Genomic DNA, 111,656 nt, shown 5'->3' on the forward strand with positions numbered 1-111,656 from the left:
GTATATTGTGTGCATTCAGACCCTAGTCTGCTGGCTCTGGGCCCAGTTCAACACTAGCACTTGCCTAGAAGTTGCAGTCCTTGTGGCCTAGACTGAATTTCAAGTTTATTTAGAACCTCAGAGCACTTTAGCCCATGGTGGTAAGGCTTGCAGAAACTCAAGTTCTGACTGTTAGGGTCAGTGACTCCCCTCTGGGTAGGGCTGGTTTAAATCTCCCTCCGTGGATGGGCATCAGGTGAATGTGTTCCAGTTTTGCTTTCTCCTATAACAAGGACAGTACTGATTTCAATGCCTCACAATTGCTGTGCTCTCCCTCTCCCTAGAGTACAAAACTGCTCTCTGCACCACACTGCCACTACTGGGGGATTGGGGACAGGGTGGCATCAGCGATTCAAGACTGTTTTTCCTACCTCTTCAGTGCCTCTTTCAGCAGTATGGACATGTGTGGCTATTAACAATTTGCTCTGGAAGATGGAAGGAGGATAGAGCATCCCCAGGAGGAGCCCAGGCCTCAGCTGGGCCGGGAACATTGCGTGACACACTCAGAAGTTGGCCTCTGCTCCTTTGCTCTGTGTAGGTCCATAAATTCATGTGTAACTTCAGAAGCTTGTGGCTAGTTAGTCCAAACCCCTTTTGGTGCATCTGGCTTTAGTTATCTGCATTGCTGGCATTCAACATTGTAACTTGGGCCCTAGGTTATACAGTCTTGTCTAGGATAAAATGAACTCCCCTAGCAGCAAAAGGAGAGGGCACCAAAGCCAGGAAGATGGGGCCTGGATTCATTTTCTGGATCTGCCATCCCAAAGCTATGTGGACTTGGGCAAGCTCCCCCACCTCCCTGAGCCTAAGATGCCTTCACTGACCGTGTGAGGATAAGAACTCCAACCCCCTTGGCTTCCTCTGAGGCTTGAATGAGGTCCTATGTGTAAAGTACCTGTCATGGCCTTGGTGCCTGACATGGGTTCCCTCCCCTTGCACCTTAGCAGTGGAAGTGAGCTCCAGATTTTTCAAGGGTACCTACTAGGGGCTGACAATGGACTCAGCATGGTTTGGGAGATAATGTTACTCTTGGGTTCTTAGCATGTATTTCTTAAGCACCGGCTCTGTGATGAAACACACACAAACACACACACACACACATACACACACACACCACCCACTATGCCAGACCTACTGCGAACTCAAAAAGCATTGGGTCATATTCTTCCAGTCTGAAAAAAGAGAAAGGAAAAGTAGATGAGGAAAGGAAGCAAACAAGAGACCTAGGAGAGTTTTAAGCAAGATAATAGCCATTTCAGAAAGGGTGAGCTCTTCTTCAATTATCTTCCTCCTGCTCCTCCTCCTCTCCTACTAGTACTTCTACTACCTTTGATAAGAACAGTATTTCCTACAGGTGCAGGTCTTTATGCCAGTAAATCATCTTCTCTTGTGGGCTTCTTGTCACATGAGCAAGATGCACAAGCCACAAACCATCATGATGGAGGGCTCAGGCTTTGGAGTAGGACACCCGGAGTTTGAATCTCAGTTCTACAACTGGAAACATGGCCTTAGGTGTATTGTCAAACCTCACTAATCTCCAGACAATTTTTTTTTTTTTTGAGACAGAGTCTAGCTCTGCCACCCAGGCTGGAGTGCAGTGGAGCAATCTCGGCTCACTGCAACCTCTGCCACCCGAGTTCAAGCAATTCTCTTGCCTCAGCCTCCCCAGTAGCTGGGATTACAGGCACCCGCCACCATGCCTGGCTAGTTTTTCTATTTTTAGTACAGACAGAGTTTCACCGTGTTGACCAGGCTGGTCTCGAACTCCTGACCTAGTGATCCGCCCACCTTGGCCTCCCAAAGTGCAGACTTCTTCACATTATAATTATAATCTTACCTTAGAGAACTATCGTGAGGAGTAAAGGAGGAGCCATAAGTTAAGTTCTCACCTTGGTGCCTGGCACATGATGAACTCAACATATGTACATTATTGTGGACATTATAGTTCATTCTGGAATGTGGCTGCCTGGATTGGAAGCTCAGCTCTTCTACTTATGCGCTGTGTGGCCTAGGGTAAGTTACTTAACCTCTCTGTGCCTAGTTTCTTTCTTAGGGTTTAATTATCTGTACTGCTAACAATCAATGAGGTGGCCTTTTTCATTTATTTCATTCTGAAAACCCTACAATAGGATTGTTGTGAGAAGTAAATGAAATATATATACATATATGTATTTATATTATATTACAAGAAGTATATTTCTTAGACTATCGGCTGGCATATAGGAAGCACTATATACATGTTTGTGGTTATTCACATTTCTTGAATAAATAATCTGGGTGAATTGTGAATTTAACACCTACTAAGTGCCAGGCAGTGAACAAACTAAACCATCCCTACACTCATGAAGTTTACATTCGTGTGGAGAAACAGCTAATAAACAAAATAGGATGCTAGATAAACAGGAAAGGGGTACAAAGTGTGCTGAAGGTGGAAATGGGGGGTTATCCTCCAATAGGAGACCTTTGGAGTGAAGGTCTGAAAGACGTGGAGGTGCAAGCCATGCAGGTGTCTGGGGTAAGCACATCCCAGGGCAGTGATAAAAGATCAGAAATGCTATAACTGCCGTCACACAGTCTGCTCAGGGTGGGTGCCCATCCAAGGTCACTATGGAAATGTTAGGTCCTCAGCAAACAACCCTGCTCCCTAATAGCCTATGAGTCCCGCTAATGCATAATGTGTGGAGGGTTTGTTTTATTTTTTAACCCTACCTCAGTTTATGAGTGTGCATGTACACAAAGTGCATACACTGTATGGTGAGAACACGCCTGATGTGTTTGAGAAACACAGAGCAAACCACTATGGCTGGGTCAGAGTGAGCCCCGGGAAGGTGCAGGGGCACAGTTGGGGGAAACAGCCAGGAGAGGTGTGTGTGCAGATATCAGGGCTGTAAAAGCCCTCATAATGACTCCAGCTTTTAAATGATTATATAGAGGCAGGTGTGGTGGCTCATGTCTGTAATGCCAGCACTTTGGGAGGCCGAGGAGGGAGGATTGATTGAGCTAGGAGTTTGAGACTACAGTGAGCTACAATCATGCCACTGTGCTCCAGCCTGGGTGACAGTGAGACCCTGTCTCCATAAATAAATAAATACTCATATGGAGCAGGTAGTCCAGAAGGGTCAGTATCCACACTACCAACAACTAAGAACCAAAGAAATGTACTGACCTGCCCTGGAAAATTCATGGCAGGAGATGCCTTAGAACCAGAAGGTGGCCCCAGAATTGGCAATCTTTATATTGCACCATGCTGTCTCTCACCCTGCTGAGGTCATGAGAGACCTTTTCCTTACTCGATGCTCACAGCAACAATACAGGACTGGTGTTAATATCTCCACTTTACAATAGAGGACACTGAGTCTTAGAAACGTTAAGTGCTTTGTTCAAAGTCACATAGGATTGGAACCAGATCAGTTGAACTTCAGAGGTCTTGTTCTTTCCATTAAAGCATCTGATATGAAATCTGAAAGATATGCATTTGTGCTCTGAAGCATCTGTGCAGTGTCCATCTAGATGCTGGTACCCTTTTGGCCTCTCTACCCGGTGGCCTCCCTACTTACTTGTGCCTGTGCTTGTTCAGCTTTGTCACCATGACAACCATCCCTCTGTCAGAAACACCCTGTCTTCAGTCTTGACTGACTCTCCCTGAATGAAAATATCCTTCCATTCATAGGTAAAATACAGAATTTATTCAGAAAAACCAGTCAGTACAATGTGTACTACAGGATATCACTCGGCTCACATCACAGACATGGACTATATGTCTTCACAATAAATTAGAGGGGAGGCAGCCCTTTATTCCCAGGATGGCCTGCAGGCCCTCCAGCAGACAGAGTTTATTACAAATACCACAGTAGACTTTTTGGCTATTTTCACGTGGAATCAGACAGCCCGAGGCCAGCCAGTGGGACTTTTAGCTGCAAGGGGCCTTCCCCATCTCCTTCCCCTTCAAGGTGGGCTGTCTCCCACAGTAAACCGCACAGGAGGTGTTCATCCCTGGATCACTATACAGGTTCCTTGTCATCAAGCTGAGGACGTTACTTCATGATTCTTATCAATCCAGGCTAGAAAGACGTCGAGCTCTCCCAGGGATTTAATGGCAGCGGCGCGGACTTCCAGCTGAAATCAGAGATCATTGTAAGAACCCACCTTTCTAGACTGTGTAATGGTTTTCAAGTCACTTTCTTCATATGCTGGTTCCCACAAGGTTTTGTTTTTGTTTTTGTTTTTTGTCATGAAATATATTTGCATAACACACAGACTCAATATTATTTTCCTCTTAGGCAACCAATTTTTTTTCCTCACAAACAAGCTGTTAAATCATGTCAGCTCCTTATAAACAGAACTTTAAAATTCTTCATTCTTTTCCCTCAGGTTTTTTTTTTCCTCTGTTTTTCACAGGAAAAAAAAAATCTGCCTTACTGGCCAGTTCTGCTGATTTTCTTCTCCACATCAGCTTGCTTTAGTGCTTCTGTTATCCCAGAACATCTTCGTTCCTGAGGTGCTGGACAGTGGGTAGGGAGAGCGTGTTGTCCACATTTGACATATTACAGCACTAAAGCCCCTAGAGCAAGTGTCCTATCCAATGTCACACAGCCAGTTAGTAACAGAGCTGGAAATGAAACCCAAGTCTCCTGCCTTATTCCACCTCCTTCCTCAGCAGACTGAGTTCATGCTTTTAGCGCGTCCTGTAGAGCCAGCCAGCATGGAATTGAATCCTACCTCTGCCATGCAGTTGCAATGTGAACTTAGTTTAGTTACTTCACCTGCTCGAGCCTCAGTTTCTTAATATATCCAATGCGGATAATGACTCATAGCATTGTTGGGAAGGACAAATGTATGTTAATACTTGTTGTGTGCCTGGAACAATACCTGGCTTATAGTAAGAACCATGTAACTCTTAGCTATTTCTATAACATTATCTTACAGAGCCTCTCCACAAAGAAGCAGAGCCCATAACAGACTCCCTAACTCTTGCTGTTCAAAGCATTGGTATCATTTGACAGTGTGATCTAAATGCAGAAACTCAGGCTCACCCCAGCCTTGCTGAGCCAGAATCTGCATTTTAACAAGATCTTGAACTTATGCCCATGAGAATCACTGCTTCTTCCTCTACATCCATGTGAGATGTGCATTTTACACCAACAATAACACGAGAAGTACCATGTCTTCATCACTACACACAATATGTGGGGGGCAGGTAGTGATCGCACTGACAGCATGCAGGTAACACGTTTCAGGCGTAACAGCTCACATTTCATGGGGGATCTTTGCTCCTTCTGTGTCATCCCATCTTTAGCAGTGGGTGCTTTCCCCAAATCATACAGGTCAGGCTTGATATATGAGGGTATGAGAAAATGGTGTAGGAATGATGGAGATGGGGAGTCCAGGGGATTAGCAAATGAGGTAAGATCAAAACTCTCTTTACAGACACAGAGAATTGAGGCCTGCCCACAATGACTGCTTATAGAGTGAATGCATGAATTTAAGTGGAGAGGAGGCTGAAGGGCTGGCACCCTCCTGATCTACCTCTCATCTTCCATCTTCCTCATCCTCTTCCCAGATCTTACCTGATCATAGTTGTCGTGGATGACTCTGGTGACATTGGTGGCTTCCTGCCTGCAGTGACACTGCCTCTGTTCCTGCTGTGATAAAGTGGAGGAAGCTCCTATCAGAGGACATTTCCAGTCTGGCCCTCTCTTACTCCTACCTCCCCGCATGAGAAGTGACATTTCTCCTCCCTCCCACAGTGAGAGTCAGATGAGTAAACTCAGGTGGGAGCGGCCACGGAAGAATAGAGCTTGTCTGTAGAGTCACCTGCATCTGCCCACGCCTTTTCCTTTTTCTGCATTTAGAGCCCATCAGACTGTCAGCACTAGGAAAGCAGGCACCATATCTGTCTTATCACCACTCTGAGTGCTGCATCCCACGGGGTAGGCACTCAACAAACATTTGTTAAATATTAATTATTAATTAGATAATTAATTTTAACAAATTATTAATTAAACAACTGGTCAGGTGAATTCATTTGAGTCCATTATCATCATCATGTTAATGCAAGTAGGACAGGGGCCATCAACTCTTCTATCAATTTTAGAATCTGAGGCACAGAGAGGTAAAGTCACTTGCTACAAAACCTCACAGGAAATTATTAGCAGGAATGGGGCTAGAGCCCAGGTTCTCTCCTGGTCTAAGTTTTTGTTGGTTTGTGTTGGTTTTGTTTCTGATGTTAGATTTGAATAGATGGCAATGAATTTCTAGGCAACCTTTAGGGATAGTCCATACCAAGGAACTACCCAGAGGTTTATTGATGTAAAGACACCAAAGGGCCAGAAATAAAGAAACCAGGGGTATGCTTATAGTAGAACTGGAGTCCTTGCCATGCCTCTTACTAAGGAATATGTTGACATAAGCTGGTCACCGCAGGAGGGTTATCTAGGAGGAGACCGTCTGAGGAGTTGTCAGCGGGCAGGGAGCCCTGGGGAAGCAGTGTCCACTGGGAGAGGTTCTCAACAGTTCTCCCCGTGGACGTGCGCAGAGAATTTCCTTTGACTCCAAGCACCATATCAGGAGGCCGATGGGGGCCGGCACTTCCTGGCCTCTCCTGGGGCAGACGGGGAGCAGATGCTGGAATTCTGACCCAGTGACTCACACATTGCCGCAGAGTTTTCTGCATGTAGAGGAAAGAGTTGGCAATGCTGCTGATTTTTCTCAAGATTTTGGGGTTTGGCTCCTGATGATCCTTGAACACTCTGTCCACGTAGAACGCCAGGAGGTTCTTGGTCACGCAGCACACATCTAAGGGCTACAAACACAAATTACAGAAATACTAGAGGCCTCTTCTCTCATTATGTTGGAGACCGGGGCAGTCCATTTGAGTAGGGGCAGCAAGACATGAGAGAACTAAGTCATTTTGGAAAAATTCATAATGGTCTCAAGAGTGTTCATCCTCTCTTATTCCCATCAAAGCTACTTATGACAAAAATAGTAAGAAGAGATTCCAGTTCTCCCCTTTTTTTCTATGGCCAAGAAATACATTTACTAAGGATGGGGCCCAGAATCCATCATAGGCTAATTCTCTCTACAGTATCCCTAGCATGTCATCACTAACTTCCACTGAAATCTTTCCAGGAACCAGTTGCCTCCTTTTTAAAAGGACTGATGGCTGAGCAGCTTTCTTGAAAAGAACTTCCCTACACTACAGGGGCTGAAGTTGCCTCTCTGTTATGTCTCCCATCTGCCAACATGCAAGGGCTGTTGCATGCCAGTCATCCTGCTAGGTATGCATTCCTCCAACTGTAATCACATTGCATTCATTCTGGCCACCTTACTCTGGGCCACACTGCTCAGCTCTCCTGTAGTCTGTCCTTTTAAAGCCAGAAAGGTCATTGGAATGAGGCTGAGGTTTGCAAGAGAGACCGACAGCTGCAGAAATGGGCATATTTGGGTAGGTCTGCAGCCTGCAGAGTGCAGATGTCCCAAAGAAATTGTCTCTAAATTCCCAGGCACAGCCCGGAGAAGTTGGCTAGACAGTTTCCTTCTAGAAGTTTGCCCCCCATCTGCCCTGAGAGCCAGTTACTCTGCAGAAGATTAACTGTTCAGTCTAAGCAGGGAGTGGTTAACGGTGGGACAGCACATCCATCTTCACCCAAGAAGCAAAGCCTCCTTGGCCCCAGTGTCAGCTTTTCCTAGATGGCAACACAAAAACCCTTCTCTTCCTTCACTCTTGCTGATTCCCTTAACCAGAAGGGCAAAATGTTACACTCCTCTGCACTATCAAAAACTGTGGTACTAGAAAAAGGAACAATGCAGAAAAAAGGACGGTGGGGCTGAGAAAGGAAGGGAAGGAAAGAGGAAGGGAAGGGAAGGGAAGGGAAGGGAAGGGAAGGGAAGGGGCCTGAATCCTTATTGACTCCTTTTCTTATTCCACATGAGCTACTTCCCAACCTTGAGAGGAGAAAGAATAGGAAGATTGGGGCATATATTTGGGAGTCTGTTCCTAACTCTGCCACTAACTAGTCATGCTCCCTCCCAAGGTCTCACTGTCCTCATTTGAAAATGATAGTTTTGGAATAGACGGTCTTTTGGGTCCCTTCCAGCTGTCATACCTTATGTGTCTATAGTACAGTTGGCTAGAATATTATTTAGTAAGTGGATACATCTCTTCACCACAAATAAATCACTGCTTAGAAGAATTATGAAGAGGTGCGTGTGTCTCTCTCTCACATATGCAGAGAAACCTGAGAAAAAAGTAACTCAATACAAATATACCTTACACTCTGTCATATAAAATCCCTCCCAAAACTGGATCTGTCTAGAATACTTCCCAGGACTGGAGGAGCTCACTTTTAAAGGCATCTCTCATGGGCCTTTTTGTAAAATGAATGATCACCTGGTAAGCCAGCTATTTTGTAACATACTTTCATCACCTCCTGTCTAGATGGTTGGGCAGATCTTGTCACTGGCTTTCCTGCCTCATGTTGTCCATTGTAAGAACAGCACCAGACTGTCTTTCTAAAACAATTTATGATCATATAACTTTGGGCTCAAAAATCTCGTTGACTCTCTATAGCTGCTATTATTTTCCTTTATTCTTTTATACCTCCATGGGGCCTTCCAAAATTACCCCTAAGCCACAGAAATCCTAATCCCCTCTGAACACTTGGCACCCCCAATCACTCTCTAGGAAGCAGCACTTCTTTAATTCCTCCCAGGGGTTACATGTCCCTGGGACACTAGCGTGCCCTAGCACATCATCTGACAAAGAAGCCTGGTGCATTTAGAGTACATTGGAGATTAGGAAAGAGAAGGAGACAAGGTAGGGATTTCTTTCTCAGCCCAGAGCCATTTAGATATGAAGATAAAAATACTGGAAAAAGCAGACACAGGCCAATACCTTAATGATCTGCAGCGTCTCCAATGTGGACAGGATAGTGACATTTGGGAAGGTGTCCTTAGCTTGCTGTGGAGGGAAACATAAGAACAGACATAAGCAATCGATATCCTATGTTCATCTGAGATGCAAAAGGCAATGAGAAGGAACTCATTTTCAAGCTAAGATGTAAGGGGAGGCACACCCCGTCACCCACACCTTTACACCAACCCGTACTCACGATGGCTCTTTTGATTTCTTGGAAACTCTCTTCTATATGGTGCATGTCTATGGAAATCAGACATCTCTTGAGACCATGGTTGTCTACTGAGCACAATATCAATATTGTACCCAGGAGCCAAAGGGAAACACACTGTAACTTCATGCCTGCAGAAAGCGGAGGAAGTCAGCTGTCCAGCCAAGAGTGGAGGGCAATGAAAAAGAAGACCCCTGATTGACACCCCCTTCCAGCCTCGAAGGCAGGCCAGGCGGAATACAAGAAAACAACACTAAACACTTCAGCCTTGAGGAGTTTCAAGGGTATGTATCTCCTCTGGTTTTCTTGAGTCAACTGGATATGAGTTCTTCCCCACCCTCGCCCCATGCCCCCACCTCCACCCCAGAAAACAGGATACACCACTCTCTTAAGTCCCAGGAAGCATACTGGTGTGCATATCACTCTCCTATGACTCAACACAGCCTACTTTGTCAACAGGGGTGAAAAGCATTGCTTTTAATAAATTAAATAGGAAAAGCAAGGTTGGTAAGATGCCCTAGGAATTCGGCAACAGATGTGAAAAACCATAAAAACACACTTGGTTTTTGATGTTCGCCCCCGAAATAAGTAACACTCTTTTATTATAAACCTCAAGAGTGTATCTGCTTAAAATCATTTGTTTGAAGCCAGCTGTGGAGATTTCAACTTCTGGAGAGGATGGGAAAGGGAGGCACAAGGCATCTTCAAGAACTAATTAGCCACAATGAGGAGCTAGGGGAAGATGCCAATGGTAGAGGGCAGCTTGGTAACTTCCCGTCGGTCACCCGCTGAGCCAAAGGGTATGAGGGGCATGTTTGCAGCTAGTTGCTTCATAGCCAGGGCTAGACCATGAGAAGTTGACCACCTCTTCTCATTCTCTTACCCTTCTTGCCTCTGTCTTTCTTGCTGCTTCTTCATTTAATCACTTTGTATTGTGCCATATAATGTGCACGGAGAAAAGTGCATAAAATATAATGGTACAGCTTGTGGGGTTATCTCTGCTTTCACCCACATTTCACAAGCTTATAAATAGAGCTTAGCCTTAACGCACGTCTTATGAGAACACATGTGACGAGAGCAGCCCTCTGCTATGCACTTTGCATGGTGCCCACTGAGATCTCCCATTTACAGCTGTGTGTGCCAAGGTAAGTGTATCATGTGTGGCTGTGGAGGAGAGGAGGGCATCAGACACAGGGAGCCAGCTGCAAGGACTGCAGAGCTATAGTTAGAGCTGCTGTAACTCACACGTGTGACTGTGAACTCCAGCTGCCCCTACACCCCATGCCTTCCTCAAGATTCCCAGCTCCTTCTCTGGAAAGCCAGGAAACAGCAAATCCTGTTTAGAAACCATTTTCACCTTGTCTCTCCTTAACTGGGCATCATTCCCAGGGGATAGACAGGTGTATGTCGAGACCTTACCACGTGGCAGTCATTAGGCCAAAGAGCTCCTTTTCTCTTTTATCAACCTTTCTTTCTGTCTAAACAAGGATGGGCCCCATTGCCAGGGAAGTTTGTAGAGAGTCCCCCAGAGCTCTGTCCCCTCAGAAGGCTACTGGGGTGCTTCTAGAAAGCCAAGAAAGAGAGTGCGGTTTTTCTTCTGTCAAGGTAACTCTCAGAAGCAGTGGGATATTGCCTGCTCATCCCATGCCAGGAGACTTGTGCATTTTGTGGAGGAGAAAGATGTCTCCCTTAGCTTGGTGAGGCAATTCCAGACATCTTGGCTAATTCAGATATTAGTAGTAGGTAACATTTATCCTGCGTGCCATGTACATTGGGCACTGTCCCAAGAATTTTACGTAATTTTCTCATTTAATGCTCACAACCACCCTGTGAAGTAGGCTCTGTTTCTGTTCCCATTTTACCAAGAAAATGAAGTAACCTGCCCAAGCTGGGGTTTGGCAGAAGGCGGGCCGGTCCCTGAGCTGGCTATCTTTACTGCTACTCCACCCCACTAACGGCATCGTTTCCCTCCGACATCACAGCCTGGGATCCCAGTAGCTCCCCTGACACCAGACAGACAGGAACCCATTTCTGAACCAGTGGTGCTCCTTACATTTAAAAAGATATTTCACATTGCAAAGGATTAAACAATGATAACACATTATAAAGTGCCCAACACAGTTCTTGGAACAAAAAAGCAATAGTAAACACATCAGATCCCTGACCTTTCCTTCCTTCGCTCCTTCTTTCCCACTCTCTATCTCTTCTCATTGAAAATAAGATACTAGAAAATTCATCTCTTCTATAGAATACCCCTTCCCATTCTACCAAATGCCCAGCATCTGGAACATCATAGCCATACACAATGGTAACAGGTCACCTCCCTGCGGCCGTGAAGGAGGAGGGCTAGGATGGCGGTGCATATGAGCCCCTGACAACGGACAGCATGAGCCTCACCTCTCACTTGGTCCTTGCGGGCTGCTCCTTGCGTCTCCTCTCAGTGCTCTCTGCCATTTGGAAAGGGCTGGTCATTTTTATTCAGGTGGATAAGAGGAAATGCTGTCAAGGTTTGCTGGGTGGATCCACCTTGGGGAGATTGTTTTTCCCCTTGTTTTCTTAGTATCGTATTTCCTTAATTGTTTTCTTTCTTCTTTAAGATATAGCTGATTAATCATTATTATGAAATGCCTCTTTCTTCTGGGTCTTGACATGCAGCTTCTAGGAAAAATAAACTCCCCATATCCATGCAAATGAGAATTTTTTGCAATTCTGTGTCCATGCAGAAAAATCCAACTTAGGTCACTTTCCTGAGAGCTGTGGCACGTTACCAACTGTACCCTGCAGGCCAACTCACAAAAGCACTCTTAATCAGCCACACCCTGCAGCAGCCAGCCCATGAGGCTCTGCAGGTGCCTCTGGCTCCCCGCATGATCTAGTTCTTCTATGCCTCAGGCAGCTATGAGTGTCTGCCATGTGCCAGGTGCTAGCAACTGCTTTACCTGCATCATTTTGTTGAACTTCATGAGGAACACTTTTTCCCCTCATAAAGCAAGGATTTCTTTGCACATCATCTCTTTCCCCTTCATCTTGTCCCCTGGAGGGTTCTCTCATTCTTGATTAATGCAGAGAGAGAGAAAATGAGACTGGAAAGAAGAGAGGTTTAAGAGCAGCCGGTGGCAGAGCCAGGACCTGAAATCCTTATTCTTGGGCTAGAAGACTCTCTATCTAAATTACCTTTTTACATAAACTCTTTACCATGAAGTTCTCTAGGGATCAGGTTTGGGGCAATGAAAAGATGGGGTATAAACAGTTTCTTCCCATTAAATACAATTTCCAGGGGGTGATTGGTTTGGACTGATTTACTGCACTAGGCCAATAGGCCAAACCTAAATGGAGTTGCTCAAGCTGAATGAAGTTCCACACCACCAAGCTGAAACTAAATTGTTTATCTAACCTTCTGAGAAATCAGGAGAGAGAAAGATAATAGCCAAATCCTCAAACAAGCCAGTTTTAGCCAGCATATAAGGAAGTCTCCTCTGCTCTAACCTTTACGAGGAAAGTAACTTTAAAATGACCAATCTGCTTTTTGTTCACTGTTTCTGCTTCCTCCAGCCCTTGTCTGCCTATAAAACCACGCTCCTCTGTCAGCTCGTGGGACCATTCGTTCTATTTTTATAAAATAGGATGTTGCCTGCTTCTAGAATCGCAAATAAAAGCCAATTAAGATCTTTAAACTAAATGTGTTGTAATTTTGTCTTTTGACATCCCCAAACACAGACTCCCAGAATAAATGGAGCTTATTTTTAACCAAATGAAGTGACCTCGGGATGAGGTGCAGTTATGAGACCCCATTGGGCTGGTACAAACCCTGCTCCTGCAGCCAGATTTGGGAGACAGAGAGGGCCACAGGGCACCGGCAGAGAAGGAAAAGGGACAGGAAGGATCGGGGCCTTTTATGGGACAGGTGCAAGGGAAAGAAACCCCAGGGACTGGATGTCTTGTGGTCCAGCATCTTGGACATAATAAAATGATAAGTTGAGGGAAGTGGTAGACTATGGTGGTTCACGATGTAGTTCTGGATTTAAACCCTGGCTCGCTCTCTTCTCTTCTCTCTTGTCTCCCTTCTCTTCTTGGTAGCATGCCACAGCTCTCAGGAAAGTGACCTAACTTGGATTTTTCTGTATGAACATAGAATTGCAAAAAAATTCTCATTTGCATGGAGATGAGGAGTTTATCATTTTTCCTAGAAGCTGCATGTCAAGACCCAGAAGAAAGAGGCATTTCATAATAATGATTAATCAGCTATATCTTAAAGAAGAAAGAAAACAATTAAGGAAATAAGATGAGGGTATGGCCAGGCAGGTACCCTCTCTGCCTGGCTCAGAAAGGGTACCATGCCTATTGCCTTCTATGGGAATGAGGCTCCATGGAGTTGAGCAATATGTGGCCCTATTGCAGAGTCTGGATGAAATGCATTGGGTCTATAGACACTGGAAAAGCTACTTAAAGCCTTTCTGAAGCTCCATAAAATAGGTAAAATAAACTGAGGATTTGAATGAACTAAAGAACCTGTATCATAGTAAGTACTCCTTAATAAATATTATGTATTTCTATCCTGTGTGCCACGCACCTGGAAAAGGAGAAGACACATTTGTTAGGAGCTAATGGACATCTTTCCGCTCCTTTGGAGAGGGGAAAAGAGCTACTCTTGACCTCGAGAATCTCCCCTACCCCAACCCTTGTTTCCCCCAGAGGGGTCGGATGGAGGGAGGTGGGTGATATTTTCCCAGCAGGGCCTGTGCTGCCTGGCTCAGAGCCCCTCTGCACATGTGAGAAGAGCAGCTCAGAGCCCAGCCGCATATGTAAGGGGATTTGCAACGCTGTCCGTGCTGAGTCTCACCCCACATTCACCCCTTGTGCTCAGACTATATGTTCTGACCCAGCTTTCATTTCAGGGCAAATATGTCTTATGAGGAAGCTTGCAGGGGAAGGGAAATAAGTGATGTGTTTATAGCTCCGCTTCCAGCATGCAGTGTACCATAATCGCTGGTACTGGAAGTTGGGTTGACTGGCTCTGCTTTCTATGGCTGTCAGACTGAAGGCAAGCCACTTAATCTCAGTGCCTGTTTACTCTTCTGTAAAATGGTACACATCATGTCTACTGCACATTCACCACGTAGGCACAGCATGAAGATGAAGTGATTACACATAAGTCCTCAGCACAGTGCCTGGCACATAATAAGCAACGTGAAAATGATGACATTTATTATCAATTTTACAATTCCCTTTAGAGCTCCTAAATCAGGAAGAAGAGGGAACAATAAGAAATAAGTTCTCTTCATCTTTTTTTTTTTTTTTTTTTTTTGAGACCGAGTCTCTCTGTCTCCCAGGCTGGAGTGCGGTGGCGCTATCTCGGCTCACTGCAAGCTCCACCTCCCGGGTTCACGCCATTCTCCTGCCTCAGCCTCCCGAGTAGCTGAGATTACAAGCGTGAGCCACCACGTCTGGCCAAGTTCTCTTCATCTTTTTTTTTTTTTTTGAGACGGAGTCTCGCTCTGTCGCCCAGGCTGGAGTGCAGTGGTGCAATCTTGGCTCACTGCAAGCTCTGCCTCCCGGGTTCACGCCATTCTCCTGCCTCAGCCTCTCCGAGTAGCTGGGACTACAGGCGCCCGCCACCGCGCCCAGCTAATTTTTTTTTTTTTTTGTATTTTTAGTAAAGACGGGGTTTCACCGTGGTCTCGATCTCCTGACCTCATGATCCGCCCGCCTTGGCCTCCCAAAGTGCTGGGATTACAAGCGTGAGCCACCGCGCCCGGCTGTTCTCTTCATCTTAAGCCTTGCTGCCTGACCCCTAATATCAAAAATAAGAATATAGATTGAGATAGAATGGCATCTTTCCCAGGATTGCAATTAATTTATGAATCTGGTCTCCAGACATAAGGTTGCATCTCACCTTAGAACTGGGACTTCTGGGACCAGTGGACCCACCATTGAGATATCAGAGCTCAATTTTCCACTTGTTAAGTAGGGAAGCGGAAAGAATGTGAAGGGAGATTGGCGAGCCAGAACGGAGAATGCTCTGAGTTTGACATGTTCTGGACACAACTCTCTCATGTCTTCCAATTCCTTATCCCCACCTAACATGCACTCCAACCTCATGAATTTTTCATGATGCCAGGGCAATTTCCTTCCCTTAAAGGAGTGGATCCTGTCCATTCCTAAGTACTGAGTCCTGAGCGCATACAAAAATTGCATAATTCCAGAGGGTACCGTGCCTATTGCCTTCTATGGGAATGAGGCTCCATGGAGTTGAGCAATGTGTGGCCCTATTTCAGGATTTTGATGAAATGCATTAGATCTATATGAGTAATTTTGGTTAGATTTGAGAAAGAACCTATCATTATGAGGACTATAAAACACTAAGAAGTATGACTGAGAACGAATTTGTAAAAGAAAGAAATATAGGCTGGGCTCAGTGGCTCACGCCTATAATCCCAGCACTTTGGGAGGCCGAGGCAGGCAGATCACGAGGTCAGGAGATCCAGACCATCCTAGCCAACATGGTGAAACCCTGTCTCCACTAAAAATACAAAAAATTAGCCGGATGTGGTGGCAGGCGCCTGTAATACCAGCTACATGGCGTGAACCTGGGAGGCAGAGCTTGCAGTGAGCAGAGACCGCACCACTGCACTCCAGCCTGGGCAACAGAGCAAGACTCCATCTCAAATATATATATATATATATATATATATAAAACTGATAATGATGGATGGATGGGTATTTTATTTGGGAAGCTAATAGGGATTTTAAAACAATATATAAATGTTTAAATGTCTTGGTAAATATATCTAGATCATAAAGATATGTGTGAACTTGTGTATAGCTTTGAAAATAAAACAACAAAAAAGATGAGAAAAAGACCTGGGAAATTTAAACCTAGAAAAGTTTCTCCTTTGTTTTGTTTTTGTTTTTTTATCTTTTCTCTCTCTTTTATTCCTCATTTTCAGTGGGGTTGGCTCTCCTTTGTTGTGATATTTGGAAATGAGAGTCAGAAAATATAACAGAGAGAACTCAGTTCAATGTTCACATTACAGAGATGAAGAAATAGAGAAGTGAACCAGCCCTCCATTGCACAGCAAGGAAGTAGCACGACTGCTCTCAAACCTCTATCTCCTTATCTTTGGCGCAACGCCCTTTCTAACCCCATGCTGCCCTTTCACTCTGGGATTAGGTGGAGTGGAAAGGAACCTAGACTTGTGAGGGACCTCAAGCCTGTTCAGCAGAGGTGACATAACTCTCCCAAGCCACACTGTTCTGACTTGTCATTACCCAGGAAGCTGATGACCTAAGGAAATCCAAACTGGCCACACCTGTGCTCCTGGGGAGGGAAGCACAAAACCACATTGGGCACCTATGCTGCTTCAGCTTGGACTTCCTTCTCCTACTCCTTTTTTGCCCACAGGGATCTCAGTCAAAGCCTGTTCAAAGCCTCAGACCCTGGGTGACACATCTTATATCAATGGGCTCTGTAGCTCAAGTGTTATGAAAGAGCCCCAGTGGTGATGGGATGGAGGGATAGTAATGGAAACAGCCCAACTGATGCCTCCCCATTCCTCTCCTGAACAATCCACTCTTCGCTAGACAGGTGGACTTTTTAAAATGCAAATCCAGTCTTGGAACTCTCCAGTCTAAAACTCCCAGCATAACGCCCTGGGGCCTCCCAGTAGCAGAAAATCTGCTCCCCACAGCATCCAGACCCATCACAGCCTGGACCTTGCCTACATTTTCCACCTCATCTCTCTTGCAGATCTCCCACACCTCACAGGCTCATCTCACCTAGAAAGCTCTCCTGCCTCTTCTACCTTGCAAACACCAACCTAACATTCAAAACCTAGCTCCGGTGTGACTTCCTTTGTGAAACTTCTCCACTCTTCCTTTCCTCTCCCCACGCCCCTCCTCCTCCCCACTTCAACCCTGGTTGAGTTGACCACTACTTTCCTTTTTTATATTCCCACTGGATACAAGATGCACATTTAACTTTTAATTTCAGACGAAAACATCTCAGTGTTTATCTACCTGAAATTCCAAGTTAACTGGGTGTCTTGTATTTGTATTTGCTAAATCTGGCCACTGCTATAGCTCATACAATTGAGTGGAGAGGGTCCTTTTAAGAAATTGAATTCAGGCTGGGCACAGTGGCTCACACCTGTCATCTCTGCACTTTGGGAAGCCGAAGTGGGAAGATCCCTTGAGGCCAAGAGTTTGAGACCAGTGTGGGCAACAAAGCGAGATCACATCTCTGAAAAAAAAAAAAAAAAAAAAAAAGCTGCGTGTGCTGTCACATGCCTGCCTGTAGTCCTCATGCACACCTGTAGTTAGGAAGTTGAGGAGGTGGGACAATTGCCTGAGGTCAGAAGTTAAAGACTGCAGTCTGCTATAATTGCATCATTGCACTCCAGACTAGGCAACAGAGTGAGACCCTGTCTGGGGAAAAAAAAATGAATTCAAAAATAGAATACAAAATTAGAGACAAAAGTAAATGTTTATTTAGAAAGAGAAATTACAACAAATTACAAATTCATAAACGCTAACAAATACCACAAACACCACAAAATCCAGAAAAAAAAACATTTTTATTGATTAACTCCTGACAACTTTTTGTTTCCTTCTTCTATGTCAATACTTTTTTTTTTACTGTTATTTTCTATAGAGAGAATAAAAAGATATTCAGTCTGTCCTTTGCCATGGTTGTTTCCATCAGCTTAACCCAATGGAAGGTTAAGATTTAATTCTTTCATAACACTCCATACAAACCTGTTACTTCTTTCTCCCATCCCACCAACATAAACATCACAACGGCACCTCTTTCTAGGCAACGTGTCACCCACATTGGCCCAGGGAGGCATCAGCTTTGGGAGAAGGCAGAGTCCTACTCTCCTTAGCCTTGTGTCTCTGGGAGAACCAGAGAATGGTGTTGGGTTCAAATGTTTATGTACCTTTCCCTTCAATTTCTAACATTTCTTACGGTCACATACTCAAGATATTGACAGAAAAGAGGATCCCAATCTAGACCCCAAGAGTGGGTTCTTAGATCTCACACCAGAAAGAATTGCAGCACAAACACAGAAGCAAATTTATTGGAAACTACTCCATTAGAGAGTAGGGCATGCCCAGAAAGCAGGAGGAGGAGGAGGAACCCCTGTCCTTTAGGAACATCTCTGCTTATAAGAAACTATAAGGAGCTATGATTAAACTTGGAATGTGCAGATGTGCTCACTAAAGGTAGGGGCTGTTGCTGCTCTAGTGAGAGCAGGGCCTCCACCCCCATGGCTTTGAGCTTTGATAATTCCCTCAGCAGGAACATCCTGTGAAACCTCCAACAGGCCTTGGAAGGCTGAGAAGCCTTCCCATCACACACTATTTATTCCCTGCATTTCTTACCCATTCTTATCCTTCAGTGATGGCTCCTCACCTCCAGACAATGGAGAGTGTTATGTTTGTTTAATAACATTTTCTTTTCTCAGCCATTAGAAAAGTAATCCTTGCTTTGGTATGGAAAAATTATAGAGAACACAAAAATAAAATAGATAATGGAATAAAAAACTAGAAGGAAAGAAAAATGGTCATCCACAGTTATTCTATCCAGGAATAATCTTGGTGTCTTGGTGTCTTTTTTTTTTTTAGACGGAGTCTCGCTGTCACCAGGTTAGAGTGCAGTGGCATGATCTCGGCTCACTACAATCTCCGCCTCCCGGGTTCACACCATTCTCCTGCCTCAGCATCCTGCGTAGCTGGGACTACAAGCGCACGCCACGATGCCCAGCTAATTTTTTTTGTATTTTTAGTAGAGAAGAGGTTTCACCATGTTTGCCAGGATGGTCTCAATCTCCTGGCCTCGTGATCTGTCCACCTCAGCTTCCCAAAGTGCTGGGATTACAGGCGTGAGCCACCACACCCAGCCATCTTGGTGTCTTTTCTAACTTGGATCACCTAGAAAAAAAATGTTTAGGCCAGGTGCAGTGGCAGATGCCTCCCAGAACTTTGGGATGCCAAGGCTAGTGGATCACTTGAGGCAAGGGGTTTGAGACCAGCCTGGCCAACATGGAGAAACCCCGTCTCTACTACAAATACAAAAATTAGCCAGGCATGGTGGCCCATGCCTATAGTCCCAGCTACTCATGAGGCTGAGGAAGGAAAATCACTGGAACCTGGGAGGTGGAGGTTGCAGTGAGCCGAGATCACGCCACTATACTCCAGCCCAGGCAACAGAGCGAGACTTCATTTCAAAAAAAAAATAGAAAGAAAGAAAAAGAAAGGACCCATGCAGTGAAATATAACTCTAGACCCTAACCCCCACAAGGGCCGCAACCACCTGAGCCCACCCTGGTCACTTACACATTGGGGGACACCGAAGCGTTGGGGGACACCAAAGTGGACAGCATAGTCCCGGTCCCACAGACCTCACAGTAGTAGGAGAGACAGGCCATTAAACAGTTGTCATGATCACTCTCACCAGTCAAGACCTGGGCTCTGTGCTAAGCATTTTCAATATATTAATTTATTTAATCCTTACAACCTTGTGAGAAGGTACTATCTTTAGCCACGTAACACAGATTGATAAAACTGAAGTTAAAAGAGTTTAAACACTTGGACAAGGTTGTCAAGCTTGTAAGTGAGGAGCTGAGATCTGGACCCACGGAAACTGACTCCAGAGTGGAATGAGGGTTATGAGGATCAGGAAAGGCCTCTCTAAGGAAGTGAGGTTTAACCTGAGACATGGCAGAGGAGCACAAGTAGAACATCTCAACCCCATTCTTTCCTCCATATCACCCACTAGCCTCCAGCATTCTCCTCCAGGATTCTTGTGCCAACTTTGCCCATAGCTATGGCTCTTCGTGGGCCCTGCAGCTGCCTTTCCCACTTGTCTTGCTTCTTAGCCCTTCTACCCGGAGGTGTTTCCCCATTGCCCTTCTCCATTTCCCCTTCATGCAAGCCTCTTACCCAGGACCCTGCCCCGCTCATTCTCTCGAGGGCATCTTGGAAATTTCCCTTTCCCCCTTGCCCAGAATAATTTCAGGCTTAGCCCAGAACCCCCAGCTTTCCCAGCACCAAATATTAATCACAGTTCAGGTTAAAACTGCCGTGCTCCAGTTTCTCCAAATTCCAGGCAGGGTGGGGCACAGACATGATGAGAGAACTCTGGGACTTGTCAGCTTCCGGCTACCCCAGAAAGGCAGGGCAAGAACAAGGCCTGCGGGAACTTGAAGAACCTGGACACCTCCTCCAAATTAAGGTGCAGACCAAACCCTCTCCCAAAGTGTAAGGAGCTTTCATTTCAGTGGGCGGCTTTCCTTCCAGCCTTCCCACAAAGGACATCCTGGGGGACGGAAGCTGTTGATCCCAGGGTGGCGGCATACCAGAGCACTCTGCCCCTGAACTCACTTCTCCATTTCCTTAACCCTGCTGAGCCTGGGGAAGCTTAGAAGCACCTGGCAGGTGGTGATCCCTGCATCCACCTGCTGCAGTGGAAGCCAATAGGAGTGAAGCTGATGGCGCTAGAGCAGGGACTGAGCCTTTGCCAAGAGAAAAACACATGCAGACTCTGTTAGTCTTGAACACACTTTCTCTTCCAGAGGATTCCTCCCAGGGAACTCCCAGAGGAGGAGGAAGTGCCAAGGTCGTCCAAGGTCCCTGTTAAAGAAAAACCCTAATGGGAGAGCAAAAAGAACTTTTGGCAAAGACAGCTCTACACCTGAAAGCCGCAGGCATCGTAACAATGATAACAGCAGCAACGATTGCTTATATGGCGCTTACTATGTGTGAGACACTACTCCACATGCTTTACGGACTTGAACTCACTTAATCTTATGTCCAGTAGAACCTGCTTCACTGTGGCTCTTTACAGGTGCCAGGTCCTGTTGCTAATCTGGTATTTCGATAGTATCATTTTAACTTCCAGAACCTGTCATCATCATATCACTCATTGATTCAACAGATTGAGCACCCACTATATCTTATACACTATGCTATGGTCTGGGGATGCAAAATGACAACAATTTCATCCCCTGAAGAGCTGAGAATCTCGTGGGAAAGACAGGCAAACAGAGGATAATCCATTACAGTGGGATAAGTGCTTTGAAAAGGGAAAATAAAGCGTGCTGTGGAACACAATAGAGAGACAGTAATGCAAACCAAGTTGTGTGGGGCAGGGGATATCACAGAAGGCTTCTAGGTAGAGGTGACACCTTGGCTGAGTCTTTGAGGATACATGGAAAAGGACAGGCACACAGGATGGAGCCCTAGAGATGGTCAATGATGGCACATTGTGGGAAACACATGTTGGTCAATATGGGCAGAGTTTGAAAGTGGGGTGGGGAGGGGGCGGCAGGAAGCCATGAGAAAAGCTGACAAGACTCTCAGAGTTGTGCTAGAGGAATCTCACTGTGCCAGTCCACAGCTGTTCTTTAATCTCAGCCAATGCCACAGTAAAGTAGAGGCCCACTGTTCTCACCCAGCCATGCCCACATTTCAAATTCATCAGCAAGTAAATGATTGCTATTATTTGAAGCCGCTGTTGTGGGATGGTTTGTTTTTCAGCAACAGATTATCAAATCACTTTAGAGGTGAGCGCAGCAAGGAGGGCTAAGTGGAAATGACAAGCATCAACACGGGTGCCAATATCTTGATCCTTCTGGCCCTTATGTTTGGTTAGAAGCAAACATTGTTTGGCTAACATCTGGAAGTCAGTTATAACCAGCATATGATTCTAGATGGTGCTAGTAGCTCTTTAGGCTCCAAATATAGAACATATCCCTCAGAATCTGGAGATAAGAATAGAAATGGGTTGGTATGCTGGTATCTTGAAGGTTACAGACTGGTAAACTGATGTCAACCTCAAGTGGGAGGGTTTGTAATAGCGGACCACAGGCCTTCATCCTTTCCCTTGTCTTAGCAATGATTTTTATCGATCACTCAGATGAAGTTTAGGGGGGCCATATTTATCAAAGTCACTAAATACATGAAGCTTGGAAGGCGAGTGAGCATATGGAATGACAGGATGAGGATCCTAAAATATTTTGACAATCTGGAGCAATAAGCTTAATCCAACAAGATAAAATTTAGGAGGTATAAATATAAGACTCCATGGTTGAATATGAAAAGAATCCTTCACAAGTACAGAAGGAAAGGGGTATGGCCCAGTCGCAGGAGATATGAGACCCACCTGAGAATTCAGGCTTTGGGGTTAGATAGACACAGGTTTACATGTTAGGTACACTGTTAGTAACTGCGACCCTTGGAAAATTATTCAAGCTTCTCTTAGTCTTTCCTTGCAAGAATTAGAGATAATTCCTATAAAGGACCTGGCAGTTTCTGGCAAAAGTAAGTGCTCAATAAGCGGCCAGTGAAAGATATAAGTTGCTTGTAATAGTGTTGAGTCTCTACACAGGCCAGGAAAAATCTATCCAAAAGATCTCTCTCTAATGGCAGACATGTTCTCTAATCTGAACTCTCCAATATGGTGGCCTCTAGCCACAAATGGCTATTGAGTTCTTGGAATGTGCCTATTGCAACTGAGGACTGAGTTTTCCTTTTTTTTTGAAACGGAGTCTTGCTCTGTCGCCCAGGGTAGAGTTAGTGCCACATCTTGGCTCACTGCAACCTCTGCCTCCCAGGTTCAAGCAATTCTCCTGCCTCAGCCTCCCCAGTAGCTAGAACTACAGGCACACACCACCATACCAGGCTAATTTTTGTAGTTTTAGTAGAGATGGGGTTTCACCATATTGGCCAGGCTGATTTTGAACTCCTGACCTCGTGATCCACCTGCCTTAGCCTCCCAAAGTGCTGGGATTACAGGCGTGAGCTACTGCACCCAGCCCAGTTTTACATTTTAACGGTAATTAATTTAAATTTGGATGGCCACTTGTGGCTAGTAGGTTATTATATTGAACAGTGTGGGTTAAGATGATGTTAAGAAATGCTAAATTCTGAGACAGGAGGATTGCTTGAGCGCAGGAGTTTGAGGCCAGCCCAAGCAACACAGCAAGACCCATCCCTTAAAAGAAAAAAAAAAGGTGGGTGTGGTGGCTGACACCTGTAATCCCAGCACTTTGGGAGGCCAAGGCAGGCAGATCACAAGGTCAGGAGTTCGAGACCAGCCTGGCCAACACAGTGAAACCCCATCTCTACTAAAAATACAAAAATTAACTGGGTGCTGTGGCGGGCGCCTGTAATCCCAGCTACTCGGGAGGCTGAGGCAGGAGAATTGCTTGAACCTGGGAGGCAGAGGTTGCAGTGAGCCAAGATCGTGCCACTGTACTCCAGCCTGGGTAACAGAACTAGACTCTTGTCTCAAAAAAAAAAAAGAAAAAAGAAAAAAAGAAAAAAAAAAAGAAAGAAGAAAGAAAGAAAGAAGAAGAAGAAGAAGAAGAAGAAGAAGAAGAAGAAGAAGAAGAAGAAGAAGAAGAAGAAGAAGAAGAAAAAGAAAGAAAGAAAGAAAGAAAAAGAAAGAAAGAAAGAAGAAAGAAAGAAAGAAAGAAAGAAAGAAAGAAAGAAAGAAAGAAAGAGAAGAGAAGAGAAGAGAAGAGAAGAGAAGAGAAGAGAAAGAAAGAAAAGAAAGACCAAACTCTAAACCAAAGTAAGATCTGGAGCAGAGAGACAATTTTCACTTTTCTTTATAAACTTCTAAATGGGTTGACTTTTTATTGTAACAAAAGTGTACAACTTGATAAGCTTTGGCATATCCAGACACCCATAAAACCATCACCTCAATTAAACTGTGAACATACTCAGTAGCCCCAGCAGTTTCTCCTGCTCCATTTTAATCCTTCTCTCCTGCCCTCTCACCCACATCCCCACTCCAACCCTGCTCAGGCAGGCACTAATCTGCTTTCTGAAAATATAGACTAATTTGGGTTTTCTAGTATATTATGTAAATAGAATCATACAGTATGTAGTCTTTTTTGTCTGGTTTCAACTGAACGTAATTATCTTGAGATTTGTCCATGGTGTTGCATGTATGACCAGTTAATTTCTTTCTAATGCTTAGTAGTAGCCATTATATGGCTATGCCGCAATTTGTTTGCCCATTCTCCTTCTGATGGACATTTGAGCTATTTCCAGTTTATTGGCCCAGAATATGGTCTGTCTTGGTAAAGATTCTGTTTGCACTCAAAAAGGATGAACATTCTAATATTGTTAGGTAGAGTGTTCTATACATGTTAATTAGGTCAACTTGGTTGACAGTGTTAAGTCTACTATATCCTTGCTAATTCTGCCTACTTATTCTATGGATTATTGAGAAATGGGTATTGAAATCTTCTACCATAATTGGCCGGGCATGGTGGCTCAAGCCTGCAATCTCAGCACTTTTGGAGGCTGAGGCAGGCAGATCACTTGAGGTCAGGGGTTTGAGACCAGCCTGGCCAACATGGTGAAACCCCATCTCTACTAAAAATACTAATATTAGCTGGTAGTGGTGGCACGCGCTTGTAATGCCAGCTACTCAGGAGGCTGAGGCAGGAGAATCGCTTGAACCCGGAAGGCAGAGGTTGCAGTGAGCCAAGATTGCACCAATGCACTCCAGCCTGGGCAAAAGAGAAAGACTGTCTCAAATTAAAAAAAAAAAAAAAAAGAAATCTTCTACCATGATTTTAAATTTTTCTATATCTCGTTGTAGTTCTGTGAAGTTTTATCTACTTTAAAGCTCTGTTATTAGGTGCATAAACACTTAAGACTGTTATGTCCTCTTGATAAATTTACTTCTTTATCATTATGAAATGACCTTCTTTATCCCTGGTAATATGCCTCTCTGAAATATGTGTGATATAGATATAGATAAGATTTCTACCTCTAGATAAATAGGTAGACATATATAGATAGCCAGCTTTCTTTTGACCATTATTAGTGTTACTGCACAAAAGTGGCTTGCTGCTGGATGTGCTAGAAGCCAATATTATGACATTGAGTTTTTGAGAAAAGAAAAGCTTTATATTGCAAGTTGACTCACAAGAAAATAAGAGTGTCAGGCTCAAATCTGTCTCCCTGTGCTGGCTTCAAGACAACATTTTTATTAGGAAAAGTTCTGGGGGTGGATTCTGAGATTAGTAGGTGATTGGTGGAAGGAAAGGGGAGGTCTGGAAAGTCCTTAGGCATGCGCAGTTATCTCTTCATGCTAGCTCACAGGTCATACGTGCAAATCAGGGGGAGTTAGTATGATACATACGGTGGAAATTTAGGCTGTGATGTCATCAAGCTCATTCTGTGCAAACTCCAGTAGGCCATCTTGGTTCCAACTGATTTCAGCCAGTATTTTTTTTCTTGATATCAGAAGCCAAGGGAGTTACAGCGTTTCAGCAAGTTGCTTCTTATCTGATATCCTGCCAACTCAAGAGTTTCTGTTAGTTACTGGTTTCTTACTCTTTGGTGCACAGTTTCAGTTTCAGCTTTTCAGCAAGTTGTTTCTTTTCTTATCTGCTATCCTATAAGCCCAAGAATTTAGTCATTGGTTTCTTTAACTCACTGAGGGACAGTTCATTAGCATAGCATATCTTTCTCCATTTTTTGCATTCTTTTACTGTTAACCTATTTGTGTTTTTAAAGTATGTCTCTCATATAGCTTGTTCTCATGTATTTTTTTAAAAAATTCAATCTGATTATGTCTCCTTTTTAATGGTCATATTTAGGCCATTTGTATTTAATGTGATTATTGATATGGCTAGGTTTGGGGCTATCCTCTTGCTATTTGTTTTCTATTTGTACCATTTTTTTAAATACCTTTGCCCCCTTTTTCTGCCTTTTGATTTCATTAAATATTTTCATTATTCCATTTTATCTCCTTTGTTGACTTATTATATATAACTTTGTTTTATTATATTAGTGGCAGTGGCTGCTTTAGGGTTTCATATATACCAAATGCTTTTAACTCACCACAGTCTGCCTTCAAATCATACTATATATTTCATGTAAGGTATAAGAGCCTTATGATAGTGTACTTCCATTTCTTCACTCCCAGCTTTTATACTATTATTTTCATACATTTTACCTATACCTGTTTTATAAATTCCAAAGTACATTATTTTTTAAAAATAATTATCTTTTCAAGATATTTTTTAAATCTTATACATTTACCCATGTAGTACCATTTCCAGTGCCCTTTATTTCTTTGTGTATATTCAAAATTCCATCTGATATCATTTTCTTCCTGCCTAAAGGACATTAACATTTCTTGTAGTGCAAGTCTGCTGGCAATGCATTTTTTCAGCTTTTATATGCCTGAAAAGTCTTTATTTCATCTTTGTTTTTCAGAGATAATTTCACTGGGTATAGAATTTTAGGCCTGCAATTTTTTTGTTTTGTTTTTTGTTTTTCTGTACAGTAGGTCCTCACTTAATGTCATCAGTAGGTTCTTGGAAACTGCAACATATAATAAAAGCATTTTTTTCTCATCAACATTGTAATGAAAAAATGTTGAAGGAAACAATGTTATTCGAGGGCCTGCTGTACATCATTTTGCTAAAAGTTGCCGTTTTCAAGAACCTATTTACAATGTTAATGAGGACTTACTGTACTTTAAAGATACTGCTTCACTGTCTTCTTATTTGCATTACTTCCAATGAGAAATTTGCTATGATTTTTATCTTTCTTCCTCTCCCCATAGATGTCTCTTTTATATAGTTGCTTTTAAGATATGTCTGGTTATGACTTGCTTGGCATCATTTTCTTACCAAGACTATGTTTCATATAGGATTATGCTACTCCTATTTTGCTGATGTTAATCTCCAAAATCATGGTGGATAATCAGATAGGATTGACCTAACAAACAGAGTCATAAATAATAGTAAAAAAAAGGAATATTTTTAACTCAGGATTTTAAAAGGACTTTTGTGACTAAATCCGCCCAATCCAAAGAGAACTACATACACTTTATTCAGCAGTTAACTTGGCCTGTTAGGAATTCTCAAGAGTAAAATTTTGGCTGCCTGTTCTAATATTTCCTCTGTGGCCGTCTTAAAACACGGTCCCAAAATTCTTTGACATTCTTCCCACTGAGACATGACATCTATATCTCCTGCCCTCGAATCTGGGTTCTGTGACCACTTAAGTGATAGAATGCAACAGAACCAAGTTTTTTTGGTCCAGACATTAAGACTCTGTCAGTTTCTCATTTTCTCTCTCGGGCTGTTTGTTCTTGGAACCCAGCCATAAATGATCCCAAACATCCTGGAGATAGACTCACATGGGAAGAAGGTTCACAGCCCACTGCTCTGGCAGAGCTCCCAGAGAGCCAGCCTCAGCCATATGAATGAGATATTTTGAAAGTGGATCTGGCAGTCCTCGTTGAGCTGTTTCAGCTAAAATTCTATGAAACAGAAATGATCTATCTGTACTGAGCCCTGCCCAGATTGTATATTTGTGAGCAAAATAAATGATTGTTGTTGTTTTAGGCCTCTAAGGTTTCAGATGATTAGTGACACAGAACTGTCTCAAGTAAGTAACTTCTGCTGTGATCCAGGGTGGTTGCCTCTTTTCTAACTTCTAATCTTCTATTTGACCCAAGGGGTTCCATTCTCTTTTTCTTCTGCATTGACACAGTCCTGTCCTAGTAGGACTCATACTGCTATTCATAGAAAGTAGTTGTGCTTCCACTCTGCATATGTTCAAAGTGAATTTTGTGTGTGTGTGTGTGTGTGACAGAGTCTCACTCTGTTGCCCAGGCTGGAGTGCAGTGGCACAGTCTCGACTCACTACAACCTCCGCCTCCCAGGTTCAAGTGATTCTCATGCCTCAGCCCCTCGAGTAGTTGGGATTACAGGGGGCTGTCACTATGCCTGGTTAATTTTTTGTGTGTTTTTGGTAGAGACAGGGTTTCGCCATATTGGCTAGGCTGATCTCGAATGCCTGGCCTCATGTGATCTGCCCACCTTAGCCTCCCAAAGTGCTGGGATTACAGGTGTGAGCCACCGCGCCAGGCCCAAAGCATTCTGATTCCCTCCATTATCCTCTGCAGAATGGTGTTTACCTGTTCTACATGTTAACCATTGTCTCTTGCTGCTCTTCTAACCTACATACTTGGGTTTGGCATATTCTCTGCCTAAGCAATGTTCTATTAATATTTACTGGCTGCAATCTCTGCTCGTAATTGCCATTCAAACTTACACTTAGTATAGGAGTCTTTATTGAAAACTTCCAATTGTGCATTGCTTGAATCAGTTAGAGTTCAATCAGGAGATGGAAACCACAACAGTTATTTAAATATATGTAAATAGGTACAAAGATACTAACTAGTTAACTATATCAGTCAGGGATCTTCAGAAAAACAGAACCAGCATCTCTTACTATATACAAATAGATTTATTTCAAGAAATTAACTGATACAACCATGGGGGCTAGCAAGCCTGGAACCTGTAGGGCAGATTGGCAGGCTGGAAACTCTCAGGCAAGAGCTAATTTGCCATCTTGAGAATTTCTTCTTTCTCCAGGAAACCTCAGTTTTTGCTCTTCAGGTCATTCGACTGATTGAATGAGGCCCACCCACACTATTGAGGGCCATCTCCTTTACTTAAAGTCAATTTAGTGTAGCTCTGCAACATACCTTCACAACAATACCTGATTAGTGCTTAATTAAATAACTAGGTACTACAGCCAAGCCAAACTGATATATAAAACTAACAACCACAGTAACTAAAAAAGTTAAAAGAGAACTCTAAAATATCATAAAGGTTGCAACTGCTGAGAGCCAAGAGGCAAAGAGAAAAGTTTAAAATTATTAAAAATTAGAAACTTAGTAGAGAAGCCCAAAGGAACTGAAACTCAGATCTGTAAGAGGCATTGCTTGGCCAGTGCTTGTTGTCTTATTTCACAGGGAGGGATCCAGGGGATTAGGATCCAAATCTCTGCAGAAGGGACACTGGCTGGCTATTGCTGGTGTCCCAAAGGGACACATGATGAAGCTGATTCTGCAAGTTAGAAAAACTGAAAACTAGATTTAGCTGCTGCTACAAGGGAAAAAAAATGTTATGATGAAAGAGCTTCCCTGGGGTAGCACTCACAGGAACCACAAGCAGACAGGAAACCCTCAGGAAGCATATAGAAAGGAGAAAACCCCTTGTTCTGCCCCCAGCTTTGAAGTCTCCATCTAGTGCCCCTACTGGCAGAGCCAACTGGCAATGCAGAAATGTGGTTTTTAGGGTCCGGGCTCTAGGATCACAAAGCAGACTATAGAAGGGTGGGTTTAAAACTGAGAGGCAATAACTGATACAGTCCACCCCTTTGGCTATTTAGCATCCATTACATGGCTCCACAAAAATTTGAACTTTGATACAACCACAAAACAAATTCATTTCCTCCCAACAAAATGCAACTATTCAGCATATAAAACAGGCGAGCATCACCTTCTCCCCAAATTCAGGATTATAAAGTCTCAAGTCATTGTATCCATCTCTGAGAAATGTTAATTACTTCTCAAATTCAGTCCCAGTCCCATCTGAATATGTTTTCTAAAAACCAAATTGCAAAGTTAACTTCCAACAAAACCTGTATAAAATGATATGAATAAGAAGAAAGAATAAAATAATTAATATATACAAATACACACACACAGTAAGCAACTAACTGGTCATGAGGCCATAATTGTATTTATAACTTCCTTCTCCCCCTGCCTATTTTATGTTTCCTTTGCCTTCATCCAGCACCATACACAGTTGGGGTTTTTTATGTGGTGGGGTAATCCATCTGGCCTCAAGGGTCTGAATCATCAGTGGTTGTGCCTATAGCTAGGGACTGGGGAAGTTGTCATCTTCCATTAACTTTTACTATTGGGCATGAAAATCCTAAAAGGCACCCCAGAAAATCCCCCTGGGTTTCAGATATAGTCCTCTTTGGGCACATGGAATGGCAGCAATCCAATTTCACTTTGGTAATCAGTCGCCCCAGTCATAGAGTAACCTTCTTCTTAATCTGTTGATTTGGCATCATGAGGATCCCCAAATGGCCAAATGGTGGTCTCATCTTCCAAACCGATGGGACATTGTTGTATTTCCTGGTAAAGACATTTGTTCCTTAGGAACCAAGACTCCAAACAAACAGAGTTCAAAGGCACAGGGATGAAAAGCAAAAATTCTGTGAGTAGGCTACAAGATGTGAGAGTGTGAAGAGCTAGTCCCCCTTCCACCCCTGATTCCCAGAGCTGTGTAGTCTGGCTATGGGAAATATGGAACCATATAGTTGGTTCTATGATTCAAAGTATAATCTGCATCCTGTGATGTAGAACCCCATCCTTTCAGACTGTAATCTCCCAACTGGTACCATAACTGAATCTTCAGTAGACCATCAAATCTTTCTATTAAGCCATCTGCTTCTGGGGATTAGGATATGTGGTTGTACCAGTTAATTCCATTGGCATAAACCCATTGCTGCAGTTCTTTTGAAATTACTTTCTTGATCAGAAGAAATGTTGGATGCAGTACACCATATTTTGTAGTCACAGCTGCCAGAAGAGTTTTGGACAGGAAAGCAAATCTGTACTCAGAATTCATATCTCCTGCACTAAGGAAACATTTTTGCTTCCCTCCATGATGGAAGGGTTGCACTGTAATCAATCTGCCCCTGGGGGCTTGCTGGGCCTTTTAGGGAGTTGTACCATAACAGAGGCTTAGTTTAGTTGGCAAGCTAGGCATTTAGCAGTGTTGGTATTCAAAAAAGCCTTGACTAGGGTAAGTCCATGTTGTTGAATCCATGCATAGTCCTCATCCCTGACATTATGGCCACTTTATGCTCAGGGCCATTGAGCAAGCACAAGAATAGCTGGAGAAAGACATTAACTGAAATCCACAGGATGCGTCATTTGTCCACCTTCAAGCAAGAGATTCTAAGTCTGGAACTGGCCTAGGTCTGCAAATAGAATGAAAGGCAGCTCAAGTTTTTGGTCACCAAACTTTTTTTTTTTTTTGAGACGGAGTCTTGCTCTGTCACCCAGGCTGGAGTGCAGTGGCGAGATCTCGGCTCACTACAAGCTCTGCCTCCCCAGTTCTCGCCATTCTCCTGCCTCAGCCCCTAGTAGCTGGGACTACAAGTGCCTGCCACCACACCCGGCTAATTTTTTTGTATTTTTAATAGAGGTGGGAGTCACCAAACTTTTTAGATAGCTCAGATGACATTTTAGTAAGCTGGCCATCTTTTTCATTCCTAGATGCACCATGATCAATTCGCCTCACTAAAAATCTCTAGGTTTCAAAACAGTTTGATTATCACTATGCCCTTTCTGTTTTCTATGGTATTTGTCTTAGTCTATTTTGCATTGCTATACAGGAATACCTGAGGCTGGATACTTTATAAAGAAAAGAGGTTTATTTTGGCTCAGAGTTCTGCAGACTGTGCAAGAAGCATTGCACTGGCATCTGCTTCTGGTGAGGGCTCCAGGAAGCATCCAAACATGGTGGAAAGCAAAGGGGGCATGTTACATGGCGAGATAGGAAGCAAGAGAGATGCCATGCTCTTTTAAACAACTAGCTCTCATGTGAACAAATAGAGTGAGAACTCACTCATTACTCTGAGGAGGGCACCAAGCCATTCATGAAGGATCCGTCCCCCTGACCCAAACACTTCCCACTAGGCCCCACCTCCATCTCCAGCATTGGGGATCACATTTCAGCATAAGATTTGAAGGGGACAGACATCCAAACTATGTCAGTATTTGCAGTCCCCTTGTCTCTAATGGTTAAATTATAGCATTTGGTCTCTGCTATATGGGAATCTCATCATTTCTATTAAAATCAGAGATCCAACTCAATGGAGGTGTCTTTCACCATCATATCTGGCTTATAGAAGACAGCCACCGCAGAGTTTTTCAGAGATGCAAGTGCTACCTTCGTCAATGTGTTTCTTAATGTCTTTATGAAGGGATTGTCCTCTAGGCATTCTGGGGGATGGATCTGAGGTGGGTAGATGTAGAGATTTTATGTGATAAAGTCACTCCATCATTCCTTCCTCCTTAAGTCTTTGATGCCTTCCTCTACATTGTGTCAGGGAAGTTCTAGCATTCCAGCCTTATTGAACATATGCCACCATTGAGTCCAAGGTTTAGTCAGCCAACCAAGAAATTTTAGAGCCACTTCCAGTTGCAAGAGCTAGCACATTAAACCCAGAATGTCTCATAAATACACCCAATAAATTCAATCCAATCCAATGCTATATTCTATCCTCCTTGGTCTAACACCCTTAGAATCTATTCTCACACATATTTGCCAAGATTCTGCCAGTATTTATTAGCAAAATCTTGCACTTCTTTTAGTGTATAAACTATTCTGAGTCAGACTTTGTCCATGCCCTCCAACCCCCAAAGAAAGGTGAGATCCGACCCTAATGGTGAGGCGAGTGGCAATAAAGAGAGGTTGGGATGGGTCTTGAGAAGAAGGAGAATTCATTCCCTTGAAGGAAACTGCCCCAAGTGAAGTTGTTATAAGGTTTTTCACAAACGTGGATGGCATGATTGATTCCACACCTGGTGGTGATTGCTGAGCTGCAACATGCAATCTACTGATGAATCTGGGGAAGTTCCTGTCAGACTCATTATAAATGAAGGACAGTATCTTGCAAGTCATTTAATGGAAATTTGTCCTTATCATTATCCTGGGCCCAACCCCACCTCCCAGCTACTATATTTCTTGTTTGAAGCAGGTCTCATCTAATGCACTCAGGCTGCTACGGTACCATCTAGTGCCAATTGAACAACCCGCCTTATACTTTACATGCTACTTACAGTAGATCAAGAGGGCAGATTCACCTTTTCTGGTGATTTTCCTAAAACTAGATAGATGCCCAGAGATTGGTATGGTACTTTTTTAGTCTACAGTGGTGCAGTATAAAATCATCTTTTAAAGTCTCTACCAGAGTTTTGGGCTGGGCAGAGAAATATTCTACCCAGTTGGCCAACCGCATCTTCCCTTGAGGCTGAGCTAAAGTGAAGACCTGCAGGAAAATCCAGTGGAGGTCAGGCCCACAGACAGCATCTTCTGAAGCTCATGCCCACCCACCCCACACCAAGTACAACTAACAGTACAGACTACAAAGCCTATCACATATGGAGATCTCACATAGGGATGTGGAAATCATGCATTATTATCCTTTCCTTTCAGATGAGAGCAGTCTTAAGATAATGAACCAGCTTGGGTTTACACAGATAGCAAATAGGAGAGACAGGTATTCCAGCCCAGGTCTGCTGCCTAGGAATGCTGTATCTACCACTCTTCACTGTGCCTAGGTGAAACAGTGGGGGCAACGCCCATGGGGGCTGCTTTGAGGGACATCATGATCAACATACACAAAGACTGTTTGCCAAGAACAGAGGGCAGCTTTGCTCTCTCCCCCTAAACAAGACCTGCTTTGGAGTTCATGGGGAGTAGTACAAGTTTGTTTCCAGAACCTTCTGCCTTCCTTCTCTGTCATACAGAATCCTCATGCACCCTCTTCACTCATGATGCCCCACCCAGGCTGTCCTTTCCTGGCCAGCATCTCTAGCCCCTGAAGCCTCTTCACTACATCTGTCTCTCACCTTCTTTGTTGTACCACAAGGGGTCCTTATTGTCCACAGACCAAATGGGCTGGGAGCCTTTTCTTAGGACTCCTGCTAAGACTTGTGTCGACTGCAGGCACACATACATAGCAACAAGCCCCTCCAAGGTGGATGCTTTGTCCTCATGGCAACACTTTCTACATTACCGTCAGTGAGTTTAACCTACCACGAGTTTTCTTGTACCTGGAAGTCTTAGGTGCTCCTCACCCTCCCACCTCACTCCATTTACTCTGTCTCAGTGCCAAATTTCTGCTCACCTAGTTTTTTCCTACCTCACCCCAGCATGCATGCACATGCACACACACGCACACACACGCACACACACACACACACACACACACAAAATTCCCTTCATACCTCTCCCTAATTTTCTGAATTCTATCCTTTCTTCAAGGCCAGTCACTCTACATGCACAGTTAATTCTACTCTCAGAGCTTCACATCACATCAGTCAATATCTTTTGTTTGGTATGGTTTGTTTTTTGTTGTTGTTTGTTTGTTTTTGTTTAGATGGAGTCTTACTCTGTTTCTCAGGCCGGAGTGCAGTAGTGCAATCTTGGCTCACCGCAACCTCCACCTTCAGGGTTCAAGTGATTTTCGTGCCTCAGCCACCAGAGTAGCTGGGATTACAGGCCTGTGTCACCACACCTGGCTAATTTTTGTATTTTTAGTAGAGACAGGGTTTCGCCATGTTGGCCAGGCTGGTTTCGAACTCCTGGCCTCGAGAGATCTGCCTGCCTCAGCCTCCCAAAGTGCTGGGATTATAGGCATGAGCCACCACATCCGGCCTATATCAATTTTTATGGCACCAAATTAGGAACCAAAAGCACTATATACTGAATGTGTTTATTTACTCTTTTAAATATGCTTTCTGCTCCATTTTTTAACATCATAGTTCATCTCTTTAATAGAAAAAAGTATTTACCATCACCTTAGAAATTATAGTTAAATCAATTCCCATAACTTCTTTCTATATATTTGCTTCTATATATAGTTACCCCATTTCAATGTTTCTTCTTGCCTTCCTCCTACAAATATAAATTGCACACCATTTCTGTGTCATACACAGTGCTAAGACCTGGGAATTCAGTGGCAAATAAAATAAACATGGTCCCTGCTTTTGTGGGGTTCATACTCTAAGAGAAGACAAATGTAACACAAGTAAACACATAAATATATAGCTACAATTTGTGATTAGTGGCCTGAGATGAGGGTGCCAAAAAAAATAAAAGGAAACTTATTTTCAGATAAGTTTCTCTCTTATCTCTTATCTGAGACCAGAGAACATCTGAAGAGGTGATATAAGTAAGCTGAGATGTAATGAGAAAGAAGGAGCCAGGAAAAGAAAGGGTTGAGGGAAGAGAGTTCCAGGTCGAGGGAACAGCATGAGTGAAGGCCCTGAGAGAAGAAGGAGCTTAGCATGTGCACAGCAAGAACTGATCAGTGGCTATGTGACTATGGCATGGTGAGTAGAGGATAGTGTGGCTGGGCTGGGAATAACTGCAGAGGTGGAATCAGGCAAGGTCTTGAAGGTCATAGTAAGGAACTTGAATTGACACTACATGCCATAGGATATGGTTTGGCTGTATCTCCACCCAAATCTCATCTTGAATTGTAGTTCCCATAATCCCCACATGTCATGGGAGGGACCTGATGGGAGGTAATTGAATTATGGGAGCAGTTACCCCCATGCTGCTGTTCTCGTAATAGTGGGTGAGTTCTCATGAGATCTGCTGGTTTTATAAGGGGCTTTTCCCTCTTTGCGCAGCACTTCTTCCTGCTGCCATATGAAGAAGGACGTGTTTGCTTCCACTTCTGCCATGATTGTAAGTTTCCTAAGGCCTCCCCAGCCCTGCAGGACTGTGAGTCAATTAAACCTCTTTCCTTTATAAATTACCCAGTCTTGGGTATGTTTTTATAGCAGTGGGAGACCGAACTAATACCCGTAAGAAGCTGTAAAATTATTTTAAGCAAGGAAGTGACATGATCTGGCTTACTAGACCATTGGATGACATGTAGAGAATGGCTTAGAAGGGTTGGGAGTGGAAGAGATAGGCAAGTTAATAGGCTGTGGCAATGGTCCAGATAAAATATGATACTGACTTGGACTAACATGATACCAGATTGACAGTGGAAAGGGGATCAATTTGTAGTATATTTCAGAGGTAGAATGATAGGACTGGGTGATAATTTGTACCAACTCTAATTTATCCTTATTGTGATACATTTTTTATTAGTTTGCTCAGGGAGAGTCCCGAGAATTGTATTTTCCTAGTGCATACGTTATGAGTGACAATTTACCCAGGCATAGAATTCTCAGGTCACACAACTTCTTTCCTTCACAGATTAAAATACTTTGTTTCATTGTCTTCTCACATTTAGAGTTATGGAAAATAAATCTGAAGAATGCTTGACTTGTTTTTTCCTTGCCTACTTATTTATTGAGTTTTTGTAGTATCTTAGATGTAAAAGTTCTATCTGAGTAGATTTGAGAGTAGTAGCTCTTTTCTATCTGCCCAATGTGATGTTATTTAGCCTACCTAGCATTCTTCCCCCTTTCTTCTGGAAGTAGCAACCGCATTTTCCTCTGGGAAATGATCTCTCCCTTATTTGCAGTCCATATGACTCTGGGTAAAGCTGACCTATCCTCTCATCCCAGAAGTGGGTGTGTTCTGCCGGTGAAATTAAGGCAACAACCCTTCTCAATTGCATAGATTGATCCAAGGGTGAGTACATGACCCAAGCCAAGCCAATAAAAATCAATGAGGATTAACCCAAGGTTAATGGCACATGTATTAGAACTCTCTTTTCCATTGGGATTGGTAAACTGGGAGAATGTAAGTCTGGAGATACTGAATGTCACGCTACAGGAACAACCCTCCCAAGAATGATGGCAACCCAGAGAAAAGCAAGAGCAGCAGGGATGGATTCCTAGTGAACCCTTGGACTTCATTAAATGAGCCAGCAAAATTCCTTTTTTGTTTAAGCCGGTTTGAACTGAGCCTGACACAACCCAGACTCCTGATGAATACAGTAAGCACATTCAGTTTTTAAAATAAGATTTTACTTAAAGCCATTATATTTTCTACATATGGCTTCTGCTCCAAAAGAGTCTGTTCATTATTTTTAGGAACTCCTGTTATGTGTAGGTTAGCTCTTTGATATCTGTATTTCATGTTTACTCTATTCTTTCATTTTCATTTCTTTATCTTTTGCTTTTGTGTTCTAGGAAATTTATCTTCAGTTTGCCTTTTACTCATTAATTCAGTTTTCTGCAGTGTCCATTTGTAAGCTACGGCTTCCATTTTGGAGTTTAATTCAATAACTGTGTTTTCCAGCCTGATAAAATGTTTCTTCCATTTGGATTGTTTCCTTTTTATAATGGCTTGCTCTGGTCACACAAATGTAAATTGTTTTAGCATCTAGCATATGGCATTCTTTGATAAACAGAAAAAAGTGAATGAGGTTATTATTCATTTTTCAGGTCAATGATTTTCCTGATTCTATCACTTAACTCCCCTTAGCTTGCTTTGTCTTTATAGCCTCTGCCACCTGGTATATATCTGTATCAAGACCTAGAGCAATGGCTGCACACGTTGGCACTAAAATCTATTTATTGGACATGTAAACGGATCAGTACAGATGTGTTTTCACTCTTAATTTGCTCAAAGTCCCATTGAGAAGGTAAAACTAGCACAAAAAGGTAAATAACCATCCCAGGCAGCTAACTGAGAGCTATCAGAAACACATACATGATTAATAGCTAAATAAATTGTGCCGATACAGGTGTATACTCTAGAATCAGAGCCAGGTATGCAGACAGGAGGAGATCATTTAGTGCTTGAATAATCGGAACAGTGTCCACAGAGGATCCAAGGATTGAAGGGAACTTCGAAGAAGGGTATGATTTAGAAAGGAAGGAGTCTGGTGGATTCTTCTAAAGAGCATTTCTCTGGGATTCAGATAATTTCACCTATGCAGTTAGCACCCATTATATCCCTGAAAGATACAACTACTTTTCCTATAAGGTAAGAGAATTTCAGGCTCGAACAGAGAATTTTAGATTGAAAAATTCAAGCCCATTTTCTATTCCTCCACCCCCAAACAAAGGTGCGGAAAGCAGTTGAGGAAACAGGCTGAGGTGAGTTTCCTTGGAGCCTTGCTCTCTTGCATCTCTGTTTGATCCCTGGGTCATTCTCTCAGGCATCTCTGGTCAGAAACACTTTTAAACGCCAAATCTCATCCTCACTGGGTTTGCATTGTGCCTAGAAAGATGGTGACACCAATAAAAGTTTGTTGCTTAAAGACACAGCCTAAGACTCACACAATGCACACTTCATACACACTAATTGCTTCCATCTCTAGTAACTTTCAGCTTCTCATTACCTAAATTATTTCAGTGCACTCAACCTGGGGGTTATCTTCCTATAGGGAATCAAAAGAGGTGCCAGAAACAGATAAAAATCAAGAAAACAACAATTTGAAAAGGTTATCGTTGGCATCAGGGAATGTCTGTGTTGGAAAGGATCTCCAGGTTCATTAGCCCCCACTCCCAGCACAGGAACCCTCTTTGTCATGACTTGGACAGATGTTATCCAATTCTGCTTCATGACTTTTAAGACCTGGGTGCCACATTCTGCAGTTGTCATCTGCAAACATGATAGGCAGGTGAATGTGGCAAGCAACCCATATTTAAATATACTTGAAGCCCTCCTGGAATTTACACAGCCACATCTTTCCCTGTACTGCCCTACAAGAAGCGTAACAGAAGAAGCTCTTCTGAGCCTCCTGCTATGTTATAGAGAGCAAGAAAGGGAAGGGAAGAGACAGGGCGAAGAGGGAAAGGATGACTTCATATTGTAGTGTTCAAGCTGGAATAATTTTCCCTCCCACCTTGCTGGAGTGCTTTCCAAGTGCTATTTCCTGGAGCAGCGCCAGATTAGTTGTTCCAGAATTCCCAGGGGGCTTTGCACAGAGTCCCAGACCCCATCCCTGAGAGTTGAATTTGGTACATCTGGGATGAGACCTGGGCATCTCTATTTGTTAAAGCTTTGGATTATTTTGAAGTGCAGTCCGTTTGAAAGTCACTTTATTAGAGGGCTCTGGACTAGGTCACCCCATTCCTGGTGGTTGAAAAACCTCATGCAAGCAGATCACTCCTATGTCCTCTGGCAGTTTTCTGTAAGCATGTTTTTGTGTTGCTGAAGGCAGCCCCATCAGCCCCCGGGGGAATAATCCTTTGCTGTTCTCTCCAGCCATACTCTACAGGATCACCTGAGGCCTCTTTATTGCAGCACAGCATCCAGCTTGTACTCTTTGTTGTGGGCTGGCCAAGATGCTGACAGGAACAAAAATGACTTGTTTTTGAGAGTAAAGATACAAGCTTTGACTCAGATGACGCACACATGTTCATGGAGGGAGACTCTCACATCCGACCTACCTTCTTCCGTCCACAGAGAGTCACGTTGCTACTCTAACCACATCACTAATTCCGAAAGATGGGGACTCCTACACAGGGCCTCCAGGTCAATGCCTCTGATTAGGGCAGGGAACTGGAAGGCATCCAACCTCAACTTCCTGGTACCCCAAGTTCTCTCAGCAACAACAGCGAAAGCCCATGGATGTAACTGCATTACAGAAGGCAAGGCCCTCAATGTGTAGACTCTCTGGGGTGCTATTTTAAAAGGCAGACTCTCAAGCCCCACAAACAGATGTTTTGAAGATCGGAGTGAGGCCAGGAAATCCACCTTTTGAACAAGCAGGACTAGGGAATTCTGAGTAAGGCTAGTATTTGAACTTTACCCATTTGGGACTGAACCTCAAAGGAAAAAAGGAATCTGGAAAAGGAAATGAAGTCCCCCCCCCCGCCCTTCCAGGGCCATGGCTGCATATGTTCTTGAGATATTGGCCAGGCCCCTTATTTCTTTGACATTCCCCTTGCTTTCCTGTCCCCTCGTCTTCCTTAACAGGCCTTCTTATCTGCCGGAAGACTAGTCTTTCTTTAAGGCTAGCAGTTAGCCTTGATTGAGGATCCAGTTCTATACATGTGGGCATAGAGAACAGAGCAAGAAGACAGGGCAAGTGAGCAGAACTATACAGGGAAGGGAGGGACAGTGTTGGAAGAGAAGCCCAGGCTTGGAACTTGCCCATGGCAAAAAAAAAAAATTGAAAATTTGTACCCTCATTATGTCACCAGGAATTGAAATTAAGTTATGACTCACGACTTACCCATGAAGCTCTTTCCCAATTAGTCTGGGTTGTGTCATCAAAAGACCTGAATTTAAGTCATGACTCCATCACTTATTGGCTTCGTGATCTTGGGAAAATTATTGAACTCTCTGACATTTAGTTTCCTTATCTGTAAAATAGGGGTAATCGCTTGATAAAGGTGCTGTTCGTTTTGATGAGGTGATATATAAAAATGCTCAGCCCAGGTTTTGGCACATGGAAGGCAGAAAAATAAACCACCCTAGGTATTATGAATAATATAATTCTGTCCTTTCCACACCTTTCCTCTCACAACCTACTGACTTACTCTAGGCACCAGACAACCTGAATTACTAAATGTTCTCTAGGGCCCCAATAAGCCATGGGTTTTAAAATCTAATGGAATGGTCTAATCCCATCTCCATCACCAACTCATAAGCTGTGTGACCTTCCTTCCTGGGCCTCTGTTCCCTTCTCTGTGGATCAGTGCCAATACATCAAGTTTCTGCAAAGGCCTGGTGCATTCACTGATGCACACAAGCAGCCCAGGACCATGCTCGGAGCCCCCTGTGCTGCAGCCTCCCCTTCCCCTCCTTCCCTGCAGGCTCCCATGTTTGTCCATGACTTTCTACAGCAGTGCCTTTGTTCAAACTGTTTCTTCCACCCAAATGTCCCTTCCCTTTTTCTGCTCATTAGAGTTCTTCCCAAAGCCGCCTTCATCCTACCTCAACCCCAACAGTCAAGATACCCGGATAATCACCCTTCATTGACAAATAGAGTATGTATTGTGATTCTGTGATGTGTCAGGCACTGTTGCTCATGACCAGGGATATAGAGATGATTAAGGTCTAGTCCCCAAGAAATTCAGTCTACTTAACATAAGAACATAAGAACCATATGAACATAAGAACAAATAACTGTCCTCCAAGGAAGTGGGGGTAATAATAGAAGTGACTCAAAAGTGCTGGGACAGCACAGAAGAGGGAGCTCTTGGGTCTGACTCAGGTGGGATGGAGAAGCCTTTATAGAGACACAGACCTTTGACTGGAAGGATAAGTGATGTTTGACAGGGGGAGAAGGGGGAGTAGTTTGTCTAAGACTGACCCAGAGCCATAGAGGTCTGAGATAGGCAGGTGGGCCAACAGTGCTAGAGGCTGACCAGGAATGGGGAGGGCACAGAGACAGAGCTGGAAAGAGAAGAGGACCAGGTGCCAATGGCCTTGAGTCTGGGCAGGGAAAGGTCCAGGAAGTTGCCTCCATTCCACCCCCGCCTAGGCACATGGGGACAGTGGAGAGCAGATCTGTCATTTCCAAGGAACATTCCAGAGCAGGAGCAGTCCACGGAAATCCCTCATCTCTAGTCCCCCTCATATCATTGGCTGGAAGGTCATGGGCTACAGGCTTGTAATTCAAAGGACCCAGGGGTCTGGAGGCAGACTTCTGTTGCTTTTTGTTTTTTTTTTTAACTACAAATGGACAACTTTCTTTGATTTCTTAAATTCAATTGCAAAATTTAGAAAATCCCACTCCACTAAGGAGAGAGTGAAAGTTAGAAGATCCAGTGCTTTCTGAGGAAGGTTGCAATTTGGGTGTGACAAATTTCACCAGAATCTCAGCATCCAGCCATCTCCCTCCATGAGCCAGAGGTCAACAACCTCAGGCAGGAATAATGTCTCATCCTAAGGCCTTCTGGAATATGTTTCTGGCCAGAGGTGGTTGGTCTCCAGGCTGTGCCTGGTCCTCATGCCCAGCCAACATCATTGCCTTCCAGACCTCAGGGCAACTGGCAGTGGCTACTTACTCACTGCCTCCTGGCCTTACCACACAAGGCCAGGAGGGGCTGGGGCCAATCTCCCCATTCTTTTCCCCATATTTTTTTGTGTTCCAGATTTACTAAATGTCTCACCTTCCTCCAGACACAGCAGCTCTTTCACAATGCCTAAAATCTTTTTCCAGATAAATGGCTTCATCTGGAAGGGCTTGATCACCATCATTCCTATCTCCTTTCCCCATCCCGGTTCCCTAAACACACGCACACTCATATATTCAACTCCCACTCTCCCTGGCAAACTCCTATTCACCCTTCAATTTCAGTTACGTGTCACTGTTCTTAGCAAAACCTCCCTTGACCACACCCTCCTCCTCTAGGTAGTAAATCACTCTCTCTTTGGGGTCTTACAGCACTTCTTCCCCAACTCTTAACTAATAATACTGTCATATTGCACAGCAACATATCTGACCATTCATTTGTGACCATCCCCCCCACCCCAACACCACTGCCCTGCCCCAGGGAGACAATTCCTCCAGGGCAGTGCTGGAGACTTACACATTTCTATCCTCAGCACCCAGCTGAAAGCCTAGTTTAGAGGAAACGCTGTTGACTGATTGATGGTCTTCACCACTACACTGGAAGCTCAATGGGGTATGGACTTTGTCTTGTTCAGTGTTGCGTCCTCAGGAGTCTGGTATGTAGAAGGCATTCAATAAAAATTGGTTGAATTAATTACATTTAATCAAGCCAGGACAATTCAGTGAAATGAAACACTTGGTCAAGTTGCTTAAGTTCCTGAAAATTGATTTATCTGAAGATCATCAATGACTTTGGATAATTATTAAATATATCTTTTTTGTGCAAGCTGTGAAACATATGAAGATAAATAAACTTGCTTATAGATAAGTGGGAGAGGGGATGAGATGTTTATAAAAATAATAGTACACAAGATAGAAAGCAATACATGCCAAGAAGAGAAAGTGCTGTGGGTATTCTGGAGAGAGGTCGCTTCCTCCATAGGATTGATCAGGGGGTCTTCACAGAGGACAAGCCATTTAACTTGGGACATCATTGATGATGTTTTCCACCCTGACCTTGGTCCACAGGCAGCCATGTGACCCTGGTCTCCTGGCTATAGCTGATTGGAAAGTAGACAACTGATCTAAGCTGAGCTGTTAGTCTCTGTCTCCCAGTAATTTGGTCTTGGGACTTTAGAGCACTAGTCAGTCTTGGCTGGTCCCTTGAATTAAAGACTGGTAACCTCTAGAGCTGTGCAGTTGCAGTCCTCTGCAAACTGCTCAGAGATGCAGAGAAAGCTGCCAAGAGAAGCAGAAAGGAGTGACCACATGGCCTCAGAGAGCAAGAAGCTGAGTCCTGGCTTTCTGATGACTTCTGCTCCTGGTTCCAGTCCCTCTGTGTCGTGCAGCAGCTTCCATCCCATGGATATTCTGAGACACCCCAGGCTCCTTACAGTAAATTCCCCCTTTTTGCTGCAGCTAGCTGGACTGTACCATTGCAGCTAGCAACCTTGGTGAAGACTCTTGTTGTGTGAAGAAATGGGCCATGACCAGTATGGGAGCTGATGGGGAAGGGGTATATGGTTTGTTTGTCTGCCTTTCCACCCTACACTCCCTCACTCACCCTCAGCATGTCCAGTATGGTGACCCCTCCATCTCCCCTAAACCTGGCCAGCGGTCTGGCAATAAGGAACTTTATGACAGACAAAGGCAGTCCTGTCAGTTCATAGGTGTCTGGAAATCCAGTCTTCCAGACTCCTGAAATAAACTGGATATCTATGGTCCCAGAGAATGTCTCCATATCCAGGGTCCCAGTAGCAGAAGTCACTCACCCCATGGAACAGAGCCCCAAAGCACTGGCACACACACATGGATATGTGTGTGCACACGTGTGAGTGGTAAGGAACATGCAGATCTGTGTGGAAATGCTCCCTCAGTGCACATTCTTAGACTCCTGTCAGTGTGTGTAAGCACTGCTCTATGGAGAAAATCATAGAGAGTCATCATTACAAAAAGGTGCACTCAGCTCCTTCTGGTGGCTTTGAGGTCGGCAAAAGTGCACACACGGCAACCTCTTTACAAAAATTCAACCCAGCTACTCTGAACCGAATCACACCCTCAATCAAGGCCTGTACTGTGTGGGAGAGCTCCAGGAGGACAGTGGTGTTTCTCAGGGCTTTGTGGGACTCTGACATTTGGTAAATCGGGTCGGGGAAGAGGGTGGCCAGATTTTATGGGGCCCAGAGGCATATATAATGGGAGGGAGAACTGTCTTTTAAGAAAAAAAATGTGTATATAATTACTTTGGCTGCCGAAAGGACCAATGAAAGTAAGAGACCCTGAAGCTTTTATTAGCATCACAGGAAATTGACTTGGGGGTGGGAAGGTGGGAGCTTAAAATTAAACCCCACTTTCCTTTGCTCTGTCCTTGTCATTTCTATACAAATTGAAGCCCCCAAGGACTGCAGTTCCACAACTGCACCACTTCCCTTGCAGAGGGGATGCCTGGGCTGTAGTGTGGGCTTGCACACGCCCCCTGCAGGCTAGCGAGGTCAAGACCGGATGGAACAATGGGCCAGGTGAAGAATGTGAACTCTTCTGACCCGGCAATTCCCAAACTTGATCTTGATCCTTTTATTTCTACAACTCACAAATCATCCCCCTTCTCTGGATCCCCAAGTCACACAATCCTTTCCTTTGGTGGGGGTTGGGGGGTGGGCGGGTGGAGGCAGGAGGGAGATGTACCATTATTCTGCAGTACTGCCTCTAGGTCTGGTAGGCAATGTAGCTAAGAATGGGAGCTTGCAACCAGGCTGCCTGGGTGTGGAGCCCAGCTCTGCCACTTAGCTGGATGACCTTGGGCAAGTTATTTTAGCGTTCTCTCTGACTTTCAGTTTCCGCTCTGTAAAACTAAAATAAAGTTAGGCCCTATCTCATACAGTTATGTGAAAATAATTCAGGAAAAATGTCTAACACAGTAGGGCTCACGAGGTTGACTCTTATGGGTCATAACTCATCAGCCAGCAGCTGTTGGATTTTAATGCTCTGGCCTCCCAACCTCGTGAGGATCGTGACCTCTTGTTGGACAAGTCTCTTTCCTCAATCCTCTCTCTGAGGAACTCAAATAATTTCTAAGATATACTGCCTTGGAGCAGAAGACAAGGAACTTCGGGCAATTCTCCCCATTTTACAGCCAGGCAAAATAAGGCCCAGAGATGTTAGGGGCAGGGCCAAAGCCTCAGAGAAAAGTAAAGTCGTGTCTACAAGTGGAGCTGAGGCCTCGTGGCCCCTCGGTAGTATCCTCTGGACAGGGAAGGAGGTGGGGTTGTCCCGTGGAACACCACCACTCTGCCTGGTACTCTGTTAATGAAGAGGGGTAGTTGGGCACAGTGGCTTACCCTGTAGTCCCAGTGACTCAGGAGGCTGAGCGGGGAGAATTGTTTGAGCCCAGGAGTTCGAGGCTGCAGTGCACTGTGATCACACCTATGAATGAAGAGCCATTGCACTCCAGCCTGGGCAATATAGTGAGACCCCATCTCAAAAAAAATTAAAAGAGGAAATAGGCAGCAAGAGGTCTGGGGAAAGTCATCTGTCCCCATGACCTACAGTAGGTGTGCCCTGCTTCCTCCTTCAACTCTACCTCAGCACAACAAAACACAGAAGGTGCTGGGCTCTCTGAGAAAGGACTGCCTGTCAGGAGGTCTGTGGCCTGTGAGTCACAGCTCTGCTACTAGCTAGCTCTGAAATCCACTTCTTCTGCCTGTAAAATCAGGGATTAGGCTGAATGACATCTAAGGTTTTTATCTTAAACCTCTTCAGAAATTGCTTCATCTCATAGTCACGTGGAGAAAGAGCCAGAAGCCAATATCCCTGAATGTGGCACTTCCTGCCAACCACGACACCTTCTCCGGACTCCCATCATGTCCCAGGGAGTCCTGATCCATGTGGGGACATAGTCTGAAATGGCCAGCTGCTGTCCTCTTTTGGCCACGGAACCTCTAGGGTTTGTGAGTGATAAGAGTAAGTCTGGAGGAGGCAGCAGGAAACGTCCTTGAGGAAAAAAATCAGGAAAATGATTTTTCCATTTAAAGGGCAATGTTTCAAATAATTTTTAAGGCAAATGAACATAGACACCTGCCCATTCCCAATATACAAATTCCCAAACATATTCTTGTTTTCCAGGAAAAGCAGTAAAGTTCTCAGGATAAGCTACAGTAGCAGAAATGGAGACATTTGCAAGAATACCTGAACTCTCAGAGGTGGGGGATGTGTAAATGAGTGACTGCAGGTCAGTGTGGAAACCCTCTGGTGCCTCTGACATCCCTGTGTCTGCTTAGGAGGATGTACAACATGACCTCCACCTCACCCCACCCTCCGCCATGAATTCCCTTCCTGCCTGAGAATTCTAGAATTCTACACCAGTTGAGCAAGAAAGTACAAAGAAGGACTGACTTGGCAAAATCCCATGGGGCCCTGGTGAAATGAACAGGTTTGGCAATGATTGTGTCACTATGACCCCGGACAAGTGACTTAACTTGACCATGCAAAAGCCAAGGATGTTCACATCCTGTCCAGCAGCAAAGTCTCTACACTGCAGGGAGTGAGCCCTGACCCTTAGAGGTTGACCCCAGGGAAGGAGTCAGGGAAGGTTCTTCTTCCTCCAAGTCTTACCCCAGCTTCAGCACAAGGAGGCTTTGTGAACTGGTTATCAGGCAATACTTCCCATTTACTGGGCTGTGAACATCCCTGAGTCTGTAGCCCTGGGCTGGACAAAGGGTGAGAATCCAGACAAAGATCACAAGACAGCCATTACCTTCGAGGCCTCCCAGAATGATGGAGGAAGTTGCCAGACTAAAGAAGGTGATATAGAACACATTAAAATACAGCCATGTATCACTTAACGGTGGGGATATGTTCTGAGAGATGCCTTATTAGGCGATTTTGTCATTGTGCAAACATCATAGAGTGTATTTACACAATAAGATAGGCCATACAGTATGGCCTATTGCTCCTAGGCTACAAACCTGTACAGCATGATGCTGTACTGAATACTGCAAGCAATTGTAACATGATGGTAGGTTATTTGTGTATCTAAACATATCTAAACATAGAAAAGGTATAGTAAAATACAGCATCACAATCTTATGGGACCACCATCATATATGTGGTCCATTATTGACTGAAACAACATTAAGTGGTGTATGACTGTAATCCTATAGGAACTTATGGGGGAAAAACAATGGTAAGTGAAAATTAACATAGTACAAGCCACCAGCCTCACAAGAATGAAGGATTGTGATGGCTAATTTATGGTCAACCTGACTGAATCACAGGATGTCCAGATGTCTGATTAAGCATGATTTCTGGGTGTGCCTGTGAGAATGTTTCTGGAAGAGATTAGCATTTGAAGTTGTGGACCGAGTGAAGCAGATTGCCCTTCCCAGTGTAAGTGGGCACAGTCTGATCTACGAAGGGTTCCAGTAGAACAAAAAATGTGGGGGAAAGGAGAATTCCCCCTCTCTGCCTGACTGCTTGGACTGAAGCATCCATCTTCTCCTGCCTGGGAGCTTCTGGTTCTTAGGCCTTCAGACCTGAACTAGAATCTAGACCATGGGACTCTCCGACTGGCCTTCGAACTATACCATCGGCTTTCCTGGGTCTCCAGCTGCAGACAGGTGATCATGGGGCTTCTCAGCCTCCATAATCACGTGAGCCATACATTACACTTTATAATAAATCATACACACACACACACACACATATTTCTATTGGTTCTGTTTCTCTGGAAAATCCTCATACATAAATGAACTGAATTAATCAAAGAAGGCTTCTTCTTGGAGAAGGTGAGTTTTAAGGCTGTTAATAGAAGGAATAAAAAGAAGGGAGTCTTTGATTCAGACACAACTGATGGAACAAGATTGGGCTATGGGGGATAACTTGAGGGTAGGCTCTGATCCAGGAGCAGGCAGGTAAACAGCTATCCATGTGTAGTATGTAGAGGCTGTAAGAAGCTCATAGCAAATTGCCCCCAAGTCTTGGGTCTGTCTGCCCATACATAGAATGAGGAAGAAAGTAGACTAGCTAGTCTCTACAGCTCCTTCCAACTCTAGCATTCTACAGTTCACAATGCTAAAAGTGTGGGAAGGAGTCAAATGGTGAGTTGGCTTGGGTTGAGTAGAAAACAGACGGTCAGTAGGAGGGGAGTAGGCCAGGCTCTTGAGGCATCCAATATGAGAGTAATTTAAGCATATCTGCTTGGGCTGAGCAAACTCAAACCCCATCCCTGACCAAACACCATCCAGGACTAGTTCTTATAAAGCAGCCTCAGAGCCGAAGGCAACTTGTGTGTATGACAGACTACACCCAGCTGGATGCAAAGAGACTGAAATGTTCAAGAAGGTGGGCTAGGTCTAGAAAAGTGCTGCAGCTTCAAGGTGACATGTCCGTCCCCTTTCACAACAGACTACTGCCCTCAGACTGTTGTCAGGCTGAACTGTACCAGCCTTGGTGGCCAGGTGTTACTCTACTTCCCAATTCTCCAGCTGGCCCTTGTGTCTGGATCTTGGCTGGCCCCTATGCCTAAGCTTTTTGTGTGGAGAATGAAAGGCCCTGAGAGACACCTGGGCCAGAGCATAACAGCCAAGGTTGCTTTAGCTGGCATGGGGAGATGGAGGAAAGGTTTGGGTGATCTGCTGGGCACAAAGCAGTTTTGGGACCCCACATCCTGCCCTGAAGGATGCATTCACTGACCCCTTTCCCTGAGATTCCAATATTTTCCATCCCACAGCACTTTTGCCAATTCACATGAGTGCCATGGGCAGAAATAGGTATGGAAATAGGGAGCATAGCAGGATTACAGCTTGACAAAGCACCGGGCTTGGTACAGGTCACGAAACGTGGTCCAGGGAAATCCCCAAACAGAAGTGCCCCAGATGGTTTCCCCATTACTTTGGGTAACTTTCCATTGCCACACACCCACCCCTACCCACCTCGCAGGTCTCTTCTAAAGAACCTATTGCTCACCTTGTGACTTGTCAGGCATGAGAATCAAAAGAAGCAATGAGCCCAGTTCCTGAACTTGAGAAGCTAAAATCTACGTGAGAAGATGAAACTTACACCCATGCTACAAGTAGGGAGGACCCAACAGGAGGACCCGGGGCCAATCGTAGTATAAGAGCTCAGAGAGGGGGTGTCGACGTGAGCTGGAACAGTGGGAAGAGGCTTCACAAAGGAGGGACACGGGGTCATGGGAATCAGTGAATGTGTGGGAGGCAGGGCAGGAGTCATGGAACGGGTGACAGACAATGAAGTGTAAGATGTGACGGATAGTAGACAGAAATAGAGTGAAATAAACCACCACGTATTGAGTGCCTACTGTATGCTGTGCCAGGAACTTTCCACCTGTTATTTCATTTTATCCTCCCAATAAGAGCGGCAGTATCTTTATTTCCAAGTTGCAGGTGGGGAAACTGAAAGGTTCATATGAATTTAGAGTTGTTCTGGTGGCCAATGAGAAGTCTCTCCCAATGACCAAACTGGGGAATAACTTGATGGTGATGGTGATGGAATGAGATTGGCCTGGCCATGGTGTCCAAGGAACTAGAGAACATTGCCCATCCACCACCTGAAGAGCCATGACCCAGGAGCCCCTAGATGTCTTTGGAATATTAAGTGGTGGTCTCTAACTTAGGGATCTGCCCTCTTGACTCAGGTGCAGTAACGCTAGCCTTAGCCCAGGCTTCCACCCACACCTCCCTGTCCCCACTCTCCTTCCCCTGCTACTCAGCCCCTGTTTCTTGTCAACAGGCACATTCCTCCCTAGCCCTTCCACCAGATGATGCCATTAATCACTACCAACAGTTAAGGAAGCCACCGAGGTGTTATCATAACAAGCACTCGAACTATGACTATGACTAATCGAGTGGTGTTAGAGGTTCAGAAAGCATTAATAATTGCTATAATGTTTTTTCTGCCTTGTGTTTTTTCCTGTTGTTTGAGGTTCCAGGCATGAAATGGGGGGTGAAAGGAAGGCCCAACCTTTCTGGAGTTGAGAGGATGTGCCATTTTGTTCAGCCTCCCAACCAGCCTTGCAGTGGGCAAGGGGATTGCCTGCTGCAGCCTCTTTGACTGTCCGAGCAGCACCTTGACAGAGGTCTGAGCGACGCAGGATGAGTCAGGCCGGCTGGGGGAATCGGAGGCATTCGACCAGAGCGCAACTGCCAGGCCGCACAGTCGGGGAATCCCTCAAGGGAACCAGGGACCCATGCTGACCAAATCCGGCCCGTAGGAAAGCCCTGTCTTGCTACATGACCCCTGATTCATGGCTTTCCCCTCCTGGGGCCCAGCTCACACGCTGCCCCTAAAGCAGCTATCACCAGCTGCCTTACATTATTTTTAAAACTGTTACCCCCAAAGTCCTCAGAGAACCAACTCCCTGAGATGAAGAGACTGAAATGTCAGAAGCTATAAAAGTCATCGGTAGAAGTCCCCATCGGGATTTAGCTCCAGGTATAAACCTCTGAGGACGGGGCTGACCAACCCTGAGGATTGTCAGTGGCTTGCGTGGGTGTCCCACAAGCGCATTCATGCATTCAGATGCAAATCCTTCTAACTCTAATGGATCCTGAAAGCCCTTCATTCCACTGTCATTAAAATGCAAACCATTCCCGGGGCAAGGAAACTAACATTTATTGTGGTACCTTTGTGCCAGGTACCACGAAGTACTTCATTTCAGCTAATTATATGCCAATTAGTTCCCCATAGCTCTGTTAAGGGACAGCAGAGTGTGGCCTCTGCAGCCACACTGCCCAGGATTCAAATCCTCGTTCTGACACTTATCAGCTGTGTGGGCTTGGATTGGGCACATCACCTCTCTGAACTCAGTTTCCTCACCTATAAGATGGGCTTAAGAGAGGTACATACATCTAGCCAGGCATAGTGGCTCACTTCTGTAATCCCAGCACTTTAGGAGGCCGAGGCAGGTGGATCACGGGGTCAGGAGATCGAGACCATCCTGGCCAACACGGTGAAACCCCGTCTCTACTAAAAATACAAAAATTAGCTGGGCGGGATGGCATGCACCTCTAATCCCAGCTACTCGGGAGGCTGAGGCAGGAGAATCACTTGAACCCAGGAAGCGGAGTTTGCAATGAGCCAAGATCACGCAATTCCACTCCAGCATGTGCGACAAAGCAAGACTCCATCTCAGAAAAAAAGGGGGGGTGGGGGGATTGTGAATGTGCTAAACCACAAAGGGTCAATCAGAGCATCATGTTTTTGTCATTACACAATTTTTTCTAGGGTGGCCCTGTCAGGGAGCATCCATCACTGCTCATAAATATAGCCTTTAATGGAGGGGTGGAGGGGTGTGAGGCCATGCCAGGTTGGGAAAGGGAAGAAAAAGATGGTTAAGGAATTTAGGTCTGCCCCTGGCTCAGGAACACTCAGTAATGTTCACTCAGGAAGTGGGTGGGCAGTTGGTTTGCTTGTATACTATTTCCAGAGTAGACTTTTTATGCTGTTCCCCAGGCTTTCTCAGAATCTTGGAACCAAGAGAAGGCATCTCAGACTCAGCCTTCAGAAGCCACAAATATTACCAGGATGGGGCAATTCCAGAGAAGTGGGCATCTGCCCGTGAGTGGCACTGCCCATCTTAAATGTTGGGAAAGGCAGAAGAGATGATAAATCCAACCAGCCTGGGAAGACCCAGGGCCTCCCCACCCCCACTTAAATGCACACACATGCACACATGTACAGGGCCAGGAATGTTCCAATTTACTTAGACACCCTGTCTGGGATATTACCAGTGAAAACTACAAGTCTTTTTCTGGGAGGGTGAGAGGTGCAGTTACAACCTATTTTTAAAAGTGTTCAGTTGGCCAGTTACCTTTAAGAAAATGGGGCTTTTACAGGGGGAGGAGAAAGGAGCCTCTGGTGAGGGTGAAGTTCTTGGTGAAGAAAACCACAATGAGGCTTTGAAAGCCAAAACGCTAGTGAGAGGGCACTGGGGCTGGGCATGGGGCACAGGAAGCTTTGGGACTGAGCACAGTGTGCAGACAGCCAAAGTCAAAACCTAGGGACCGGGCAAGGTGGCTCACGCCTGTAATCCCAGCACTTTGGGAGGCCAAGGTGGGCAGATCACTTGAGGCCAGGAGTTCGAGACCAGCCTGGCCAACATGGTGAAACCCTGTCTCTACTAAAAATACAAAAATTAGCCAGCCATGGTGGCCGGCGCCTGTGATCCCAGCTGCTCGGGAGGCTGAGGCAGAAGAATCGCTTGAACCCAGGCGGTGGAGTTTGCAGTGAGCCAAGATCATGCCATTGTACTCCAGCCTGGGCAACAAGACCGAAACTCCATCTAAAAAACAAACAAACAAACAAACAAACAAAAAACCTAAGGACCTCCTCGTCATACCCAGCAGCAGAGCTCCTGGGAATTTGCCCAGCTGCATCCTGATAACGAACAAATGACTTTCCAATTAGTCCTCTCTGTCTAACTCTACAGTTGTCCCTTGAAACAATCTCTTTCTTACCAAGAAGGAAAAGGAAAAGGTCACTCTGGCATTCTGACTGGTATCTGTTTATTGGTGGATACGACATACACGGTCCATCTTCGTATCTTGATCAGCAAATGAGATGGTAAAACTGACCAGACCTGGGAAGCCCCTCTGCCTAGAAATGCCTTACACACACAGGCACCACACAGCAGAGAACAACTTAGCAAAATGGAATGAAGAAAGATATCGAAGGTCATCTATCATGTCATCCTCAACTTTCTGGAATCTGTGCTAAGAGAAACCTCTATGGAATCGAGGCTCTTGCCTCCATCCTGCCTGCACTGCCTTACGTTGAGGCACGTGCTAAGCAGATTCTGGAGATGGTGAGAACCCTAACAACTTTCCAGCACCTCTAACTGCTTCTGCCTCAGCTAATCTGGTCCTGGGGCAGTGGGGGGCAATGGGGGAACGGGATGAGGTGTCAGAGACCCGGACAAGTTCGTAAACCCCCAGACACCTGCCAGAGCCTTAAACTTGCGTCAGAGTCTGTCTTCACCAAAATGAAAGAAACCAAGAGTGCCACAACCAAATCACAGTAGCCGGAGTGGAAAATATAGCTCTGACACAGGCCGCTGGCTCTGGGGAAAATTCTGCCGATGAACCATACTGAGACTCAACGTTGTTTATCTTCTATAGTTGCCGAGCTTGGGTTTTTACATTTTACATTTTTTCCCTCTTTTTCTACCTGGGAGGTGCTAGGTATTTTCCTTCCCCTGCAGCAGAGGGGGAAGGAATGACCATAAGCAGGCCACAATCAGAGACAGAAACAGAACATGCCATGGGGCTCTGGTTTTTTTTCTGGGATACTGAGAGGATGGCAAAATGAGAGGACCATGCCCTGATGATATTTTTCAGCCTTTTAAAAATTATTGGAAGAACCACAATGAGATATTACCTTACCCCAGCCAGAATGGCCATTATTAAAAAGTCAAGAAACAATAGATACCAGTGTTGATGTGGTGAAAAGGGAACGCTTATACACTGCTGGTAGGAATGTATATTAGTACAACCTTTATAGAAAACAGTATGGAGATCTTTCAAAAAACTAAAAGTACATTTAATACTCAATCCTGCAATCCCACTACTGGGTATCTACTTAAAGGAAAAGAAGCCACTATATATATCAAAAAGGCAACTAACTGCACATATATGTTTACTGCAGCACAATTCACAATTGCAAAGATATGGAACTAACCTAAGTGCCCACCAACCAATTAGTGAGAAAAGAATGAGATCATATCCTTTGCAGGGACATGAAAGGAGCTGAAGGCCATTATCCTTGAAAAACTAACACAGGAACAGAAAACCAAATGCCACATGTTCTCACTTGTAAATCGGAGCTCATTGATGAGGACACATAGAGGGGAACAACATACACGGGGCCTATTGGAGGGTGGGAGGAGGGAAAGGATCAGGAAAAATAACGAATGGGTACTAGGCTTAATACCCATTAGTTATTAGTAAGACAACAAACCCCCATGACACAGGTTACCTATGTAACAAACCTGCACATGTATCCCGAGATTAAAAGTCGAAAAAAACTACTGAAACATAAAAAAATAAAATATGGCATATATACACCATGGAGTACCACTCAGCCATAAAAAAGTATAAAATAATGTCTTTTGCAGCAACTTGGATGGAACTGGAGGCCATTATTCTAGGTGATATAACTCAGGAATCAAAAACCAAATACCCATGTTCTCACTTACAACTGGGAGCTGCGCTATGGGTTCACAAAGGCATAAGGGGTGGTATAATGGCCATTGGATCCTCAGAGGGGCAGGGGATAAGGGATTTAAAATTACCTGTTGGGTACAATGTTTAGCAGTTTCCAAAAAGGGAACTTCAGTGAGAAGGTTCCATAGTGTCTAATGACCCTAATGGTCAGAGCATCTTCTTCAGTTCAACAAAGATCTCTCATACTGTACTATAAGCCCAGAGAAACCTTCATGGAATGCCAGGATTTCAGATCATCAAATCACTTTCCAGTCAGTCCTCTCTATCTAACTCTACAGCTGTTCCTTGAAATAATCTCTTTCTTTCCAAGGAGGAAAAGGAAAAGATCACTCTGGCATTCTGATTGGTATCTGATTAGATGGAAACGACAGACACTGTCCATCTTTTATATCTTGATCAGCAGATGAAATGGAAAAACTGAGCAGACCCAGGAAAGCTCCTCTGCCTAGAAATGCCTTACACACACAGACACCACACAACAGAGAATAACTTAGCAAAAACGAATGAAGAAAGACATCAAAGGTCATCTATTATGTCATCCTCAACTTTCTGGAATCTGTGTTAAGAGAAACCCCCATGGAATCAAGGCTCTCGCCTCCGTCCTGCCTGCACTGCCTTAGGTTGAGGCATGTGCTAAGCAGATTCTGGAGATGGTGAAAACCCTAATGCTTTTCCAGCACCTCCAACTGCTTCTGCCTCAGCTAATCTGGTCCTGGGGCAGTGGGGGACAGTGAGGGAAGGGGATGAGGTGTCAGAGGCCTGGATGAGGTGCACTAAAATCCTAGACTTCACCACTGTACGGTTCATCCATGTAACCAAAAATCACTTGTACCTCTAAAGCTGTTGAGATAAAAAAAAAAAAAAAAGTTAATTATTAGAGTCACATTATTTGTCTCTGCGTGGACATATGGGTAAAGGAATGAACCGATTATCAGACTCGAGCCTTATTTTGCGCTACTATAAAATAGTTTTAATGATTGGATCAAATCTTTAGATTGTTGTAAAACTTAAAATGAAACAATATGAAGTGTCTTGTACATAGTAAGACATCAAAGAGCAATAGGGGAAACCAACTAAGACAGGTAGTAGTTTGCCATTGGCCTTGCCTGGGGTCTAGGGCTTGGGTCAGGACATGTCTTAGTCTATAGCATATGGTGGGCACACAGTATACAGTATCAGATAGCTGGCATCAGTTAGTCATAGAACAGCTGCAAAGAGTCACACACACACACACATGTGAGCACACTCACACAACAGATAAGATTGCTCAAGCCACCTCCGGGATCGTGAAGATGAATAAGAGGTCTGCAGACCAGTGTGTTTCCCCAACCATGTCACAAGGAAGGAAGGTCCACAGGGTCCCCAGGAACTCTGGGCAGAGGGGGATTTTAGAAGGAAGCTTGCTGAAAAACACGGATTCCCGTGGCTATGAATGTGGCTGGTGGAAAGGAAAGCGAGACCTGTCGGGGCTGCGGCACATGGTGCAGTGGAAAGGACAGCGCAGGCCAGGAAAAGATTGTGTGGCTTGGTGGTTTGTGGCATGGCTGGAGAGGAGAAACTCCTGGATTCTAGTCCTACTGCTGGTTCTGAGAAAAGCCACCAGAGCCTCCCTTCTTGAGTCAAAGACAAGACCACAGAGGGGCTCTTTCATGATTTAGCTATTTTATGGCTTTAAAGTATTTCAACCTATTGACAAATCTCTTTGATCCTCTGTAAAGCAGGAGAAAGAACTGAGGAGTCTCTCCATTTCACAGAGACAGAAATTGAGACTCATTGAAGGTGGAAGACATCTCCACAGTCACACAGAGGAAAGACCGAAACCCAGGCCTCCTTTTCCCGGACCTAGGTCTTTACCATTTGAGAATCACAAACCTGTGCCTTAGTCAAAATGAGCACAATATTCACACCAAGCTAGACTGTGTCTCCTCTCTATCTCTGGCATATATAAAACATGGGTCCCATCCACAGGGATGAAATACACACAATACACCCACACATATGCATATGTGCACACATGCATCCATGCAGGCAAAGACATTTCACAACTCTAAGGCAGAGTACACAAAGTACTGCCAAGGATAGTCATAAGCACTGGAGGATTTTTTTAAAAATGAAATCTCAGTGGAGTCGGGTTATTAAAGGAAGGCTCATGGAAGAGGCAGTGCTAAATTGAAAGAATTCTGTTGGTGAAAAGGAGGGGTGGTCATTGCAGGCCTGTGAAGCCATAAGTGGAAGTAAGGAGGTGGGAGAGTACAGAGCATATTCTGACAATAGTGAGAGCCCCCTTGTTTTAGTCAGAGATCTTGTGGAGAGAACCTGTGGGAAGGAAAGCTGTGAAGGCATTTGAGAGTGCAAATGTCAAGCTAGGTTAGGCTGTGTTCTGAAAGCCCTGGGCTGCCACTGGTGGTTTGTGAGAGTGGAGTTTTGCTGATAAAATGAGTGCTTTGAAAAGTGAACCTGGCTTGGTGGTTTGGAAAAACTAAGACTTTAAGAATGTGTTCTGGCCGGGCGCGGTGGCTCACGCTTGTAATCCCAGCACTTTGGGAGGCCGAGGCGGGCGAATCACGAGGTCAGGAGATCGAGACCACGGTGAAACCCCGTCTCTACTAAAAATACAAAAAAATTAGCCGGGCATGGTGGCGGGCGCCTGTAGTCCCAGCTACTCGGAGAGGTTGAGGCAGGAGAATGGTGTGAACCCGGGAGGCGGAGCTTGCAGTGAGCCAAGATTGTGCCACTGCACTCCAGCCTGGGTGACACAGCGAGACTCCATCTCAAAAAAAAAAAAAAAAAAAAAAAGAATGCGTTCTGTTCTCCGGTGGCTTGGGGGCTGGAGAACAGAATTTAATATGTTGATTGGTTGTTCTCAGAATGTTGATGGCAGTAACTACGGCTGAATAAACCTCCATGTGGCCTTTAGCTCAGCTAGGGTGGGAAGTACTGGGGAGAAGGGTGAGGTCAATATGAAGAGCTCAGCATCCCTCGCACCATTTCCACAGGCCCGCACCTTGGTTACAGTGGCACTAGCAGCCTCAACCCCAATTTTCCCACCACTGCAGCCTACAGAGAAGCAAGTTCTGGCTCAATGTGGGCTGCTGCAACTCAGTCTCTCCTCCTCCCCTCCTATTTACTCTAAAGCCCTCTGATTTTACCTGAAATGAAACAGCAGCCCCAGCTATGGTCACAGTGACCAGAAGCTCCTGCATCCCACTCCACCAAGAACCTTGCCTTGTAGTCCCCAGCCAACCCTCACTCACACAGAAAGGACTGTGGGGACATTAATTCTCCCTCCACTTGCACCAATCTTTGGATGTTCAAAGTCATTTCAGGAAGCCCAGAAGAGAAAGAGAAATTGTGTTGGTATCAACAGTCATAGCTGTCCTGATAGTACTGGCCATAGTAGCTGTAGTAGTCTCAGTACAGTTACAGTCATTGTAGAGTAAGCAATGGCTCGTCAGGTAAAAGTCATTGAGTGCTTGCTATGAAACGTGCACTATGACCAGCATTTTTCCCATTTTTTTCTCATAGCCAGCAGGTAAGTATCATTATGTTTTCCATCTTACAGATATGATAGGGTATCCTTGGTGAAGATGTACATGGGATTCTGGATTCCAACGGCAGAGCTTTGGTGAGGCCAGCTTGCTCATGATGCCCTCTAAGGATGTCCTATATCCCTCCCCTTTCACTTCCCTACCCCAAGTCTCCATCACCACCCCTCCCTAACACACAGTTTACATCTTGTGACCCCTTTGACCAGATATATGTTTATACACTTCGGTGCAGGTAGCTTTCCAATTTTGCACAGATGTCTGTAAGTCACTTTTTTGGAACCTGGAGCAACATCTTTGTAGAAACTCTACTTATAAATGTTGATTCATTCCCAGCCTACAAAGCAGGGGTTACACTATAAATAGCACCAAACTTAGTTCAGGTTCTTGGGAGCTGGGGGTCTATGAGATTTACAAAGGACAGCTTCTTTCCCTACTGGACATATGAACAGCCTTAGGCAACATCTGAAATAGCCGAGGTTGTCTTGGGTCAACTTCTGTCACACTCTACTCCCTCTCCCTGGCTGCCCTCTCTGGAGGTCCCTCTGCACTTTGCCCTCTGAGGGGCTGTAGGCCCTCCATTGAAATGCTAACCTTCTGCCCTGCTTAACCACGTGCTCCCAGATGACCCACTCTCCTCCCCACCTGCCCCAGCTCACAAATCAGCCCCACAGGAATTCAGCCTCCAGGATTAGAACCACCCAAGGATTTCAGTGTCATTTTCATGGCTTCTTTCCCACCACTGCATCTGACCTCTTGGCTCTCTAGAAGTTGCTGGTGATTTTGTAAAGGATTTCTCACAAGCAGGGTTAAGGAAGTGCCAATGGTTGCCACTCAAGTCCATAGAAAACAGGCACTTCTAAATTGGGGGTGGTGTATGTATTCTTTTGCATTATCTATATGTTTGTGTTCCATGGGTCTTCAGTCTACCTGAAGTCTACCTGCATGGACCCTCCTTCAAGGATCCAAGAATCTGCTGATCCAGAGCCTGCATGACCTGAGTGTTCATCCACAGTGGTTTTCACAGGGGTCAGATATCCTGTTTCCAGCACTGGCCATTCCTCCCTGCCTGCTCACCTTTTCCCATGGGATACAATGGAGGCATTGGGGGACTTTAATACTTCAAAGCCCATAGCAGCTGGCAACTCCTGGGACTGAACCAGCACCCAGACTGGCCTCACTGTGCTCTGCCATGGGAATCCAGGATCCCATGGTCACCTCTCTCTAGGGAATTTATTATCTGAGTCCCATGTCAGGAGCCAACTACACCAAGAACACTTCCTCCTCGGCATAGTCCTGTGTGGCACAGGCATCAGCGCAACAGACATTTTACTGCGTGGTGCAGATAGTTGCTTGAGAACGCAAAGTTCTTTCTGAAAGAGATGTGAAGCGCTTTCTAGGGCTTTCCAGTAATCTCCTTTTCTCCCTGAAACAGTCAATGTGAGAAATCCATTTCCGGAAGGTGACCACCTCCCTTCCACACCCCCGCCGCCCCCGGAGCCATGCTCTTGAGGAAAAGGCAGCATCACGTCCTCCCCTACCAAGTGGAGGCTCTTCTGATTTCCACTGCTCTCAGCAGGCCTGACTCACAACGAAACTGCAACCTCAAAGTGCTGGGGGCCAGGATTGCGAGAAGGAAATACAGGTGAACACACGCAAAAGCTGCCGAAAGAAAAGGTTTTGTTTCTCTTACAGAATGGCACTTCCAGGGCTGGGCAGAAGCTATGAGCTAGAAGAGGCTGACAGTGCCTGGTCTTGTGCTGACCTGGTGGATTTGAAAAGGAAGGAAAATATGTATCAGAACCACTCATGTTTGCTCACTCCTGCCAAGGGGAACAGAAGGGGCAGGCTGGAAGGAGAGATAGGGGAACAACAAAATTTAAGGGCATTAGCTTTGGAAATCTTCTTAGAAAAACAACTCTGGCAAGCCCTTGGCTTATTGATGCAGAAAGAAAGGCCAAGGGATGAAAAGGAACTTGTTTGGGATCTCATAGTAGAAGGTCCAGGGCTGGAAACAGAGCCTCCTAAACGCCTGAGCCAGTCAGTCTTTCTACTATGAGACTGACGTCTCTGCCTCCCTGTAACATCCTCAGAATATTGGAGTTGATATCTGGTCTGTTCCAAGTCTTCAGATCCATGAAGAGACATACTTAGCTTTTAGCAGCTGAGCATTCCCAAGGAAAAACATCAACCACTACACCTCAGATGGGCTGACTACTTGCTGTATGTCAAGTATTCATCCAAGCATTGTGTACAGTCACTCATTCCGCCCTTGCAACACTACGACAGCACCAATTATCATCTCCAGTTGTATATAGATACTGCTGCACAGGGAAGCTCAGAAACTTGCCCAACGTCACACAGATGGGCAAGGGCAGAGCTGGGTTGCAAATCCAGTCTGACTCCAGGGCCCGCACACTTAACCACCACACTCTGCTGCAAAGACAAGCCCAAAGACAGAGCACATCTTGGGGTTTCCAATAACAGAACACTTGGACCCAGGGTAGGGCTGGGGGTTGAGCAAAGTGGGGAAGGCAGTTCCAGCCTTTGCTGACAAAGGTATATAAGGTCTGCCACATAAGACAGGCTCAAGTGCACAACCCTTAACCACTTCGGTGAAACCAGCTGACTACCTGATACCAATTTATATCCAACCCACTGCTTGAGGCACCTGAATTCAAGATTCTTGCTGGGAACAGTCTCAGATCACCCAAAAGCCAAGGTACAAACAGATTCTCCTTAATTACTTGAAAGAATAATACTGTTTAGACAGTATTCCTTGTATTTTAAGTAAGTATTTTAATCTTAAAAGGAATACTTTTAAAATCATCAAAAGAGTATCAGAACCTTGTCGGGCCTCCTTAAACTACTTTGAACTACATCTGAAGGTTGAGACAACTTAGGGCCTCTGGAGTTCTTAGTCCAGCACCAGGGGAAAAAGAAACTTTCCCCTCCTTCTATAGATGGTCTCCCACAATCAGGTGGGCAACCAGGGATTGAGCTTTAATCTGGCCACACAATGTCTGACCCAGTTCCTAAATGGGTGCCTTCCTTATAAAATGATTTCTAAGCTCACCAAAGCACTTGGAGCCCACCTACTGTATGTGCCAGGCAAATCTGCATGGGATGAGAAGAGAATGGCAAGCCAATGATATTGATTTAATTGATAAATTCTGGCCAGTGGGGCTAGGAAATGTCTGTTTTTATTTTCAATGTTGTTCTAAAAACTAAGAAAGCACAAGAGTTACCAAAGACTAAGCAGGGTTTTTAATGCCCCTTAGAATTAAAGAGGAGGGAAAGAGGAGAATAAAAGGCAGAAGAAGAAAGCACAGCCCACAATAAGCCTCAGCAGAGCCTGTCCAACAGCTCTGTGGCCCTTGACCACACCCAGACCCTAGAACCTAGTCTAGGCCTGGGCCCCTTGGAGAAGGGGTTTACAGTAATGACAGGTCACTGGCAAATCAACCCCAGAACTCCCATGGGTTTTGACTTGAAACCACAAACACCGCTTGTGAGGCACTGTAGCTTCCGTGACATGTGAGAGGCTCACAGGAGCTGCTAAACTGAAAGACCATCCTGGCTATTTGGAAACTCTGAATAAAGAAGACAGCAGTGGGCTTCTCCCTTATCTACCCAGACCAGGTGCCCTGTGGGTACATCCTCTGCACCTGCCTCTGAGGCCACACTTTGATCTTTGATCATTCTCTTCCTACTTGTCCTCACCCAGAGATTTCTGTGGAACACTTACAGTATTCATTCTCTAAGGGTGGTCTGAGAAACCCTGAGAGGTCTTCCCTTTTCCAAGGGAAAATTCTTATGCTCCAACTAAAACAGCATATTACGACAGACTGCATGTAGGAGGAGCAGTTGTGAGGATCCTGCTTCTATCAAGCCAGAGAGTTAAAAAGGCTTGGAAAAAAATGCAAAACAATGCCAGTCTTCTCACTAAATGTGTTTTGGTTTGGAAAATAGTTACATCTCATTTAAAAATGCCATGTTAACATGTAAGGGTTTATTATTGCTTATGACTTTAAAATGATGTCATAGGAGGTATTTTTTAAAATTTCTCAGTTTTACTTTCTAATATGATGTTTACATATATATGTATATATAAATATATATATATGTATATATAACCCACATAAGTGAAAGCTCTTTGGGGGTCCTCAATAACTTTGAAGAATGTAAAGGGGTCCTGGATCCAGATAGTTCGCCAACACCTGACTTAGGGAACCAAAGGCAAGGCTGGACGCAGTTGCTCACACCCACTCCCTTTCCCTTCTTCCTTAGTCTATGAGCTAAGAGGGGCACATGTAAATGACAGTCATAGTGGAAGTAGCATGAATCCAGGATGGGAGGAAGCACCTGCTTCTTCACGTGTGACGCAGTTGTGCATCCAAAATGCACAAAACACACAGAGTATGGGGAGGATTGAGAGTCAGTGGCACATTTTAGAGGTAAGGACCAGAATGGGCAAGATGATGGGAAGTGCTCAACTTTCTCCTGTCTCTCTTTTTTCTTTTTTCTTTTTTTTTTTTTTTTTGAGACAGAGTCTCACTCTGTTGCCCAGGCTGGAGCACAGTGGTGTGATCTCTGCTCACTGTAGCCTCAGCCTCCCGGGTTCAAGCGATTCTCCTGCCTCAGCCTCACCACGCCCAGCTAATTTTTGTGTTTTTAGTACAGACAGGGATTCACCATGTTGGCCAGGCTGGTCTTGAACTACTGACCTAGTGATCTGCCCGTCTCGGCCTCCCAAAGTGCTGGGATTACAGGCATGAGCCACCGCACCTGGCTCCTCTCCTCTCTTTTATAAGGTTTCTGGAAGGTATTGCTCCTGCAGGGGTACTGCAGTGGGAAGGCGGGCCAAACTATGCTTTTTAACACTGTGACACTCATGGATCAGAGACAAAACGGAAACGCCATTCTGTCTGAAAATACTCCAAGGCTCGAAATCTTCCCCTAAGACAAAAATATCTAAGCCACCCTCAGTATCATCCCCCTCAGTATCATCCCCAATTCCTAAACTTAAGGTACCCAAGGAGTACAAAATAGATTCATAACTGTTTAATGGATGGAAACTTATTGTAACAGACTTTCAACTTCTTACCACCACAACCTCACACACGGCACACATCTTAGACAGCTGCCCCTAATTATTGCTGCAGGCCCAGAGAACCCAGAGTGATTTGATACTTATGTGAGTTAAGGAATTAGGTACTGATTTTAAAAAGAATTGCATTCAGATTCTACCTTTGCCATTAACTGCCTCTAGGATCTGGGAAAGTCTTCTTCTCTAGGCCTCTGTTTGCCCATTTGTAAAATAAGACACATGAATTTGACAATGTCTCAGACCCCCTCCTCTTCTGACGTCCTATAGAATTTTAACATTCCAGCAGCCATGGAGGAGTTAACATCTGCCTGGAAGAGCACTAATTAGTAATCAATTATTTTAAAAACTGGAAAAGCTATAATGTGTATAGGCATATAGTTTGTAAGGATAGTGGTTTCTTCACATGAATCCATTCTCTACTTCTACTTTATAAGAGATGGAAGAGCAACAGACATATAGCCATGTAGCACTACAAAAAGTTTAGGAAGCACATGCTCAGCTGCCCAGTCAGCCAACAAATATTTAGTGAGAACCTTGAATGTGCCCAGAACCATGCCGAGTACTGAGCAAACAACACTCATCAAAAACAGATACAGGCCCTGCCCTCAAGGTGGTCACAGTCTAACAGGAGAGACAGAGGTCAATCAAATGATCACATAGCCACACGTCTAATTACAAACTGACATAAATACTATAGAGGGGCGGGAGCAAGCTGTTCTGAGAAGATACACCCAGGGGGCCTGACCTAGACTGGGGAATGATGAACTCATTTGAGGAAGGAACATCTGAGCTGAGAGCTGAAGGACAAAGACAGGAGGAGAGCAGGAAGGAAGAACTAAATGTGCGAAGGCCCTGTGATAGGAGAGAGAGGGGATAAATCACTGGGCATAGTGGCTGGTGCATGTAAGCCCAGCCACTTGGAGGCTGAGGCAAGAGGATCACTTGAGCCTAGGAGTTCAAAAACAGCCTGGGCAACATAGCAAGACCCTGTCTCTTTAAAAAAAGAGAGAGAGAGAGAAAAAGAGCATGTGGATCATTTGAAAAAAAAAGAAGAAGAAAATCAATGAGGCTGGAGTGCAGAGGGAAGTAGAAAGTGGAGAGTGCCGCAAGTTGAAGCAGAAGAGATAGGCAGCATCAGATGATAAACGAAGTTATAGAAAACATTAAGAATATGAGTCCTTATTTGACCAAGAGAGGGAAAGTGGGAAGCCATGGAAGAGTTCAAGTAGGAACAGAGTCATGATCAGATTGGTGCTTGGAAATAATTACTCTTGCTACAACATGGAGAACAGTCTAGAGAATGGATATTAGAATAACAATTTGGCATTTATTTTGGAGTCCAGGAGAGATAAGTGATCAGACCCAACACCAGGCCATGGGGGCTACAAAGTCCAGCAGAGTCAAAGGAATGAGAAAAGACAACTTAAGGGTGCATAAAGTGGGTCCAGGGGGCCAACACTGGTATGGAGGCTGCAAAGGCCCTGAGCTCTGGGAGCCCACACCGTTTATTGGTGATCAAACAAAGAAGCAGGTGGTGAGGACGTGGGGGTAAACAGGTGAGGGCGTGAGGACGTGGGGGTAGAAAGGTAGTGGTGCATCAAGCATAGCTGTGACGGTTTAGCATTTTCTTTGACACATATAGAATATGCTTTGCTGCTCAAGATAATGGAGAGCATGTTTATGAGCCTGGGAGAGCAGCCAACAAGTCTGTGCACATTCCATCCAAGCCATGAGGGATTTTATGCCCTGGGCTTAGACTTGTGGTGCAGCAGGGCAGCCTTCTACCCTTTGGCACAGAGCTTGGTGTTCCAAAGGCCACGAGCGGTTTTAGACCCTGGGCCATGGACATCTCCCAAGACTCTTTTATATTATGACAGACAAGCCAGTCCTGCCTCAGCGCTTCTACCAACAGATAGTAGCTTGAACCAGACAGTCATTGCTGGTGATGATGGAAATGGAGACAAATCAGTAGATTAGAGAAATGTTTATGAAGAAAAATCTGGAGGTTCTGGTGATACATTGAACATAGATTGGTAAGGAAGAGGGAGGGACAAACAAATCATTTCTAGAATTAATTGATAGTTCCACTTACTGAGCGAGGGTGCACTGGATGAAGGTGAAACCAGAGAGAGATGATTTTACTCTCAGATATAGAATCAACTACACAAATTGGCAGGGGAAGACAGTACAAAATAAAAATATGGAACCCCCTGCTCAACAGTTATTGAGAATTTCAAGATGCTGATAGCAGAGCAAGGGGAGGACTTTTTTAGTCATGGGACCCTGTGTGACTGCAGAAGTCACTTATCTACAAACCCAGCCCGCTTGGATATGTAGGGTTGGAGGTGCCAGCCATCCAGTGGAGACTGGAGCAAATTAAAGCCCACCAGAGGGACAGTCCTGGAGCTAAAAGAATCCATTTATGCCCCACACTCAGGAGCCCACTAGTTTTCCTAGGTAGTCATGCAGACAGAGCAGAAACAGCTATGGTCCTCTGGGTGGCCAAGGCTCCAACACCTGGTGTCCTGGTCCCTGATAAGCCAAATTTCTCATACGAGAAGTTACAGAGCACAGTGTCCATCCCCTAAGGAAAATCCAAATTGCCTGATTTGGTGCCACAGTTGCACAAAGGGGAATTCCACATTGGCTGCCCAAAGATCAGCCCTTCCGCTCATCTGTGGTTTGCAGTGTCTGCCGGCCATGATCCTCAGAAGGGCACTTAATCCGGTTTGCATAACCCTTGTTCCATTCCACCTAAGGGCCAGCCCCAGCCCGGGCTCCTCCTAAACTTCTGGCCCACCAGGCCTTTATTCTGAAGTACCCCAGACACTATCAAAGCCAATGTCAGGAGAGCCCAGAGGAATACAGTGCTCACAGACTCCTGTCCCCTTGCACCCCAAACTGGCCACACTTTGGGTGTGTGATACGCATGGGGTCTGTTGCAGCACAGCTTCCGAGGAAGCCTCTGTCCTAGGAGCTGAGGAAGGTTATTCAAGGAAATACTAGAAATTTCAAGCTGGCAAAGCTATTTTACACACTAAGTGTCCCAGATAAGAAGAAATGAAACTCCCGTTATCAGCCTTAAAAAATAACTACTAATGGCAAATAGGAGTCAATCCAGGAGGGGCTTCTTCATCAGGACAGTTGTCACCCATCCCCAAGATGGGCACAGTCTCACCTTCTCTGCCTGCCTCATCAACCTCCATAGCCACCCTCACAGGGCTCCTAGCCTGCTCCCCACTCTTGGGTTTGAGCTGCAGTATTGCAGTAAGGCATGGGGTAACTACACCAAGAAGGCTGTCATTTTGCTTAGCATGAAAGTACCTGGGAGGCAGATTCTTTTTTTTTTTTTTTTTTTTTTTTTTGAGACAGAGTCTCACTCTGTCCCCCAGGCTGGAGTGCAGTGGCGCGATCTCAGCTCACTGCAAGCTCCGCCTCCCAGGTTCAAGCCATTCTCCTGCCTCAGCCTCCCGAGTAGCTGGGACTGCAGGCAGCTGCCACCACGCCCGGCTAATTTTTTCTATTTTTAGTAGAGACGGGGTTTCACCATGTTAGCCAAGATGGTCTCGATCTCCTGACCTCATGATCCGCCCACCTCGGCCTCCCAAAGTGTTGGGATTACAGGCGTGAACCACCGTGTCCGGCAAGGGAGGCAGATTCTTTTATTTATTTTTTTTTTTGTAGTTGCAAGATTTAATAGAGTGAAAACAGAGCTCCCATACAAAGGGAAGGGACCAGAAGAGGGTAGCCATTGCCGGCTCAAATGCCTGGGTTTATGTCGCGATCATTGTCCCTCCAGCTGTGCTCTCAGGCGATAGATGATTGGCTATTTCTTTACCTCCTGTTTTTGCCTAATTAGCATTTTAGTGAGCTCTCTTTACTACCTGATGGGTTGGGTGTGAGCTAAGTTGCAAGCCCCGTGTTTAAAGGTGAATGTGGTCACCTTCCCAGCTAGGCTTAGGGATTCTTAGTAGGCCTAGGAAATCCAGCTAGTCCTGTCTCTCAGTCCCCGCTCTCAACAGGAAAACCCAAGTGCTGTTGGGGAGGTTGGCCGATGACTGCTCTAATGGGAGGCAGATTCTTTATAAGATCTTGTGAACTGTAGAAAGCACCCTCCAAAATCGATTCGCATAAGCACACACACACCACACACACACACACACGCACACAGACACGCACACACACGCACCCCAGCAGTTCTTGCCTGCCCAGATTCCTCTGCAGCTAAAGTGGTGAAACTTACTGGGCGGAGCTTCCTAAAAAGATTATTAGGGTCTCCTTAGTTGGTGTGCCTTTAAACCTTTGGACTTTACCAACTCCTATCTCTCCTATCTCCTTGCAACAAAGGTTAGGAGAACAAGAATGCAGAAAAAATGGGTCCTGGATGACATCTGAGTGCCTGCTTTGGGCTTCTTGATGAGTGAGACAGAAAATAAAATAAAATCCCCTTTTTTAAAAGCCATGCTTACTCAGGTTTTCCTTCATTTGCAGCTAAATACAGAAATGAGAGAATATTTTGGAACAGGGATGGAAGAAGAGAAGATTCCCCTTCCCACAACCTTCTGATTTCCCAGTATGTCCCCCACTGGAAAAAATCATTTAAAATCAGTGTAATAAGCATTGATTAGATGCCTACTATGCATCTGGGCTTGAGGGCAAACTGGACTCAGGCCTTCTGGCCTCAAGAAGCTCGCAGTGTGAGAGTGGCATTTGTGTCCTCTTGAAATTCACAGGACTAAATTTTGCCCAGGCTGACATTCCATGCATCCGTAGGTGCCTGCCTTCTCACTTCCCTCTCTGCATGGGCTCTTGCCTTGTACCAAAATCCAAACCCAAATCTCCTCACAGGTGAGTGTTGGCATTCATGTCTCAGACATGACCTATGGGCTTGGGACTTTTCCCTGTGGACCCCAGTGACTTTTCAGATGAACAGCTATCTTCAAAAACTTGAGAAATAGGAGTGCTGTTTGTTGTTCTTGTTGCTTTGTCAATATAAGGGCACAGGGTCTTTATTTAAATGTTCGTATCTATCTCTTGACAGCAACACTATGAGACATATTGATGGAGAAGCTGTTATCTCCATGTGCTAAATGAGGACTTGCCTCAGGAAAGTTGCCTATGGTTCTCTCCGACCACTTCAATTCTGAAATTTTGAAATGAGAGTGGACAATAATTTCAAATCAGTGGGGAAAGAATCAACTCTTCAGCAAATGGCTTGAGATAATTAGCTACACATTTCAGAACAAATAAAGAAGTCAGATCCGGGCCGGGCACGGTGGTTCACGCCTGTAATCCCAGCACTTTGGGAGGCCGAGGCGGGCAGATCACGAGGTCAGGAGATCGAGACCATCCTGGTTAACACGGTGAAACCCCGTCTCTACTAAAAATACAAAAAAAAAAAAAAAATTAGCCTGGCGTGGTGGCGGGCGCCTGTAGTCCCAGCTACTCGGGAGGCTCAGGCAGGAGAATGGCGTGAACTTGGAAGGCAGAGCTTGCAGTGAGCTGAGATCATGCCACTGCACTCCAGCCTGGGCAACAGAGCGAGAATCCGTATCAAAAAAAAAAAAAGAAAGAAAGAAATCGGATCCTAATCTCAACCCTATTTAATAGATTATAAATGAAAGAAAGGTAAAAATGGCTTTTACACACCTCCCTTCTCCCTGACATTTTGTATGTGTGTATAACACACACATCTCAAATAATAAGAAAATTGAGGGGAGGCTGCCTGCCTCCCTGAGTCGCTCTCCCTCTCCTTCTGAGTGCTAACCTGTGCCCAGACCACCTCCTTAGCCTCGCACCCTCCAGGCTCACAGGGCACTCTTCTATGCCCATACCAAGTACAGCTGATGCCTTCCACGGGCCAGACTCGGTGCTAGGTACCAAGTATGCAAAGATTAATAAAACAACGTCCTGTTTCAGGGAGCTCAGAGCTGATTGGGCAAGGCATGGTGTGTATGTGAATGACAACCATGTAGGGTTGTAGGTTTCCAAGTCAGGTAAGCACAGGGCATGATGGGAAACAAAGGAAAGAGGTGTTCACAGCCTCACCCAGAGTTCAGAACCCCTGGCCTGCCTGGTGTCCATGCTGAGTCCACTTCTGGAACACCCAGCTCTGAGAGGAGGTTAGCCCTGCAGGCTAACACAGACACAGCCCAGAAAACCCAGGAGCCAAGGGGGAAGGAGAAAGGTGCAAGCAGGGGAAACCCAGGTCCTGGTCCCCTTCTGTCTTCTTCCTGGCAGCAGAACTCAGACAGAACCCTTAAGCCAGTGTAAGTCTGGCAGGACCAGTAAGTTCTGAGTTAGCTCCGTACTAGTTTCTAGCAGGCTCTTTCTCACTTCCTGATTCTTAGGTTTCTACATTGACACTCCCTGAAGAGTTGGGAAGAGACACCACAGTCCCCTGACCCTGATCCATAGGTCACACAGCAGGGACATCCACAGGGTGGGCCTGGGCCTTCTCATCCCTCCCTCCCACTCACTCCACGCTGGCTGGGCCCCAAGGTGTTTGTACCCCTTGCAGTGAGTGACCCTCTCCAGTGCAGCAAGCTCAGAACCTGCTGCCATTGGAGATGTCCCATTGCTGATGCAGAAAGGTGAAGAACTAGCAGAACACTGGAAATGCCCTCCATCTGGGTCCATGGCTACTTAAGCTCAGTGCTCTCTGGCAGGCAGGAGGACAGGTGCTATTGCCCTGTTGGGACAGATGAAAAACAGACACAGGGAGGATGAGTGATTTGCCCTGAGTATACAGTAACAGGGCCAAGGCAGAGCCCAGGCCTTCTGCACCTAGGCCAGCGTTCCTCCCAGTTACAGTCTAAACTGGAATGGTAGGTGAAGCCCCTGTGGAAGGGGAAGGTGAAGGCTCAATCAAAGGATCCCCAGAGACTTTCCAGATATCTGAAAAAGTCCTGATGTCACTGCCCTGGTCCTTCCCCAGGTAGAGCAACACTCCTCGCCGCAACCCAACTGGCTCCCCTTACCTTGTACACACACACACACACACACACACACAAATCCAAGACAACACTACTAAGGCTTCTTTGGGAAGGGGAAGTAGGGATAGGTAAGAAGAAAGTAAGGGACCTCCTATCCAGCCTCCAAGGAATCCTGACTTCTTTTCCTTGTTATTTCAACTTCTTCCTCCCCATCTTTTAAACTTTAGACTCCAGCCACAGAAGCTTACAACTAAAAGAAACTCTAAGGCCAATTTAATCCAAGGTTTCATTATATGTGCTGGAGATGGTGTACAATAGGGTGAGGGAACCAAATTCTCAGCTGGCACTGGTATACCCTTGTACAGGTGATATAACATCTCTGTGCCTCAGTTTGCTCACTGTAAAATAGAGACGGTAGGGGTCATGGTGAGCACTACCTGACAAGCATATAAGAAGCTTTCGGCAAGTGCAGACTACTCTTACCCACTTCCCCCAAGCACAGTTGGGGTGGGGGACAGCTGAAGAGGTGGAGATATGCGCCTGAGAATCCAAATAAATTCGGGGTAAAGGAGCCTGGAACACATCCTGTGACCCTGCCTGTCCTGTAGGAAGCCAGTCTCTGGAAAGTAAAACGGAAGGGCTGCTTGGGAACTTTGAGGATATTTAGCCCAACTCCTCATTTTCACTTGGGCAAAATAAGGCCCAGAGACCTAAGATGACTGCCTAAGTTAGCAAGGAGAAGTCTTGGGTATTCATCCCAGGTTGGGGGGACCCAATTATTTCTCAATCCCATTGTATTCTGGAATGGACAATTTGTCCACGTCACTGTGACCTAGGAACACGCGAATGGGAACCCACAACTGTGGGCCTCTGCGCACAGAACAGCTGTTCTCCCCAGGAAATCAACTTTTTTAAATTGAGAAGCTAAAAAATTATTCTAAGAGAGGTAGCCCATCCTAAAAATAGCTTAATGCAAAAGTTCATGTTCAACCAATCATTTTTGCTTACTATGCAAAAATTGAAAACTAAGTTTATTAGAGAGGTTAGAAAAGGAGGAGCTCTAAGCAGAAAAAATCCTGTGCCGGGAAACCTTGATTGTGGCTTTTTAATGAATGAAGAGGCCTCCCTGAGCTTACAATATAAAAGGGGGACAGAGAGGTGAAGGTCTACACATCAGGGGTTTGCTCTTGCAAAACCAAACCACAAGACAGACTTGCAGAAGAAGGCATGCACAGCTCAGCACTGCTCTGTTGCCTGGTCCTCCTGACTGGAGTGAGGGCCAGCCCAGGCCAGGCCACCCAGTCTGAGAACAGCTGCACCCACTTCCCAGGCAGCCTGCCTAACATGCTTCGAGAGCTCCGAGACGCCTTCAGCAGAGTGAAGACTTTCTTTGTGAGTATTATTCCTTCCTGTCCTTTCTCTCTTCCTGGGACTGCTTGAACTAGGCATTCTCCTGGAGCTATAAGAACCCTCCTCCTGTGCCTCCACCTCCATCCCCAACACCTATTCCTCCAAACTTAAATTCTTAACAGAATCCTAGATCAAGCCATGGGTTTATTGAGTTAAGCTAAGCCAGATGATACAGTAAATGTGCAGGAAAAGCTGCCTTATAAAGCAAATGCCGAGAAACTTATAAGATCCTGCTGGAGCTCTATCCTTTATTGGCTAGGAGAAGTAAAGAAAGGTCTGATTCGAGGTGAAGATGCTCCCCATGCCTTGTAGCAGGGAAACTTAAATTGCCTCTGCTTAGAGCCTTTCCAGACCTGAAAGACCAGTGGTTTGGGGAAGCACTCTACATGAGGGAAACCTGCATTAGAAGGAGCTTCTTAATCCCTGGGATCTTTCCAAGCTAAACTGGACGTCTACAGTGGGGAGAAAGAAAAGCAGAGAACAGGACATGAGAGGGGCCTCAAGGCACTGAAGAGTTGACATAGGTGTCCCTTAAAGCCGAATGTAGCTCCGCAGAAAGAAGACCAGGACTGAGTCAAGCTTCGCTTTCGCTTCAAAATCGGCCAGATTTTTTAAATAACTTGACTCTGAGGAGGAGGACCTGATTTAAGTGATGGTCCCATCACTGTTGAATCCTCTGTTTTTAAAACTCCCCTTTTGATTTTTTGGGCCAGAGCCAATTTGATTTAAAAAAAAAATCTCTAAATTAAAGGGCATCAAAAAAAACCGCATTTCAGTTATTTCCCCAAACCTCAAGTTCATTCTCCTTTTGTTCTTCCTGCAGCAAATGAAGGATCAGCTGGACAACATGTTGTTGAAGGAGTCCTTGCTGGAGGACTTTAAGGTGAGAGCAGAGGCAGGGTGCTGGGGGAGTGTGCAGCATGATTAAGGGAAGGGAGGCTTTGCTTCCTGATTGCAGGGAATTGGGTCTGTTTCCTTCGCTTCGAAAAGGAGAAGTGGGAAGATGTTAACTCAGCACATCCAGCAGCCAGAGGGTTTACAAAGGGCTCAGTCCTTTGAGGGAGGCTTCTGGTGAAGGAGGATCGCTGGAACCAAGCTGTCCTCTCAAGCTAGTTGCAGCAGCCCCTCCTCCCAGCCACCTCCACCAATCTCTCACTCACCTTCGGCTCCTGCCCTTAGGGTTACCTGGGTTGCCAAGCCTTGTCTGAGATGATCCAGTTTTACCTGGAGGAGGTGATGCCCCAAGCTGAGAACCAAGACCCAGACATCAAGGAGCATGTGAACTCCCTGGGGGAGAAGCTGAAGGCCCTCAGGCTGAGGCTACGGCGCTGTGTAAGTAGCAGATCAGTTCTTTCCCTTGCAGCTGCCTCCAAAATACCATCTCCTACAGACCAGCAGGGACACTCACATCCAGAGACATAGCAAAGACACAGACTGGCAGAGCTAGCTGTAAATGAGGAAAGACTCCTGGAGTCAGATCTCTTGCTCATTTCTCTTTGAGCAGGCGTTGGGGGTGGCTGCTAGGCATTTACATGTGAAATTTGCAAACAGCTTTCCTGTTATTTGTGAGTCATTTGTGGGTTATTAACTACTCCCCTCTCTCTTCATGAAAGGAGCCCAGAGCTTCAGTCAGGCTCCACTGCCTCTTTGTAACTAGACCCTGGGCTGGGAGCTAAGGTTCCCAAGCAGAGGAAACATCATTCACCTCTTTTAATCTTAACGTTTTGAAAGCAAAGCTCTAAGAAGGGCCCAATTGACTGACAGGATTTTCCCTGGCATTTTAGAAGGGATAAGGGGGCTATTCATCCCCAGACTAGTGTCTATGAGTAATTCCTCCAGGTAATTTATTTCTCCAACTGAAATGATGCCGTCACTACTAATGGTTTCCCTTGTTCTGTCACCAATATTGGAAAATCAGTTGGTGTCTATTTGTAGGACAGGGCTATGTGAAGGGTTTGGTCCCAGTGGCTTCCCTCCTCAGATGCTTAGAAGCGGTCCTCGGTGGCTGTGACTGATGGGGAGGGAGGATAGAGAGGCAGAAAAGGACAGGCTGAAGAATGCCTCGCTCAGCACTGCAGGAGATACTGTAGAGTTCTGGGGGAGGAAGGAATCCCAAGGCCTGGGTTGTCATCCAAGCCTTGCAAACATCTTGGAGTGAGTCCTGGAGAAATACATTTAACTCCCAGGGCCATGGAAGCAGGGCTCAGTTCTCTCTGGGAGCTGTGAGGCGAGGCATTTGGATAAATCTGGCCTCCTCATGATGCCACCAGCTTGTCCCCCAAGTGTGATGGACATGGAGCTGGGAGCCAGGATCATCAACACTTTCTCTTTTCTTCCACAGCATCGATTTCTTCCCTGTGAAAACAAGAGCAAGGCCGTGGAGCAGGTGAAGAATGCCTTTAATAAGGTGAGCTTGGATGGTGGCAGAGAGGGTCTGCAGAGCACAGCCCATGCCCACTCCCCAACCCCAAAGCATGGAAGGTGGTGGGGACTCAATAGGCCCCATCCTTCATTGGAGAGAGTGTGGGAACCTGACAGATGGTATGACCTGCTCAGCCAGTGAGGAGCTCCCGCCTTGATTGTATTTGTTTTCTGTTAAGTGTCTTTGGGGGTTTCTAAATGACTGCTCGCTGCCTTTGCAGGCTTGCGGGTTAGGCTGGCCGGCCAGCCTGTGAACACAATGAGCTGTGTGCTGGGGAGAGTGACAAAGGAAACAGAAAGTACAGAAAGTAGCTTGTTGGGAATCTAGGCTGAACCCACACGTGCAGGAAGCTGGCACATAAATGTGCTCATACAAATACACCTGGGGGTTCAGCCCAGACTCCCCAGAACTCAGAATGAGCAGGAAGCTGGATTCTCACTTACCTGGAGTTGGTTCAAGCTCACTTTCCATCTGCCCTTCGCACCTGCCAAGGTGCCTGAGAATGTCAGCTCCCAAACGAAACGGGGTTTCACACTTCCAACTGTGCATGAACTTCTTCAGTCTGATTTCCCAGAAACCATGCCGCCTATGTCCTCCTCGTGGGCTGGGGACAGACACTGCACAGAGTGCCAACATCAGGGGTGTGAATTTCTCATAGTAGGTCAGGGCGGCAGGGCAGGGCCTGCTCAGTGTGTTGGTGGGAGAACACAGACATTTAAAAGACTCCCTCCTCTCCTCTCACCATCTTGCTTTCAAAGTGCTTCCTCTAATGTCTTTTCATCAAACTCTGCATAATCATCATGTGAATACGTGACCTTTAAAATTGTTGAAAAGGCATCATTTTGAAGACAGTGCTTTGCAAAATGAATGCTCCCCTTGCTAGGGGGAGGCCTGGAGGAGATGAAGGTCAATGCACAACCTTTCCCAAGGCAGCTAGGCCCATCCTCTGGTTTACTTCCCAGCGTGAGGGAGAACAAGCAGCCTCTGCACTCAAGGTCATGCCCATCCATGAGCATGGAGGAGGGGAGCCTATTTAGTCCCCAGAAGGGATTTTAACTGAATGTTTCTTATCTCTCCGCACAGCTCCAAGAGAAAGGCATCTACAAAGCCATGAGTGAGTTTGATATCTTCATCAACTACATAGAAGCCTACATGACAATGAAGATACAAAACTGAGACATCAGGGTGGCAACTCGATAGACTCTAGGACAAAAATTAGAGGTCTCCAAAATCAGATCTGAGGTTCTGGGATAGCTGACCCAGCCCCTTGGGAAACCTTATTGTACCTCTCTCATAGAATATTTATTACCTCTGATACCTCAACCCCCATTTCTATTTATTTACTGAGCTTCTCTGTGAACGATTTAGAAAGAAGCCCAATATTATAATTTTTTTTCAATATTTATTATTTTCACCTGTTTTTAAGCTGTTTCCACAGAGTGACACACTGTGGTATTTGAGTGTTTTAAGATAAATTATAAGTTATATAAGGGAGAAAAAAAAATGTTCTTTGGGGAGCCAACAGAAGCTTCCGTTCCAAGCCTGACCACGCTTTCTAGCTGTTGAGCTGTTTTCCCTGACCTCCCTCTAATTTATCTTGTCTCTGGGCTTGGGGCTTCCTAACTGCTACAAATACTCTTAGGAAGAGAAACCAGGGAGCCCCTTTGATGATTAATTCACCTTCCAGTGGCTCGGAGGGATTCCCCTAACCTCATTCCCCAACCGCTTCATTCTTGAAAGCTGTGGCCAGCTTGTTATTTATAACAACTTAAATTTGGTTCTAGGCTGGGCGCAGTGGCTTACGCCTGTAATCCCAGCACTTTGGGAGGCTGAGGCGGGTGGATCACTTGAGGTCAGGAGTTCCTAACCAGCCTGGTCAACATGGTGAAACCCCGTCTCTACTAAAAATACAAAAATTAGCTGGGCGTGGTGGCGCGCACCTGTAATCCCAGCTACTTGGGAGGCTGAGGCAAGAGAATTGCTTGAACCCAGGAGGTGGAGGTTGCAGTGAGCTGATATCATGCCACTGTACTCCAGCCTGGGTGACAGAGCAAGACTCTGTTTCAAAAAATAAAAATAAAAATAAATTTGGTTCTAATAGAACTCAGTTTTAACTAGAATTTATTCAATTCCTCTGGGAATGTTACATTGTTTGTCTGTCTTCATAGCAGATTTTAATTTTGAATAAATAAATGTATCTTATTCACATCATGTTCTGGTGTCAGTTGACTCTTGTCTGACTAAAATTGTTCTCTCAAAGCTCCCAAGACCAAAGAGAGTGGGTGAATGAATTCTGCATTTCAGAGAAAGGAAGCCAGCTACTCCCTCCCAGGAGAGAGGGAAAGCTCCAAACCTGATCAGAGAAAAGCTATTCTCACTGCAAAAGCCAATAGCAAAGACACCAGGGTCTTCCCACAACTCAATCCTTTAAAGATTTGCTCCTACATCCTTAAAGATCATGCTGATTTTCAAGGCTAAGGAGGAGATTCTGTAGGTACCAAAATTAGAAAGGTAAACAGGAGAAGGTTTTTTGGGGGTTGTTTTTGTTTTTGCTTTTCGAGAAGGAGTCTCGCCCTGTCTCCAGGCTGGAGTGCAATGGCATGATCTCGGCTCACTGCAACCTCCGCCTCCCAGGTTCAAGCGATTCTCCAGCCTCAGCCTCCCAAGTAGCTGGGACTACAAGCACGTGCCACCAAGCCCGGCTAATTTTTTGCATTTTTAGTAGAGATGGGGTTTCACCATGTTGGCCAGGCTGGTTAGGAACTCCTGACCTCAAGTGATCCGCCCGCCTCAGCCTCCCAAAGTGCTGGGATTACAGGCGTGAGCCACCACACCCAGCCAGGGGAAGTTTTTAGGGTGAATACGAATTGCCTGGGTTATCCTGAGGATTAAGATAATGAGCTAACAGGGCTTCTGGCACTAGGAGATGGTCGCAGTGCATATAGTTGGTTGTTATTGGTCATCACAACCAAAAACTCCCACCAAATCCTCTTTGAGCTGAGATCAGAGGCAACAGGGCTGGACCCAACAGAGTTGAAAATAAGCAAATTATACCACTTGAGAGGATAGCCAAGGACATAAGCTGCTGCTCTTTCTGTCCCCTCTCTGAGCCACCAGACAAATGTGAGATTGGCTTCTGACTGCGGTCTGCTGGGAGGGGCACGGTGGCTGGGGAAGCCCTACCCAAAGCCCCGTGACTTAGAGGAGAGAGGAGGAAAAATATGGGCTGAGTAAACACTAGTCCCCCTCACGCTCTGCCTGGGCAGCCCTGGTCTGGGGAAGGCTGGGAGCGGACAGGCTGTGGTCAGTTTTTCAGTAAGACCTGACTCACTTCGGTTAAAGTAACCATAGGAAGGAAGTGGGAAACATCAAAGCGAAAATTCTGAGATGAAAGGGTAGGAGTAAGAATGGAGGTTAGCAGAAGATAAGGAAAGGGGTCCTGAAGCTCTCTACTCTGAGGCTGTCCATACTGAACTGAAGAAGACATCCGGAGTCTGTGAAAGGGAAATCTTGGGGCCTCAAAATCACTAAGCTAAAGGGAAAAGTCAAACTGGGAACTACTCAGGGCAAACCTGCCTCCCATTCTATTCAAAGTCATCCCTCTGTTCACTGAGATAGATGCATATCTGATAGCCTCCTTTGGAAAAGAATCAGAAACTCGAAAGAATGCAACCATTTGTCTCTTACCTACCCGTGACCTGGAAGCCCATTCCCTGCTTTGAGTTGTCTCCATCTTTCTGGATGGAACCAATGTACTTCTTACATATATTGATTGATGTCTCGTGTCTCCCTAAAATGTATAAAACCAAACTGTGTCCCAACCACCTTGGGCACTGTCATCAGAACTTCCTGAGGCTGTGTCACAAGGCTGTGTCACGGGCACGTGTCCTCAACCTTGGCAAAATAAACTTTCTAAATTAACTGAGACCTGTCTCAAATTTTCAGGGTTCACAAGTCCCCTGGCCTGGAAGGCTTAGGCCATTAGCCTTCCAGGCAATGCATACTGACTTAGTTTGAGACTGTCATTTCATTTGAGCGAAGTGGGCATCTGAAACAAACAGAAACTCACCTGAAGAAAAGCTGTACAGCTGATAAGATGTTAATGATAGCTACAATTTATTAAGCAACTACAGTTTATTAAGCTAGTCACTTATTTTAAGCCATTTGGTATGTATTATGTAGCAATAACATGGCATTATTGCTGTTTTCTCTAAGAGGAAGCTGATAGTCATTTTTTTCTGTTACATTTGCTTTATTGGGATTTAATAATCTGACGTTCTGTAGATCATATTTGACAGTCAGGGTTTCTAAACAACCATATTGACCCAGCTCTTTAAATCATGAGTTGATCACAGGTTAACCTGGGAGAAAACATAGGCTCTGCACTTCCAATTTATAATCTGTTTGTGTGTATAATTGTTCCAGTATACCTGACATTTATGTTAATGGCAATATGAACATTGACTAAAGTCATTTGCTGACTACTTTGCTAAGTACTTGATATATATTAGCTCATTAATTATCAGGTAAAACTATGAAGCACTATTAAAATCTCCATTTTTTCATGTAGTGAAAATGAGACCCAGAGAAGCTATATAATTTACCTTTGGTCATCCAGCTATTAAAAGACAGTCCATGGCCTTAATGATTATCCTACACTCCTAAAGTCATTTTCACAGGTAAATTACTGCATCCTTCTTCTTTTCTAATATAATTCCGTTCGTATCATGAAAAATTAAGATACAGGTTTTATAGTATGTTGTGAATCCACTTTTGTTTGTCTCAAGATGTTTTTAAATTTCTCTTTTAATTTCTTCTTTGACCCACTGGCTGTTTGGGAGCATGAGAAATGTCAATCTGGCTTGGCCACATAGGTAACATGGAGAATGGAGAACTGAGTATAGAATAAAATACTTTTCCCTTTGTATTAATTATCTATTGCTGTCTTCAAAATTTAGCTGCTTAAAACAACACTCATTTGTTATATCACAGCTTCTGTATGTCAGGAGTCTGGGAGTGACAACTAGGAATTCCATCTCAGGATTTCTAATGAGGCTTTGTCAGAAGGACAGCCAGGGCTGCAGTCACCTGGTGGCCTGACTGGGCTAGCGGATTCCTGAGTAACATGGCACACTCACAGGGCTGTTGGCAGGTGGCCTTGGTTCCTCTTCATAGGGCTTCCTGAGTGTCCTCACAACATGGCAGCTGTCCTCCCCAGGGCCAACAATGCAAGAGAGAATAAGGAGAAAGTTGCAATATATTTTATGACCTAATTCCAGAAATCTCACACCATCACTGCTGCTATATTCCGTTTGTTAGAAGTGAACCAGTAAGTCTAGCCCACATTCAAGGGAAAAGGAATTAGATTCTGCCTTTTGAAGGGAGGAGTGTCCAAGAATTTGTGCACCTATTTTAAAACAATTACATCCTTCTAAGAATCTAGAAGAAATAGTTTTGTGCTCTTGAGCTGGCAGGGAAAAGGGGAGGAGTTGGGTGGGCCTCAGTGTGCCTGGATAGGCCATCTTCATGCACACTCCCACCCTCAGTCCTCTCTCATAGGCTCACTCTAATAGATTTATTTCTCTAAGGCTTAGTTTCTCATCTGGAATACTAGCAAAACGTTTTCCCGGGTGCTATGGCCTGAATGTTTGTGTCTCACCAAAATTCATATTTTAAAGCCCTTTCCCCCCATGTGATGGTACTTGAAGTGGGGAACTTTTTGAGGTGAGTAGGGTTAGATGAGGTCATAAGGGTGGGACCCTCAGGATGAGATCAGTGCCCTTGTGAGAAAGATACTAGAGAGCTTGCTGTCTTCCCCCCACTACCCCCAAGTGTGCTCAAAGAAGAGGTCATGTGAGCACACAGTGAGATGACGGCCACCTCCAAGCCAAGAGAAGAGGACTCAGAATGAAACCTGCCTTGCCAGCACCTTGATTTTGGACTTCCCAGCCTCCAGAACAGTGAGAAAACAAGCTTCTGTTGTTTAAGGCACCCAGTCTGTGGTATTTTGCTATGGCAGCCTGAGCTGACTAATATACCAGGTTTGCTGTAACTGCCAAATGAAGTCTCAGGTATGAAGGTACATATGTGTTTTGAACAGGGAGCACAGAGATGAGGTTTTGATGGGATTTTTTTTCAACAAGCCTTTATTCTCTAAGAAAAGCAACCATTTCCTCCTTCCATGTCTACTCTGTGCCCTTACACCTGAGTTTGGAAAACAGTGGAGAATGAGAATCTTTGTTTGTCTGTGATCCTGGCTTTGGAGGTAAGGAAGGTGGAACCAGTGATAAGCCTCTGCAATCTGTGATGAGAATGTGGTTACCTACGCAGCCACTGATAGAAATTAGAGAAGAAGCAAATGGATTCTTCCACCCTGGGAGTGAAGCACAAGGCAGAAGGAAGGGGAAAAGATCAGAGATGAAAAGAAAGAAGAGGCCAGGTGCCGTGGCTCACACCTGTAATACCAGCACTTTGGGAGGCCAAGGCGGGTGGATCACCTGAGTTCAGGAGTTCAAGACCAGTCTGGCCAACATGATGAAACCCCATCTCTACTAAAAATACAAAAAAAATAGGCGCGAGCCTGCAGTCCCAGCTACTTAGGAGTCTGAGACAGGAGAATCGCTAGAACCTGGGAGGCGGAGGTTGCAGTGAGCCAAGGTTGTGCCATTGCACTCCAGCCTGAGCAAAAAGAGCGAAACTTAAAAAAAAAAAAGAAAAAAGAAAAGAAAAGAAAAAAGAAAAAGAAAGAAAGGAGAGAAAGAAGAAAGAAAGGAGAGAGAGAGAGAAAGAGAAAGAAAGGAAGAAAGAAAGAGAGAGAGAAAGAAAGAGAAAGGAGAAAGAAAAAGAAAGAAAGAGAAAGAAAGAAAGAAAAGAAAGAAAGAAAGAAAGAAAGAAAGAAAGAAAGAAAGAAAGAAAGAAAGAAGAGAGAGAAAGGAAAGGAAAGGAAGGGAAAGGAAAGGAAAGGAAAGGAAAGGAAAGGAAAGGAAAGGAAAGGAAAGGAAAGGAAAGGAAAGGAAAGGAAAGAAAGGAAAGGAAAGGAAGGGAAAGGAAAGGAAAGGAAAGGAAAGGAAAGGAAAGGAAAGGAAAGAAAGGAAAGGAAAGGAAAGGAAAGGAAAGGAAAGGAAAGGAAAGGAAAGGAAAGGAAAGAAAGGAAAGGGGAAAGGCAAGTTAGTTCAGTGGCAAAAACTTCCCATTCTGTGACATGTATCCCCCTCAAAACACTTATATGAGTAGTTTTAACTGTGGAATGCGGGAACCAGCTTTGGTCCTGGGGCGATTTAGGGAAAACCAGACATAACACTCCAGGGAAATGGGAACGGAATTGTAAGAACATAAACCCAGAATTTTAAATGGTGGGAAGATCTTTCAACTTTCATAAGTGACAGAACTGGCTACAGAATGAACCAGTCAATTGCATATCTTGAGGGGCCAGTGGGTCCCAGGTGACACATGGGTTCCATTATTCAATATCCCTTCTAGGCACTAACTCACTTGGTGACTTCAAAGATCTTACTTAATTTGTCTGGGACTCAGTTTCCTCAACAATAAATAAGAAAATAGGTCTGAATCAATGGTTTCCCTGGGGAAAAACATTCACCCCTGCAGCCACTACAGTGGAGCCAATCGCCCCTGGGGCCACAAGAGTGACAGCACTTATAGCAGGGGATGGGTAGTCTGAGCAATTTCCAAAATTTGAAAAAGCCTCATGGAAATTGTGCATTTAGCAATACCTCCTCTCATAAGTCTGCACAAGCTCATTAAAAAGCACTTCTCCCTGTCTGGATGGAGTCATCCACTTTGTGTGGAAAGACAGGTTGCCCCATGCCAATCAGAGTTCTACTTGGCAGTTATCTATTACATCTTTTTCTTTTCTTTCTTTTTTTTTTTTTTTGCCATGGAGTCTTGCTCTGTCACTCAGGCTGGAGTGTGCAGTGGCACAATCTCAGCTCACTGTAACCTCTGCCTACCAAGTTCGAGCAATTCTTATGCCTCAGCCTCCCGAGTAGCTGAGATTACAGGTGGCCGCCACCGTGCCCAGCTAATTTTTGTATTTTCAGTAGAGACGGGGTTTCACCATGTTGGCCAGGCTGGTCTTGAACTCCTGGCCTCCAGAGATCCACCTGCCTCAGCCTCCCAAAGTGCTAGGATTACAGGTATGAGCCACCACGCCCAGCCCATCTATTACATCTTTGATTAAGGCAATCAGAAAATGGAATTATTTCTTTAAAAAGTTTTTAAGCAGCCAAAACATTTTAAAATAGAGAGTCTCTGGAGAAATTTAATAGCAGCAGTCCTTCAATTAAAAGCTTCAAAACATCTAAACTAGATGACCTCTAAATTGTGTTCAAGCCTGTAGTTCCTCATTCCAGCCACTGACTCCTCCAGCTCACCAGGCCTATTCCCACTGGACTTCTCCTCCAGGACTCATTCCTGTGTCTACAGCATCTGCACTCCTAATTTTCCAGGCAGTTCCCATTTATCTGTGTATTATCAACAGCTCCCTCCCCCAGGAAAATTGAGCTGCCATTGAGCCTTTAGCTTCCAGAGGCCTCCTTGGCATCCTGGCTGGAGAGGACAAGGGGGACATAAAAGACCTAAGGAAAGTGACACAGCACACCTCTGACTCTACAGCACAGGGTGATATGCACAGCCTCTGGAGTCTGAGCCCGGGCTGCCACTTACTTCTCAGCTACATGACCTTGAAACATTCCCTAGCTTTGTATTCTCCTCTGTAACACGGAGAGAATAATTACTCTTTCAAGGTGTCGTTGTCAGAAAAAATAAAGGCATGAATACATAAAAATCTCCTGGCACAGAGTAAATACTTAATAAAAGCAGCTCTATCGTAGACATTTGGGAAACGCTCCCATCCAACCAGATGGAACAATAGGCGCACCATGGAAAATAGCCGGACATGCCTTGCACTTGTACCAATCATAGACCTGGGCTTTTCCTTACAATGCCTTCTGCCTCCCTACCCACCATTTCTGGGCGGAAAGAGTAAATGGTTTGTCCCTGCACTTGGAAGGGGAAAAAAGGAAGCAACCGTTTTTGAGTGCCTACTTTCAATTTCCTGAAGGTGACCTCAGAAATACTTGGCTTGGTGAAGTAAAAAAATACACATTATGAATTACAGCCCCTAGAGTTCTATAAATCCAGTGAAAAGCTTAACATGCATGCCTAACTGCCATTTAGAGTAATAACAGCTACACATACTATTAAGTATAGATTAGATTAACCATGTAGAAAGCTTATTTGATTACAGCACTGGACTTTGCTCAAATATGATTTCTCCATCATTGCTACTGATCTGCTAGCAATATGAAATATGAGAATTCAGCTAACTGTTCTATTCTCTCTTACTATTATTCAAGAAAAAAATATTTTCCAAGGTCATGAAGCCATTGCATAACAGAGCTCATTGTGTGTCCAGTACACAACCCAGAATCTTATCCCTATTTAAAGAAGTCTTCCTGCATTACTTAGGGAAGTGGGATGTTGTTTCCACAAACTGACCCTATTATATACTCTTCACCAAGGCTGAATTAGTAACTTTGGTCAGTATGTGGCGTTAAGTAACTAATTGAATCTCCCTACATAATAATCTCCACATTCATGTCTGACCATCATGACACCCAAATCAAAAGAGAAGCAGATTGCTTCTCCATAATCTGCAAAGATGGAGTCATCCACTTTGTGTGGAAAGACAGTTTGCCTCATGCCAATCAGAGTTCTATTTGGCAGTCGTCTATTACGTCTTTTTCTTTTTTTTTGGAAAGGAGTCTCCAAACCTCTGGCTTGGAGGCAAGCCAAGCCAGAGGTTTTACAAGATACACACTTATTCACTCAGAACCTATTATGCTCTAGGTACTATGCTGGGTGTTGAAGAAAAAGCAGTGAATAAGACAGACATAATCCTTGCCCTTGTGGATTTCTTTTAATTTTTTAAATAGAGATGGGGGTCTCACTATGTTGCCCAGGCTGGGTTTGACTCCTAGGTGCAAGTGATCCTCCTGCCTCAGCCTCCCACCAATCCTGGTTCCAGCTACATGGATTTAATAGCTAGTTGAGGAAACAGATATTATAAAGTTAACTATATAATGTTATTATAATCATGATTATTTCTATTAATTAGAAGATTAAGAAAGCAACTCACCTAGACTCAGGGCTAAGGGATGCTTTAATGAGATGGTAACATTCAACTGGACATGAAGGATGAGCAGGAGCTGGCCCAGTGAAGACAGAGGTGGTAAGAAACAGAGCATTTTGCAGATTTAAAGACCACTAAGAACAGCAAAGAATGGGGGAGAAGGGGTTTATCTCTGGAGCAAAGGTAGATCTGTACCAATTCAAGACCCAGCTGGACCCTGGGCTCTCTTCACAGCTCTCTGACTTCTCCATCCCATCTCATATTCTGAGGCCCTGAGGCAAGAAGAAACTTAAACTGTTTGAGAAACTAAAAGATGAGTCACAGAGAGTAAGGGACATTATATGTGATGGGGAGAGATTTAAGATGAGCTTGAAGAAGCGGGCATGGGTCTGATCATTCAGGGATGGTAGGCCATGGTCAAAAATTTAGACTCTAAGAGCAAAGGGAAGCCATTGAAGGCTATTAAACAGAGACCATAATATATACCTTCTGTATGAGACCATTTAGGAGCCATTTGCTTCCAGTCCAGACGGGAAGAAATTGTGGTCTGGACTAAGGTGGTAATAAACAGGAATTGAGAGAAGCGCACGGTTTCAAATAGTCTGCAATTATTTAGGTCAGAATGGTGAGAGTGGGCGACGGCCAAGATGAACCCTCATCTCTGGTCTGAGCAGTTGGGTGGAGAAGCAGCAGGTTTGAAGGGGAAGGTGATCTGATCTACACTGGCCCTGCTGAGTTGGAGGTGCCTCTGAGACTTTAAGTGAAAATATACACGTGGTCAGATGGACATCAAGATTGAGTCTGGAGATCACTATGTGGGGGTCATTGATACAAAGATAGTGAGTAAAATCGTGGGAGTGAGTAAGATTACCAAGGGAAAACAGTGCAGAATGGAAGAGAAGAGAGCCCAGAACCAAGCTCCGAAGAACCCAGATATTCATAAGCCAGAGCAGGAGAAGCTATCAAAGGAACTCATTAAAGAGTGGCCTGAGTGATAAAAAGAAACACCAGAAGAGAGTGGCATCCCTGAGGACAAGGAAAGAAACCATTTCGAGAAAGAGAATGGTCAGCTGGATCAAATGCTATCAAAAGGTCAAGTAAAATCAAGACAAAAGAGCCCCTACTGCATGGAACACATGAAGGCGCTGTTGACTTTATCAAGAAGAGCTGTAAGGATGTAGAGCTGTAGGGATGTAGAGCAGTAGGGATGGAAGATGGATGGTTGCACATGAAACAGGAGGTGAAAAAATGGGGTGGCTCATGCCTGCAATACCAGCGCAGTGGCTTACGCCTTCAATCCCAGCACTTTGGGAGGCCAAGGCAGGCAGATCATCTGAGGCCAGAAGTTCAAGACCAGCCTGGCCAACATGGTGAAACCCCATCTCTACTAAAAATACAAAATTTAGTCAGGCATGGTGGTGCACGCCTGTAATCCCAGCTACTCGGGAGGCTGAGGTGGGAGAATCGCTTGAACCAGGGAGGCAGAGGTTGCAGTGAGCCAAGATCATGCCATTGCACTCCAGCCTGGGTGACAGAGCAAGACTCCAACTCAATAATAGGATGACAAGCGTGGACAACTGTTTCAAGACTGGGCCAGGAGAGGAGAAGAAGAAGTTGAAGACAGAAGAGTGAGATGGAAGAACTGATGAAGTCAGTTTACTCAGAAAGCAGGACGGGGTGGGATGCAGGCAGAGGAAAGAACTACCTTTGAAATGAAGAGGGCACCTCCTCTGAATAATAACAGGAAGAAAGTAGAGACGGTGGGTACAGAAGCAGGTTGGTTTGAAGAATCGTTGGCAGGAAGCTGAGGTTAATTTCATCAGATGACTTATATTTACTCTTAAGAGAATGAATAAGGAGAGAATGCAGGGCGGTTTAAGGAGAGAAACAAAGGTTGAAATGATGTTTGCAGAGATACGGAAGACAAATGACTCTAGAGAAATGTCATAGATTCCCCGGCAGTGTTGAGCCCAGTTGAGGTAGGTGATCATGAACTGAAATGGTCTGCCAGACTGTATCATTTTTCTCAGGATTCTTTTGGCAGCCTGGGGAGCAATACACAGAAGGCAGAATTGTTTTGCCCTGTGAGTATAACAAAAAGACAAGGAGGAGGAGTTGAGAGTACAAGCATAACTCATTTTATTACACTTCACTTTATTGTGCTTTGTAGATAATGCAGGGTTTTTTCATAAATTGAAGGTTCGTGGCAATCCATGATGAGCAAGTCTATTGACACTATTTTTCCAACAGCATGTGCTCACTTTGTGTCTCTGTGTCACATTTTGGTAATTCTCAGAATATTCCAAAGTTTTCATGATTATTCAGTCTGTTGTGGTGTCCTGTGATCAGTGATCTTTGATGCTAATACTGTAGTTGTTTTGGGGCACCACAAACTGTGTCCATATAAGACAGAGAACTTAACTGATCAATGTCATGTGTATTCTATTTTCTTGCACAAAATATAAAATGCTTTAATTTCATCCCATAAATTGCTATCACTTATATTGTAATTTTTATCTCTTAAAGCAATATCTAGAAACATACGCTACATCTTACATTATTTCAAAGTTACCAATTTGTTCAAATCTCTCTACAGTTGAGACTATGGCTTGTTCTATAATGAGCAGAAAATAGGTTCTATTGAAATTAGTTTGAGGATTATTTGTGCATGAATTTTTGCCTTCAAAGTCAGGCAAATATTTTCCTTGCTCTGATTTTCTTATATTGTATTGAACTGTCACTTTTGTTCATATGTCACAGCAGTTTCACTCAATTTAAATAGTCAATTTTCTCTAAAATTAAAACAAAATTTTAAAAAGTGAATCTATTTTTGTTTTTGTAAGCTTTTGATAACATTATTGATATAAGTGATACACAAAAACTTTATGGTAGCAAATATAAAATTAATCTTGTTTTTCACCAACAACTACAATTAAGGATCTTCTAATGTTTCACTTATACCTCTTCTGTCTTGTCTAGACTAAGTCTAATTGCTTTAGTAGCATTATTTTAGGGGAAAATGGAATTGTTCATTTCCCTCCATGGGGTTTAGGCAAGTAATTTCACATTTCATTTATGTTGTGTGTGCTCTGACTGCTCCACCAACTGCCTGCTCTTCCATCTCTCTCCTTCTCCTAGGACCTCTCTATTATTTGAGATGTAACAATATTGAAATTAGGCCAATTAATAACCCTACAATGGTCTCTAAGTGTTCAAGGAGAAGGAAGACTCACACATCTCTCACTTCAAATTAAAACCTAGAGATGATTAAGCTTAGTGAGGAAGGCATGCTGAAAGCTGAGACAGGCCAAAAGCTAGGGCTTTTGTACCAAACAGACAAGCTGTAAATGTGAAGGAAAAGTTTCTGAAGGAAATTAAAAGTGCTACTCCACTGAATACACAGATTATAAGTCGGTGAAACAGCCTTATTGCAGATACGGAGAAAGTTTGAGGGGTCTGGATAGATCAAATCCACCACAACACTCCCTTAAGTCAAAGCATAATCCAGAGTAAGGCCCTCGCTCTCTTCAATTCAAAGTCCTTGCTCTGGATTAGAAGAAGCTGCAGAAGAAAAGTTGGAAGCTATGCGTAGTTGGTTCATGAGGTTTAAGGAAAAAGAGCCATCTTCTTAATGTAAAAGTACAAGGTGAAACAGCAAGTGCTAACGTAGAAGCTGCAGCAAATTAACCAGAAGATCTAGCTAAGATCATGGATAAAAGTGGCTACATTAAAGAATGGATTTTCAATGTAGATAAAACATTCTTATATTGGAAGAAAATGTCATCTAGGGCTTTCATAGCTAGAAAGAAGTCAATGCCTAACTTCAAAGCTTCCAAGCTTCCAAGGACAGGCTTACTGTCTTATTAGGGGCTAATGCAGCTGGTGGCTCTAAGTTTTTTTTTTTTTTTGAGACGGAGTCTGACTCTGTCACCAGGCTGGAGTGCAGTAGCGCGAACTTGGCTCACTGCAACCTCCGCCTCCCGGGTTCAAGTGATTCTCCTGCCTCAGCCTCTCGAGTAGCTGGGACTACAGGCATGCGCAACCATACCCAGCTAATTTTTGTATTTTTAGTAGAGATGGGGTTTCACCATGTTGGTCAGGATGGTCTTGATCTCTTGACCTCGTGATCTGCCCACCTCGAGGGCATTTACCATTCTAAAAATCCTAGGACCCTTAATAATTATACTAATTCTACTCTGCCTGTGCTCTATCAAGAGGAACAATAAAGCCAGGATGACAATACATCTCTTTACAGCATGGTTTACTTAAATTTTAAGCCCACTGTTGAGATCTACTGCTCAGAAAAAGATGTTTTTCAAAATATTACTGCTCATTGACAATGCTCCTGGTCACCCAAGAGCTCTGATGGAGATTTACAAAAAGGTGAATGTTGTTTTCCTGCCTGCTAACATCTACTCTGCAGCCCCTGGATCAGGGAGTAATTTTGGCTTTCAAGTCTTATTATTTAAGAAATGCATTGTGTGATGCTATAGCTGCCATAATGATTCCTTTGATGGGTTTGGGAAAGGTAAATTGAAACCATTCTGGAAAAGATTCGCCATTCTAGATGCCATTAAGAACACTCGTGATTCATGGGAGAAGGTCAAAATATCAACTTTAGCAGAAGTTTGGAAGAAGGTAATTTCAACCCTCATGAATGACTTTGAGGAGTTCAAGACTTCAGTGGAGGAAATCACTGCAGATGTGGTGGAAATAGCAAGAGAACTAGAAATGGAGACTGAAAATGTGACTGAGTTGCTGCACTCTCATGATCAAACTTGAACAAATGAAGAGTTGCTTCTTATGAATGAGCAAGGAAAGTGGTTTCTAAGAGGGAATCTACTCCTGGGGAAGTAGATACTCCTGGGGAAGATGCTGTGAATATTGTTGAAATGACAACAAAACATTTAGAATACTCCATAAACATAATTGGTAAAGCAGCAGACAGGCCTGAGAGAACTGACTCCACTTTTGAAAGACGTTCCACTGTAGGTAAAATGCTATCAAACAGCATCACATGCTACAGAGAAATCTGTTGTGAAAGAGTCAATCAATGCAGCAAACTTCACTGCTGTCTTATTTTAAGAAATTGTTACATCCACCTCAGCCTTCAGCAACCACCACCTTAATCAGCAGCCATCAACATCAAAGTGAGACCCTCCACCAGCGAAAAGATTACAACTCACTGAAGGTTCATGTGATCATTAGCATTTTTAGCAATAAAGTATTTTCAAATAAGATATGTATATTGATGTACTTTTTTAGGCATACTGCTATTGCACACTTAATAGACTACAGTCTAGTATAAACAACTTTTATATACACTGGAAAACCAAAAAATTTGTGGGACTAGCTTTATTGTGATAGTCACTGTCTTGCAGTGGTCTGGAACCAAATCCACAGTATCTCTAAGGTATGTCTGTATAGCTAAGAGCCTGAATGAAAAGATGGACCAAGAAGTCTAAGTTCAATAATGCAGGAAATAAAGGCAGGAGAGAGCCGAAAAAAGAAAAAGACGCATGTTGGTCATGAGGTCAAGGAAGAGTTGTAGTGGGAGTATCTGAATCACTAAAGAGAGGAGGCTGTGGCAAGAGAATGGAATGCCCAAATGAAGGGATTTTTGGAGGTGGTGTCGTTTTGAGGAATAACAAAATCCAGGCTGTAATCATTAGAGCAAATTTCTGTGTAGAGGCAAAGAAAAGGTCATTGGAAATATAAAAGTCACAGAATTGAAAAGTCACATTTGGATAAGTCAACCATAATGGTACTGAAGCCCATCAGACTCACGGCAGTAGAAGGGAAATCAGTAGAAAGCAGTAGAAGGAAAAATGTAAGTGTTCAAATCATTTGTGAATGAAGAAGAGAGGGAGAAGACACTTGAGCATCCTGGAGTTTCTGATAGATTCTAGTTTCCACATGTGTAGTATCCTTAGAGTTTCATATACTGGACAAATGATCATTCCAGATTTCTTAAAACTTTTTTTTTTTTTTGACAGAGTCTCACTCTGTCACCCAGGCTGGAGTGTAGTGGTTCATTCCAACCTCTGCCTCCCAGGTTCAAGTGATTCCCATGTCTCAGCCTCCCAAGTAGCTGGGATTACAGGTGCATGCCACCACACCTGGCTAATTTTTCTATTTTTAGTGGAGACAGGCTTTCACCATGTTGGCCAGGCTGGCCTTGAGTGATCCACCTGTCTTGGTCTTCCAAGGTGTTTGGACTACAGGAGTAACACCATGCCCGGCTTAGATTTCTTAAATCTTAGAGGAGAATAGATCTAGATCTCTAGGGAAGATACCCTAACACAATTGGAATTTCCTAATAAATGAAAGGACCTCTATGTTTATAAATATATCTTACCAGATTGAAGTCACTTTTATGTCATAAAAGTAACGCATGTCCAAGCATAAACCACACACAACCTTAGAGTCACTCAGCTTAAGAAGCTATTATTTTTGGCCAGGATGAATCATCATTCAATGACACATCCATTGAGGAAGCTCCAGCAAATCTCCAAAACAGACCTTCCTTTTGTGGCACAGGTTGTTAGTCCCTTGAGTCTCTTCTCTCTCACATATTACCATGGAGCTCAATCTCTTTCCTACATAGCAAAAAGATGGAAAATCACCATCAAGAAACTGTTTCCTAGGGGGCCAGGCACAGTGGCTCACGCCTGTAGGCCCAGCACTTTGAGAGGCCAAGGCAGGTGGATCACTTGAGTTCAGGAGTTCAAGACCAGCCTGAGCAATGTGGCAAAATCCCATCTCTACAAAAAAAATACAAAAAATTAGCTAGGTGTGGTGATACATGCCTGTAATCCCAGCTACTTGAGCAGCTGAGGTGGGAGGATTGCTTGAGCCCGGGAGTTTGAGGTTGCAGTGAGTCGTGTCATGCCACTGCACTCCAGCCTGGGTGACAGAGCCAAGACCCTGAAAAAAAAAAAAGAAGAAAGAAAAGAAAGATAGAGGGAAGGAGGGAAGGAAGGAACGAAGGGGGGAAGGAAGGAAGGAAGGAAGGAAGGAAGGAAGGAAGGAAGGAAGGAAGGAAGGAAGGAAGGAGAAAGAAAGAAAAAGGAAGGAAGGAAGGAAGAAGAGAGAAGAAAGGAAAGAAAGAAAGAAAGAAAGAAAGAAAGAAAGAAAGAAAGAAAGAAAGAAAGAAAGAAAAGAAGAGAGGAAGGAAGGAAGGAAGGAAGGAAGGAAGGAAGGAAGGAAAGAAGGGAGAAAGAAAGAAGAAAGGAAGAAAAAGGAAGGAAGGAAGGAGAAAGAAACAAGGAAGAAAGAAAGAGAGAGAGGGAGGGAGGGAGGGAGGAAGGAAGGAAGGAAGGAAGGAAGGAAGGAAGGAATGAGAAATTGTTTTCTCAAGTCTAATATGAAAATATTGATGAAAATAGATGTCCTGGAGGGTGGAGGGTGGGAGGAAGGAGAAGATCAGGAAAAATAACTAATGGGCACTAGGCTTAATACCCGGGAGATGAAATAATCTGTGCAGCAGACCCTCACGACACAGGTTCACCTGTGTAACAGACCTGCACTTGTACCTCTGAATTTAAAATTCCAAAAAAGAGGCTTAATTTTCCCTGTGAGCATCTACTTTAGAAAACTTGTAAGTTCTTTCTCTACCTGTTTGAAATTATGTAAATCTTTTTAAAAGGTAAATAAGCCTCTTGCCAGCTTTTTTCCCTTCAGGAATGTCTTTCTCAAGTACCCAGGAGCCATCTCTTTGAAATGCAATCATTAAGGAAGACAGTGCCCCTACTTCCCGTCTCTTCCGGAGAGTAGGAGCCTAACGTGCGCAGGCACCTCTCTCCAAAACTCACCTCTTGTCACAAAGATATGAAGAAATTTATTTTTCCTTTGGATAAATCCAATTAGCAAACACAGACGGTCACCCCAGCTACCAGGTGAATCTAGGATGTGTAACAAATAGTGCAGTCAAGTCCTCTTGAGGACTAGTCAAGTTGAGGACTAGTCATGTTTATCTTGAGAACGTGTATGGAAAAAGGATTGTATGGGCTTGTCTGTATAGAAGGGTGAATTTTGTTTTCTGACTTTGCAATCTATTTGCAAATTGCCTATGACAAACATCCCCTTCTAGTTAATGCTTACTGAATAATAAAATTCTCTTCTTCTTCTAAAAAAAAAAAAAAAAGGAAGGAAGAAAGAAAACAGAAGTCCCTATGAAAACAACAGGGCAAAATCTAATCTCTTCCTCTGATGTTTGCCTTAACATTACAACCAGTAATTCTCCCACTGTCACCTCGGCAGAGGCATCCAATCGTTGAATATCTTTAGTTGCAGTCCAGGGAAGAGGACGGAGGCAGAAAGCTGTCTGTATCAGTGCTACTCAGTGTGGGCTGAAGACCAGGGCTGGTCCATGATCTGTTTGTTGCCAGCTTGTGGCAAGGTAAGTACAGAAATTAAGAGTTTGGAAAATCTTATAGCAATTTGACAGATTATCTGTGTCTGCGTGTGTGTGTGCCTGTGTGTGTCTGTGTGTGTGTGTGTGTGTTATATTGAATAATTTAAAACAGGGCTTGTATTTTCTATATCTTTATTATATTTTCATTTCATTTTCCCGGTATTTCTTTTTTTTATATTTTACAAAAAATGTTGATCCATAATGGATTAAAATTTTTTAAAAATCTGGCTCTTAGCCAAACAGAGTTTGATAAGTACAGGTCTAAGCCACACTCCCAGGCTTGTTCCAGACTCATGGAAGATTTTAAGTTGGAAGAAAGACATAGTGAGACATACACTGGACAAACACTTATGTTACACGTGGACTAACCGGATTTCATATTCCCACTCTCACTTACTATTGACCTTGGGAAAGTTACATAATTTTAATCCCTTACCTGAAGAAAGGAATAATAATTCTTCACTTGCAGATTTGAGATGAAGATTGTAAGAGATACTGTGCTGTGGGCCTAGCACAATACCAGGCTCATGGTAAGGATTGTAAGTTGCCTTAAAGGTCATCCGGTTGAACCCACAACCTACTGCTCCAGTGAGAATCTCAGTCCCCACCAAGGAACCAACCACAGCTACCCCAGCACAGCCAGCATACTCTGACTGGGACCCCCAGCTCAGGTAAGGCAAATAGTACTGGCCAGGTCATCTCTACCCTGGTCTCCATTATACCTGAAGAACTTAGCATCCTAACTCAGGAGAAAACATGACATCCTTCTCTCTCATGATAACAAACCCTGATTTTGTTCAGGTATCAGGCATCCATGTGCTTCAGGGGAAGTGGGCCCCTTCCATGGTAATTTGCCTGTCCAGTGACTGATTTAGGAATGGGTTTGTGATATAACCTGGACAATAAAACATGGAGAGAGGGCTGAGTCTCTCCAGGACCGAAGGAGTATCAGGAAATATTTTCTTACTCTTAAAAGCAAGGAAACTAGGCTTTTTTTCTGCCTCTAAATGTCCACATTTGAAGCCTGGAATTGCCAAAGGCTTCTAGGAACCATGAGGGGACTCAACATGTGGAAAGCAACAAACAAAATAACAGAAAGAAGTAGGACATTGATGTTTTTGTTAAACCCATGAATTAACCAATCCAAGATCAGAACTACCTCATCATTTTCAATATGTAAGATAATAATTTTTCCTTTAAGTCATTGGTAATTGGGTTTTCAGTTACTTGCAGCCAAAAGATGTACAAAATAGACACGTGAAGTCTGAGGCTATAAACTGTTGGGCACCTTTGATCCAGGCCTTCCCCTATTCCCTTCTGCCTTCTGAGCAGCTAAATCATCTCTGACTCACCCAGTGAACCCCGAATATTTAAAGGAGTTCAGAATAGATGAGGAGTTCATTCCCTTTCACCACAGGACATGACTCCTGCATTTTAGCAAATTCTCAGGCCAGCCCCATCCCATCTTCCTCATTGGTTTCAGCTAGGGAAACCAGAGCGCTGCAAAGCCCACTGCAGACTCCAAGGCTGTAAATGAAAGCTGTGAGGTGCACCAGCTGTGTACTAGCCACATCTGCTTCTCTCGCAGGCTCCATCATCAGCCCCTTCCTCCTGAAGTGGACCCTCCTCTCCAGCTCTTCCCCGTCCACTGTGACTGTTTTCAAGCCCCTCCTCTTCTGTGACGCCTTCCAGCAAAACGCCAGACCACACTCTGTACTGAACATTTAGACACTTGGTGATACTCTGCAAGGTTTTGCCTTCAGATTGTGAAATTGACACTGTCCCTCCAACCTGGCTGTTCACCTTTGAGCACAGGGATGAGTGCAGACCTCTGCATGTTTCCAGTGCCCAGCACACAGAAGCATTACATAAATCCTTGAGTTTAAGGAGAAAGTAAACTTTCCCCACAGCCATACAATCACAGATAAAATTTTGAGTTAGGGCCTCAAAAGCTCTCTTGTCTGGCTGCTGCCCTCAATGATCCTACAGATGGAATTCGATCCTACAGACTTCAATCTTTGCAGTGAAGCAGAACTCATTACTTTGGGTGCCATCTGTTTCATTTCTGGACAACTCTCAGGATTGGAAGTTTATTTCAATTTTATTATCAGGCCCCAATTTGCTTCCCTATAACCTGTCTTCAGCTCTTTTATTTATCTTTCTGGGATAAAAAAAGAATAAATGTATTCTATTTTCACATACTAGCCCTACAAATATTGAAAGCAGCTATTATATCTGTTCTAAATCTTCATTTGTCCAAACTACATATCTTCAATTACTTAAATTATTCTGTAAGAGGGGAGGGTTCCAGAAATTTGTTTCATATTTCTTGTACACATTCCAATTAGCCATTTCTCTGTTAAGATCTCATTTATTAATTCAACAAATATTGACTGAGTTCTTACTTTATACAAGACTTACATCAGAGAATCTGCCTTGGAGCTTGCAGTCCAGGAGCAAAGACAATTAAACAGTGACAGTGAGGAACAAAGTGTGCTGGCTCATGCATTGCACCATTTCAGGGGCACCATTCACACATAATACAATGCAAATTTCACCCCTTGGAGTTGTGCAACTTGGTGACCGGGCACTGATGGGAGCAAGCAAATTGTGGGTCAGGAAAGGCCTCCCTAGAAGAAGGGACATTTAAGCTGAGACCTGAACTATGACTGTCAGTTAATTATGTAAAGCAAGGGAGGAACAGTGTGCTGGGCTGAAAGAACAGCATGTGAAAAATGTGGGGGAGAAAGCAGGGGGCAGGGGAAGTGACAGAAAGAAGACGGAATAAAGAGAAATGAGACTCAAGAAGTAAGTAGGGGTCAGAGCTTGCAGTGTCTAGCAGGCCATGTTAGGGAGGTTGACTCATATCCTAAAGAGGGTGGGATTCCACTGGAGAGATTTAAGCAGGAAAATAATATGATCATATTTGCATCCAGGCTGCTGTATGGAAAGTGGATTTGAAGAGAATAAAACCAGAAGCTGGGAGACCATTTCAAAACCTGTTACAGTAATCCAAGCCAAAAAAAAAAACAGAAATCAGAGGGTGGCCAGAAACCAAGGTAGTGGTAGTCAAAATAACTAGGACATTATGTAGATACATTTGTGAGCTAGTTCAAATGTAAAGTCAATTAGACTTGGTGACTGGCTGGATGTGAGGAGTGAAGGAAAGGAAGAAACCAAGGATTTCATAGGCAAATGGACAGATGGTGCCACCTACTGAGGCTGGAAATCTTGAAGGAAGCCTAGGTTAAAAAAATTAAAAAGTGTCAGGGCAGAGGGGGTGGGAATTGGCTGGCCCAAAGGTAGTACATTAGCTCGATTGATTGTTCACTATCCGGTACAGATCAAACTCCTTGTTATCCTCTTTCCCTGCTTCTCACTACTGCATTTGACTAGTCTTTAAAAAACAAAAATTAAATTAGATTAAATTAAAAAGGACTACAATAAAGAGCCCAATTTAGGCCAGGCATGGTGGCTCACGCCTATAATCCTAGCACTTTGGGAGGCCAAGGCAGGTGAATTGCTTGAGGTCAGGAGTTTGAGACCAGCCTGGCCAAAATGATGAAACCCTGTCTCTACCAAAAATATAAAAATTAGCCAGGCATGGTGGTGAGTGCCTGTAATCCCAGCTACTCGGGAGGCTGAGACAGGAGAATCACTTGAACTCAGGAGGCAGAGGTTGCAATGAGCTGAGATCACACCACTGCACTCCGGCCTGGGTGACAGAGTGAGGCTCCATCTCAAAAAAAAATAACAAGAGCCCAGTTTGGAATGTATTCAGCTGAGCTACTGTAAGATACCTAAGTAGAGATGTCTAATTGGATTTCAGGAGATGTCTCCACAAAATTCTGGAGTCATCAGTATATAAATGACTAAAGCCATGGGAGAGGATATCAACTCAAAAAAAAATGTATATATATGTGTGTATATATATATATAGAATGAGAAGAGAAAGTTTAAGCCACTGAGGAACACAGTCATTTAATGGTTGAGTTGAGGAAGAGGTCTCAGCAATGGAAACCAAGGGGGAACGGCCAGAAAGATGAAAGGGAAGATGGGAGTGTGAGGTCATAGAGCCAAGGGAAGCCAGAGGACTCAAGTCCTGCTGATGCCCCTGGAGCTTGCCTGGTCCAGGCAGCTTAGGAGGATCGTCCTCCTTCTCCAGGATCATCTGTTGTGATGCAGCCTCACCACTATCACTGATCCTTTAGTGGCAGCTGCACCATATTGTTGACCATACTGGGTGTTGTGGGTTGAACTGTGTCTCCCAAAATCATGTTCAAGTCCTAACCCCCCAGTACCTGTGAATGTGACCCTGTTTGTAAATAGGGTCTTTGCAGTTGTGATCAAGTTAAAACGAGGTCATACTAGATTAGAGTGAGCCCTAATCTGATGACCAGGCATTATAAGACTAAAATTTAGACACAGAGACATACACACACAGGAAAGACAACCACATGAAGACAGAGACAGAGATTGGAATCAAACTCCCATGAACAAACGATTGCCAGGAACCACCTAGAAGAGGTAAGGAGGATTCTTCTCCAGAGCCTTCAGAAGAAACGTGCCTGCAGGTGCCTTGATGTTGGACCACTAGTCTCCAGAATTATGACAGAGCACATTTCTTTCTTTTTTTTTTTTTTTTGAGATGGATTCTAACTGTGTTGCCCAGGCTGGAGTGCAGTGGCATGATCTCGGCTCACTGCAAACTCTGTCTCCCAGGTTCAAGCAATTCTCCTGCCTCAGCCTCCCAAGTAGCTGGGATGACAGGCATGCACCACCACACCTGACTAATTTTGGTATATATATATATATATATATATATATATATATATATATATATATATATTTTTTTTTTTTTTTTTTTTTTTTTTTGAGACAAGAGTCTCACTTTGTTGCCCAGGCTGGAGTGCAGTGGCACAATCCCGGCTCACTGCAAGCTCCGCCTCCCAGGGTTCACGCCATTCTCCTGCCTCAGCCTCCTGAGTAGCTGGGACTACAGGCGCCCACCACTACGCCCGGCTAATTTTTTTGCATTTTTAGTAGAGACGGGGTTTCACCGTGTTAGCCAGGATGGTCTCAATCTCCTGACCTCATGATCTGCCCACCTCTGTCTCCCAAAGTATTGGGATTACAGGCATGAGTCACTGTGCCCGGCCATTTCTATTGTTTTAAACCACCCAATTTGTGGTAGTTTATTACAGAAGCTCTAGGAAACTAATACCCTGGGGGTCAGCTAAAATCTCAAGCCTTTTTTATTTGAACTATTTATTTATTTGCCTTATTTTCATTCTGTGTTGCACACTGAAGTTTTTTAAATTAATGATATGCTCATCCATGTTTGCTTTGCTCTTAGGTATTTTGGGCAATTGATCTAGCTTTTAAACTTGTTTTCTACACCGTTGCCCAAGTTGACAAAACATTAAACATGGTGGGTCAAGGCCATAGTATATCAGATATCAAAGTCCTTCTCCTAGCTAGATGGCCAGGCGCAGTGGCTCACACCTGTAATCCTATCACTTTGGGAGGCCGAGGTGGGCGGATCACTTGAGCTCAGGAGTTCGAGACCAGCCTGGCCAACATAGTGAAACCTGGTCTCTACTAAAAATACAAAAATTAGCTGGGTGTGGTGGCATGCACCTGTAATCCCAGCTACTCAGGAGGCTGAGGCAGGAGAATCACTTGAACCCAGGAGGCAGAGGTTGCAGTGAGCCAAGATCATACCACTGCACTTCAGCCTGGGCAACACAGTGAAATTCCATCTTAAAAAAAAAAAAGTCCTTCTCCTAACTAGAAGTAATAGAAGACAGCTATATCTTGATGACCTCTTATGTGATCAAAAGTCTGCTGGAAATCCATATCTACCAGTCCAGTGACCAAATGAAATGAGCCACTTGTCTGGACCAGAATGACCTCAAGTCTGCCCTCTCCATACAAGTCAACTATCAGGCAAAAGTATCTATCTGTTCATTTGGAGTGAACCTCAATTTCTCCACCCTCCGTAATCTGACCCCCTAACTATGCCAGTTGTTCTGGTCTTGCCTCAGCCTTCACATTTGAGGTGCTTTATCTCGCCAGGCATGACTTTGCAGCTCCTCTGAAATCTGACTCTGTGTCCACATCCACAGGCTCCTCCTGATGCAGTATCTGCTAAGCACAGTCCCAACAGGTACCATTTACAGCCTTAAAGGCGGGACCCGAACAGTGAGTGCTTACTGGATCCTAACAACTGTTGCCTTCTCTTCTGCTTGCTCACACGCCATTGGCTTAACAATCTGCCAGTCCATCCCTATGACAGAAAGAAGCAGTAGGGAGCCTTCCACAAAGAAACTGGGAGTGAGTGGGAGACTGAGAAAGGAGAGGTGCATGCGCATTGGAACTATTTTGTTGATGTGAGAAACATGTCACAGAAGCTGAGGCTTGTTAAGCCAAAGATGGTACAAATGTATTTCCATATGTATTGCCAGGAATCAAAGCTTTGTGTAAATGTTGAGTATAGAAGGAAGGATGGTGGGGAAGTGTGCACCTGTTTGGATTCATCCCTTCCCTTCATCCCTGACTTGCAGCTCCCTTGGGCCTGGGTGACTCCCTCACTGGGGTATGTTTATCTGATGGTTGATTCTGCTGTAATGGGTTCTTCCTTTCCTTCCCCTATTGTTTCATAACATATGCTAACCCTCTCCCCCATCCCCTCTTTTTTCCATGGGAAAATACTACAAATGAATAAAGACATATTACTACTGTAAACCAAAGAAATGATCCACCATTCCAGAACTGTGGCACCTTTCTTCCTGTATCCTGAATCACAAGTCTTCACTATCCACAATCTCTTGGCAAGACAGAGTCAGCACCTTCTCTGTAGCCAGAAAGGAAAATATCCAGTGGTTTTATTCTGATTTCCCAAAAGCTACTGGGGATATTGGCATTAATTAGACAGAAAATGATTAGAACTAGAGACAGCTTTGTCATCAGGTATGCTAGTTAAGGTAACACTAGATGCTATAACAGATAAGCCCTGAAATCTCAGCAGTGTAAACACACAGTAGTTTACTTCTCATTCCCAGAAAGAATATATGTGGAGGGGGCAGCAGTGAGGGGAGGTGGGGAGAGGTACGAGCAAGAGCTCTGCTCCACACAGTCACTCATGCTGATGGAGGCTCTGGGTTAGTCACCCTTCAGAAACAGGATGGACCCACACACCCCAAATGTGTTTCAAACATCAAGACAGATGATGCCATGCATGTACCAAGAAGTTATAAAAGGATTTTTTGCTCACATAATGGGGCTTTCTAGGGAGAGCTTGGCAGGTTCCCAGGTAGGTCTGAAAATGGCTTGAGAGAGAGATGAGAAGGGCAACTGGCTTGGGCTTTATGATGGTTAGGGGAAGGGGTAGGGTTAAGGATCCCCGGGTGCAGGCTTTGATTTGCACGGTTTGAACATCCTGCCAGTGCCAAAGAAGGAAGTGCTCAGGCTTCTTTTCAGCTGATGGGGCAGATGGGATTAGAGGAGTGGTGGGCTTGAAAGCTGTCAGCAAATACCAAAAACAGAGTCAGACTCCACTACACTTTGCTGTCGTCAATGCATGGCTTCCAAGGTTGCCCTGGATGTCAGCACACATCCAGACAATAGGAAAAGAGGGACAACGGAGGGTTGCACAGAAGGTTTCCCTAAGTCAGGCCTGGGAATGGTGGTCGTGTCCCTTCTGCCCACATTCCACTGGCTAGAACCAAGTCCCCTAGATGCAAAAGGGGCTGGGAAATGTAACTGGCTGGGCAGTCACTTCCCAGCAACAACTACCAAAGGGGGAAGGAATCTTGAGTGTATAGTCAGCCTCTTACTCCACAATGGAATACAAGCAGCAATTCATCCAGGTTTTGTGGGGCCCAAAGCTTGAATAATTTGGAAACTGTCTTCAAGAAAAAAATAAAAATTACAGATACCAAATTAGCAAAGGGTCCTTGCAAGTCAAGGCTCTGTTTTGTTGTTGTTGTTGTTTTGGTTTGTTTTTTGTTTTTTTGTTTGTTTGTTTTTTGACAGCATCTCACTCCATTGTCCAGGCTGGAGTGCAGCAGCACGATCTCAGCTCACTGCAACCTCCGCTTCCCAGGTTCAAGCAATTCTCCTGCCTCAGCCGCCTGAGTAGCTGGGATTACAGGCACATGCCAGCATGCCCAGCTAATTTTTGTATTTTTAGTAGAGACAGGGTTTCACCATGTTAGCCAGGCTGGTCTCAAACTTCTGACCTCAAGTGATCCATCCACCTTGGCCTCCTAAAGTGCTGGGATTACAGGTATGAGCCACTGCATCCGGCCACAAGTCAAGGCTCTGAAGTTCAGCGTTCATTGGCTTCCCCATGAAAGCCTCGGGCTGTAAGTTATCACAGAATGAATCTAAAGAGGCATCACCAACCACTCTTCGTGTCCTATGAGGACTAATCAAGAAGAAAGGGGTGTGGTTTCCAATGTGGCTACAGAACTCCTTCGTGGGAGTAAGTACATTCCAGGATTGGTGACTTCAATTATAGATAGAGTTCATGGAACTCTAGTCTAGATCCTATGAAAACAATTGCAAGTATGCTATGAGAATTGGGAAAAATAATAGAGTTCTCTATGTTCTGGTAGTGAAAACTGATGAAATGTTATCTTTGCCACCACAATACCTAAAACAATTCCATCCCCTTGGTTTATGCTCTATAGTGGCTATGCAGAGGTTTGGAGTCAGTATATCTCTTAAGTAAAAAGTTTGCAGGGGTGGAGCATGGCAAATATTGTGATTTGGTGATCTATGATTGCAGAAAGTTTGAGAAATAAACAAAACTATCCTTTTGTCGGCCTCCAGCCCTAAGATTCTATGACTCAGAAATACCCCAGAATGCCCATGTCTCAACATACTCTTCAATATGCCTGTTTAGGGACGTGTGATATTAATATAAACGCAGAGAGGAATCGGGACCCCATAAGAATTGTGACACTCCACTTCTCCTATAAGCATGAGGACCAAGGGACATACTCCTATCCCCACAATAGGGTTGTGGCCCAGGGTTGTCCTCAGAATGGCTCATTGGAGGAGCAGGGCTCTGAACATCTAGACAACAGCAGGCTTTACTATCCGGGTTTCAGCTCCACCTGGCTCCACTGAGTGACAGATTTTGGTATGTATCCTCCTCTCCCTACATTCTCATTGTTATTTTCCTATTTCCTTGATTTTGTGCCACACAGAATACAATCATGCGAGCTTCCCTTTGGGAAAAGTGGCATAAAATAAAATGCTAAATACAAACACATAGTAAAGTAAAAAAAAAAAAAAAAAAAAAGGCCGGGCGCGGTGGCTCACGCTTGTAATCCCAGCACTTTGGGAGGCCGAGGCGGGCGGATCACGAGGTCAGGAGATCGAGACCACGGTGAAACCCCGTCTCTACTAAAAATATAAAAAAATCAGCCGGACGTGGTGGCGGGCGCCTGTAGTCCCAGCTACTCGGAGAGGCTGAGGCAGGAGAATGGCGTGAACCCGGGAGGCGGAGCTTGCAGTGAGCCGAGATCGCGCCACTGCACTCCAGCCTGGGCGGCAGAGCGAGACTCCACCTCAAAAAAAAAAAAAAAAAAAAAAAAAAAATTGTTTAAATGATGCCACTGTTGTGTCTAGACAGAGGCTGAGTCACTTATATGTCTTCTCAGAGCATCTTATTTTTCTTCTTTTTTTTTTTAGGGCACTGCCACCCAGGCTGGAGTGCGGTGGTGCTATCATAGCTTACTGCAGCCTTGAACTGCAATCCTCCTGCCTCAGCTTCCTAAAGCACTGGGTCTCAAGCAATCCTCCTGCCTCAGCTTCCTAAAGCACTGGGATTACAGAAATGAGCCACTGCACCTGGCCTCCAGGCATCTTTTAACTCTCAGCTTTATCCATCCACTCATCCTATATTTACTGAGCATCATCTATGCGTTGGGCTTCATGACAAGTGCCAGGATGTGCATCCATGGGTTCAACCCTACTCCAAGAGCAGGATGTCTGCTGCTTGCCCCTTCCAGGCTACACAAGCCTGTGGGCAATTTGTCTGCAGCAGCCCATACTTAGCCTGCTGGGACGGTGGGGTGAGGAATGAGATAGGCTGGAATGGTTAGCGCGGTTACCGCCACAGGACCCACTGAGGGCAGAACAAGAGGAAATGGGCAGAAAGAGCAGGAGGGACCTGGGTTTGACAGAGTGAAGCCTTCCCTCTATTAGGGCAGGGGGAGCTGTCTCAGCTGATGGGGGAGCTAAAGAAATGGGAGTGCCAACTAACCTCCTCTAGGAGGGCTTCCCTGGATCTCACGGACTTCTGGGGACCTGCTGCTGGCCCCAGCACGTGCTGCTGTCTCTACCACAGCCTTTGGCACTGACTCATACAGCGTCTTGTGTTGTTCTCCACGAAACTGTCAGGTCAGGGGTTCATCTTCATTCTCTGCAAAGAGTACTGGATGCCAGCACTTTCCCACCAACCTTCAACAAGTAGCTGAGAGCTGCTATATGCTAGGCACTGGGATGTGTCCATGGATAAAACAGACACAAATCCCTGCCCTTGTGGAGGTTACATGCCAGCCATTATAAACAAGTTATACAGATTTTTAGAAGGTGATCAGATCTATGGGGTAAAATTAAGTAGGATAACTGTGTGTATGTACAGAGTAATTCAATAAAAATGATTTTTTTTAAATAAAGCCATGAAGGGTTATAGAGAATGCCCAGAGTGAGGAGTCAAAGGTGGGAGGGAAAATTGCAGTTCTAAATCAGACAATAAGGGTAGGTATCATTGAAAAAGTGACATGTGGCCAAGGGGCAGTGACTCACATCTGTAATTCCAGCACTTTGGGAGGCTGAAGCGGGTGGGTAACTTGAGGTCAGGAGTTCGAGACCAGCCTGGCCAACATGGTGAAACTCCGTATTGACTAAAAAATACAAATAGTAGCTGGGCGTGGTGGCGGGTGGCTGTAATCCCAGCTACATGGGAGGCTGAGGCACAAGAGTCACTTGAACTCAGGAGGCAGAGGTTGCAGTGAGCCAAGGTCACGCCACTGCACTCCAGCCTGGGAGACAGAGTGAGACTCCCTCAAAAAAAGAAAGAAGAAAAGAAAAGAGAAGAGAAGAGAAAGAAAAAGTGACATGTGAACAAAACTCAAAATGAATTTTGCTTATAACTGAGGAATGTTCCACCATGAGGACCTGGAGGATGGAAAGAGTGGCTTCTGCCCCACCCGTCCAGCTCTGCAGCTCCGCGAACTTTGCAGGTCCCCAAGCCGTGGCTTGGCCTTGAGCCTCTCTGAGCTTCAAATGCCTTCACTGCCTCCCTTTTGCCTTTGGGTGGTGTCCCAAGGAGGCGATAAACCTCCGTTGAACCTCACCGTCCTGTACTACAAAGGATTGTTTCCTAGGTACTTAATCAAGCTGAGCCTCAGTTTGCAAATCTATAAAATGGGGATAATTATTTCACTTCCTTATGGAGTCGCTGGAGATCAAAAATCCAAAAGAAAAGAAAGACTCACAAGGGGGAACTGGCGGTCTCTGAACTGAGCTGAGAAGTTCTTCATAGGGCTTTAATTTAGGAACCAGGCTAAAGGTTAACACTGATTAACTATCTCATTCTCACAGCAGCGCTGTGACAAAGATGCTCTTAAATCACTGTTTTTACTAATTGGGGAATTGAGGCATACAAACACCGAGGGCTCTGAGCTGCTGAGTGACCTGGATTCATGCAAGACCATGAATCCAGATCTGTAGGAATCTGGGGTTCCAGCCTACACACCACACAACCTCTTTTGAATCTCTCAAGCCAAATTTTCTTTGGTGGTGTGAGCAGGAAGAGCCAGGTTCTAAAACCTAAACTAGACACCGCTGTTCTCACATTTCCTCCCAATCAGCCCTAATCTCTGTGGCCTCCTTTGCTGGGATACAACCCAGCGGTTTTCTCTGCCGCATTCTTATAAGAGAACGATACCCCCCAAAGCCGAGGGCCTGATTAATTTGGGCGACTGTGGGAGGGAGAGAAGGGGAGGCATTCTTAGAACTGGGGCCTAGGCTGGGGCTGGCGGGCTCCACTTTCAGCACATTCTAGAGACCATGGGCATGGGGGTTTTGAGAGAAACCTGTGACTCACCTCGCCTCTCATGGTCTGTTTCACTTGGAGGCTCACTGTCTTCCCAACATCCTCCCTCGGCCCCCACCACCAACACTGCCCGGCTGCCAGCACCCCTCGGTGACCCACCCACCTACTCCTGCTACCTCCCAGCAAGCCTACAGCTCAGCAGGGCAGGGGCTCCTCTCTGCGGGGCTAAAGAGCCACAAATCCACTGGGTCTGAACGTCCCTGCAGCAGACCCTTGTAGCAGCCTCCCTTCTCAATGAAAGCCACACAGCGTTAATCATCTTTATCCCAAAAAGAGGAGTCCGGGGCCAGCCTAGGGAGTTAACAGTAACAACTGCCACTCTTATATAAAGGGCACATGTGAGGGGATAGAGAACTCGGGAGATAGAGCAGGGAAGGGGCAGGAAAGCAGGCTTCTTGACTCCTAAATGCAGTCTCCTAAGTTAAATTAACCTGCTCACACTGGTACAATGACGGTTACAGTACCCACTACATAATGCACGAGAATATATAATAATGAGTGCTAACTATGTGCCAGGCTGAGGCTTTCCCATAATTGTTTACATGATTTAACTACGCTAAGTCTTTCATAGGATTTTTTTACCTGATTTTTCATTTAGTCCTCACCACCTTCTAAGGTTGGTGATAATATTGTAGTCTAGATTTTCCAAGAAGCAGATGCCAAAACAGGATTACACATACAAGGGTTCAGTTAGGGGAAATTTCTTTATGAGAGAAAATAGGGACTGTGAAGCAGGGCTGGGGAACCACCAGTGTGTGACCTCACTAAGGAAAGAGGGAGAGGAGGATGCATACAAGGGCCCCAGGCACAAGTGTCTATGAAGTTGCCAGGGGCAAAGCTGGCCATCCTTCAAGTCCTGGTTCTCCCAGGAACAGGTGTACCTTCGCATCCCTGTTGTACTGTCATTGACTGGGAGCAGGAGGAAGGAAGTGTGGCCTCCACACAAATGAGACAATGAATTTCAGAGCGCCGTAGCTGGGGCCCTTGGACAATTAAGCTCCCCATAACAGGAGGTCTCTGGGGCACATGTTCATGGGTGCCTCAATAATAATTCCCATTTTACCGGTTGACAAGCTGAGGCTCAGAGAGGACGAGTCATCTGCTCATAGTTGGGACCCAGCTTAGAGTAACTCCAAAGATTTATCTTGTGCCATATGCAACTGAGCTACTGACCACCACATCCCAAGCCATCCCCAAGACTGATGCCTCAGATTCGGTACCCAGCAGAGGGCTGGGCACACAATCAGTGTCACATTGGGAGGCAATGTGGCTGAGCTCCTGTCTAGTGAGCTCCTATGTGGTGGGACCTGCATGTGTCCTGTGTGCCCCACAACACCTATGACCCTGAGTCAAAGCCGCCTCCTCCTCCCTGCTATTCCTAACCAGAGGGGTGCCTCCTCAGTAACTTCCCACAGCACTCTGGGCCTCTCTTACAGCACCCACCAGAGTCGGCCTTATGTCACTTATGTTATGTGCACACTTGTCATCCCCCACAGGCATTTGCATGCCAGTCAGAGAAGCAGGTAGCCCAGTCAAGATCAAACACCAGGAGGCCGAACAAGGCTGAACCTCAGATTTTTGTCTTTGAGCCATTCTGCCTACACGCCCAAAATGTATGCAAATAGCCATAATTGAGTGAGCAGGGCCACTGATGTGGGGAGATGTTGAAGGAATCCCCTAAACCCCTCTACATCTGACTTTTCCACTCGCCCACAATGTGGCCAAGGGTTTACATCTATCAGTTTTGGGAAGTGCTACAAATGCCCTTTTACTCTCGGCTGACTGACTCTACCCCCAGATTTGCTGCTGACAGCAAACCCTTTCATAAAGCTCTCACTTGGAAAGCAATATGCAAAGTGCATTCATTCATAAATCGATACTGTCTTTTTGGCAGTCCGTATCAAAAACTAAAATGTGTATACCCTTAGATCTCACCATTCCACTACTAGGGATCTATACTACAGAAATCCTTACACATGTGCTCAAAGATATTGTACAAGATATTTGTGAGATCTATATAAATAGTAGAGAAAGGGGGGAGGGTAGTCCTTCAGTGCAAATGAGGTTAAAAGACAAATAAAAAAGAAAGGAGGTGGGAAATAGCCATCCATAGCAGATAAATCGTGGTACATCATATTATAAAATACTCTGCAACTACTTAAAAAAAGAATGATAGTTCTATGAGTTTGGTCATGGAAATTCACAAGGTATGCTAAATGAAAAAAGCAAGTTGTATGTTATTTAATGGGTATGAAAAAGTTCTGTCAGTTGCACAACAACGTGAACATACTAGTGAAGTTTACAATTAAAAATGTTTAAGATGGTAAATTTTCAGTTAAGTGTATTTTATCACAATTTTTTAAAAGCAGGTTGCAGAACAATATGCCTAATGATTCCATTTATACTTGTTATAACTGCTAAAGAAATTTCTCAGTTGTGCTTATATTTGTATCTAGATAAATTAACAGAAACTTTTGGATAAAAATTTCAAAAAAAATAAAGCTGTTCAATGAAGTTATTTCTGGAGAGGGAATTGGCATCACTGAGGTGGAGACGTTATAAAGAGAAAGGTTCACGCCTCACTCTGTATGTCTGTATATGTATATATAATGTCTTGTTTGAGTTACTAAAATTACTTGTGTTAATTTTCCTTTAGATGCATTCATCCATCCAACAGATACTAAGCACCTGCCCTGAGTCAGCTGTCATTTTCGGAGCCTGAAATAAGCCGATCAGACTAAATTTCTCGTCTACCCTTTCTCTTCCTTGCACACTGGCTCAAAGAATGCCTGGCTGTCATCCTTCCCCTCCTGCCCTCGACCCTCCTGTGGGTGGGTAGGGCTAGAGTCTCACTATGAGGACCATTTCCTTAGAATAGGTTTCTGACCAGAAAAGGAGACAGCTGAGTGCCAGAAAACCAAAGGCCCCTCTAGGTCTTACTACAAATACCAGGTCTCTCTGCACCACAGACTCCAGCTAACCAAGGTCTCTTAGACTTAGATGAGATCGCGGTTTCTTTCAAAAGTAAACCTTTGACTGGTGAGTTCAGAACCACATGTCTCCAAATCAGAAGGTAAGGGCTGGGAGAACTCAGCTCATTCTGAAACTCGAGGCCTTATTACCCTAAGAGGCGGTAACTGTTTGAGGAACAAGAGACCCACAGCTGCCTGGACAGAGGAAGGAGCAAGATCACGTTTCACACACTCGGACAGCAGTAGTCAGAGCTAGTAACTGCCCTGGGCTAGGATCAGAGCCACCCAGACAGGATGCTTATTTGCATAACTTGTACAGATACTTTGCATATCAGGGTCCTGGGAACAGTACTACCCTAGGATCAGAAAGGTTGAGACTAGTATTTGGTCACACAGGACCTCAGAGACAAAACCAAAACCAAGGGGTGGGGGAGGACTTAGAAGGGAGGAGGACTCCTGAAGGGGGATAGTGGAAAGTCAGTCCAGGTATTTCACTTGCAAATCCTGGCAGGGGTGTGGGATGGCAGTAGGAAACTTTACTGTCCCTGACAGCAAGAAAGTTATGCAAACAAATGCATTTGCATGGCAGCCCTGGTCCCCAAAAATGACTTATCAAACACAGGTTCCACCACCTCGGCAGCCCCACCTGAAATCCTGCAGGCTTGACAGCCGAAAGACTTCCTGGCCAGAGGCTCTGGGCAGTAACTTACCTTCCAGGCAATTATGACTCCCTCTGGAGGAGACAAGTAAATTCCAAGGCAATTATGACTCCCTCTGGAGGAGACAAGTAAATTCCAAGGTAATCCTGGGTTCCAGATGGTGGTGTGTTAAAAATGGAAAGGGTGGACGCCAAGTATATTGACATTTCTGTGTGTGAGTGCCAGGGAGGCTCCCAAGGGCTCCACTTTCAAACTGAGTGGAGTAAGAACCATGAGGACAAAGGGATGAGAAAGGCTTTTTAGTGGCAGAGGGAAGAGGGGCAAGGAAGCCCCTAACAATTGCTCATCCTGCTCTTCCAGGAGGGCTCTCAATTTCATGTAATGCCATCATTTTCCATGATGATTCATAAAGTGCCTAACTACAAAAGATCTAAGTTTAAGGTGTAACACTGTAACACTTTTTAAAAACTTAATGAATTGAGTGAAATGTGGCAAAATCTCCAGCAGACCACATCCCCAAATTTTGGTTTTCAGGGAGCAAACATCATTTATGAGGGGAATCCAAGTTGGAGGGGCTGGAAAGGGAAAATAGAAAACACCAAGGGCACCCCACAGAGAGGAGTAAATCAGATTTCCGTGAGCAGAACCCATGAGGGGTCAAAGGTCAAGCTAATGAGATGAGCAGACAGCAGTTTAGACCGAAAGACAGGACTCCATCATGCTATTCCATTTTCTGCCATCAAAACTGTCAGTCAGGTGCCAGCTCCAAGGGCTGCTAGGAAGCTCTCCTGGGTCTCTAACAGAATAGCTCCACCTTATGCACTCCAACCACCTCTGCTCCTGTTTTGGAGAGCATCAGTTCTCCTTCTGTTACAGCAACGCCCGCCACTTCTCTATGCTGAGCTCCACGAAGGCTACACCCACTTCTGGACTCATCTGTGTGTCTCCAAAGTCCTGAGCACTGGGCGTGACACAGAGGAGGTGCTCAAGATGAGCTGAATGTTGAAAATGTGACATTTTTACTCCTGGATAGTGGCTGAAGGTCTTCTTTTTAAAGAGCAGCCTAGGCTGAAAAGGCCAAGGCACTGACCTGTCTGAATGGTGGCCCAGAGCCCAGGGGGCAGTCCTATCTTTCCACACATGAGTTGCGCTTCCCCCACCTTTCCAAGTCTTGACACAGCCTCATTTAATCTTCACATGCCTGGGTTGGGGAGGACTGAAATCCTCCCCAACAAGGCATAGATGTGAGATCTTCGTCCAGAGGACGAGGATCCAGGGTGTGGTTTATTTTTTCATTTTGGTTTTTTCACCTCACTCATGCTCATCTGAAGACCTCTGGGGCCATAAGAGGCTGCCCTATGCCACCTGGGCTTGAATGACACATTGTTCTCAGTCTGGAACAGCCCCTAATGTGTCCAGGCCTGTGGGTACAGGGGAAGGAAAGACAAAGCCCTTGCTGCTGCACACAGGCATTTTGTATCTCCCCAACTAGGTTCTCAAGGGCAGGAACTGGGCCCTACACTTCATTTGTTTCTCCCAAAGCACAGGACATACACCAAGTGCCTGGATTATCTAGTGGTCGAGCATGCTGGGGAGCCACACTGTTCTGACTGAGTGCAGGGAGAAGACAGGGAAATGAAGTGAACAAAAGGACCCAGGGGTGGCTGGAGCCCCTAAATGTAGGCTTCCAGAGACAGAGCCCGAAAGGAGCTGCATTCTCAGGGCTGAGGATGCGGTGGCAGCCCCTCAAAGCCTCCCCTGTCCCCACTCTGCACCACCTGGGCAGTGCCCAGAGGGTTTGTTTATATTCACCAGTAAGTGGGCCAGCCACTTTCCCCAGCCTCACCACCCTCACCCTCCTCCCTTGAATAACTGAATTTCCTTCACACCCTGAGCAGGCCCGACCTACCCGACCTACCTGCTACCCACTCTACCCACTCGTCACTCACAGCCTCCTGCATTTCCTGTCTCCAACCCAGTCAAAGGAAAACCCCAAATTTACTGTTATTGTTTACCAACCCAACTGCCTGCTCACTCCAAGGCACAGAGACCCGCCCTGAAGCTCAGGGCGGGAGCATGGACCAGGCCTAGGCCACTGACTCGACTCCAAGCCTGGGGCTCCCTGTGCTCCCACTGCTGAGCAGCTCACTGAGGGGTGGGACCCTCCTGGTGATAAAGGCCACCTGGCAGCTGGCATTTGAGGAAGCATTTAAATCCACCATCGAGGCTGGGCACTGTGGCTTATGCCTGTAAGCCCAGCACTTTTTGGGAGGCTGAGGCGGCCGGATCACTTGAGATCAGGAGTTCGAGACCAGCCTGGCCAACATGGTGAAACCCCATCTCTTCTAAAAATACAAAAATTAGCTGGGCATGGTGGTATGCGCCTGTAATTCCAGCTACTCAGGAGGCCGAGGCAGGGGAATTGCTTGAACCTCGGAGGCGGAGGTTGCAGTGAGCCAAGATCACACAACTGCACTCCAACATGGGTGATGGAGTAAGACTCTGTCTCAGATAAATAAATAAATCCACCATCTCACTGAATTCCTTAAAACAGCCACAGGCCTAGGACTATCACCTTCATTCCATAGCAAAGAAAACCAGACCTTCCTCAGTGGAGTGGAATCCAGCCTTATATCTCCTCTCCTCCCTGCCCCCTCTGCACTCCCTTACCAAGGCGACATCCACGTGCTTTCTTAAAAAAGCTCTAAACTTGGAAACACGAGATCCAGGTCAGAATCCCTGACCAGCTGTGTGACGCTGGGTGAGTCCCTTTACTCCTCTGAGCTGGAGTTTCTTATAGGTAAGCTGGAGACGAGACTGACTACCCTCAGAGGTTCTGATGATGAAGAGACGGAGGGGAAGAGCCCAGCATCGGTGCTTGACAGGGACCCAGGAGTGTCCGAAGGCTCCTCTTTACATCTCACACTGCTTAAGGGTGTTCAAGAAGCACACCTGTTCCTGAACTCGTGCAGGCCAGCATCTGCCCTTAGGGACAAAAGTTTCCATTGCCATCCCACCCAGGCATTTAGCAGAGGTGTTAAGCTCTCCCTAGAGACAGGGACTCGAAGGGCCATGCCAGCATGGAAGGTCAGGGACATGGGCATGGGGGTGAAAAGGTGTGGCAAGATCCCACTAACCACACCAGACCCCTCCTGGCCCTTCGCCCCAGCCATTTTCACTGAAAGCCAACCCCAGCCTGAATCCTTGCTGATCACAAAAGCATCCTCCTGAAATGGACTGAGCCAGGGAAGGAAGCAAAACACAAGGGCCAGCGTTGGACATGAGGACAAGAAGGCTGCGAGATGGACCTCCTCTGTGGCAGAGTCCTGGCCCCCAGTGATGCCCATGTCTTGGTCCCCAGACTGTGGCTATGTTCCCTTACATGGCAAAGGGGACTTTGCAGATGGGATTACGGTTAAGGGCCCTGCAATGAGGAGATTATCCTGGATTATCTGGGTGGGCTCAATCTTATCACACCAGCTGGGACAGAGATGTGGCCACAGAAGGATCAGAAAAATGCAAGGTTGCGGTTGAAGATGGAGAAAGGGGGCCATGACCCAAGGAATGCAGGAAGCCCCCAGAATTGGAAAAGGCAAGGAAACACCCTCCAAAGAGGAATGCAGCCCTGCCGAGACCTGGGCTCCAGCCAGCCTAGTGAGACCCTATCACACTCCTGACCTACAGAACCGGAACATCATAAATTTGTGTTGTTTTAAGCCATAAAATTAATATGGCAGAAGCTTTGTTAACAGGAAACTAATACAGCTTCTAAAGATAGCAGAACTCTGACAACTTCCTCTCCTTCTCTCCCTGACTCTCTCCTACCACCCCTTATTCCTCCTTCTCGGGTTATTGCTTCTAACACCTTCATAAGTGCAGACAAAATAAGTAGATTTCTCTGAAAGCAAACCCCCATGCTGGTTTGTTTTCAGCTGTGAT

The 111,656-nt window shown here is 44.9% G+C and overlaps 2 protein-coding genes across 7 annotated transcripts; one reads left to right on the top strand and one right to left on the bottom strand.

The window, feature by feature from the left end:
• Positions 1–3,705: 3,705 nt before the first annotated feature.
• On the bottom strand, positions 3,706–72,263 carry IL19 (interleukin 19). Of its 4 annotated transcripts, XM_063613666.1 has the most exons (8): positions 71,753–71,840; positions 42,205–42,340; positions 39,900–40,029; positions 9,150–9,295; positions 8,933–8,998; positions 6,689–6,841; positions 5,607–5,681; positions 3,706–4,155 (listed from the first exon to the last, which is right to left on the bottom strand). In XM_063613666.1, the coding sequence occupies exons 3-8, from the start codon at positions 39,901–39,903 to the stop codon at positions 4,060–4,062; spliced, it is 540 nt and encodes a 179-aa protein (XP_063469736.1). In that variant the 5' UTR covers positions 39,904–40,029; positions 42,205–42,340; positions 71,753–71,840; the 3' UTR covers positions 3,706–4,059. The 4 variants fall into 4 exon arrangements, with proteins under 4 accessions (XP_063469736.1, XP_055089849.1, XP_055089848.1 ...); XM_055233874.2 differs by lacking the exons at positions 3,706–4,155; positions 5,607–5,681; positions 71,753–71,840 and adding an exon at positions 72,123–72,263 and having other exon boundaries at positions 6,428–6,841; XM_055233873.2 differs by lacking the exons at positions 3,706–4,155; positions 5,607–5,681; positions 42,205–42,340; positions 71,753–71,840 and adding an exon at positions 72,123–72,213 and having other exon boundaries at positions 6,428–6,841.
• IL10 (interleukin 10) lies at positions 60,103–75,595 on the top strand. 3 transcript variants are annotated; one of them, XM_063613668.1, is made up of 5 exons: positions 60,103–60,229; positions 67,109–70,944; positions 71,786–71,845; positions 72,142–72,294; positions 73,304–75,595. In XM_063613668.1, exons 2-5 carry the CDS (start codon positions 70,780–70,782, stop codon positions 73,523–73,525), a joined length of 600 nt encoding a protein of 199 aa, XP_063469738.1. In that variant the 5' UTR covers positions 60,103–60,229; positions 67,109–70,779; the 3' UTR covers positions 73,526–75,595. The 3 variants fall into 3 exon arrangements, with proteins under 3 accessions (XP_063469738.1, XP_055089852.1, XP_063469737.1); XM_055233877.2 differs by lacking the exon at positions 60,103–60,229 and having other exon boundaries at positions 62,029–70,944; positions 73,304–73,369; positions 74,468–75,595; XM_063613667.1 differs by lacking the exon at positions 60,103–60,229 and having other exon boundaries at positions 62,029–70,944.
• The last annotated feature ends 36,061 nt before the right edge of the window (positions 75,596–111,656 follow it).

The sequence above is a fragment of the Symphalangus syndactylus genome, chromosome 19 (genome assembly GCF_028878055.3).
Source record: "Symphalangus syndactylus isolate Jambi chromosome 19, NHGRI_mSymSyn1-v2.1_pri, whole genome shotgun sequence".
NCBI classification, from domain to species: Eukaryota; Metazoa; Chordata; class Mammalia; order Primates; family Hylobatidae; genus Symphalangus; species Symphalangus syndactylus.

Coding starts and splice junctions, on each gene's coding strand:
- IL19 (XM_055233874.2), bottom strand. Junction 8,999..9,149: donor AAGAAATCAAAAGAGCCATC/GTGAGTACGGGT, acceptor TTCCCTCCACAG/CAAGCTAAGGACACCTTCCC. Junction 6,842..8,932: donor AGACGCTGCAGATCATTAAG/GTATTGGCCTGT, acceptor TTGTGTTTGTAG/CCCTTAGATGTGTGCTGCGT.
- IL10 (XM_063613668.1), top strand. CDS start 70,780: ATGCACAGCTCAGCACTGCTCTGTTGCCTGGTCCTCCTGACTGGAGTG. Junction 70,945..71,785: donor GCAGAGTGAAGACTTTCTTT/GTGAGTATTATT, acceptor TTCTTCCTGCAG/CAAATGAAGGATCAGCTGGA. Junction 71,846..72,141: donor CCTTGCTGGAGGACTTTAAG/GTGAGAGCAGAG, acceptor TCCTGCCCTTAG/GGTTACCTGGGTTGCCAAGC.